This window comes from Dendropsophus ebraccatus, chromosome 3, assembly GCF_027789765.1.
Source record: "Dendropsophus ebraccatus isolate aDenEbr1 chromosome 3, aDenEbr1.pat, whole genome shotgun sequence".
Classification (NCBI taxonomy): domain Eukaryota; kingdom Metazoa; phylum Chordata; class Amphibia; order Anura; family Hylidae; genus Dendropsophus; species Dendropsophus ebraccatus.
The window spans coordinates 93,987,557-94,131,735 of NC_091456.1; the positions used below are offsets into that span (position 1 = coordinate 93,987,557).

General features: G+C 44.4%; 1 protein-coding gene and 1 long non-coding RNA gene across 9 annotated transcripts; one reads left to right on the forward strand and one right to left on the reverse strand.

Moving 5' to 3' along the window:
- Positions 1-1,806: 1,806 nt before the first annotated feature.
- GATAD2A (GATA zinc finger domain containing 2A) lies at positions 1,807-83,090 on the reverse strand. 8 transcript variants are annotated; one of them, XM_069962239.1, is made up of 12 exons: positions 70,111-70,340; positions 68,434-68,590; positions 25,886-26,139; positions 23,565-23,691; positions 21,087-21,227; positions 20,817-20,933; positions 17,361-17,549; positions 13,951-14,215; positions 13,528-13,814; positions 11,441-11,621; positions 10,863-10,931; positions 1,807-3,940 (listed from the first exon to the last, which is right to left on the reverse strand). In XM_069962239.1, the coding sequence occupies exons 3-12, from the start codon at positions 26,128-26,130 to the stop codon at positions 3,813-3,815; spliced, it is 1,749 nt and encodes a 582-aa protein (XP_069818340.1). In that variant the 5' UTR covers positions 26,131-26,139; positions 68,434-68,590; positions 70,111-70,340; the 3' UTR covers positions 1,807-3,812. The 8 variants fall into 8 exon arrangements, with proteins under 8 accessions (XP_069818340.1, XP_069818339.1, XP_069818335.1 ...); XM_069962238.1 differs by having other exon boundaries at positions 68,434-68,637; XM_069962234.1 differs by lacking the exons at positions 68,434-68,590; positions 70,111-70,340 and adding an exon at positions 83,000-83,090 and having other exon boundaries at positions 17,361-17,525.
- A 12,690-nt stretch (positions 83,091-95,780) lies between these two features.
- Positions 95,781-99,640, forward strand: LOC138785849 (uncharacterized). Its single transcript, XR_011362162.1, has 2 exons — positions 95,781-95,950; positions 99,331-99,640. It is a non-coding gene; the product is annotated as an uncharacterized lncRNA (long non-coding RNA).
- The last annotated feature ends 44,539 nt before the right edge of the window (positions 99,641-144,179 follow it).

The window sequence follows — 144,179 nt, forward strand, 5'->3', positions numbered from 1 at the left end:
CAGCAGGATGAGGCATCATTAGAACAGCAGTGGCAGAAGAGCACACATTTGTTAACTTGTAGATAAATAGCCCCAGACTAGCAGAATTTACTAATACAATAGAGTATCCAGATAATAGTCTATAACAAAATAAAATTCTCTTGTAGCTACAAAACTTACTATATCAAATAAATGGCTTTAAATATGTGGGAGACTGTATTCACCATATAGTTTATTGGTTTAGCTTTTCCTATAATAAAGGACAATAAAAAAAAAAAAAAAAAAAGGTTGTCTCATCATGCCTGTTTTACTAAATACTTTGCTCCAAAATATTTTCAGGGTACAAACACACACACACCGTATACGCAGCAGATTTGATGCCGTGTTCAGTTATTTAGATCTAATCTGCTGCGTATCGCAGCAGTAAATACGCTGCGTATACGGTGTGTGTGTGTGTGTTTGTACCCTCAAACTGTAGTGCAATTTCACTTAAAACACTGAATTGCACACCTCTTGGAAATTAATGAATGATTCAACAACGAGGTGTTAACACTCCCCTTGTTAATGCAACATGTCCATACACAATTTAACAATACTGACAAAACGGACAGCATGTCCCAACAGTCAGCACTAACTGCATAGTTAGAGTGTGTTAGGGGCATGCTGCATTTACAAAGGGAATGAAAACACTATGGGGGAGATTTATCAAACATGGTGTAAAGTGAAACTGGATCAGTTGCCCCTAGCAACCAATCAGATTCCACCTTTCATTCCTCACAAACGCTTTGGAAAATGAAAGGTGGAATCTGATTGGTTGCTAGGGGCAACTGAGCCAGTTTCACTTTACACCATGTTTGATAAATCTCCCCCTATGTATACAACCTTAGAACAGGAAAATGTAGAGTTCTAATTAAAAATGTTTCTCTGTTATTTCATGGGGAATGTTAACCATAGATAACTAGCAAGTAGATGCTAACAAACATGTCAAGAGATCTATATATCCTCTTGCGGTAATAACATTTTTGATGGTGCAAGGACATTTTTATTGATAAAGAGAATTATGAATAAAATACTCCCCTATCTTGGCCCCCACAGCACCCCTCTTCTGGTTTCCTACTTGACCCCATGCTTAGCCAGTCAGACTGTAGGGGTGTCCTATGTCAGTCTCAGAAACAGCAAGCAGAGAAACAATTTGGAAACCGGAACACATTACAGGTGAGCTGCAGGGGACCTAGGTAGGAGAAAGTGGCCCAGAACAATCTGACACAAACATCTGTCTTTAACAGACAGCAACCAATCACAGCTCATTCTGAGAAACAAAAAGCAGAGCTGCGATTGGTTGCTATTTGTCAGACAAATAGTGTCAGATTTGTGTCTCAGTTTGATAAATCTGGGCCCATTTCTTTGCTTTTATACATATCCCAGTATTAGGCCATGTTCTTTTTAACTCAGCGTTTCAGTGTTGTGAATCCACTCCTGGTTTTGGTTGCAAAATACTATGTTCACACACTGTTTAAATTTAGCAGATAACAGCAATTATGTGGCATTAAATTGTGGCTATTTCAAAACAACGGTCGTTATTTGCAATTAAATGACGGCCACCCACTCAATTTCATCAGTTAGTGAACATAGCCTTTCTGTGTTTCAAGCCACTCCTGGTGTTTGTTGCAAAATACTGAGCAAAAATACTGTGTGTTAACTTCGCTTTATATTGAAAATTTTATATATCCAGGATAACCCTTTAACACCTGCCATATACATACATTACAAATTTCAGAAATAAAAAGCCAAGTCCCAGTTCCCCAACAAAAGGACAAAGAAAATGTAGTTGGCTTAGTTATTTATTAATATTATTCAGAAATGCGGTTCTGGCCAGTGTGATTAAATAGAAACGGCTAGTTCTATCAGGTGATGGGAATCCCACGCATTCTGGCAGGCTCACACACAATATGCTTTTACCCCAGTCAAAAAAAAACTTGTACCACCAAAAATTAGGTGTACAGAGTTTAAACAAAAGACAAAAAAAAAACCTAGGAAAGTGTCCTCTTAGGGAACAAAATAGGGAAGTCATAAGAGCAGCTAAGAACATTTAAATAAATTGTTTCCTAAACCATTTTTGTCCTCATTTAGGAGAGACATGAGCAACAAAATAAGTTTATTTCTAAGGGAAGCTCTCCTATGGGGAAGATTAAAAAAAAAAAAAAAAAAAAGGAAAAAAATGTACAGGTAATCGAATAAATATATACTTGTAGAGAATACAATCATGGGACTCTTCTCATTAAAAAAAAAAAAAAAAACACGCTACTGAGGTGCATTTTCAGGGGTCAGATTACCTAGTAAAAGCACCCCTACACTTTAGTACATTGCAAAGGATGCTGAACAGTATTTAAATAAATTGGTGCTTATTGCTAAAGACTGAAGGGGGGGGGGCAACAAATTATGTTAAAAATCATTAACATAATACCTGCTTTGCAGCAGAGGGGGAAAAAAAAAAAAAAAAAAAAAAAAAAAAAAAAGATACAAGTAAACCTTCCCCTGAAAATAGCCGCACGTTTTGGAATGGAAAAAAAAATATATATATAATATTCTCTCATTCGGCTAGTTTTATCATACACACAGTCTCAAGTTTAAATTCTATTTTTTTCCTTTTATACAAACAAAGTCTCCCTTCCCGCCCACAAAACAAAACAAAAATATATATATAGCCTAACCCCTAAGCAACTGCATATATCAAAAAGTATCTAAACGTTGATATCCACACAACAGAAAGAGGATTAAAAGAACAATATTTGATAGGGGAGGAGTGAGGTGGTGTACTTTTGTTTTCTCAGCCAATCGATTGCTTCCACTTTCCTGAAATAGAAGCTTCATATATATTAAAGGGGCACTTCATTGTGAGGATACAGTGGATAGACGAAAAAAAAGACTGTCCCCACTTGGCTTTAGTTTTTATTGTTACAAAGTTTTTGTTTGTTTTCTTCTTTTTTTCCAAAGCCAGTAGAGAGGGAAGCCACTGATACAGCCTGAAGAGAGAATAAAAGTCCTGAACAATGCAGCATTTACCTAAGCATGAGGTACAAATCTACCTCATTTATATCCTCCAAACCTTCACAAACTTGCGTCCAGTGAAAAACCATACAAACTGGGTTCAAGAGGAAATTCTTTTATCGTGGAAACATCCTTCTGATAATTTCCATGTGGCTGGACAACCCACAGCGAAAAACCTCTGTAGGGCATAAATGCAATATTTTTCATAGATTTATTTAAATATAAACTATATTTGTTGCATTAACAAAATGCTTTTGTTCTGACTGGATCTGTTCTGCCCCAGAATCAGAAAAGGACCTGATAAATGCAGCCATGAGAAATACCAATACCTAGAAGAAGATAAAAAAAAAAAAAAATAGTAATAATCCAGTTACATCTTCAAAAACACACCTTGGAAAAAATCTGATGCCTTAGTAGAGGGTATTGTAGTTTATTTAGGGAAATTAGATCTGAATGCAGAAAAGTACATATCTGGAGCATGGCAAACTGTGGTCAAGCCCGTCTAGATGAAAATTTGAAGGGGAGGGAGGGGGTAATGAAGTGGCTTTTTTCCCTGTGCACTTCTTTCTGTAAGAGCACAACAGACACCTCATCTGCAGGTCACTACCAAGCATTCCATGTGTAGTAGAAAATGGCAAAGGAGGAAAAGTGATGAGAGAGGATCACCCTTCCTCTCCTATTTGAGAAAGAACTAATCTGGAAAAAGTCCTTTCTTGCTTTCTTATGTTCACCAAGTTTGAGTTCTTTTTTGTCTTTATGTCTGTCATTGCTGAAGGATGCATTCATTATTTCCACGTAGAGGACTGGGTGATTGAGCGGGAAGGTATCATATCTAGGAGGTATTCCCGTTGGCGGTCCACGGCTGTTGACTTATGCACAGTGAGGCCAGGGTTCACAAAGGCTAAAGTCCCTCCTGTAATGCATCAAAGGTATAGAGAAAGATAAGAAAACGATTATATCATTATGTTGCACACAACCGCACCACCTATTTAGTTATATCCAAATGTGACAGAATTGTTGTAGATATTTCTGCCTCTAACAGTCAGTGCCATAAATGTTAATAGGGTCATTTTAACCTTATGAACCAATTTCAGTAAATCTCATTCAGATACATAAAACTCAAATGTCTTGCGGCCGGGGTCAACACGAATCAGGTATGTATAGTGCACTACACTTCCGGGGGTGGGGGGTGGGGCATTCACTAACATAACATACATTACAAAGTTGTATAACTTTGTAATGTGTGTTATTCAGTGAATAATTTTCTAAAGCCGCACTACCCCTTTAAGCTTCATGATGTATATATTCTAAGCCTGGGTTCACACTAGGTATATTTCAGTAAGTATTGTGGTCCTCATATTGCAACCAAAACCAGGAGTGGATTAAAAACACAGAAAGGATCTGTTCACACAATGTTGAAATTAAGTGGATGGCCGCCATTAACCCCTTAACGACATAGGGCGTATACGCCCTGATGCCGTTAAGGACGTTCAGAGCGGGGCCGCGCGGCGACCCCGCTCTGAACCGCGGCCGTCCCGGGTGCCGCTTGTAGCCCGGGACCGCCGGTATTAGCGGGCACGGTCCGATCGACGTGCCCGCTAATACAGTAATCAGATGCAGCTGTCAAACATGACAGCTGCATCCGATTACCGACTGCAGCACTTCCCTGGTGTCTAGTGGAGGAGATCGCTCCTCCGGGATGTTATCCCGGGAGGAGCGATCTCAGTTTCTGAAGCCGGCCGGGGACCGCTCCAAGATGCAGCAGCCGGAAGTAAACGAGTGCCTATCTCATGGATCTCTGCAGCATATCTATGCTGCAGAGATCTCTATGAGAGATCAGTGCACTTATACTAGAAGTCCCCTAGTGTAAAAGTTAAAAAAAAATTTTTGTTAATAGTAAAAAGCCCCCTCCCCTAATAAAAGTCTGAATCACCCCCCTTTTCCCAGGTTATAAATAAAAGTAAATAAACATGTTTGGTATCGCCGCGTGCGTAATCGCCCGAACTATTAATTAATCACATTCCTGATCTCGTACGGTAAATGGCGTCAGCGCAAAAAAATCCCAAAGTGCAAAATAGCGCATTTCTGGTCGCATCAAATCCAGAAAAATTGTAATAAAAAGCGATCAAAAAGTCGTATATGCGCAATCAAGGTACCGATAGAAAGATCACATCATGGCGCAAAAACTGACACCTCACACAGCCCCACAGACCAAAGGATAAAAGCGCTATAAGCCTGGGAACGGAGCGGTTTTAAGGGACGTATATTTGTTGACAATGGTTTGAATTTTTTACAGGCCATCCGATACAATATAAGTTATACATGTTAAATATCGTTTTAATCGTAACGACTTGAGGAACATATATAACAAGTCAGTTTTACCCCAGGGCGAATGGCGTAAAAACACATTTCCCCCAAATAAACAAAATGCGTTTGTTTTTTTTCAATTTCACCATACATTTATTTTTTTTCTGGATTCGCAGTGTACTTTATGCAAAAATTCAGCCTGTCATTGCAAAGTACAATTAGTGACGCAAAAAATAAGGGCTCATGTGGGTTTCTAGGTGGAAAAATGCAAGTGCTATGGCCTTTTAAGCACAAGGAGGAAAAAACGAAACCGCAAAAATCCAAATTGGCTCTGTCCTTAAGGGGTTAAATGGCAAATATTTGCTGTTATTTTAAAACAACGGCTGTTGTATTGAAATAATGGCAGTTATTTACTGTTATATGGCGGCCATCCACTCAATTACATCATTGTGTGAACAGATCCTTTCTGTGTTATTAATCCACTCCTGGTTCACACTATGTATATTTGAGGCTGTATTTGGTCCTCATGTCAGGTCCTCATAGCAACCAAAACCAGGAGTGGATTGAAAACACAGAAAGGCTCTGTTCACATAATGTAATTGAGTGGATGGCCGCCATATAACGGTAAATAACTGCCATTATTTCAATACAGCAGCCGTTGTTTTAAAATAACAGCAAATATTTGCCATTACATGACGGCCATCAACTCAATTTCAACATTGTGTAAACAGAGCCTTTCTGTGTTTTCAATCCATTCCTTGTTTTGGTTGCTATACAGCCTCAAATATACGTAGTGTGAATATAGCCTAAGGGTATAAACCCACACACCGTATAAGCAGCGTATTTACTGCTGCGATACGCAGCAAATACGCAGCAAACACGCAGCAAATACGCAGCAGATTAGATCTAAATAACTGAACACAGCATCAAATCTGTACCAACAAATCTGCTGCGTATTTGCTGCGTATTTGTTGCGTATCTGCTGTGTATACGGTGTGTGGGTTTATACCCTACAAGTGAATCTGTTACCTGCAATTTACATTCTAAACTGCTTACCCAGTTAGACATATGAAAGGTACTACAAGTGTCATTGGCCTAACTGTACTTCTAGAACAAAGAAAAATGCTTTTTCTCTGGTGCAATACATCAAAAAGGTGGTTCCAAGCCCCTGAAGTAATGAGGTGTATAGAAATTGCTTGCAGGTGTGAGATGTGAAGTGCTAAGCTTAGCAGTGCCAAGTGGTGGAAGTCAACTAACAGGCATGGGTAAGTATGGATGGGAAGGGGAGCAAAGGAGCATTACAGCTACCAGCTCTTCAGGGGCTTGGGAACGCTTCTGACAAATTGTACCAAAGGATAAAGGCATTTTTCTATATTTTGGAAGCATAAGGGTGCGTTCACACCTACAGGATCCACAGCAGATTTGTTGGTGCAGATTTGATGCTGTGTTCAGTTATCTAAATGAAATCTGCTGCGGATCCGTTAAGTGTGAACGTACCCTAATGGTGCGTTCACACCTACAGGATCTGCAGCTGATTTTCTGCAGCAGATTTCATTTAAATAACTGAACACAGCATCAAATCTGCTGCAGATCCTGTAGGTGTGAACGCACCCTAAAGAGGTATTATTTGCTTCTCTCTGACAGTTATCAGACATTTTCAGTAGTTAGAAAAGTGAATTGCAGCTTACTTTAGCCAGAGGATACTAGGGTCCATTTACATTAACAGGTATCTCGGACACAAACGAGCAACTATCAGTGAGACCGTTGATTGTTTGCAGTGCCTTCACATGGCACAAGAAATTGAGTGGATGGGCTGCATGATGACTATCATTCGTGCAGCCATGGAAACGGCCAACACAGATATATCCATATATGTGCTGTAGTGATGCACGATACACCGAAATATCACTACTATCGATATTCCGGGAAAAAAAACCAAACAGATTCAGTACCAGGATTTCCTGGTATCGATACTTTATGTTAAAGCTGCACTATTGGGAAGCTCAACATAAAGTATAGTACAGAGAACACGGCCGGCGGCTAGCTGAGCGCCGGCCATGTTCTCTGTGTGCCGCCCCCTCCTCAGCTCGCACACCATCTGCTCACAGCAGCGTGAATTTCAAATAGCCGACACACAGCGGTGGCCAGTGCCGGCTGTTTTACTCAGTACATGCCGCTGTCACAACGAACAGAGGCATTTGACCTCTCCAGATGAGCTCCAGGGGTGCAGCAGAGGTGAAGAAAGAGTGATAAGCGCACGGAGAGGGTTAACTGGGACCGAGGAGGCACGGACAGAAAGTGGGAGAGACAGCAGCGGCACAGGGGAGGACAGACAAACAGGAAGCACTGCAGGAGACACGGTCCTCCCGGGAACAACAGCAAGTGATAGATGTGGTGCCACTGGTACAGGACACTTGATCACCAGCACTGAGGCAAGGAGAACGTCTGTCACCCTTGGAATGCTGGTCTTAGCCGGGGAGAAAGGTTAGCGCTGTGCTCGCTGTACATTAAGAATGACTGCAGCTGTACAAACTACACACAGACATGTCTGCGGTACTGCTCTCCACACGCTGCAGGGGTGGCCTGGGATGACCTGCTCTCTGTTATTGACAGACTGAGACACCCCTGGTGGGCATACACCTTCCTCTAAGCTCCGCCTCCTGTGCCTGTTGCAGGGCAGCATCATAACAATGACAAGGCCCTATTGGAGCCACCTACACACAGGAGGCTGCAATGGTGATTTATCAGGAGCCCCGAACACACTGAGGGGCTGCCATAGTGTATGATCAGTATCCCCTATACACTTGGGGCTGCCATGGTGTGCCTGGGACCTGCCAGTGTGCAGCGGTCCTTCATCTATCCCCCTCCCCTCCATGAGCCATTGCAGTGGCAGTTCATGCCCCCCTGGGGGCCCACCGATAAAGTGGCAATAGATCCGGTCCAGGACTTGGGGTCGGGGTCTGCTGCACAACTGCAACTCCCAGCATACCTCCTTGTGCACAACTCCCAGCAGGTATGTTGGGATTTGTTGTGCACAAGGTAGTATGTATCCCAGCATCATATCCGCAGTCTGGGCGGGGGTCATTACATTTGTATTTTTCAGAATTTTTTTCCCAAACTTTATTAAAGTATCGAACTGATATCGAGTATCGCAATAAAAATAGCTGGTATCGGTATCGAACTCAAAATTGTCGTATCGTGACATCCCTAATGTGCTGTTAGTTTCCAGATCACAAGCAGTGCATACTTACCAGCCACGCTGCTTGTGAGCTGGAAAAGAGCTGACAGGTCGTATACCCTGATACATCGGACCATGTAATACAGCCTTTACACACAGAGATGTGCGGCCAATAAAAGATACATTTTGAAGCAGGTTCTAAACTGATATATCAAAGCTGGGTTTTTAATGCAACCAGGGTATCCACTTAAGATGCTGACTGATATTTACGCTGTTTAAAAGGAGGGGGGGTGCTCACAGCCAAGACAAGAGAAACTAAATTCTATGCCTCTTTATATGATAAACACTATTTAAAAAGTTGTTCTAATACGCAAATATATTAACGTATAAAGCAAACTATATTTTGGTATAAGAGTACTTAAAACCAGTAGGTTCATCACTTATACAGCACTGTGAATGCTCTAAAAAAAAAAAAAATTTTTTATAAATGCATGTCCTCAAGGCCCAGAATAGCCGCATCCTGAAGAAATTAAAGATGCCAGTACAGCAGGACATATAACTACTGACATGTAATCTAAACATTTTGCAAATGAAGCTTGTGGGCAGGGATTTCCTGCAGTTATTTCCTCTGGACAGCGGAACAATCTCTGCTCATTACCATAATAAAAGGACAAAAAGGAGTAGCAGCAATTTATCAGGGATAAGATCAGCATCCAGAGCGTCACCAGCAGGAGAGGGTAATTATTCAATGCTTTATCCAGGGGTAGGGTTGATTTTTCAGTGGTCTCCTGGCTAACAGGTTCTCTTTAAAAAGGAAGTGAAGCCTTAATGCAGTAGTAAGTGCAGGGAAAAAAGCACTTTATAAGCATTTCCCATAACAAGTGTATATTGGTGATTTGTATAACTTTTGGGGGTCAATAAAATACTTCAATAAATTTTTTTGCCTGACTTCTCCTTTAAGCTAGGGAAATGTGCTGATAAATCACTCAGCAAACTTCCCATACATGTCCCTATATCCTCTGTCCCTGCGAATTAAAACGTATAAAAACTTTTACAAATTGGCGCACCGTATGTTAATCACCCCTAAGTAGTCATCTAGGTGGTGGGCTGCTTGAAGGTAGTCACCTTCTAGGGGCATTTTTCAAACTCCAGTGAAGCTGTGACATGCTGTAGCACACAGAGGCGTGCCGATATTCTCTGCACATGCCCAGTACAGCGAGTCCCCTTCTGTGCTGTAGGCAGCGTGATGAGAGCGCCGATGTGCGCTACAGCACGCCTCTTAATGACGTCACAGCTGTTTGAATAATGCCCCCCACGCCAAGGGGGGCGTGATTACATTGCCGAATCACCCAGGGGACGTGACTACCTTCAAACAGCCCACCTCCTAGATGACTACTTAGGGTGGGGGGATTAACATACGGCGGGCCAATTTGTAAAAGTTTATACATTTTAATTTCCAGGGACAGAGTATATAGGGACATGTATGTGAAGTGTGCCGAGTGATTTATCAGCACATTTCCTAGCTTAATAGGCATTTTTAATGTGATTGATTCCCTTTAAGCCCTACTCAAAAAATAAGCCCTACCATAGCTCCCAACCATACCATAGCTCCCAACAGTCTTGGACAAAGGCCCCCTATCTCCTGCCACAGCAGGGCAAAATCTGCTCAGTCGCTTCAGAGTCCCATCAGGAGATTTGTCCTCAATTTGAAAATTTGTACAGACAAGTGAAATATAATAAGACCTACCCCCCAAAATAAAACTTAGTCCATTTTTTTTCCTTAAGGAAAAAAAATATATAAGACCCTCTCTTATGGTAGAATGCAGGACGTCTTTTGGATAGTTTTTGGCATGATTATCCACAGCCAATTTTAGCAAGAGAGAAGCACATATATAATCCAGATAATCACAGGGGCAACAGCTAGAAAAATAACTGCAAATCTGTGGCTGTAAGGATACAAACAAACAAACCTGGGAATTTTTTTAATTTGTTAAAAGCTGAGGTACACACTATAGCGTCTCTTCAACTCTGATCTTCAGCCTGATCTGGCACCAGTGATAAAGATAATCACACAATGCGGAGGCAGCCATATAAATGCCTGATGTGTGCTAAGCGTGGGGCCTATTATTAGCGTAGGACTTGTGCACAGGCAGGAGATCAGATTTAGAGGGACACTTCAAATAAGGAAAGGATGGATCACAGATTTACCTGCTCCATCTGTGCAATAAAGAAATGAAAGAAAAAAAAGAAAAGAAAAAAAGATAATACATTGCTCTAATAAGGTACTTAAATGCTGCATGATATATTCAGGTAAAATTGTTGCAGCAACAAAATTACCCATATTGCTTACCCCTGTGCATATCCACTGATTGTTTCTTTGATTGTTGTGTCGCTATGACTCTCTGACTAGATGTCTGCCCTATAGGAAACAATTATACCCATTTGATGCAATGACATACTGTAACAGCCAAAGGGGAAATACATTAAGAATAAAACTACTTTTCATAGGACCAGCATGTGATATCTGCTGCTCACATAACATGGACTGTTTTTTTTTTTTATTTACATGAAAAGATACATTTCCCATGAGGGAGATACACAGAAATATAAAAATATATTATAGACTACTAAAAAGGAACAACTTTTATTAGGGGTTCTGCAGTGCTCACCTAGGTGAGGTGAGTTATTTACATGATAATTTGTGGGCATGCTATATTAATCAAAGATTGTATGCACCACCACCATATATATGTCCAGAACAAGAAATACTATGGACTATGACCCTTCAGCCCACCAAAAGCAACAAGAATCCTACTCATATTTCCCATACTAACCCAACAATACCACTATATATATATATATGTGAAAAACAATTATGAAATGTTTCACAGCTGGGTCACTTCACTGTCGAAGGGCTTCTGTACCTACCCGCATTCATTGATTTCTTCCAGTTTCCAGATGCCAGATTAGTTTTGTTCACAGGATGCTCTCCGGGTTTTACAGATCTGTTGGCAAGGGTGGCTGCATTAGGCAGTTTGGTCGTAGGTGGGAACGTATGCAGCACGCCTCGGGTGGTCCCTGATAAACCACGGGATATTGGTGTGGGGCTCTTAAGAGAGAAACATTATAGAATGACGTTTAAAGCATGTGTCCAGCTTTTCAAGCATTTAATTAAATAGCTCAGATGCATTTAAAAAAAAGACAACTTTGTAAATGGTCTTCTAAATATATCCTACTGTTTTGTACTTAATGTACAACTACTATGTAGATGTATGCGTCCCTATGGAAAAAGTACGGATTCTTAAAAGTTACGGACGCTCCCATGCTTCTATGATACAATCTGTACCACAATTATGCTCTATACTTAAAGGGGTTGGCCACTTTATAGTAAAATTGTTGTGTGTAGAATGTTTAAGGGTCCATTTACACAGAAAGATTATCTGACAGATTATCTGCCAAAGATTTGAAGCCAAAGCCAGGAATGGATTCTAAAAAGAGGAAAAATCTCAGGCTTTCCTTTATGACCTGATCTCTGTTTATAGTCTATCTTCCAAAGATTTGAAGCCAAAGCCGGAAACAATCCGTCAGATAATCTTTCTGTGTAGATGGATGTATACACATTAATTACTGACAGCAGATCCCCGCATACCTCATAGTGCTAAAATCAGACCTGAATTTGTCATGCGATTGCCACGTTAGTCTGGTCATAGGTTTGCATCCTTTAAAGGGGTACTCCGGCCGAGTTTACTGTTGTATACAGCTCTGCCGCCTGAAGTGTGCCGTTGTGGCATGGCTGCGCCCCAGCGCAGCCATTCTGTGCCATGACATCTGCTGCAGTGGACGTCTCGTTTCCAGGCTGTGCCACCCTCCTCTTCAGACAGCACTTTGCCGTACACTCACAATAAGCGAGATTATGGCTTTGTCCTGTCGGCTGTACTCTCGCTTATTGCGTGAGTACAGCACAGCTCTGTGCTGTGGTACTTCTGGAGTAAGAACTTTTTACAAAAGTAAGCTTAGCCGGAGTACCCCTTTAAAGGGAATCTGTCAGCACCTTTTCTTGGTCTGAGGTGCTGACAGTGTGAGGAAGGTCTGTGTGTTGTAGTGGCGTCTCATACCTCTGTCAAAGAGGGGGAGTGGTGATGGTTTTGTGCCGCACTTCGGCCCGCCTTACCACTCCCCCTCCCAGCTTGTATTGAATATTCATGGAGCCGGTCCCCCAGCCTCCTGGCGACATCATCAGTATCTTCCTTGTTCTGTGAAGTGCGCGCACGCTCCCACGGCAATTCGTGCATGCGCCGTAGCGCGTTGGAGCGGCGCAGGCGCACTGAGGGCTAATGCCTATGCCCTCAATAGCTTCGTTCAGTGCCGGTCCGATGCACTACGGCGCATGCGCGAATCGCCGTGGGAGCGTGCGTGCACTTTACAGAACAAGGAAGATACTGATGACGACGCCAGGAGGCCGGCTCCATGAATATTCAATACAAGCTGGGAGGGGGAGTGGTGAGGCGGGCCGAAGTGCGGCACGAAGCCATCACCACTCCCCCTCTTTGACACTTATGAAGATGAATTACAGAAACTACAGGACCGATCGGAAAAACAGAGGTATGAGACGCCACTACAACACACAGACCTTCCTCACACTGTGGGCACCTCAGACCAAGAAAAGGTGCTGACAGATTCCCTTTAAGTGGTAGTTTAATAGCATATATACCTCTCCAGGCTTCTGCTTCTCTACCTGACCAACACTGTGGAGACAGATCAGTGCCAATGCAGGAGTTAGAAAGAAATGTGCAGCTATGAACAGCCACACAGTTCTCCCAATCTGGCAGTGAGGTTTATGGGCACTCTGCACAATCATTAATCAAATGGTCAGGGAGGGTCTGATAATGCCAGGACACCGAATGACCTTTTAGCAATTTTTCCAGCTTTGCTACAAAGTACTTGTTATGGAAAGTTCAAATTAATTTTCTCCTATTTCTTTTGTCATTTTCTTTTCATTGTAACCATTTGCTCACCTGTTTCAGAGAGTGGTGTTGAACAGAATGTTCTGATTTAATCTGTGCAGGGGAAGAGCTCTGCAGTATTCGCTGCTCAATCTCTTGCTCTTGTTGCAAAGCTTTGACAAAGGCAGCCTTCAGTCGGTTAGTGTGCTCAGCCTTCAGGGCCTTCTTTTGGTTAGAAGTCATGCAAACATCACACATGATGGTCCCATTCTTTTCCTGCCTCCAGCGGCTAGTGAAGTCAGTCTTGCATTGGGCACAACTATAAGGCTCATGAGATGCAGGTGGTGGCACAGTTTTACCTGTAAGGACGACAGTTTTATTCATTATAGGGTAATATATCAATGGAGAGTTAATTTAACAGATTAAACATACCACACCACTACAGAGAAGCACTCCATAGATACCAAACTATTTTTTACTTTCATTTAATCTTACCCTGGGTTTCCAGCAGGTTCTGCACTACCTCCTCCAGTCCTACTAGATAGATGAACTCATTGTTGGCTGCACTTGGAAGGAAGTTAAGTTCTGGAGCAGGTGGTTTGGGTGGAGGAATCTCGAGCAAGGTTTTCTCCAACTGCTTACGTAGAGCAAGCTTGGCAGCTGCCTGCCGACTAGCAGGAGAGTCATTAGCATTACCACTTGAGATGCTGGTGGCATTTCCGGTTGTTCCAGCTGAGCCCTTCAACGAAGTTGGGGATGCCTTGAAAAAGAAAAAAAAAAAAAAAAAAAAAAAAGATTTGAAATATGTTAGGAGGCTATAAACTAACTTCTCAGAGGAGTTAATAGGTATGAATTTTACCCAAATGTATAGGTGGTCAATATATTACCTTAATGTTAATTGAAACACTAAAGTAAACTTTTGAGTCATAGGAAACTAGAGCCATCTAGTCACTGTTTAATCTCTTATCTTAAGGGCGGAGCCCTTTACTATGTTCGCCCTGGGGTAAAACTGACTTGTTATATATGTTCCTTAAGTTGTTACGATTACAACGATATGTAACATGTATAACTTTTATTTGATTTGATGGCTTGTAAAAAATTAAAACCTTTAAAGAAAATATATGTTCCTTAAAATCGCTCCATTCCCAGGCTTATAGCGCTTTTATCCTTTGGTCTATGGGTCTGTGTGAGGTGTCACTTTTTGCGCCATGATGTGATCTTTCTATCGGTACCTTGATTGCGCATATATGACTTTTTGATCGCTTTTTATTACAATTATTCTGGATTTGATGCGACCAAAAATGTGCAATTTTTCACTTTGGGATTTTTTTTTGCGCTGACGCCGTTTACCGTGTGAGATCAGGAATGTGATTAATTAATAGTTCGGGCGATTACGCACGCGGCGATAGCAAACATGTTTGTTTATTAATTTATTTATTTATATTTATAAAATGGAGAAAGGGGGGTGATTCAGACTTTTATTAGGGGAGGGGATTTTGTGTTATTAAAAATACATTTTTCTTTTACTTTACACATATACTAGAAGCCCCCCTGGGGGACTTCTAGTATATGCACTCTGATCTCTCATAGAGATCCATGCAGTATAGTTATACTGCATGAATCCATGAGATCGGTGTTCTATTACTTTTGGCTGCTGCAGCCAAAAGCAATAGAATGTCGAGCCGGGATCAGCGCCATTACGGAGCAGACCCCGGCCCGGGATGGATGCGGGGATCGCCCCCCCGCAATCGCGCCGCAGGGGGGCGATCCCCCCACTAGACCACCAGGGATGCATATCAGCAAGTATTTAGAAGCAGCTGTCAACTTTGACAGCTGCTTCTAAGTACTTAATTAGCGGGCACGGCGATCGGACCGTGCCCGCTAATAGCCGCGATCCCGGGCTACATGCGGCACCCGGGATCGCGGCAGTTCAGAGGGGGGGTCGCCGCGCGACCCCCCTCTGAACTCCCATAGCGGCACGAGGACGTTCAATAACGTCCTGGTGCAGCTATGGGTTAAAAGGCCATAGCAGTTGCATTTTTTCACCTAGAAACCCACATGAGCCCTTATTTTTTGCGTCACTAATTGTACTTTGCAATGGCAGACTTAATTTTTGCATAAAATATGCTGCGAAACAAGAAAAAAAATTATGTGCGCGGTGAAATTGAAAAACAAACGCAATTCTTTCTTTTTTTCGTTTTTACGCTGTTTGTACTATGGAAAAACTGACATGTTATACATGTTCCTCAAGTCGGTACGAGTAAAATGATATGCAACTTGCATAACTTTTATATTATTTGATGGCTTTTAAAAAAAATAAAACCTTCTACAGCAAAAAAAGTTCCCTAAAATCTCTCTATTCCCAGGCTCATAACGCTTTTATCCTTTGGTCTATGGGGCTGTATGAGGTGTCATTTTTTGCATCATGATGTGTTCTTTCTATTGGTACCTTCATTGCGTATATGCGATTTTTTGATCGCTTTTCATTACAATGTTTCAGTTTAGGGGAGATCCGCCACTAGACACCAGGGATGGGCTGCATTTAACACTGTTAAATGCAGCTGTCATGTTTGACAGCTGCATCCAACGGTGTTAATTAGCGGGAGCGGCGATTGGACCGCTCCCACTAATAGGCGCGGTCCCATGCTGCAGAAAGCAGTCGGGATCGCGGCAGTTCAGAGCGGGGTCACAGTGCGGCCCCCCTCTGAACACCTCTTAGGGAGACATGACTTATGGGTACGGCATATGTCCCTAAGAGGATAATGACCAAAGGTCATTGATGCATGGATGTCAAGGTCACAATGAAGCAGTGCTCTCCTCACCTTTAAAAAGCCATAATGCCTCTACTTTTCCACCAACAGGGCTGGTTGGGGTGTCATTTTTTGCACCATGATCCCTAGTTTTTATTGGTATCATATTGTGTAAAAGACAAATATGGATCGGTTTTTGTAAAACATTTTCTGAATTTGAAAAAAAAAAAAAAAAAAAATCTGCAATCCTGGTGTTTTTCCCCTCTCTTTTAGTTTATGCCATTCAATGTGTGGGAATAATATTCCCAACATGTTTTTTTCCCGCTTGTCAGGGACAGTGATCCGGACAGGTGCCTATCCTGTCACTGACTTCCTTAAGCCCTTCACGTCAGATCTATAAAAACATAACACTGTTTCCGCACAGTCAACCACGTAACGGGGAGGAAGGGGGGGGGAGAGAAACACACCAAGACTGCTGATTTTTTCAAATTAGATATCGGAAAAAAAATTATAAAAAGGCGATAAAGACCACGGGATTCAAATGCCAAAGGTTCAGGTTCATAAGAATCTGAACATCGCCCGGTTCGCTCAGCTCTTATAAGGTTTATAAAGACAAACAAAAGTCCATCAAGTTCAACCTAAATAAATAATAAACAGCTTGCAAAAAAATGTATTGATGGTCCACAACAGGAGTCCAGTTTTGGTTCAAAGAGGGACATCGCTTAACATTAATATACCCTAAGGCCTTATTCACATGGTCTGTGTTTTTTTTTTTTATTTCTGGTGAGTATATTCTGTTCGCTACAAACATTCACAATCTGCTAAAAAATGCGGATTGTGCGTTTGTGGTGCATCCGCAATCCGTTATCACTTATGTAAATGTTGAATCTGTACCGTACTATACACACATATACATTGCAGATGTGCATTTTTTTTCATGGACTATACTGATGCCAAAAGTTTAAAATCTATTGGAGAATCTGCAAAATCAAAAAACGGGTCCGAGGACAAAATTACGAACCGTGTGAATAAGGCTTAAGAGGGCATAGGGACAAAAGGTAGTTGCCACTGAACAATCACTCTATACAATGACACTGTCTTTTAAGTGTTGAGTAAAGAAACAATTAGTTTCTCTATGTATATGCATTTACCAACCTGTGGTATATTGACCAGCAAGCTTGTGTTGGCCACGTTGGCTACGCGAATAAGTCCTTGTTGGATGATCCTTTGACCTTGAATCTGCACATTGGGCACTGATGCTCGAGGAGCAAGTAGTAATGGAGGTGGGCCTGTACTTGGATGTTGTCTGATATTGTGCATCTGCTGAGGAGAGACAGAAATGGGCTGATGGTGGAAGGGGGGGGGGGGGAAGACAGTGGGAAAAATGTGAGAAGGAAAGATAATGTGATAAGGAGCAACAGACACCAAATTGGGGTGAAGAGGGAGAAATCTTGAACTATTGATGGGGGCCTGACGAATACTGTAAGCGAGCACGATCTGCTAAATCGGCGCTTACTGGGCCTATTACACGGACAGATAATCGTTTAGCAAGAACTGCACATAGTTAGCCTTTGCTCAAACAGTTTACATAACCTCTCCGTGCTCCTGGTCTTTTCCTCCACTCAATTTCCTCCCTGGCACCGCACTTGCAGCTTTAGAGCAGCCTGTCTGAACTGACAGGCCGCTGTGAAGCTTCAGCACACGGGACCAGGGAGGAAAAAGAGCACAGAAAACGACCAGGAGCACGGAGAGGTTATGTAAACTGTTTGTTAAATCGTCAGCTGTCGGCCTTGCATCACTATCTATATAATAAAAATGAAAGTCTATTTGGGACAGACAGACAGACTTCCAAACGCCTGAACAGTTTTAACCCTAAATTTGGCACACAGATACATTGGGTGCCCGGGAAGGTTTTAGCGAAGGTCCCGTCCCCGCCAGATGTACAGGAGGGGAGGGGGAGGGGAAACAGCGCTCCATAGAGATGAATGGGAAAATCTCCTCACTGCAAACACAGGTGATATAATTAGCTGCAGATTTGCCCAGAGAAAATAGCAGTTGGAGCCTTAGCAACCAATAGGATTACTGCTCTCATTTTCACAGGGAGCAATGGTTGCTAGGGAAGCTGCCTCACAACATCCACAGTAATAACTGGTAGACCCCCTACTCCATCTATACAGTACATGTATATACAGGACCCCCTACTCCATCTATACAGTACATGTATATACAGGACCCCCTACTCCATCTATACAGTACATGTATATACAGGACCCCCTACTCCATCTATACAGTACATGTATATACAGGACCCCCTACTCCATCTATACAGTACATGTATATACAGGACCCCCTACTCCATCTATACAGTACATGTATATACAGGACCCCCTACTCCATCTATACAGTACATGTATATACAGGGCCCACTACTCCATCTATACAGTACATGTACATACAGGACCCCCTACTCCATCTATACAGTACATGTATATACAGGACCCCCTACTCCATCTATACAGTACATGTATACAGGACCCCCTACTCCATCTATACAGTACATGTATATACAGGACCCCTACTCCATCTATACAGTACATATATATACAGGGCCCCCCTACTCCATCTATACAGACCTGACCAATACCGCCATACTGTGCTGGATAACACTGTCATACCACACCTGACCAATACCACCATACCATGACTGGATAACACCGCCACACCAGACCTGACCAATACCGCCATACTGTAACTGGAAAACACTGTCATACCACACCTGACCAATACCGCCATACTGTGACTGGATAACACTGCCATACCAGACCTGACCAATACCGCCATACTGTGACTGGATAACACCACTATACCAGACCTGACCAATACCGCCACATTGTGACTGGAGAACACCGCCACACCAGACCTGACCAATACCGCCATACTATGACTGGATAACACTGTCATACCAGACCTGACCAATACCACCATACTGTGACTGGATACACAGCCATACCAGACCTGTCCAATACCGCTATACTGGGACTGGATAACATTGCCATACCAGACCTGACCAATACCACCAAACTGTGACTGGGTAACACCGCCACACCAGACCTGACCAATACCGCCATACTGTGACTGGATAACACCGCTATACCAGACCTGACCAATACCACCATACTGTGACGGGATAACACTGTCATAACACACCTGACCAATACCACCATACTATGACTGGAAAAAACTGCTATACCAGACCTGACCAATACCGCCATACTGTAACTGGATAACACTGTCATACCACACCTGACCAATACCGCCATGCTGTGACTGGATAACACCACTATACCAGACCTGACCAATACCACCACACTGACTGGAGAACACCGCCACACCAGACCTGACCAATACCGCCATACTGTGACTGGATAACACCGCTATACAAGACCTGACCAAAGATTTTCTGGCAAGTCTGAACGGGAGGGTACTGCCCCCCTGCAAGGTGCTACCCTACGCACCAGACCATGGGTGCCTAATGGTAAATATGACCCTGCAGGTATACGGGACACTACAGGTATACAGTACCCCAAAACTATACACTACAAGTGCACGGGACCTCCAGCAACTATATACTACAGGTATACAGGACCCCAAACTTTACACTACAGGTATACAGGACCCCAAAACTATACACTACAGGTATACAGGACCTCCACCAACTATATACCTCAGGTATACAGGACCCCAAACTATACACTACAGGTATACAGGACCTCCACCAACTATATACTTCAGGTATACAGGACCCCAAACTATACACTACAGGTATACAGGACCTCCACCAACTCTATACTACAGTTATACAGGACCCTCAAACTATGCACTACAGGTATCCAGGACCCCTAAACTATAAACTACAGGTATAGAAGACCTCCACCAACTATACATTACAGGTATACAGCACCAACTATATACTACAGGTACACAGGACCCCCGAACTATACAGTAAAGGGATACAGGACCTTCACCAACTGTACACTGCAGGTATACAGGACCTCCCTCAACTACACACTACAGGTATACAGGACCCCCCCCAACTATACACTATAGGTATACAGCCCCCCAACTATGCACTGCAGATATGCGAGACCCCTAAAAACTATACATTGTGGGTATACAGAACCCCTCCAACTATGCACTACAGGTATACACTAATTCCACTAATTAACTCAGATGAAACAATACCTTTAGCTTGGCCTCCTGGGCACCTTAGAACAAATCTAATTAACACACTGAAACTTTATACCCGGGCAGCGCCGGGTACATTTTCTGTGTGTGTAATAACGGCCAATGATTTTAATATCAAGGCCTAAAGAAACGATCAGCCGATGGTTGTCGCTCTGTTTAATAGGGCCCTAACAGTGCAGATGGTAACTAATCTTACTTAAACAAGAGATGGAGGCTCAACAATGGATAAGACAGTTGTAAAACATTGACTGCAATAACACTTGTTAAGCATATTAAAATACAGGAATATCTAGGCAAAACTTTATACAGCTGAAGAAAAGGACAGCTAAACAAATACATATAAATGTCAGAAGGAATTATGCGTACCTGTGCTCCTCTCACAAGAGGTGGCATAACTATCTGTGTAGATTGCTTGGCTGGTGCCTGTTGCCCACCTCGTACTAAAGGAGGTGGGATAACAGTGCCACCAATACGGGATGGTACCTGCAAACAGAACAAGTGAATTAAACTACAAATCTGCTATAGGGAAGTTATGACATACTAGGGGACAGATTTCAAACTTAAAAGCAATCAAATGCAACTAATATAAACCAATGCAGGCGTAGCTGCTTATTTGGGGTTGATCAATATATTAACCTTTTGAGGCGCAGTCTCTTTCTGAATCTGACTCTGGCGGAGCTTTTTAAGTAGCACTAGCTTAGCTTCTTCTAACCGTAATTCCTCTTTAAGTTGCTTGATCAGTCGCTCTCTTTCTTCAGGGCTACTCCTCTGTATTAGCTGTGGAGAAACATGTTAATTTGAATAAGATTACAAAGAAGGATTTAAAAGTTTGAATATAACTAGGGGGAGATAAAAAAAAAAGTCTAGGAAACCGCACCGCTTTACCTCAAAACAGCATACATCCAAGAAGTTCTTACACACACACTAAGTGGAGGCACCTAACATGGGTAGAGCAACTACTAGCCTCCAGAGTCATATAAAAACATAAGCTCTTGTGTTTTCTTAGGGCCCTATTACAAGGGATAATTATTGTGCAAAAAATTGTTATATTGTTCAAATTCAAATGATAATTGTACTGTGTAATTGCAGGCAACAATTGAAAAATTGTGTGTCGTTGATTAAAGGCCCTTTTCCACGGAACGATTATCGGCTGTTACGGACGATAATCGTCCCGTGGAATAGAAGGCACCGATCAGCCGACATCGTTCACGTCGGCTGATCGTTGCTGTCGTTTGTTTTTCAACATGTTGAAGAACAAACGACTGATACAGCCACGATCTGCTGCCGTCGCTCCGAGGAATAGGAGCGGCGGCAGCAGGCGCTGCTGTATGCTACGGGCTGCCCGGACGATCTAGCTATCACCCGGGCAGGCCCCCCGCGGACTCACCCGCTTGCTGCTGCCGTGTGGAATAGCGGCAGCAGTGAGCAAAGAATGAGGAGCAAACGAGCGCTGAGAGCGCTCATTTGCTTTAAGTTGGCCCGTGGCATAAGGCCTTTAGATCTGACCCTAAAATCATTGTTAATCGTTCACTAATCGTTCAGTGTACTTGATCATTCATTTTTTTGCTGGGATCAGAAGGAGTAAACACCCGTAGTAACAGTCGTAACTAACGACTATCATTCTGTGTAAGTTGGTGACCGATTTCAGGTTAACTATAAACAATCTTTTTTTGCGATTGTTTATCGTTAAAAATCGCTTTGTGTAATAGGACCCCTACACCTCTCCTTAAGGCTTGTGCACGCAAGATACCTTTGTTTCTTCTATCTTGGGACATGGACTTAAAAAGTAGCTAATTGACTTTTGCAAATCTTCAAGAATGCACACAGTTTCTCCAAATGTATAAAGATTAGAGAGAATCACTACAAGCAATTAACCCGCTGGTACAAAACTCCAGAACATATTCATCATTTGGGATTGTCGCACTCCAAAAGGAGACAGGCACACACACATATTTGGTGGACATGTCCACATATCAAATACTATTGGGCACAGATGGAGCGCACCATCAACCAAGTTTCTCCATGTGTGTCAAACTCTTCCTGGAAATAGTATCCATAGCCCTTAGCTCAAAGGCAGCTCCCCTTCAAATAGGCATTGTATGCTTTAGCATTTTAGCTGCTGCTACCAGATGCTTGTCCCTCTCCACTGGTCAGACAGTACCCACTCTGGTACAGTGGACAAACAAAGTTAACGAATATTTTGAACCACTACCACCACCCATTTAAAAAAAACAAAGAAAAAAAACACATGGTTACTGTGGGTCTCATATAGAGCTACACTGCCACTCATTATGATATATATCCCAACCAAATCACCACTCCCCACCTAAATACAGAGAACACACACCGTAGTGTTTTGCCCCTATTCCTACCCAACCCACTTATCCCCCTTCCCCTCCTATCAGGTCTGTCTAACATGCTGGCTCTTATCCTTTGTCTTACAAATGTTATTGAGTTATATGGTCCTGGTAATTCACAACAGCCATTGTTTGGTAAGGCACATTTTAAGACGGAATGACCAATTTTTCATATTTTGGATCTATTCCACAGTTTAGACCAGAAGTTTCAAACTCATGGCCCTCTAGTTGTTGCGAAACTAAAATTCTCATCATGCCTGGACAGCCAAGATTAAAGCATGCAGGCTTAATAAAAAGGCTCTGGTTACCTATCCACGCTCAACCCATTGTCCTCCTGTGGCGTCTTCCAGGTCCCCTGATGAATGCAGCCGCCACTTCCGAGGCAAACTGTTCTGGCAATGGCAGCAACTGGCTGAGATAGGACAGTGCCACGGCCTGCAATTGGCTGAGTGGGCTGTCACTGCAGAGGCTCGTTTGTGGCTGCATTCAGCAGGAGACCCGGTTACACTGCAAGAGTACGGAGAGGTAATAATAGCTTCTTTATTATTTTTCATATATCACCTTAAACCTTTAAAAAAAAAAATGCATAACACTGTGTACTACTTTGTTAACTTTAACTATTTCTATTTTAAAAGATACAAACCCAATGGATTAAAATTACAGTGAAGTGAATTCAAACCACGGAATGTACACTGGGAAAAAAAATATTACATAAAAAAATTAAAGCAATGGAACAAAGTAGAGGTTATGACCTTACCAAAAAAGTTTCAGAAGTGGGCTCCTTTGCCTGCTTTGTTAGGCCATTCATCCTCGGACTTGAAGGTTCATTATCAGATAAAACTATAACATCTGGAGAGGGCGCCCTCTTTTCTCTCTTAATTTCACTGAGCAAAACAAATAGATACATAAAGGCATTAGCTTTTCCACCCATTCAAAGCTATGATTTATTATTGTTGTCATCATAACCAGAACTTCACTTTGCAAGTGTAGAACTTATAGGCTTTGAATCTAATATTCCGGAATACTCTAAGGGCTCGGCCACACTAGCATTTTTTTTTGTTTCTAACGGATCCGTCCATATTAAACGGATGAGCATAAACTAATGAGCAGACTGATTCAAACGGATTGCAAAATGTTAATCTTTTTTTAATGGTCCGTTTGTATTTTGGCTTTAAAAAAAACTGACTTTTGTACATCAGTTTGCATCCATTTGCATCAGTCAGCATCCGTTTTTCTATCAGTCTATTTTTCTTCTTTGGTTTATTGCTGCTTCTGCGCATGCTCAGTGCAAAAATGGATGGAAAAAACCCCAGATGTGAACGGAAATACCTTCCGTTTTAGATCCGTCCTCATTGACTACAATGTAAAAAAACAAAAAACAAAACAAAAAAAAAAAAAACGGAAGTGCACTTTCCGTTCGTGATCCGTTTTGTTAAGAGGAAAGAAAAATACTGCAAAAACTATTTTTTCTTCCGTTCAAAAAAAAAAAAAACTGATCTTGAACGAATTGCATGCAAACGGAGCACAATTAGGGCAAACGGAGCACACTAAAATATCATGGGAATCTTATAGGGATTTTAACGGATCCAACAGTTTCCATTTTGCTTACTCCAAAACGGAAAAGGTAGACGGAATGGTGCCGGATGGTCAAATGCTGATGTGAATGTAGCCTAAGACATACAGAGATGGGGAGTGAGCACCAGGGTAAAGGTTCTCGAGCTGCTAAACTAAAAGCAAAAACTGATTTAGCCTCTTTCACGTCACTTAATGAACTATTCTGCACATTCTAAAGGCTTGCTAACGTTTATACACAGACCTTCCACTGTTTGAGGATTTTAGTACTAAAAGATGTGTGACATTTTAGTAATCCTACCGCAGGACAGTGCAGTCAGTCTCTTTCCAACCTGACATGGCTGACCAGAGGGAACAATACATTATACTTAACAGAATAGAGCACACACACTACAGGAGAGACTAGAACCTATGAATTATTCAAATACAATGTGCCATTAATTCCAGCAACAGAACAGGCCACAGAACTCTGGCGTTAAGATTTTTACTGGAGTACTCATAGGTTACAACAGTCTGTGGCATTATGTATAATTGGAACATTCTCCAGTCTACTTGTGTATAGGGTACATAGCAAAGGCCCAGATTTGAAAGAACAAACTGCAGATTGTCATTTTGCTGAGGCAGTGTGGACAGTGAAAGGCACCCAGTAAAACAGGCAACACTGAGCAGCACATCATTAAATGCACGTAAGCATTAATGGATGTTAGCTGCACGCAGAACTTAAAGATTATCTCCTAAAACAAAAATGCAAAAGGAAAACTAGCATATGGGTGATATTTGTTACAGTTGCCACTAGATGGCACAAAAGCCTTTAAACATGAAATCTATAGCACCATCATCATACTTATTTCCCATGATAGTTTTGTCACTTAAAAGACAACTTCACCTAAAACGCATAATAATCACTTTATGCATGGCTTCTCTGTGTCACATTTTTAGGTTCTGATCAAGTGTTCAGTAAATCCTCACATACCTTAGGCTACGGCAAAATAGAAGTAGTATGTTGTAGTCACAGCAATGTGTTTTTTATCAGCAATCCTCAATAGCAGGGAACACACTACAACTGGGGATGCACAAATATCGCCTTACTTTTTATGATGTACGGCTCCTCCAGGATTTCTCTATAGCATCCACAACCCACTTCCAGAAGCAAACTATACAGAGTTGACTATAGGTCAAATAACTGTAGACATTAGGAGCCCGTTGGACCACTCTGTGAGCCAAGCTGACTTTTTAGTGACCATGCAATATAACCTTGTATAGACATGAAGAGCAAACACCACAAGGGATAAAAGTATGCATATAACATACAGCTTGTGTTCAGTCTGTATTGAATGGCAGATTACTACCTGGACACTATTATACAGTGCAGACAGGGAAGATAGTACCATATACCCTAACTTTATGATTGACAGCTTTTGACCACAAAACACATACAAAACAAATACAAATAATGCTACTTAGCAACACTCAGATTAATTCATTGATGCAAGGACTAAAACGCACCTCTTTGATGTACTCATATCCATTGGCTCTTCTCCTGTTGGTACCTCCACTTTAATAGTAGCCTTCACCTCACCACTTTTCAGAAGTCCAGGCATCTTTCCTGACCCAGATTCTGTCTTCATTGTGAGATCACCATCCAACAGTCCCTTCTCAAGTTTTACCTTCTTGCTGACAATATCATTCTGTGTCACCTCTCTCTCCAGCGCCCTCTTTTGACTCCTTGTCCGGCATGCCTCATCTGCCATATCGTTGGCCTAAAAAGAAACATGTAGATCATGATGATGCCAATAGTGTCAACAGAAAAGCCTGCTGGACAGAGATTACATGGCTACTAGATTATCTGTGTTTAAGTACAATTACACATCCGAATACTCATGACATGATGAAACCAAATATCTGCAAACTGCCCAATGATTTTAGCAGTAAAGCATCCAAACTCCAATCTAACTGTCTGTACAGGCGAAAGCTGACCTGAACCACAGAACTTCAACCGGACAGAGGTTGTGTAATGGTCGACACTATATGAAAGATGCAATCCAGAAGACAAGACGCACGAGTCTGGGGCACTAAAAAACTAGCTACACCAGTTAAATCATAGTCCTTATCCCAGCCAAAGAGAAAGATATGGACTTCTATTTTTACCTGTTGTCAGAACCCCAGGTTGGCATCTTACAGTAGCAACTAACTAGTGTACATTTTCTTTACAACGGAGTCTACTCTTCATTCCAGGACAGATTTGGATACAGTTCTGAGAAGGGGACGGCAAACCCCAGGTGGCATTACGTTGTGACATCAAGTCCCCACGTGACCTCTTTATTTTCCCAGGATGCTGCTGTAGACACAAAAGCACTTTCTGGAAAACCGGCCTGAACTGGTTCCAGACAACGAGAGCTGCAAGTGGCGTTAACCCCTTGCAGTGACACTGACACCCGCCTCTCCCTACACCCCCCCCCCCCCCCCCCCGCAGCCACCCCTTCAAGGCCTGCTGCTTCTGACATTCCTGTACAGAGTCCAAAAGAGCATCATCCTTGAAGTGAAAGAATACCACATTGATGCCAGTCAATCCAGTTCTGTTACATTATACTACAGTTATATACTTGCTCATACTGTCTGCTTAATATAACCTTAATTTTACTTGCCAATCATAGGTGAGGAGACCCTTCCGGCCTACCCTACTGCTAGCTGTGGTTCAGAATGCACAAGGAACAAATTATAATATTTGAAATAAAGAAAGACTCAAACTATCAGTTTACATGGCGATGGCCTGCATGGTATTATTCAAAGAAAAATTTACTACCTTTAAGAAACCATTAGAAAATTTGTAGAAATCAGGTGGCTTTCCTCATCAAGACAGCACATGTCATCAGCTGGTGACATAAGAAATATCAGAAGAATCAGAAGGTTCACACTACATTTTTGCAATCTGCTTTTTGTCATCCATCCAACATCAAAATGCATCTTTTTTAACATATAAAAAAATAAGGTCAGCTACATTTGGAAGTTAAAGGGGTAGTGCGGCATTTAATATTTATTCACTAGATAACACACATTACAAAGTTATACAACTTTGTAATTTGTGTTATTTAAGTGAATGGCCCTCTTCCCAGTGTTCCCCCCACCCCAGAAGTGTATTCGCTGTTGACCCCGGCCGCCATCTTGAGTCGACAACGTCATCTTCTGAAGGCTGGCCGAACCGCTCATGTCCGGGATACCTCCGTCCCGGGACCAGCTCCGGCAGCGGGACCAGGTACGTATAAGGGGATCTAGCTGGGGGTCGGGAGCCTGTCACCCCGGCACGGGAGGTGACAGGTCCTCTTTAATGGAATATCCACCTTTGGGACTCTTACCAGGATTGGGATTGAGGGCCTCCCAGCCTGCTTTGGCCTGCACGTGACTGCCACAAGTGGTAAGAACACACACAGCAAAATGGGCTGTTTTACGCAATTTACATAACTCACAGAGGTTAGTGGGAGCTGTGTAACCAGAGCTGCGCAAAATACAGTTTCTGCAGCTCAGGAACCACAGATACTAATTTTGCTGTGCTATACTGTTTGTGCAAATTCAGAGCCCTTTACTTTTTTCACATTTTGTTATATTGCAGCCTTGCGAGCAACCATCAAGTACGCTTGAACTCTTAAAGGAGAAGTCCAGCGAAAATTTTTATTATTGTATTGCCCCCAAAAGTTATACAGATCACCAATATACACTTATTAGGGGTAATGCTTATAAAGTGCTTTTTTCCCTGCACTTACTACTACATCAAGGCTTCACTTCCTGGATAACATGGTGATGTCACGCCCCGACTCCCAGAGCTGTGCGGGCTGTGGCTGCTGGAGAGGATGATGGCAGAGGGACACTGAAGGACACTGAGCATCCCTCTGCCATCATCCTCTCCAGCAGTCACAGCCCGCACAGCTCTGGGAGTCGGGGCGTCACATTACCATGTTATCCAGGAAGTGAAGCCTTGATGCAGTAGTAAGTGCAGGGAAAAAAGCACTTTATAAGCATTTCCCGTAATAAGTGTATAGTGCCCTATGCGTGACACCAAGAAAAATTATCATGTCCCTTTGGTGGTATTATGGGAATATGCTGAGGGTATTGTGTTGCTGGGTGGTGTAGTGCAACCTTAGGGACCACCTTCTGAAACCTTCCTGTCATGGTGGGGTCAGATGGTGCTGGGGCCCTTGTCTTCTTCAGCATACACACAGGGACATATAATTTTTAATTAATTATAATTCACACAATAGCGGTGAAAGTATATTATGACTTTACTTGAAGGATAACTATATACAATCCAATACAGGGGCATCTGATGATGGCAAACTGTTGGCTTGATCAGAGTCCTTTGCTTCCGGGGGAGGGTTACCTTGGTTACTATAGCTTAGACTTGGTGGATAAATAGGATTTCAAAGAGACAGACCTGTTCCAGAGACTTTATAGCTTTCTGCCTTTATAGCTTTCTGCCTTTATAAGGTACGTGTGAATAGGTACTTGAAGTTACTGAAGAGACTTGATGCTGTCGACACTCGCTATCATGTAGGAGGAAGACGCATGGACACACTGACTTGGAAGCCAGGAAGATGTGGACGGTGAATGGGAACTGTCACTGAGGAGACCACACAGCCCTTCTGGGTAAAAGGTGGGCGAAGCTAGCTTTCCCCTGGCCAATCACTGGAGTGTGATAGGTTGCAGGGGAGGAGCACTGATCAAGCTCAACACTGGTCTCATTAGAGATTAATATATATCAACATATTAAATAAATACATAGCAGAAAACAATACCACTACAAGAGAGCTAAGGAAGAGCAGCAAATACAAATACATACAGACTGTCTAAGGTTGCCAATAGCAACAATACATTTCCAGACGCCTGACAATAAATACCGTTCTGGGCCATTACAAGTGTATATTGGGGATTGGTATCAACTTTTAGGGGCAATACAATACATTAATAAAATTTTTTGCTGGACTTTAAGCATTTGATTACCAGTGGCTAAAGCTGGATGCAGCCCTAGGGAATCCTGGAAACATAGATACAGACTGGGGCTAGGTTCAGACGCTGTAACTGTGCGGCTGTATTTGCGGCTGTAATTGTGCGGCGGTATTTTTGGTGCTTCGTGTGTATGCTTGGAAGTATAGGATATGCGGCTGCACAGTGCACACTATGTCTGAATCTACGGCCCGATCGTAAACGGACCCGTAAAAAATGAACAAGACCATTGTTTGCGGCTGGACATGCGGCCGAGGATTGACAGGCGGTCCGTACGGAGTACTTCAAAAATAGCCGGCAATGATGCCGAATGCCGATGCCTCTAATAGTTAATATATTAAATTACTAAAACACATTTTCTTTGTAATAAAGACACTTTCGTTGTTCAATAATTTATTTCTAACGAATCCATCATTTTGCAATTAAATATACTGTTAAAATAAATAGATATATAAATAAATGTATATTTATCTATATATTTTTTGACAGTATATTTAATTGCACAATAATGGATTAGTTAGAATTAAATTATTGAACACCGAAACTGAATTTATTTCCACGAAAATGTGTTTTATTAATTAGTTAGTACAGGAAGCTCCATAAGCCGTTAATTCATATTCCCGGCAATAGAGCATTCTGTACTAATCATCACTTAACTTTAATTAAAACATCAAATGTTTCTTCTAATTATGTTATGACAATAGCATTATTAGAAGAAACATTTAGAATTATATGTGCGCTCAGCTAATTGGCTGTTCGGCTGAGCGCACATATAATGAGCCGGTCTGCAATACAGTCACTTCATTGTGCTGCGGACCAGCGAAGAGGACACATCGGGGTGAGTATAGAGCTCTCCCCACCCCCTCCCCTGCACTGCACCCCTCCCAGCAAGGAAGGGGGGGTCACTTAACCCCTTCCTTGCTGGGATGGGTGCAATCTGGCATCAGTCTGGCCCCCAAGGGGTTAAGGGGGATGCAATACATCCTCCCTTAACCCCTTGGGGGCCAGACTGTAAGCAGCGATCTGTAAAGATGCTGCATACTGTAAGGAGCACAACACCGCTCACAATGATGGGTGTTGTGCTCCTGTTTGTGTTTTTTTTTTGTGTGTTTCTCCCTTTTTGTTTTTCAGATATCGGTATCCTGTGGATTACGTCGGATTCCGTGGACTACGTCGATGACCAGCGGTTGTTGTTTTAATTTTTTTAATAAAATGGTCAATGAGGGGTGTGGGGTGTTTTTATTTGAATTAAAAAAAATTTAAACTTGTGTCTTGTCTTTATTTCTTTACTTTATAGACTTAGTAGTGGAAGCCGTCTAATAGACGGAATCCATTACTAAGTTGGGGCCTAGTGTTAGCCATTTTATACCGGCTAACACTAACCCCCCATTATTACCCCAGTACCCAATGCCACCAGGGGTACTGGGAAGAGCCGGGTGCCAGTGGTCCCGGAGAGTCAAAATTATTTTTAAAAAACGCATAGGGTCCCCCCTATTTTTATAACCAGCCGGGTTAAAAACCAAACGACAGCAGCCTGGTAACACCAGGGTGGGAAGAGCCATTGGTTTAGGCCCTCCCCAGCCTAAATCTTACCAGCCTGCTGCCGCCCGGTCCAGGAGCGCCAATTTTGACGCTCCGGGACCACTGGCACCCGGCTCTTCCCAGTACCCCTGGTGGCATTGGGTACTGGGGTAATAATGGGGGGTTAGTGTTAGTCATTTTATACCGGCTAACACTAGGCCCCAACTTCGTAATGGATTCCGTCTATTAGACGGCTTCCACTACTAAGTCTATAAAGTAAAGAAAAAGACAAGACACAAGTTTAAAATTTTTTTTATTTAAATAAAAACACCCCCACACCCCTCATTGACCATTTTATTAAAAAAATTAAAACAACAACCGCTGGTCATCGACGTAGTCCACGGAATCCGACGTAATCCACAGGATACCGATATCTGAAAAACAAAAAGGGAGAAACACACAAAAAAAAACACAAACAGGAGCACAACACCCATCATTGTGAGCGGTGTTGTGCTCCTTACAGTATGCAGCATCTTTACAGATCGCTGCTTACAGTCTGGCCCCCAAGGGGTTAAGGGAGGATGTATTGCATCCCCCTTAACCCCTTGGGGGCCAGACTGATGCCAGACTGCACCCATCCCAGCAAGGAAGGGGTTAAGTGACCCCCCCTTCCTTGCTGGGAGGGGTGCAGTGCAGGGGAGGGGAGAGCTCTATACTCACCCCGATGTGTCCTCTTCGCTGGTCCGCAGCACAATGAAGTCACTGTACTGCGGACCGGCTCATTATATGTGCACTCAGCCGAACAGCCAATCAGCTGAGCGCACATATAATTCTAAATGTTTCTTCTAATAATGCTATTGTCATAACATAATTAGAAGAAACATTTGATGTTTTAATTAAAGTAAAGTGACGATTAGTACAGAAAGCTCTATTGCCGGGAATATGAATTAACGGCTTATGGAGCTTCCTGTACTAATTAATATTTAATTAATAAAACACATTTTCGTTGAAATAAATACAGTTTCTTTGTTCAATAATTTAATTCTAACGAATCCATCATTGTGCAATTAAATATACTGTCAAAAAAAAAAAAAAATATATATATATATATATATATATATATATATATATATATAAATATACATTTATATATATATATATATTTATTTTAACAGTATATTTAATTACAAAATGATGAAATCGTTTACATTTAATTATTGAACAATGAAAGGGACTTTATTACAAAGAAAATGTGTTTTATTAATTCAATATATTAACCATGAGAGGCATCGGCTATAGTGCAGAGGATCGCAAACCCCGGTAATAGCGATTCATGTAAACTGTGTTCCCTGCTTTCCCAGATGCATCCAGAGGTGTTTGCATCACTTTCTTAAGATTTTGTTATTTTTAGTTGAACCAGATTTCCAAGTAAATGACCGTATGTTTTGAGCCGCATGTCTATTTTTTCCCACGGCCGCAGTTTCACCCGCACATTTACAGCCGCATAAAAAATACAGCCGCACAGTTACAGCATTTGAACCTAGCCATAGGCTGTATTTTTGTTTTCCAGGACTTCCTACGGCTGCATCCAACTGCCTGTCAAGCAGGTGGTGGTGGTGCAAATTATAGAACCTACGGCAGATAAACTCTGTAGATTCCTGGAGGCACATGCCTCTAAATCCGGGGCAGGGGGGCTTCATGTATACTCTACCATTTTGATACGTTAAAAAAAACCCACACACGATAAAAAAAATACAAAATATAATCTTTTGAAAAAATTATTTTTTCACAAAGAAGAGTATGAAAAGCCTCCTAAGCTGTCACTCTCAGCATCCCGGACCCCGCACACAGGACGCAGCCTCCATGGCTGTCACTACTGGCATCCTGGACCCTGCACAAAGGCCACAGCCTCCATGGCTGACACTCCCTCCCTCCCCCCCTCCCCACACACACACACAGGCCTCACTCTCCTTGTTATTTGTGAGAAGGCTGTGGCCCGTGGCATCTACTGTAGCATCTACAAGGTTAAAGAGACGGCTTAAGCTGTTGCTCTATGTTGGCTATTTGAAGTTAGCGCTGCTGTGGGCGGACCGAGGAGGTGCCGGAGCTAGCAACCTGTACTCTACGTTAAGCTGTGCTATTGTGCAGCTCAACATAAAGTATTGAATACCAGGGAATTTTTTTTTTGCACCGAGTATCAATAGTATAAATCGATATTTCAATGCATCACTACTCCTGACTAAATGCATGAATGGTTGAATTTGCCAGGCTGTTTTATACACTAAGAAAGCTACACTGTTTTTGTAACTCATTCTACTTTCTCGTCATAGATAGATCTTCCAAAAACACTTTTACTCAGATTGTGTGTGGTATTAAATCTACTTTCACTATATTCACTTCAAAGGAACAGAGCTGTAAAACTGCATACAAACTGAAGAGTGGCACCGATTCTGGAAGAAAACAGCTATGTATAATCCTGCACAACTCCCATAAAGTGTGCTAAAACATTGAACCTAAGGATCCAGAAGGAAAATGCTTATGGCTCTAGCTAGCAATTGACAGTTTGTCATCTACTGCCCCAGTTGTGGACAGCCACTGAGACCTTGTTGTATGTTGAACAGTGACAGCATTAACACCCATCATGCACCAAGGGGTTCTTTACTGTACTGCAAAGGCAATTAGCAAATCCTTCATGGAGTCACTTCAATTTACAAACTATTTAAATATTGTCCTTTTACAGTTAAAAAAAAAAAAAAAAGGTGTATGTACATATCTGCAACATATGTTGGGTTCTAAATTATATTTTTGGGGAACAATAACACTGTAAAGTCTGGAAAGAACTAGAAATAAATTTATATTTTTGGGTTCAGTGATGTGTGGGCATTCTGAATAAGGTAATGCCCACCAATTAGCCTCAAATGGGCTACCAACAGGTCAGTGCCCAGAATATCCTGCCCTTAATTCCTTGTAATAAAACACGTCCTACTACATCTATCACTTCTATTCACTTTGATAACATACACCTTTAGGCCATTTTCACACAACTTATCTTTTGCATAAATCACGGCCGTTGTGTCAATTTGCTCCGGCCGTAATCTCCATTGTGTGCAATGATAAATTGCGATGCGGGTGCACACGCATCCCATTTCAACAGAAATAAAGATTTTCACTGATACCGGCCGTTCTTTGACTCACAGAACGCCCGGTGTCACAGAATGCCTGATGTCTTACATAGTGTGAACCCGGCCTTACAATGCTTCGACAACATAAATAAACCTTCCTTTCTATGACTCCTGAATGACAAATATGACACCACTCAGCAAAGAAAAACATTTGGCAGAAGATATACAATAATTACTGTTGTAACAGACATCTTTGTAATTCCTTGGTATGTTTACCTAAGAAATTGTTGAATAATATACAAATGTTAATTTGTTGTTCTTTGCATTTATAAAAAAAACAACAAAAATGCAACAAATATGCACAATATAATAATGCCAGCAGAGACAGCAGAAGGATTGAAGGAGGGGGGGGGGGGGGGGGGGGGGGGGAAAAACATGCACACTTAATGGGAAGTAAGAGGAATTTGCAACGTGACGCCAGCAGTGGGAGCAGTGAGACGAGAAGGGACGCAGCAACACAGCAGCTCTTGAGGATCAGCCAGTGTACAGCTGTCTGCCTGAGCACAATGGGTTAAGCTCTGCCATTTTGGTGTCATTCACTGATATGTCCATTAACGGTGTTCCAGAGTAAAATGGAAGTCGTTAACCCTTTGCCTCCAGCACTCAGCAGGAGAAGGAAGTAAAGTGCTTCACTGCAAAACTTCCTGCATTCTCTCACCGTGGAGGAAAGCTTCTTAAATTCACAAAAAGGTCTCACGAGGAGGGAGGGGAAGAAAACAAACAAACACATACTTAATAGAGATTGTAAGTTCATATTACCCTGCTCGTGCCTTACTTCAATAACCATTAGATCACTACTGGAGAAGGTCTCTTCGCACCAAAAGGGAAACACAGACGCCTCTTTACCAATAAAACATGCTTTTCACCCAATTTACAAGGCATACTCATATTAACCATTACACATCTGCACTAGTCTGCAGATTCCACACCATATCTTCCACATGTAAATCAGCTCTGAGAGAGAGGATATTACCTAGATTGGAGAATGGTAGACCTGCCCAGCCACACAGCAATATATCTCACGGTTTCGTGTTTGTTTGGTTTTTTTTTTTTATCATGATTTTATAATCACGGAACACAGACATTTTTTCTGTGGGTATGAACACAAAATGCAAGCATATTTATATATTAATGCATATATATTATATACACTATATATATTATATAGCAACATCCAAACTTTTATTGCAACTACACAGCAGGGTGCATGATTTGTCTGCACCATGTGAACATAAAGCTGTGTAAGCTTACCCAAAGTGTATCTGACAGATTTTTTTTCAGCCAAAGCCAGGAACAGAATATAAACAGAGAACAGGCCACAAAGGAAAGACTGAGATTTCTCCTCTTTTCAAATGCATCCCTGGCTTTGGCTTTAAAACCTGTCATATAAATCTGTGTAACCATTAGTTGCAATCGTAGCCCAATAATAAAAACGCACACTGGGTTGTAATGCTGTAGCTGTCACTTGTAGCAGTCGAAAAATCACCAGCCCATGAAGTTGCACATTGCAAAAGAGCTGGTTTCCCTGCCCGACCACCTCCACCAGTAGCCACAGGCCATAATGGGTATGTGTGTTTTTTCCATATATAATTGGAGAAGGAGGAAATAAGCTGCATATCTTGCCCTACCACGCTCTCCCCTGTGGGTCCCCTGCTGAATCCACAGCAAAATATCCAGGTTCCAGGTAGGTAGGTTCTGCTGAACCTGTGCCATGAAAACCGCAAGCTGATTAGTCAACCCAACACCTAGTCTTTGGTCTTTAAGCAAATCTGTCTGGTTATTAATTATGTCATCCTATCTGAGATCTAGATAAAGGAATATAAAAAGGTAGCCAAAGGTAGCCAAAACAACAGACAGTAGAACGATTATCATTTCGGCTGAACATCTGATACAGCTGAGTATTTGTGTTTTCTAAGGGGAGGGGAGAGATAAACGGCAACAAAAGAGCTCTGGCTGCGACTTATCTCTCCAAGAACAAAGGGGTCGGGTGGTGATTGACCCCTATCTCCACCATCATCTGTCAGTGGTTGGTTTGGAGAGCCCTATACGTCTCAGCAGTGACAGCCTGCTTGGGCAATCACTGGCCAGGGTGCTGTCCAGTCTCAGTGATTGGATGAGCGGGATTGTTTAACCAGGACGCAAAGATGAAGCAGGGCGACACTGGGGTAGCATGGATGTAAGAATAGCCTGTTTGGTATATTCTCCTCCAGGGCAACAACATATTAAAAATTTCATTTCAGTGGAATACCCCTTGAAGTGTGCAAATCTAAACATCTATAAACAATTCAGTGAAACTAGTAATTAATATTAAAGTTCATTAAAAGTGCATACTTCTAATACCTTCTATAGATGTTAATAGTAATATGGTACTAATCAGTCACCTCTTAAAAACATGACTAGCTATCACTATTTATGGTACAGATGACAAAGTGATCTTTGACAAAATGTTAATCCACAAGAATACAACATAATGAAAAATATGTTTATTTCTACCACTGTACATGGGTCTCCATTTACTGGCACTGGACTGTTGATTGTGAACAAGGACATTCAAACAAGGCAGAATTGCAGAATCGAGCAGTGTAAGTGCCCAACCCTTAGTGAAGGGAAAGGGAAACTAACCTGCTGATGTGGGTCGCTGAGGATGAGTTTCTAACCATCTTCTGCACTGTTTTCATGTACTTTGTAGTTTAACCCTTTGAGGACCAGGCCCAAAATGACCCAGTGGACCGCGCAAATTTTGATCTTAGTGTTTCCGTTTTTCCCTCCTTCCCTTCTAAGAGCTCTAGCACTTTCAGTTTTTTATCTACAAGGCCATGTAATGGCTTATTTGTTACAGGAATAGTTGTACTGTGTAATGGCGTCATTCATTTTACCATAACATGTATGATGGAATTCCAAATATATTATTTATGAAGATATAAATTGGTGAAATCGCAAAAAAGAATGCAATATGGTAACGTTTGGGGGGGTTCCTGTGTCTACGTAATGCACTATATGGTAACAGCGACATGATACTATTATTCTATAGGTCAGCCCGAACACAACCATATGCAGGTTACACAGATTCTCTAATGTTATATATTTTTTTTAAATGAAATCTTTTTTTTGGCAATTAATTATAAATAAAATGGGCCTATTGTGACGCTTATAACGGTTTTTTATAAAAAGTGATCAAAACGTCCGATCTTCACACATATGGTATTAATAAAAACTAGAGATCATGGCGGAAAAAATGACACCCCATACAGCCCCGTAGGTGGCTGTATGGGGTGTCATTTTTTCCGCCATGATCTCTAGTTTTTATTAATACCATATGTGTGAAGATCGGACGTTTTGATCACTTTTTATAAAAAATTTTTTTTTATATATATATATATATATATATATATATATATATATATATATATATATATATAAATATATATATATATATATATATATATATATATATATATATATATATATATTATAACAAAATCGGTAATCCGCGCACTTTTTTCCCTCTTTTCGTGTACGCCGTTTACCGTTCGCAATGACGCTTGTTATATTTTCATAGATCGGACAATTACGCACGCTACGGTATATTATATGTTTATTTGTTTATTTATTTTTATATGTTTTATTTATATAATGGGAAAGGGGGGTCATTTCAACTTTTATTGGGGGAGGGGTTTTGGGGTAGTGTGTTAGTGTTTATAACTTTTTTTTTTTTTTACACATTTGAAGTCCCTTTGGGGGACTTGTACATAGATTAGTTTGATTTCTACACTGATGAATGCTATGCCATAGGCATAGCATTGATCAGTGTTATCGGCGATCTGCTCATTGAGCCTGCCTGTGCAGGCTTAGTGTAGCAGATCGCCGATCGGACCGCACGGAGGCAGGTGACAGACCTCCGGCGGCCCGTTTTACCGACCGGGTCCCGGTCGGTAAGTGACAGGGGACTCCCCCTATCACTTACACTTAAACGCCACGGTCGCGGCGTTTAAGGAGTTAATGACACGCGGCAGCGCGATCGCTGCAGCGTGTCATTGCCGGTGAGGTCCCGGCTGCTGATTGCAGCCGGCCCCCACCTGCTGTGAAGCGTGCTCCGCTCCGGAGCACGCTTCATAGCCGGAGAAACACCCAGGGCGTACAGTTACGCCCTAGGTCGTCTGGGGACAGACTTCCATGGCGTAACTATACGCCCTGGGTCGTCTAGGGGTTAAAGCGTAACTGTCATGTTTTTTTTTTATTGCAGAAATCAGTAGTATAAGCGATTTTAAGAAACTCTGTAATAGGTTTCATCAGCCAAAAAAGCCTCCTTCTGTACTCAAGAAGCAATCTCCCAGCCTCCCCCCCTGACTTCTTATCTGTGCATTATCAGGCAAACACGTCTTCATTACAGAGAAGCCAGTGAAGACGGGTTCTTCTCTCTCCATTGTAAGCCTATGAAGGGGGGAGGGGCTGAGGGAGATGAGGGAGCAGGAAGAGGTGACATGAAGGTCAGTTGTTTGCAGGGGCGGTCTTGGCATTTCTGGGGCCCCAAGCGAAGTTATGTCTGCCCCCCCCCCTCGACACGCGTTCCAAAACAATAGACCGCTATGTGTTGCCCCCAGTAGTATATACCCCTTGTGTCCTGCCCCCAGTAGTATATACCCCTTGTTTGCTTCCCCCAGTAGTAAATATACCCCTGTGTGTTCCCCCAGTTATATATAGCCCCCCCCCGTGTGCTTCCCCAAAAGTATATAGACCTCCTGTGTGCTGCCCCAGTTGTATATAGACCCCCTGTGTGCTGCCCCAGTTGTATATAGACCCCCTGTGTGCTCCCCCACAAGTATATAGGCCCCCTGTGTGCTCCCTTTAGGGGTATTTAGCTCCCCTATGTGCTCCCCCACTTGGATATAGACCTCCTGTGTGCTCCCCCACTTGGATATAGAACCCTGTGTGCTCCTCCAGTAGTATATAAACCCCCTGTGTGGTTCCCCCAGTAGTATATAGACCCCCTGTGTGCCCCACCAGTATTAAATAGACCCCTTGTGTGCTGCCCCAGTAGTATACAGACCCCTGTGTGCTCCCCCAGTTATATATAGACCACCTGTGTGCCTCACTAGTATATAGACCCCCTGTATGTTCCCCCAGTAGTATATAGACCCCCTGTGTGCCCCACCAGTAGTATATAGACCCCTGTGTGCTCCCCCAGTAGTATATAGCCCCCCTGTGTGCTCCCCACTTGGATATAAACCTCCTGTGTGCTCTCCAAGTTGTATATAGACCCCATTCTGCTGCCCCAAGTAGTATATAGACCCCATTCTGCTGCCCCAAGTAGTATATAGACCCCCTGTGTGCTGACCCCAGTAGTATATAGACCCCTCTGTGAAGCCCCAGTAGTCTATTGCCCTCCTGTGTGCTCCCCCTGTTATATATAGCCCCCCCTGTGTCTTCCCCATTATATAGCCCCCCTGTGTGCTCCCCCCATTTATATAGACCCCTGATGTGCGCTCCCCAAGTTAAACAGACCCCTGTGTGCTCCCCCTCCCATAGTATATAACACAATAAAACAAACACTTATACTCACCTGGGTCCGGGCGTCTCCTTTTCTCTTTACTCTTGTGGCCCCTTGTCCTGGCGCCGATGCTCCAGTGATGTCACTGGAGTCCCGGCACCACAAGGACAGAGCGGCCACTTGTGACTGCTGGGAAAACCCTTCCTGCGGCCACAAGAGTGACTGACAGGAAGGGGGCCAATGTCTCTTGCCCTGTCAGCGCTGCTGCATGTAACTATGAGCGCTCATAGTTACAGTTCAGATGGCAGCAGCCCTGTCAGGCAGTCTTGAGCACAAGAGCAGGGCGTGGGGGCCCCCTCCTGGCGAAGTCACCGGAGGGTGAAGATACGCGTGGAGCTTTCCTCTCAGGGGTGTTCACCCCATGACCCCTTTTTCTTACCCAGGCACCGCTCACTACTTTTTTGGATTGGGTGATATGACTGATATGGTTTTCTTTTCTGTGCAGTCTCTTTTTCATCATTTTCTACAGATATTGTGACTTATATACATATATACATGTGCTCTGTGCATTTGTGGACTTTATAACATTATTATTTATCTTTGAATTATTTGGACAGAGTATTTATTAGGCACAGATCCTGTTTATTTATCTTTCCACTGTATGACACTGGTGTCCTTAGTCATTTGTTTTGACTGCACGTCATGTCTGGGTAATTCATTATCGTTTTATATATCTCCATTTTGGGTCATGGTAGCAACATTATTTGCTTATAACCCCCTGTAGGTCATATACCCACTGATAATTATTTGTGTTTGGGTAGACCATGAACTTTTGTGTTCCTGATTGGAACTTTTAATTGTTTTTAACTGTGTTTTATAATGTCTTGTGTGATTTCCAATATAATTTAATAAAATATATTTGTATTTTTTCATAAATCAGTAAGTGGAGTGCACTCTTGATTAATGTCTAGCCTTTCCCCTTTTTTTGGTTTGCATGTAACTATGAGCGCTCATTACGAGTGCTCATAGTTACAGTTCAGATGGCAGCAGCGAGCGGGGCAGTGGCCCTGTCCAGCGGTCTTGAGCACAAGAGCGGGGCGTGGGGGCCGCCAAGCGATCGCTTGGGGTGCTTGGTGCCAAAGACCGCTACTGGTTGTTTGTAGACTCTCTGGGCACCTAAACCGCAGGATTCTGGGGTCAGAAAGGTCAGTGCTTATCTATGAACTTACTGAGAGAAGATTGCAGGGTGTTGTGCTTTGCAGGACTGCTCCATGCTCAGTCACTCCTAACAGCCCCTCCCCTCTCCATAGCCACATAATGGAGAGAGAAATCCTGCTTCATTTGATGTGAGGGGGAGGCTGGGAGATTGCTTTTTTAGTACAGAAGGAAACTCTTTTAGTACATAAAACCTATTATAGAGTTTCTTAAAATCGCTTGTACTGTTGATATTTAATGTTTCAGAAAAATGACCCTGAAATGACAGTTATGCTTTAATCCATTGCTAATGAGGCAGTTTGGTGCACTGGGAATGAGAATACCGCTGTCTGTGCACTGATCTGCCCCTACTAAGGAATACTCATCAATTCATCACTCCAGCAGTCATTACTGCAGAGCACCGGCATAATATTCATTAGGAGAGGTAGTCCAGCCAGGGCAGATCAGTGCACTGAGGGAGGTAGTCTCATTCCCAGTGCATCACACCACCCACAAGCTTAGATGCTGCACATTTCATAAAATACCTGTATAACACTTGTCTGTGTCCTCTTTCGGCTCTAAAGCCCCAAGCACACAGAGCAAGAGCGGCAGAATTCCGCCAGCCTCCGTGTCATAATGACAGTCTATGGGAGGCTGCATCTCTCAGCGCTGAAGAATGAACATGTTCATTCAGCGAGGGGAAAGGAGCCGCGCACCTCCCATAGACTGTCATTATGACATGGAGGCTGGCGGAATTCCGCAGCGGACTATTCCGCCGCTCTTGCTATATGTACACAGGGCCTAAAATTGCTTAATTTCATTGATGGACAGTGTCACCTAGACAGGGAATCACAGCAGTTGGGTCCACATGCAGGGGATGGGGCCCCTGCTCTGAAGCCCTGCCCTGCTGACAATGAACCAATAAAATGAGGCAAAAGTAAAGAAGCTGACAGTATCACTTTATGCACATGTATAAGGGATCTGTAGCAAATGGATTATGAATATAGTGGCCATAAAATTATATTTTTAATAGTGTTCCCTCATGTCTCCAGTTTTCAGTAAAGTAGGTATGCCTTTAAAGATGCACCATTTATAAAGAGAGGGAAAAAAAGCCTCAGAGGAACCATACAGTGATACGCACCAATATTGGTATGTATAATGGTGTGTTTACACAGGTAGATTTATCTGACCAATTTTGGAACCCAAAGTCAGGAATGGACTTGAAAAGACAAGGGATCTCAGTCTTTCCTTTATGACCTGCACCCTGTTTATAGTCTGTTCCTGGCTTTGGCTTCAAAAATCTGTCAGATAAATCTCTGTGTAAACGCACCATTAAACCCAGGCTGCTGTCCATCTAGCACCATATGTCTCCATGAACTACGTAGGAGTCACATTTCATGCAACTTTAAAGCTGCATGCACATGTGGCAAACAGCATGAGAGTACAGTCTTTCCTGCCATGTGCCCTTACTAAAGCTATAATCACACCTCTGCTGTAGACACGTTTCAGTCTGTCAGCAATTCCATTAGCGAGAGTAGTGCAGCACTGTAGAAATCAAAATGATAAAACACCATGACAAAACCCTGATGCACCCCAATATGAGTGAACAGGGTCCACTCTAACAGATGTCAAACAATGCTGTGTAAACATTATCAATATCTTCCAAATGGTTTTAGCATTACAAGTCATTGACAATATATTTTGGAAGGTAGATAAATTTATACAAAAGCTTCATGCACTCAAGCTAACACACACCATGCAATATTCTGCAACTGCAAAGCTGGGGACTTGAGAGAGTGGGCAAAGTGTAAGGTATGAGAGATTTCACACGGTTGGAGAAGGTGTGGGTTACATGACGGACCAAGCTGTGGAGGGGGAGGGGAAAGGAGATTAGGTGCATCATTAAGATTCAGCAAGAATAAAATCTTGTATTTGCCTTGTTCTCCTTGTGACACAGATGGACATGCAAACCAATCCCAACAGACAAGCTCAGGTTACATGTTTGCTTCACTGCCCTACCAGAAAGGTGATGGTGGGGGAGGAAAGGAGGAAGCACACATCCAGGGTCCATCCAGCTTACCACCAGCCAGGTACCAGCCAATAGGATATTAGATATTTGTAGAAGGATAAAAAGGAATGTACACACACATCTGTCAATCATATACTACAAGGGGAAATGTTGGAAGAAAAGCTAACATTTATTGGATCTGCCTCCTTAACCTTTCAGAAATCAAAAGGGGTTTTGCTGTATTGACAACTTATCACCTATTCACAGGAAACATATTTAATCAATGTGCACCCTTGGTGCACACCACAGGAGAGGCAGATATCTTAGCCTTTTCCATGGCGTTTGCCAGATGTATGCCTGATGGTAGGTCAGGGGATTTGGGGTTTTCGCAGCAAGACAGGAGTCAGTGGGGTGAATGGGGCAGAGCTTGATTTAAAGTAACTCTGTACCCACGATCTGACCCCCCCAAAACCACTTGTACCTTCGGATAGCTGCTTTTAATCCAAGATCTGTCCTGGGGTCAGTTCGGCAGGTCATGCAGTTATTGACCTAAAAAACTACTTTTAAACTTGCAGCCCCGTGTTAAATTGGTGTGGCCTAGAGTGTCTATGCCCTAGGCCTTCACCACCTCTCCATGCCTCCTCACCACTAGGAACATCCCAGGGAAGCATTTCTCCTATTCACCTATCACCTGTGTGAACACTGCACATGTGTTGGATATTTAGGCACCTGTGCAGTGTTGAAACAAGTGATGAATAGGAGAAATGCTTCCCTGGGATGTTCCTAATGGTGAAGTGGGGGAGGCATGGAGAGATGGTGCAGCCCTAGGGCATAGACACTCTAGGCCACGCCAATTTGACACAGGGCTGCAAGGTTAAACATTTTTTAGAATAACTGCATCACCTGCCGAACAGACCCCAGGACAGATCTTGGATTAAAAGCAGCTATCCGAAGGTACAAGTGGTTGGGGGGGTTGTTCAAGACTATGTGGACTGCTAAAGAGTGATAACAGCCCTGTTATGCCTCATCCACACATCAGTTTTTCTTTCTAGGACCTCAGAAATCAGGATCAGTCATGTCCTGGAGAAACCATCAGTGGGGCATCAGTATCTGCAAAAGCAGATAGGAGGGTAATAAATGGCCACAGTGTAGAGCCTGCCTAGAGCTTGCTGGGCAATGCTTAAGTAAAAAAAAAAAAAAACTGGATCTGGATGGCACATCCGTGGGTAGAGAAGAACTTACTGAACATTACAAACAGAGATCATTACAAACTTCAATTCGGGACTGAACCAGACAGAGCCTTGTTGCAAGGGGTTAACCACAATCCTCCTTCACATGTAGGTAAGCACCTTGCTCACTAGCACCTGCACCACACTGCCAACCGGCTGCCAAACTGGGAGGGGGGGGGGGGATATGGTAAAAAAGCGCTAGCAGAAATGCTAAAAACAGCTGCCTCGCCCATAGAAAGCAACATGACATTAAAATCTGTGCATCTTGTATGCATTTTTTGCTGCAAAAGAGCCCAAATAGTCCCACTAGTGTAGTCACCATAGCTTAGCTGTTTTAGTGCGTTTTGTTTAATGTTCAGAAAAACCTGACTTTTACACCAAAATTCTTTGAACCTGCCAAACTTAACTTTTTGCTCATCTCTATGGCATCAGTGGGTCGTCCCTTAAAAAATTGACCCACTGACTTCTATTGGAGATTACAATTCACAAAAATGGACTGTATGGCTAGGTTCACACAACGTCCAGAAAATGGCGGTTTTTGATCTTTTTAAAACATCCGTTTTTGCCTTTATTAACTGACAGCAATGGCAATGCATTGAAGTCAATGGGAGGACAGACGTCCAATGCACACAATGCATTGAAAAACGGCCATTTTTGCCGCGGTAAAAACGGCCGTTTTTCAATGCGTTGTGTGCATCGGACGTCGGTCCTCCCATTGACTGCAATGCATTGCCATTGCGGTCATGTTAATCGCGGCAAAAACGGTTAATTAAAAGCCGTTGTTTGACGTCGTGTGAACCTAGCCTATAAGTGCAGGTCCTACTTTTTTTGTGAAATAGATCATTGGTCAAAAACGGATCCAACGAATGTGTGGATGACCACATTAAAAGCATAAGGTTTTTTTTCCTGTCTGTGAATCAGGATCCTGATTTATGGGCAGGTGAAAAAAAAAAAAAAAAAAAAAAACACCTGATGTGTGGATAAGGCCTTAGGGTCACAGTACTGTCCAAGTAACTACAATAATACAGTGCTGTATAACGTTACCATACATCATATGCACATCAAATTGCATTAAAAGTGCTACCTGTATTGTGTCACCGTCGTTTTAAAAATGTAGATTGCAAACATGCTTCATATCACATCTACTGCTGATTTAAAATTTTTAAAGTTATAACAGGCACACTTTAAGAACATGTACTCCCCGAGAAGCAACTACTAGTAGCTCATGGCTACAGAATCAGACAACAAGTTTTGTTTGTAGTCTGCAACTATGGAGACATAAATTGTAAGGCTATAGAAACAGTGATACATTTAGATGCCAAGGGGTATTAGTAGTACAAGCACCGATGCCATATATGATGGTCTTCCCCCTGGGACCCCAACCAATCACTGGAATGGGGTTCACAACTAGTAATCTAAAAAGACCTTGCCTTTATGGCAGCCTGCCCAACATAGGGCATGCCCAGTTCTTATTTTGTGCTAAAATCAGGGCAAATCACACTCCCACTACTATTTTATTTAAAATAAATTAAATAAATAAATAAAAACACAACTGCATCAAAAATTGCAAGCAGTGTCAAAATCTGCCCCAGAGTATGTCTTGGATATCTGATGCACATGCAGAGGCCTCTTTAGCACAAGCAATCACTACAGGTTTTTCTACAACTTACCTAGTCAGTGCCTGCTTTAGAAACAAAATTGCAACAAATGACAATATGATTTGATATCTGATGCGACATGGAGAGAAAGGGTCTGTTGCACCTCACACCCATGGCCGACACTAATGCCTATCGGCTATATTTAAGAAACCAACGCCAGGATGTTGGTATATAATTTGATCAAACCATATTGCCCCATGTACCACGTCTCCTGGTTCACATGGGGCCCTACACTAACCCAACACTGTCGGTCAGCAACCGCCAACCCCGCAAAGCGTGCACAAGCAGGGAAGGGAATGGAATGGCCCTGCAACCTCAATGTCACAGGACCAAACCCAAAATGTGACTTTTACCCAAAATCTTGCACAAAAGTTTTATACGCCAGACTGACATAAGACTTACATCTCACATACCTTTTGTGTGTTTTAAATTTTTTAATTTGTGATTCTTTGATCATATGATGCAAAGATTTTGCAAACTCCCAGGCTACTAAACCAACATACCTTTTCTAAGTTAAGGAACTAACAAATTATAAGGGGACGCATAAATAATGTAGCAACTGAATCAATGGGAATTACATAAACTACTTTCAAAAGGTGTAAGGCTGGGTTCACATTGTGTTTTTGCAATTTTTTCTTCACAAAAAAAAAAAAAAGATGAAAAAACATGTGTACACTGCGGATGTCAATGGAAAAAATGGATGCATACAAATGCATCTGTTTTTGCATTAAAAGGATTGCAAAAACACCGTGTGAACTCAGCCTTATCAGATGATAAAAATAATAATAGCATGTGGCTTCGGGTGAGACAAAAGCACCAACACCCCAAGTCTCTGGTTCTCAGGCGATTCCTGGTAGGTGGTGACGCACCATCCATGCAGGAATTGCCCCTACTCACTGACTAAGGGCCCTTTTACACAGAAAGATTATCTGACAGATTATCTGCCAGAGATTTGAAGCCAAAGCCAGGACTGGATTTGAAAAGAGGAGAAATCTCAGGCTTTCCTTTATGACCTGGTCTCTGTTTATAGTCCGTTCCTGGTTTTGGCTTCAAATCTTTGGCTATAGATAATCTGTCAGATAATCTGTGTAAAAGGGCCCTAAGGAGGGAAAATCTTGTGGCCGGTGCATCACTGTTATCCAGAAAGCAGCAGTGATGACCAAAAGAGTCGTCACAACAGCTGCAGGGAATCAGGAAAGGTAAATATAGGTTCTTTATTTTTACCTTACCCCTAGCCACATAAGAGGCCCTATTACAAGGAGTGATTATTTTGTAGAGGTTTGCTATAATGATCGATCACTAGCGAAAACTAGTGATTTAGTAGCGAAGGATTCTGAGGTTACCGCATTCACAGATTTCTATCCCTGGATAACCCTTTCAAAACAGCCTGCTAGCCCACTTTCATCTTTAAGACCATATCCAACCATGGAGAGCTTTCCCTCATTCCAGTTAGGGTTCTTTTACAGGAGCCAAATAAAAATGAGCATTCCTAGAAGTGCTCACTTGGCTCACTTTGTCATCCTGCTCAGGCTCACTTTGTCATCCTGCTCAGAGCATGTAATCTCATTGAAGTGACAGGGAAGATATCCGCAGCAGATTTTGATACGAACTCACAGTGTGAAATCCACTGTGGATACGGTATTTGTGAACCCACCCTGAAGTGCCAGTGCTGGACAGGGCAAGGTTAGTGTACTTTATTTTGTTATTTTAAAATAAAAATTTGATTAAACAATAGGCCACTTTCTGATAACACACTACCTTTAAGCCATAATTTAAAGGGAATCTGTCAGCACCCGGGCACTACCTAAGGTGCTGACAGTGTGCTCTAGCTGTCAGTCCCCAGGTGAGCATGGTACTTTTTGGAAATTTGTCTTTGCAGTGGATTATGAACAATCCTACTGTAATGAAGTGTCAAAGAGAAGTTGTTTGTGCCGCACTCTGGCACGCCTCCCCACTCCTCCCTCCTCTTCATGAATAATCAACGTTGCTCGGCCTCCTGCTCGCTCAGCTGTCAGTCCTCTGTAGGCAGGTTATTTCCAAAAGAAACGCTCAGATATAGTTTAATCTCTGGGCCCAAATGTGTAAGAGCTGTGGTCTTTGGGTAACTCACCTGTCTACAGACCTGCTAGCAGGTCATTCTTTGGTTCAAATCCCCTAATGAAAATGAAATATAGGTCTTTACCTTCATTTTTTTCTCATTATTGTATCCTTTTTAAGGCTATGTTCCCACACAGTATTTTTGCTAAGTATTTTGCAACCAAAACCAGGAGTAAATTGAAAACACACCACACAGTTACTACCTGTAACACCAGACAGCACGCTGTATTTTCTACCTGTAACATCACACAGCACACTGTATTCTCTACCTGTAACACCACACAGCACGCTGTATTCTCTACCTGTAACACCACACAGCACACTGTATTATCTACCTGTAACACCACACAGCACTGTATTCTCTACCTGTAACACCACACAGCACTGTATTCTCTACCTGTAACACCACACAGCACCCTATATTCTCTACCTGTAACACCACACAGCACTGTATTCTCTACCTGTAACACCACACAGCACACTGTATTATCTACCTGTAACACCACACAGCACCCTATATTCTCTACCTGTAACACCACACAGCACTGTATTCTCTACCTGTAACACCACACAGCACACTGTATTATCTACCTGTAACACCACACAGCACGCTGTATTCTCTACCTGTAAAACCACACAGCATTCTGTATTCTCTACCTGTAACACCACACAGCACGCTGTATTCTCTACCTGTAACACCACACAGCACGCTGTATTCTCTACCTGTAACACCACACAGTATGCTGTATTCTCTACCTGTAAAGTTGATATTGAAATAAGGTAAAAAAACTTTTTTTCTTTTCATTTCCACGCACATATTATGATCAAGCATCTTATCTTTGAAGTTGAGCCCCACAATAAGGACTTTATCCCATATTATCTTACATGGGATATACGGTTTATGCCTCGTTTTTTCTCCAGGTGGGATTGGCAGTGCCGGCTCTGATCCTCTCGGCCGTTTAGCATAATTTACTTGTGTTACTGCATCATTTTTGTGAATACACTGCAGTACTGCAATGAAACTCCAACATTTCACCGCAGACTTCTGCACAATCAGTGAAATAAGATCAGCAGCTGCTTCTGACTGGTCAGAGATGGTGAATCCCTCAGAGGATTGGGGGATCCAGCCAAGCCTCCTGTGACATCATGCCCTGCCCCCTGTCTCCATCATCAGCCTGTGCTCAGCAAACACACCCAAAGTAAGATAGAGGCATGGAATATTTGTCTCCTAAGGGTGCGTTCACACATACAGGATCTGCAGCAGATTTGCTAGAGTTGCTTTGCATTGAATCTGCAACTTCAAATCCGCTGCAGATTCTGTACGTGTAAACACACTCTTAGGAGACAAATATGTGAATTGGCACAGAGGCAATTTTTCTTCACTTCCTGAATTTTAAACAGCTACCAGTAAGGCAGAACTGCACAGATATGGTAATACATTATAGAGACACATCTATATAACTTTTAATAAAAAAATGTCCTTATGTGGATTTCCCCTTTAAACCGTACTAGTCATTAGAACATGGGCTCCATTATAACTATCAGTTGCAACATTAGCATTGCACAGAGATGACAGGGCAGAGCATGCACTGGTAAGCGCTTCTGCCCCTTCATTCTAGTGACTGGCAGGGCGACTACACCAATAAACACTTCCAACATGTGGCTATAACATGTCAGAAGTTTGTTCTAATGACAAGTATGCTTTAAATAAAAAGTGGCTTGTGCCACTTACTGAACCAACTGTTCCAAAACATGACGTATTCTTAGTGAGAATATTTGATGCCAATAATGCACTGCCCTAGCCTTCAAAAACACAAGTATGGCACACAGATCCCGAAATCCTATCAAAACAAGTCAATGTCTTTGACATGGATAAAGTTGGCTGAAAGCTGCTTAACCTGTTCCACCCAAACAGGAAAAACAAAGACGTAGAGTAAAAAACACATGGTGTTCCACAATACATAGTTTGTGTTTCCCAGCATCCTTTGCAGTTATGCAGGCAAGGCCCTATATGTCCTGGAAGTGACAGAGCAGGAAGACAGGGCAAAAAGGGTGGGGGATGGGTACAAAATGCACCTAGCAGTAGCTGGACTAGGGGGGAAAAAAAAAGAAAAAAGGTGGGGGGATCAAGAATGATAAGTGACAAAAGGAACTCTACAGCTACACATGAAAACCAAAGCCAAATAAATGTTGACTAGGCAGTGGAAGAGTTAAAATCACCCTCCTTCTCTTGCCTATATTGAGACACAGCAAGTAACCCAGCTTTAAACAACCCCTGGTAAAAAGTATGGAATCACCAGTCTTGGATGAGCACTCATTCAGACATTTCATGCTGTAAAACAAACTCAGATCAAAAACATTAAGGTCATTCCAAAGTGCAACTTGTTGGCTTTCAGGAACACTCAAAGAAATGAAGAGAAAACATTGTGGAAGTTAGTGAATGACACTTTTATTGACCAAGCACAGGGAAATAAATATGGAATCACTCAATTCTGAGGAAAAAAGTGTGGAATCACTCAAATTGGAGGTAGAAAAAAAAAAAGGACACACCCAGTCTATTTCCTTTCCCTAAATGGACACCTGCCCCAGATTAGATGTGCCCGTTAGTCTGCAGTTAAAAACACCTGCAGTCATGACACCTTGGAGGGCTGCTGGACGAAGTGGAGTGGCGAGAACCATGGCTCCAACAAAAGAAATGTCCCTTGAAACAAAAGAGAGGATTGTGAAACTTCTTGAAGAAGGTAACCCATTACACATGGTTGCTAAAGATGTGGGCTGTTCACAGTCAGCTGTATCCAAGATATGGACCAAATACAAACAGCATGGAATGGTTGTTAAAGCCAAGCGTACTGGTAGACCAAGAAAGACATCAAAGCGTCAAGACAAACAACTTAAGGCCATTTGTCTTGAAAACCGAAAAAGTACAACTAAACAGATGAAGCCCAAATGGGAGGAACTGTGGATGACTGTGGATGACTGGATGAAAGTTGTCTTCAGTGAGGAGTCAAGAATCTGCATTGGACAAGGTGATGATGCTGGAACTTTTGTTTGGTGCCGTTCCAGTGAGATTTATGAAGAGGCCTGCCTGAAGAAAACAACCAAATTTCCACAGTCCTTGATGATATGGGGCTGCATGTCAGGCAAAGGCACTGGGGAGATGACTGTGGTTAATTCTTCCATCAATGCACAAGTTTACATTGACATTTTGGACAGTTTTCTCATCCCTTCAATTGAACAGATGTTTGGAGATGATGAAATAATTTTCCAAGATGACAATGCATCGTGCCATAGGGCAAAAACAGTGAAGGCATTCCTTGAAGAAAGACACATTCAGTCGATGTCATGGCCTGCAAATAGTCCAGATCTCAACCCAATTGAAAACTTGTGGTGGAGATTGAAAAAAAAATGGTCCACAAGAAGGCTCCAACCTGCAAAGCTGATCTGGCAACTGCTATCAAAGAAAGTTGGCACCAAATTGATGCAGAATACTGTTTGTCACTCATCAAGTCCATGTCTCAAAGACTGAAAGCTGTTATAAAAGCCAAAGATGGTGCAACTAAATACTAGTGATTTATTTTGAATTGTCTTTTGTTTATGTTTTTTTCATGATTCCACACTTTTTTCCTCAGAATTGAGTGATTCCATATTTATTTCCCTGTGCTTGGTCAATAAAAGTGTCATTCACTAACTTCCACAATGTTTTCTCTTCATTTCTTTGAGTGTTCCTGAAAGCCAACAAGTTGCACTTTGGAATGACCTTAATATTGTATCATGTTTTTGATCTAAGTTTGTTTTACAGCATGAAATGTCTGAATGAGTGCTCATCCAAGACTGGTGATTCCATACTTTTTACCAGCGGTTGTATTACCTGATGACAGTTTACCGACCCGCGGACTTTAGGCTATGTTTAAAAGATAGTGTGAAAATACAGTGTGTGAACTGTTAATTTGTAGTTACAAATAAACTTTATGTAATTTTTGGGGGTCTATTGGGCTATTTGAGGTGTCTTTTGTGCTATCATCTGTACTTTCTATCAGTAGCTTGCATATATATGCAGGTTTTTGATCACTTATTACAATTTTTCTGGATTTGAGGTGACCAAAAGGGAAAAAAAAAATAAAAATACATCACCATTTTTTGCGCATTTATCATTTATGAACAGGAATGTGATCATTTAGTAGGTGATACCAAATATGTTTTGTTTTTTTTAATTCTCATTTATAAAACCATGTTATTTCTTTGTTCCAGCACATTTAACTTGAAAATACTCAATACTAAAAGAAAAAAAAGAAAAAAAAAGCTGAGTTAAAAACTTTGTTTTAACTCAACACTAGTAAATTTTAAGTGGAGGCCGTGTGTCGGACTCCATTTAAAGTTCTGCCTGTCCCACTGACATGACATGAATTTTGCAAGCTCAGTCCGCCGTCCACTTAAAGAATGGACATGTTTTTAATGTGTTCCGTAGTGTGAACATAGCCCTTTTGGAGATGAGAATACAGGATAACAAGAGAATCTATGTGGTCCAACTGTTGGGACCATCACTATTCACAGGAATAGAGGTAAAATGTCCCCCTCGATGACTAGACACCCCATAGTCCCTTAGAAGATGAATGAAGCAGTCTTGCAATTCTCCTTCTCTCTCATGAATGGTGGGGGTCCAATCAGCTTATCCTGTATCCCTAAGGGTGCCTTTGCAGAGAAAGATTTATCTGACAGATGTCTAAAGCCAAAGCCAGGAACAGACTATAAACAGAACACATCATAAAGGAGAGACTAAAATTTGTCCTCTTTTCAAATCCATTCCTCGTCTTGGCTTCCAAATCTGTCAGATAAATCTCTGTGTAAAGGCACCCTTAGGACAGGGGATATTTTTTTAGAAGGGCATACCCCTTTTAAAGTTATAAACAACTATTTTGAAGAATCTATTTTAAGGAAACACCTACTAGGAAAAAAGTATCTATTGATAAAGTAAGCGCCAACCAAAACACCAAGGGGTTTTACCATAAAAAAAATTTAAAAGGGTCAGTGTGTTTTAAAAATAATGCATACTTGCCTGTCTTATTCTGCACATCTCACAGGTTCCCTGGCGACAAGTCCACATGATAGACCATGAAATGGTCGGCACTGGGGACTAGGCAGAGTCAGAGGAGCAGCTATGATGGATCAGGCAGGCAAGTCACCCTTTTATTTTTCTTCTCTGCCTAGCTATTGTAGGTTAAAAGCAATCAAAACTCTGGACAACCCTTCAAGATATTTATTTTGTAATTCCAACATGGCGACTACCACAAAGTATGATTAAGTGCATTATTTGGCATACCCCCAAAAAAAAAGTTAGGGTTATTTGGCTTGCGGGTGAAACTTAAAGCGTAACTGTCATTTCAGGGTCATTTTTCTGAAAACATTAAATATCAACAGTACGGGTACAAACCCACACACCGTATACACAGCAGATACGCAACAAATACGCAGCAAATACGCAGCAGATTTGTTGGAACAGATTTGATGCTGTGTTCAGTTATTTAGATCTAATCTGCTGCGTATTTGCTGCGTGTTTGCTGCGTATCGCAGCAGTAAATACGCTGCTTATACGGTGTGTGGGTTTATACCCTACAAGCGATTTTAAGAAACTCTGTAATAGGTTTTATGTACTAAAAGAGTTTCCTTCTGTAGTGAAAAAGCAATCTCCCAGCCTCCCCCTCACATCAAATGAAGCAGGATTTCTGTCTCCATTATGTGGCTATGGAGAGGGGAGGGGCTGTTAGGAGTGACTGAGCACGGAGCAGTCCTGCACAGCACAACATCCTGCAATCTTCTCTCAGTAAGTTCATAGATAAGCACTGACCTTTCTGACACCTGAATTTAGCGTTTTAGGTGCCCAGAGAGTCTACAAACAGCTGACCTTCATGTCCCCTCTTCCTGCTCCCTCATCTCCCTCGGCCCCTCACCCCTTCATAGGCGTACAATGGAGAGAGCAGAACCAGTCTTCACTGGCTTCTCTGTAATGAAGACGTGTTTGCCTGATAATGCACAGATAAGAAGTCAGGGGGGGAGGCTGGGAAATTGCTTCTTGAGTACAGAAGGAGGCTTTTTTGGCTGATGAAACCTATCACAGAGTTTCTTAAAATCGCTTATACTACTGATTTCTGCAATAAAAAAAAAAAACATGACAGTTACACTTTAAAAGGGGTTGGCCACTTTATAGTAAAATAGGTCAGTACAAAGTATTAGTAAGTGTACTCACTGTATATACTGACAGCAGCTCCCTGTGTACCTCAGAGCCAAAATCAGACTCCCCTAATCCAGGCTGTGCTGTCTTGCTCTGTTTTGTTTCTGTCCATAAAATGGCTGACATGGAGGAGCATGTGACCATGCCCTGTCCCCTGTGTTCTCCATAGACATATACAGGCTCAGTGGTGGACACTGGGGGGCGGGGCCTGGTCACATGCTCCTCCATGTAAGCAATCTTATGGACCAAAACACTACAGAGCAGGGCAGTACAGACTAGACGAGGGGAGTTTGATATTAGCTCTATGAGGTACACAGGGAGCTGTTGTCAGTATATACAGTAAGTACACTTACTAATACTGTACTCTGAGCAATTTTACTATAAAGTGGCCAACCCCTTTAAGGAAAATGTTAACTTCAAACTAGTGATATTAAAGCTTGAAAGTTGGGCATTTAAGTAGAAGCATACAATAATGGTTTTCATATCTATCTCAAAAAAATTATTGAAACAGAAGGCAACAGTGCTGGGTTTACCCCAACAAATAATGTCAGTGTCAAAATAACTTGTCTTGTGCTCTTGAGGATCAATTTAAGCTCGACATCGACCTCTCATGCTGTTCACAAATTGACATATTGTCTGCTGAGGCATGGCATCGCCTTCTTCTTGAAGGGTGACCCTCTGGGGTACAGAGTTATAAGCCTCTACACTGCGACTTAGCTGATTGCATGGGTTTTCTATAGGATTCAGGTCGGGAGAAAGTGCAGGTCACTCCATTTGATGTACCCCAGTCTCCAGCAGCTGTACCCTAATGATGCAGTCTCAATGAGCTGCAGAATTGTGGTCCATGAAGATAAAATTAGGTCTGTGATAATGCAGAGGCACAATACCTGATGGTATTCAAGCAGTATGGGCTTGTAGAGCAGTTCTGTATTGACTAGACACACCAGCCCACACGATCACAACACCAAAGGCTTGTATGGTGACAACAGTGGCTGATGCATAGCGCTCTACTTCTACGCTGGATGAGGGACCAGTGGGTTCACCACTGATAAAAGTCGATTTACGATGAGCAGAAATGATGGCTACCGATGAGGTTGGAGATGTCAAGGAGAGTGCTATGCATCAGCCACTGTTGTCTTGGTGGTAGTGGTGTTACAGGGTGAGTAGATGTGTTTAGACAATACAGAACTGCCCAACACTTCTGAGCTAGAGCATTGTCTATCAGGAAGAAGTAGTATCATTAGGCAATAACTGATTAAGACTAGGTTACCTCAAATGGAGTGACCTGCACTTTCTCCAGACCTGAATTTTCCTGAAAACTTATGGGATAAGTTGAGTTGTTACATAGAGGCTCGTTACTCTGTACCCCAGGAACTCAATGACCCAAGGTTCACCGTTCAAAAAGGGTGGGATGTCATGCCATGCCACAATATAAAGACTTTTTAACAGCATGACACATCATTGTCAAGCTGTAACTGATAATCAAAAGGAAGAGATGAGTGAAGCAAATCGCTTTGTTCCTATCTGCATTCTGCTCCTCAGGCTCTGTGCCGCTCCTCCCTGGGTGCTGGGAAAAAGATGGGTCCAGTCCTGGGAAACCGGGAGAAGCTTCCCAGGACTAGATCCAGCTTTTTCCAGCACCTGGGGAGGAGCGACACTGAGCACAGCAGACTTCAAAACCCTGCAGTCTGATGAGCAGAATGCAGATAGGAACAAAGCAATTCACTTCATCCCTACTGTAAATTCGCTCATCTCTAGTCAGGGGCATAAGACAAGTTATTGAGACACTGACATTTCCTGTTGGGGTATACCCACAATTGATTCTGGCTTTTCTTTCAATCGATTGATGAGGAAATCACCATTGCATGCTTCTACTTAAATGCCCTACTTTCATGACATATAATCACTGTTGCATGACCCTTGCACAGTTTCCATATATTTCACCCACAAGCCAAGTATTCCAATCACCTTAATTTTCCTTACAATAGAAAACTTTTAAAACTAAACCTGTTGATCATTCTGATGTCAGATACTGTGGGATGTTCTGGATATGTAGTGGTTAGTACCAAGTTATGTAATGGAGGACAACCATGGAACAAGTGTCATGGGCACCCAAAGCTCACAGACACACAAAGTGAAAGCTAGCTCATTTAGCCTAATCTCACATATGAGTAACCACTAAGCACATTTTTCAACACGTGACTGCTATGAAAGGAAGGCATCAGATCAAACAGCGCATCACAGCTTGCTTCAGGTGGGTCTGGCTGGCTGAAGGCTGCTTCCAGTGCCCATGCTGACCAGTTTACTACTGACTGAAAACCTACAATATGACCACAATGGTTCATGGTTAAAGGGACCCAAATTAGCCTGATTGTACAAATATGGTCCATAGCTGCATAGTAAAGATCTACTATGCAGCTCCCTGAGGTCACCAGCCGCGTCTGCAGCAGTAACTTTACACCAGGGTTTTATTTTGGTGTAAGGCTGGGAGAGGGGCAACTAGTCATCTGGGCGGGGAGCTGTCCGTGACTAGTCACAACTCTTTGTGGCAATGACTGAGGCAGAAAAGCCAGTAAATTGGTCTTGCTGCTTGTCAATCAGCCAGAGAGCCATGCCAGAAAACCCCAGGAAGGGAATCAGTCAGCTGTAATTCACTTTCCAGTGAACAGCAGCTGATGGATTCCCTACTGGGGGGTTTTGGCCAAATTAGAGTGATAAGCTGTCCGCAGGATAACATATCAGACACGGATAAGTAGGGTGCTGACATTCGGCACCCACACTACACAGTCTAAGGGTGCCTTTACACAGAGATTTAACATGACAGATTTTTGAAGCCAAGACCAGGAATGGATTTGAAAGGAGGAAAACTCTCAGTCTATCCTTTATGATCTGTTCTCTGTTTATAGTCTGTTGGCCCCCGACCCACGTCTGTACATGTAATAAGACAGACAGCGAGCGGGGAATGAGGAGCAAGTGAGCATTGACCTGACAGGTTGGTGCTCGCTTGCTCCTAGATATCGGGCCATCTAATACAACCCATAGTGTATATGTGCATTCTTAATAGGAAGGAAGATGGACCCCTGGGGCATTGGCTTATTTTCCCAAGATAAATTCTAGTGTGTAATTGTTCATTCAATGACATTTGCAATCAGTGGGAGAATCAAGTCAACTTACCAGCACTACAAAAACATGGCTACTTTCTTCCGGAGATGGCACCACTCGTCTCCAGTTTGGGTTGGGTTTTACAACTCCATGCCATTGAAGTGAATAGAGCTTAGGGCCCTATTCCACAGTAACGATAATCGTCCGACTCTGCCCCAATTGGCCCGATTATCGTTCGGTGGAATAGAGAGAACGATCAGCCGATGATTGTGTCATCGGCTGATCGTTCATTTAGGCCCAGACCTAAAATAATCGTTCCCCCACCGCGCATCGTTACGGTTGAATAGCGGTGCGCGGCGGGCCACCGACGATTTGAGAAGCAGCAGCAATTCATTACCTGTCAGGTCTTCTTCTCCGCTCTGTCTTCGTCCCCGGGTCCCGCGCCATCTAGCTTCGGAATGGCCGGTCAGCTGAAGGAGCGCTCAGCCAATCACAGGCCGGGAACGCCACGGCCTGTGATTGGCTGAGTGGCCTGTCAGCTGACAGGCCATTCTGAAGCTAGAGCGCGCAGGACTTGGGGACGAAGACAGAGCGGAGGAGAAAACATGACAGGTAATGTATTGCTGCAAGGACATCGATAACGATGTCCCTGCAGCCCTCGCTTAACGACCATCGGGCCGTGGAATAGGCCCAGTAAACGAGCGGCGATATAGCAGATCGGCGCTCGTTTACATCGTTGATCGGGCCTTCCTCGGCCCGTGGAATAGTACCCTTACTTGCAAACCACACCAGAACAGGATACTAGAGTGGTGCCGCCTCTGGAAAAAAGTGGCTATGTTTTTGTAGCGCTGGATAACCCCTTTAAGTCCATGGGACTTCTGAACAGAGTTCAATGATCAGTGATGTTCATAAGTCCAATTAAGGTACCAAACAGTGAGCAAACTTGCGCTCTTCTGCTCCACTTGAGGGACAATTGACTTACATTCTCATGGCTGGTGGGTTGCAATGGTCAGAATTCTTTAGGGACTTAGGGCCCTATTACACCAACAGATTATCTGACAGATTTTTTAAGCCAAAGCCAGGAATGGATTTGAAAAGAGGAGAAATCTCAGTCTTTCCTATATTACCTGTTTCCTGTCTATAGTCCATTCCTGGCTTTGGCTCAAAAAAATCTGTCAGATAATCTGTTGGTGTAATAGGGCCCTTAGTTAAACATTACGAATCCAAAAAGGGGGGGAAATGCAGCACTCCAAAAGAAAAATCAGTTAAAACGATCCTTTATTTTCCATACCATTAAAAACGTCACCAACCGGTTTCGCGCTCACAGCGCTTAATCATGGTATACACGGACAAGTTACCATACCTCATATAAAACCAAATAATTACCATGTTGATTATCACCTGGATCCGGTGACGTCACGTCCTATGTGGGCGTTGATCATACGGTCATGTGATGTAACCAACTAAAACACGTATCACCAAACACAAGTCCCGATATAAACAACTGCAATACAACACAAATTCATTGTAGATAGTGATATAGGAGGTCGTTTTTAAAATTGAGTCCTAAGGGGCACCGGGTGTTAAGTTTAAAGGGAACCAATCACACTAAAATTGGGCATAAAGGTAGGGAAACGTGCTGGTACATCAGCCAGCACGCTTCCTAACCATCCCCCTGCCCCCCCCCCCCCCCCCCCCCCCCGTCTCATGAACATTCAGCCCGCAAAGTTAGTTTAATCGTGTCCCGCGCTCTATGCAAATTACCATAGAAGTAGTCACGGTGGGCGGGGTCTTCGTCAAGTAGTCACTGGGTCCTGGGCCGGCTCAGTGCAGCCTGAGAAGACGCTGCTGTACTGCGATTGCGCGGCGTAGTACAGCAGCGGCTTCACCCACTGTACTGCGCATGCGCAGCTTAGTAAAGACGTCGGCGTGGCCGACGTGCAATGCCGCCCCCCCCCCCCCGAGTGACGTCACCAGGCGCCGCTTTACAACACGCCCGGAGGGGCGTGATTACAGCGCAGGAGCCGGCCCAGGACCCAGTGACTACTTGACGAAGACCCCGCCCACCGTGACTACTGTGATTGGTTCCCTTTAAAGATAATCTCCGCTTCGGCATGTAGTAGTTTGCTGCGCCAATCTCCACCCCTAACGGGTCTCGGAATCTTTCTTATGCCGTAATAACGGAATGAAGATGTATTTCCTCCATGGACTTCAAGGAAATGTTTTGCTGCTCCTGAGCTACCTGATTTCTTGGCATCCGCTATGTGTTATTTTATTCGGGTTCTCAGTTTTCTCTTTGTACAGCCCACATACAACAGCTGGCATTCCATACATTCAATAATGTACACTACATATTGACTGTTACAATTTATGTAGTCCGTGATTTTATATGTTTTCATTTTTTTGGCTGTCCATGTAGTGTTGTATTTTCATTGTATGTTTACATGTGCTGCATCTTGGATGGCCACATCTGTAGTTTAACACTACAGTTAGTTAAACACCCCCCCCCCCCCTTTCATAATGATAGGCATAATCCCTTTAACCCCTTCGTGTCCAGATTTACTTTCACTTTTGCATTTTCACGTTTTCCTCATCCCTTCTAAAAAAACATAATTCCTTGTTCTTTCTATATACCGAGCCATATGATGGCTTATTTTTGCAGGACCAATTTACTTCCTCCTAAATTTCATTTTACTATAAAATGCACAGCGGGGGGGGGGGAACCTGTGAGGTGAAATATACACAACCAAAATTAAGCAAGCTTTGGGTGATATGGTTCTTTCACCAAGTTACAGGAAAAGTGACTAGTTCTCTGTATTCTGTGGGCGAGTGTAAATACAGTGATTTTTATTCAGTTTATTTTAGTACTTTTAGGCCAGTTTCAAACCTGACGGATCCAAAGCAGATTTCATGCTGCAAATTCGCTGAGCAAAAGACGTCTGGACTTCCCACTCAGCCAATCAGTGCGCTGCGGCGGGGCAGCACACTGGTTACCTGAGCAGGACGTCCAGCGGGGAACCCCCAAACCAAGCTGGAGCAGGTACAGTATGCTCCGCCTGCCGGGGGTTAAGGAGCTGTCACATACTCGCAGCAAAATGTTAGTCCCGCTGCAAGTATGTCTTCTCACTCAAAGTGATCTGCAGCGGATTTCGTCTCAAATTCACAGTGTAAAATCCGTTGCGGAACAGTTACGCGTGAAACTGGCTTTACACTGAAAACTTTCTTCAAAATTAACTTGCTTAAAATTCCTTTGCTCTAACCCGTATAATTGTTTTTTTTTTCACCTGTAGAGCTGTATTAGGGCTTATTCTTTGTCCCGCCAGAATCCATAGTTTTTCAAGGGTACCATATTCATTTTGATACGACTTTTTCATGTTATGATTTTTTTTCCCTAATGTATTAGCAATTCTGGAAGTTCAAATCCCCCCCCCCTTTTACGCTATTTACCATGCGGGAATAGGAATAGTATATTTTAACCAGGGCTGTGGAGTTGGTAAGCAGCAGCTCCGAATCAGACTCCTGAATTTTATCAGGACTGACTCCAACTCCTGCTCCTTCATAAATGGCCAGTCAGATAGCAGGGGAGTTATTTATCACACTGGCTCAGCAGCTTCTCCCTAATGTCCTACATAATCCTGGGGCGACTTCTGAGGGAATAAGCAGGGCCGTATTTACCACTAGGCACCCGTGGTCCGGTGCCTAGGGCCATAGCACACACACAGCCATAGAACACTGAAGAAAAACACCACATTGAGGACAGAGGTTAATGCTACACTACTTATGACTTCTCCATCTCTATATTATACATGATATCTTCATATTACACTGCTGCTCATATACAGTCATCCAGCATCCAGGGAGAGGACAGCACAGATCTCCCCCCCACACAATGGACTCTTCCAGCTCAGAAACAAACTACCAAATAGTGACTGACAACTTTTCCTCGACCAGCCTTATGTAATAGGGCCAGAGTCCTATTAGAATGCTGCTCATAATATATATTATTTATGAGCAAAATGTAAATAAATTCATATCAAAACTCAATTTTAAATTGTTCTAAAGCTGTTTTAAAGCTGGAGTCGGAACATTTTTTTCGACTCAGACTCCAGCCAAAACTTACTCTGACTCCACAGCCCTGCTGTCAGCATACTCTGAGGCGGTGAAAGACAGGAGAAGAGGCTTCTAACAGGCCCCTTTTCCTGTCAATTACTTTGCAGAGCACACTGACAGGCAGAGAGCTGGCAAAAACTCAGTGATAATGACCGAAACCTAGCGATTACCTGTCTGTGTAAATACAGCTACCATTCATACAACAAGCTTAAAATCGTTCAAGGGTACCTATCATTTGGAGCAAGCGGCAGTATATGCCACAAAAATCCTGCCAGCGGCGCACAGGAGACGTACTTCTTTTGGCTCGCCATTTGCCTGTATTGTAAGTTTATGCAGCCAAAGGCAGAGCCAGAAGGACTCAGTCTCCTGCATGCTCCTGGACAGACAGCCGGCAGGATTTTTGCTGCGTATCCTGCCACCTGCTTCAAATAATTGGTACCCTATAAACGTGGTCTATAGCATAGCAAAGGTTGGTGAGATGCTCTGCTAATAAAGTCTGGCTGATCCAGACTATCAGCAGAGACTTTTTGGCAGCAAGTATGAACCCTCTGCTTGCTATCTTACCCGTCAGCACCCCACAATCATGCTGCAGGGGTGCCGATCGGACACCTGACAGATGCAACATCTGTCATTCAACACTGTGATGACATTACATGGCAGCAATGAAAGGGTTCAAAAACAGCCACCAGTGGGATCGCCGGTGTCAGTCATTAGCTCCAATAGTCTGCTACACATAGTTCCGACCCCCAATGTCTATAAAGTGGGATCAGCTCCTAAGCACACTCAATTCACCACTTCATGTTAGCCAACTTATATATACATACTGTTGACGCAAAGAGGTCAATAAGCAACTTTATTGTTAAAGTGAATCTGTCATGACAGGCCACTTCTGTATCAGCAGCAAGTTCCTCTGCTAATCCGGAAGTCTTCATGGATGTAATGTAAAGATGCAATGGGACTGTTGGATCCAATTGGGAGGGGTTAGCACGCATTATAATCCGAATGAGTCTCCACATCCACAGAGACGCAAACTTCTGGATTAGCAGTAAAACTCTCTGCTGATCCAGGAGCAGCAGGCTGTTGTGACAGGAACACTTTTAGGAGGTATATGAGTTCTCTTTGATCCTAGCCATTGGGTCTGACTGGCCATCACTGCCAGGTTCCTGCAGTAATCACAAGAGCAATGTTTATGAGCCTGCGAGCTTACCCTGAAGCAATCTTAAATCCTTTACTGCCAAGGTAGTTTTTGCACTTTGATATAAAAGTGTTGTCTGGTTTTGAAATGCCACGATCACACCCACTATTTGTAAATAAACACAATCTATCCCCTCTTCAGTGTAATAAAAATGGAAGTCTGAAATTAAAAAAAAGGGGTTGTCCGAGGTAAAAAAATAATAGTGACCGCAAAAACCGCACCACCCATCCTCAGTGTTTGTGCAGTATTAGGGTACTATTACACAGAATGATAATCGGCCCTATCCGGCCGATTGTCGTTCCGTGTAATAAGGACAACGGCTGATCGTTGATATAGGTTTGGTATACGTGTAACAGCGGTGCGCAGCCGGTGGCTGACGATATGCAAACAGAATACTTTACCTATCCACGCTCCAGGGCTCCTGCGCTCTGCTTCTTCCGTCTCCCACGCGCTCCAGCTTCGGAGCAGCCTGTCTCAGCTGACAGGCCGCTCAGCCGATCACAGGCAAGCCGAGACAGGCCGCTCTGAAGCAGCAGCGCACGAGACCCGGGAGAAGCAGACAGCAGGAGGAGCCCTGGAGCGTGGATAGGTAAAGTATACAGTTTAGGCAAGGACATCGGTAACGATGTCCATGCTGCCCTTGTTAAAACTATTATCGGGCCGTGTAAAAGGCCCAGTAAACGAGCGCCGATCTAGCAGATCGGGGCTCGTTTACCGTTATTATCGGGCCCACATCGGCCCGTCTAATAGTACCCTTACAATTCAGCTCCAATGAATGTCAATGAAACAGAGCTGCAAAGCCACACCTAAGGACAAGATTGGTGCTACTTCTGGAAGAAAGCAGCCATGTTTTTCAAATGCCGGATAACCCTTTTAATTTCAAATTTTTCCCAGATAACAGCTGACCCTTAAAGGGGTTGTCCGGCGATAAAAAATTATTCACATAATAACACACATTACAAAGTTATACAACTTTGTAATGTATGTTATGTCTGTGAATGGCCCCCTTCCCCGTGTCCCCCCACCCCCACCCGTGTACCCGGAAGTGTGGTGCGCTATACATTACCTGTCGCGTGCCGACCACGGTCTCCGATCGTCAGCAGTGACGTCTTCTTCGGGAGGCCAGCGGATCTTCCCGAGTGCCGGCCGCCCTCTGCAGCGTCATCCGAAGCTCAGCCGCGATTGGCTGAGCATAACTGTGCTCAGCCAATCGCGGCTGAGCAGCTGATGACGTGGCCGCGTCATCAGCCGCTCAGCCGCGATTGGCTGAGCACAGTTATGCTCAGCCAATCGCGGCTGAGCTTCGGATGACGCTGCAGAGGATGGCCGGCACTCGGGAAGATCCGCCAAGCTCCCGAAGAAGACGTCACTGCTGACGATCGGAGACCGTGGACGACACGATATGCGGTGAGTATAATGCACCACACTTCCGGGTCTAGCGTGGGTGGGGGGAAACACGGGGAAGGGGGCCATTCACAGACATAACATACATTACAAAGTTGTATAACTTTGTAATGTGTGTTATTCTGTGAATAATTTTTTATCGCCGGACAACCCCTTTAAAGAGGGAGTTATAGGACTGTCCATAGTGAAGAATTCAGTTAACAAAACATTTGCAGTCTTCAAGAAGGGGGCTAAGGTGTAAATTGGCATACTTGGGCCTCCAATACCGTCCAGTTCTCATGTAATTTTTTTGCCCCTAACAGTAAGACGGAGTTCACACGGAGTAAAACTGGCAGAATTCTGAGAGTTTCGGCGCGGAATCCCACCAGACTCTGTGTCATACTGGCAGTCTATGGTAGGCTCGGCACCTCTCCATTCGGAAGAATTGACATTTCCATTCTTCTGCGCGGAGGCGCGCGAGAGACTCCAACGGACTACCAGTATGACACAGAGGCTCGCGGCATTCCGCCAGTTTTACTTCATGTGAATTGGCCCTAAAGCTGAGGCACACAAGGGCCAGTTAACACTGAGTAAAACTGGCGCAATTCTGCGGCAGATCTCTCTGCGGCAGAATCCCTGCCAGCCTCCATGTCATACTGGCAGTCTATGGGAGGACTTGTGCCTCGGCCTGAAAAAATTGACATGTCAATTCTTCTGAGTGGAGTGGCACGCAAGCCCTCCCACACTGCCGGTTTGACATGGAGGCTGGAAGGATTTCCGCCAGTTTTACTCCGTGTGAACTGGCCCTAACTGTATAGCATGTTATGATATACAGATAAAACTTACAAAGCGCAGAAGACCGGGAGCGTGGACAGGTAAAGTATTAAAGAAGTCCAGCACTGGAGGGACACTGAGCATCCCCCTGCCATCATCCTCTCCAGCAGCCACAGCCCGCACAGCTCTGGGAGTCGGGTCGTGACATCACCATTTTATCCAGGAAGTGAAGCCTTGATGCAGTGGTAAGTGCAGGGGAAAAAACGCTTTATAAGCATTTCCCGTAATAAGTGTATATTGGTGATTTAAATAACTTAGGGGGCAATACAATAATTTAATGAAAAATTTTGACTGACTTCTCCTTTAACTGTTTGAACAAATGTCCGTGCAGCCATTGCTAAACAACTATTAGGCCATGTAATAAGATTTATCTGACAGATTTTTAAAGCCAAAACCAGGAATGGATTTGAAAGGAAGAGAAATCTTAATCTTTCCTTTGTTACCTGTTCTCTGTTAAAGGACAACTCCGGGGAAAAAATTTTTTGGCTTATTTAACACACATTACAAAGTTATATAACTTTGTAATGTGGTTAAATACCCGTTCTGGCCCCCTTCCCCCACTTTCCGACTCCCGACCCCCCACCCCGGAAGTTAAAGAATGTATACATTACCTATTACAGTCGTCACGGTCCTCTTCTCTGGTGTCGGGTGACGTCAGAGCTGGGGGGCGGTCCGGGTCTTCTACCTCTTCGGCGTCTTCATTGAGAGTGAATGGGAGAGAAAAGGCTGCTGGTGCATATGCGCACCAGCAGCCTTTTCATTGGCTGGAGCGCATCACATGGCTTCCAGCTTGCTCAGCCCTGATTGGCTGAGCTTGCTGGAAGCCACGTGATGCGCTCCAGCCAATGAAAAGGCTGCCAGTGCGCAAGCGCACTGGCAGCCTTTTCTCTCTCATGGACCCGGAAGCAAGAGACATCGCTGGACGGCGGAGGCAGGTGACGGTGAGGCGGACGGCGGGCGAATGGAGTGGCGATCGTCACCGAAGGGATGGTGAGTATGGTGTCTGTGGGGTTTTTTTTTTGGGGGGGGGGGTCCCGCCGGAGTTGTCCTTTAATACTCTGTTCCCGGTTTTGGCTTAAAAAAATCTGTCAGATAAATTTGTCTGTGTAAATGCACCCTTAATCGGCCTGTGTAATAGGACCCTAAATGAGCAGGGGGAGATTTGCACTACCACACGCCTCTCTTCCCACATCTACAGGCTACATTCCAGTAGCGAAATTTGATGGGGGCAGGGGGGGCGGCCGCCCCCGGGCCCACTCTGGCAGGGGCCCACTGTGATCTTCAGAGATTTCTGACGCCGCTGCCTGCCGCCCGCAATTGGATGGGTGAGTGCAGCCACAGCCCCCTCCCTCCGTCATCTTAACCTGATCAGGTGCACTGAGGTCGTGTACGGCCTCAGCGCACCGCTGCGGGTACGTACGCCGCCCTGGCCCGCCCACCTATCAATCACCTCTGGTGCCACGCCGTTCCGTCTCCCGCGCTCGCACCAGGTTAGTGCCGGACGGCCGCCTATGACTGCTGCCGCCCCCATTATAATGTGATGCCGATGCCCGCCGCCACCCGCCATCGGATGGGTGAGTGCAGTGAGTGAACTGAGGTTGCGTACGGCCTCAGCGCACCGCTGCTGGTACGTGCGCCGCCCTGGCCCGCCCACCTGTCAATAACCTCTGGCGCCGCGCTGTTCCGTCTCCCGCACTCGCACCAGGTCAGTGCCGGACGGCCGCCTATGATTGCTGCTGCTGCACACAGGGACAGACAACCCAGCTGGTAAACAGGGGAAGGCTGACCTGGACATGTGGAAAACTGGGGGAGCTGGACATGTGGAAAACAGGGGGAGCTGGACATGTGGAAAACAGTGTGGGACATGTGGAAAGCAACTGAGCTTCAATGCCACACACACACACAAGATAAAGACAGGGGTGGTGTTTTTTTCTAGAAGAGAGCAATCATGTTTTTCTTATCCTGAAGAACCTCTCATGTTATGTGTCTATATATGTAAATGTAGAAGCCTCTAACACTGCTCTTAATCTTAATTCACTATGAGTAATGGAGCAGAATATACCCTTTATTATTTAGAAAGCATTGTTGTCAAGTGAGGTTCCCTTTGGGTAACATAATCGGTTGGGGGCCCACTCAGACTTGCTCGCCCCCCCCAGGCTGAACCCCTAGCTACGCCCCTGCTACATTCACAAATCTGTGAAGCGGTCCACAGCTACGGATGTGTATCTGTAACCGTCTGAAATTACATGTACCCTTTCATAGAAAATAGGTGATCAGTGCCACAACTGTGGTCTGTACTAGCGCCTGCTAGTAATTTTTTTAAGGCACGGATCACAGCCCCGCAACACCTACAGGCGTGTGCAAAGGGCCACAGAAGAAAGAATGCGCGGATGTGTGAATGTAGCCTTACATTATACGACCATCTGTCACGTGACGGAGCCGAGAGAGCATGCTCAGAGTGGATTTCTCCCAGCTAGTTCTTCTGATCAGTCTGGGTCTTAACAGTCAGTCCCAACCAATAAAAAAAAAAAAACGTTTGATACGTCTGTCTCTATGACTAACCAACAGTTGATGCAGATAATCTCTCCAAGTCAATAGACTGCTAACCCAGCCCCCAAACACGAGAGCATGGTCCTAGAGTAGAGAATTTTTGACATCCAGAGCGGATAAGAAGAAAAAAAAAAAAAAACACAGGTAAAGGGTGTAAGACAGGTTATACATGTATATTAGGCACAGTAGTATTGGGAAGAGGAATTGTTTAGAAAATTGTTTTTGTTACCCATATCCCTTTAACGCTCCAATGCGTATGTGATTCAATGAGCTCACATACTAGTAATTTTTGTTGATTGAACTTAATAATGCATTTCTCCTTAAAACTGACTACACAATGACTTTCTGGTGATTAGATCAGGATGGATGTGAGGTATCAGGGACAGAAAGACTACCACAAAACCTCCTGAGAAAAAGCAGAACTGCATTCACTGATCATAGCCACTAACAAATAAAAAGGAAGAGGCAATACCAGCGTATGTGGTAAAAAAGACAATCATAGCCACCGCTTGGGTGGTTCCTATTTATTTGCTGGATGGAACAGGGCAGGTGTCTGCAATATTCCATACAGAAAGATTCAGTTATAAAACAAATCATAGGCAAACAGCAGAGGTATATGCCAGGGAACCTTCAGACTCCACTGGACATTTCCAAATGGTATTAAAAAGCCGAATATATGGTCACATGGAGCAATTTTTGAGGAAATTTCTGCAGGTGTCCAATTCAAGCACATGTTGCAGAAACAACCTTATTTAGATGTATGGATTCTCAGTCACAGAAATATTTGCCACAAATCATCTGTGTGAATACATCCTATAAAGCATATTTAAAGGGGTATTCCCGTCTCATAATTATTTATCCTTGAACTCATCAAGTTAAATAACTTAGCTAATACATTCATTTAGCAAACTTGACCTCCTCCTGAAATGCTGCTCTTTCCCTCCTATTGTTTAAAGCTTGTTGTCTAGGTTACAGACCACCACTCTGCTCTAAAAACTATGATCTGGCTGGTTGCAGAGCAGCATATCAGGAGGAGGCAAGTTTGCTAAATGAATGTATTGTCAAGGGTATACATTTTTGCAAAGTGTAACTATGATAGTAGAGTAGTAGAGATTAGGATACCCCTTTAAGGAGGACTTAAATGTTCTGTCAAGTTTCATGTAGCATTATTTTGTGGAAGTAAAAATCTCACTTTTTTCCCCCTCTTTATCATGCAATCATGGAGTTACCAAACTTTCTTTCAATGATAGGTGTATAAAATAACAGAAGGAGTAGTACTCACTTTACCAATCACCTGCCACTCCTATGCCAAAACTTCTTGTTGCAGATTCCAAACATAACACTGGCTGCATCGGTCAGACGATCACCGGCAATCGCAATGACATCACTGCGGTAAGCAACTGCAGGGACTACATCTGGTCAACATAACATTGCTGGTGCTGGGTCATCAGAGATTGGTGGCAGAGGAGTGGCAAAAAAATAAACACTGTAATTATGTAGAAGCAGCTAGTTTAGTACAGCACCAAATACAGTGGTCTGGCATACCATGAAATTAATTAGGTACTCTCTCTGAAATTACCTCCTAACTACAGTAAACAGCTTGAGACAATGACTGAGTATTTTTTATCTTTTTGCACACTTGCATTCTCCTTCTGTAAGCCTGCAAACACAGAAGTCTTAATGGTCTGTGTTATTTTGTTGGGTTTAGCAGTTCTCTGTGTGCATCAGCATGCTTACAGCCAGAGAACGCAGGAGCATAAAGATAAACATTCGATTCAGAATTAGAGTCTTTGGCTATTCACAGGTTCGGGGGGTTGGAGGTGACAGTCTCTTTAGTTGCCCAGAAATAAACAGGTAGGAATGTCAGTGCTGAGTGTCACACATGAAACAATGTATCAGTGATATATATGTGTGTTAACCATTTCTACAGACCAAAGAAAGTGAGCAGACAGTAAGACAAAAGGTGCAGTCTGCTCCAGCCCTTGGGCCTGATGCACCTTTCACAGCAGGAAGGACAGAAATAAGGAAAGAGGGGAGGGGGAGGAGGAGGAGGGACTCTTATTATGACAGTGAACAGGGTTAACAGACACAGATGTGCATCTTGTAAGATATTAAGATGGCCTGTCCTCTTCTGGGCTGAGCTCCACATACAACACCCATACACCTATTATAAGCGCTAACACCCCCTCCCCCCAGAACCATGGCAGAGAGCTGAAACAGCAACAATTCCCCCATAGCATTCAGCAGGCAGAGGATGGCAGGAGGAATGAGCCCCCAGATAACCCCTGCCCCTAGCTCCCCCGCCATGCAGACTCACCTGGGCTGCCCCCCACTGCCTGATCCCCCAGCCCCCCACTGCCTGATCCCCCCGCCTGCTCCTATACAAGGGGAAAACTTCTGAGCACTCCGTGCAGTGCGGCGGCCGGGGGCAGCAGACATTGTGCACAGGTCCCCGGACATTTGCCACCTCCCCGGAGGCATCTGCTCCCACAGCAGCCCCCCCCCCCCCCCCCCCCCCCCCCATATTAACCCTTCCCGAGCAGCCCGGGGGTCCGTCTTCCCGGAGGAGGGTGGTAACTAGGTTGCGGGGACAGAGCTGACCAGCGCTCCCCTCCCCCACCCCAGAGACATGTAATAATAGGATAACCGGAAGAGAAGCAACATCCACAAGTAGATCAAGCGATCACGTAACCTCCAGCAACTTCTATCGCCGCCGCCGCCGCCTGACATCCCGCCCCGGAGCCGGCGACATACCTACCGGACGGACAGCGATCACTCGTACTACGGGGTTCGGTGAATAAGTGGGGGATAATGAGCCTCCTCACCCCTCCCCCACCTGTGAGGAGGAGCATCTGACTCATTAAATAAAATAATAATACTACAACTTTTCCATCGCTTCCCACAGCGAGCACAGAGCTCAAACTTTCCGCCCCTCCCGGACCCCGTGTACCCGACTCACAGTGTCAGCAGGGCGGAAGGATGGGCCCGGCCGGCTGAGGCCTCTCTCGCCGGGTCCCTGTACACACGGATCCCCGGTAGTCCTGGCCTCTGCTCACGTTGCCAAATAATGCGCCTCTTACACATGGAGGCTCCAGCCGCCTCCTGTCGCGCATGCGCAGCCGGCCCTTTAATCCACACTACCCCAAACAGGTCGAGGAGAGCGGGGTCCTAAAGGAAACAACCGCGTGAACGTGAGAGCCGAGAGGGAGTAAGAGTGCCCGGGAAACATGGGGGCAGAGCAGAGATTGCAGGGACAGGCTGACTGCTCCCACCCACCGGAACAAGCCTATACAGGAACACGGGGACCCACAGACACTTGTACTCTGTGTACTGGACGTCCCCCACACCTCAGAGTGTCCTCCCCAGCAGTGTCCTCCCCACACCTCAGTGAGTGTGTCCTCCCCAGCAGTGTCCCCCCACACCTCAGTGAGAGTGTCCTCCCCAGCAGTGTCCTCCCCACACCTCAGTGAGTGTGTCCTCCCCAGCAGTGTCCTCCCCACACCTCAGTGAGAGTGTCCTCCCCAGCAGTGTCCCCCCACACCTCAGTGAGAGTGTCCACCCCAGCAGTGTCCTCCCCACACCTCAGTGAGAGTGTCCTCCCCAGCAGTGTCCTCCCCACACCTCAGTGAGAGTGTCCTCCCCAGCAGTGTCCTCCCCACACCTCAGTGAGAGTGTCCTCCCCAGCAGTGTCCTCCCCACACCTCAGTGAGAGTGTCCTCCCCAGCAGTGTCCCCCACACCTCAGTGAGAGTGTCCTCCCCAGCAGTGTCCTCCCCACACCTCAGTGAGTGTGTCCTCCCCAGCAGTGTCCTCCCCACACCTCAGTGAGAGTGTCCTCCCCAGCAGTGTCCCCCCACACCTCAGTGAGAGTGTCCTCCCCAGCAGTGTCCTCCCCACACCTCAGTGAGAGTGTCCTCCCCAGCAGTGTCCTCCCCACACCTCAGTGAGAGTGTCCTCCCAGCAGTGTCCTCCCCACACCTCAGTGAGAGTGTCCTCCCCAGCAGTGTCCTCCCCACACCTCAGTGAGAGTGTCCTCCCCAGCATGTCCTCCCCACACCTCAGTGAGAGTGTCCTCCCCAGCAGTGTCCCCCACACCTCAGTGAGTGTGTCCTCCTCAGCAGTGTCCCCCACACCTCAGTGAGTGTGTCCTCCCCAGCAGTGTCCCCCACACCTCAGTGAGTGTCCTCCCCAGCAGTGTCCCCCACACCTCAGTGAGAGTGTCCTCCCCAGCAGTGTCCTCCCCACACCTCAGTGAGAGTGTCCTCCCCAGCAGTGTCCCCCCACACCTCAGTGAGAGTGTCCTCCCCAGCAGTGTCCTCCCCACACCTCAGTGAGAGTGTCCTCCCCAGCAGTGTCCTCCCCACACCTCAGTGAGAGTGTCCTCCCCAGCAGTGTCCTCCCCACACCTCAGTGAGAGTGTCCTCCCCAGCAGTGTCCTCCCCACACCTCAGTGAGAGTGTCCTCCCCAGCAGTGTCCTCCCCACACCTCAGTGAGAGTGTCCTCCCCAGCAGTGTCCCCCACACCTCAGTGAGTGTGTCCTCCTCAGCAGTGTCCCCCACACCTCAGTGAGTGTGTCCTCCCCAGCAGTGTCCCCCACACCTCAGTGAGTGTCCTCCCCAGCAGTGTCCCCCACACCTCAGTGAGAGTGTCCTCCCCAGCAGTGTCCTCCCCACACCTCAGTGAGAGTGTCCTCCCCAGCAGTGTCCTCCCCACACCTCAGTGAGAGTGTCCTCCCCAGCAGTGTCCCCCACACCTCAGTGAGTGTGTCCTCCTCAGCAGTGTCCCCCACACCTCAGTGAGTGTGTCCTCCCCAGCAGTGTCCCCCACACCTCAGTGAGTGTCCTCCCCAGCAGTGTCCCCCACACCTCAGTGAGAGTGTCCTCTCCTGCAGTATTACCCACAGGTCTGTGCCCTACACTGGACCACACACCGCCACAGGTCACCCAGGAGCTCAGCCCAACAACTTCATCTGTCCGGCCAGAGAATAGTTAATAATCCAGCAAGGCGTTTCCACAGGGAAGTGACATCTGCTGTAATGTATACGACTGGCCTGTTCCACATAATCTGGACCCAGGCTGTGTGACCACACCACTGACCTTCTGCTATGTGCCCCTGCTCAGAGATGGAAGACATGCATGCAATGTTCAAAGCTACAGCTCACCAATACCATCAATAAAAGTACATGGATACTGGAGGACACCTAAAGAACTGGCTGCAGCCTTCAAAAATGTGCTGCCTGTTTATGACAAGGAGCTCCTGGTCTGTCATTTAGGAGTTTATGTGTGTATGTTATTCATAGAGGAGCTGGGCACATCAGTGGCTGCAGCAGTGTCCTGAGCAGCTGAGGGGACAATTCTGTACTGGGACCAACCAATATGGTGTCACAGGCAGCGGCCCTATCAAACCCATTGAAGCAAATACGATCTCTCTCTTATCCTTCTACATCTGTTAGTGTCTTTTTACACGCACAGATCTCTCAGCCATGGGGGGACCCAAACAAGCGCCCATCAGCAGCTCCTTTGCTGTGACACTGCACGAGAAGTCGCGCAGATGGGCTACATGAACAATCTTTGTATCACTCATGGAGCCCTGGAAATTGCCAGCACAGATATGTATGTAGATACATATCCATCCATCCATGCTGTCAGTTTCCAGATCACAAGCAGCAGTCTATACTTACCAGTAAAGATGAGCAAATTTACAGTAGGATCAAAGCAAAGGGCTTTGTTAAGATCCGATGGCAGCTTTTCAGGCTTCTGGCTTTGAAGTCTGTGCCGCTCCTCCCCGGGTGTCGGGAAAAGCTGGATTCAGTCCTGGGAGAAGAGGCACAGACTTCAAAGCCAGCAGCCTGACAAGCTTTCGGCTGTTCCTAATGAAGTGCTTCTTTCCTACGGTAAATTTGCTCATCCCTACTTCCTAGCCACACTGCTAGGGGTCCTGTTCTCTGGCTCTCCTCGCTCCATCTGCATCTTCAGGCCCAACTTCTTCAGCTGTCAATCATTCTGGAGGAGGTGGCAGAAGTTACTGAAGCGGCCAGAGAACCAGACGCCAGATCACAAGCAGCGTGACTGGTAAGTATACCCAACTGCTTGTGATCTGGAAACTGACAGTATAGATATTTACATATACGTGCTGTCAGTTTCCCTCTATCTTTCTCAGATGCACAAACCCATTTACACAGGGAGATGTGTGGCAAATAAAGATAGTTTGTGAGCATGGTCAAAGATGCAATCAGTGTTCGCTTTTGAACAGACCATCGGGCTTCGTTGCGAGTCCCTGACAGAGCCCCAGTGGAAGTGCAAACCTAGCATCAGTCATTGTCAGCACTATTATACAGGTGTAACAAACCTTGTCAGTCATACCGGTGGAAACCAAAAGAAGAAAAAAAAAGCTTTGGGATACCAATAACTGCACTGCAAAACAAGCATAGTTTTTCAGGTTTTTAGACAGCCTCACATTTTTCATTTGTTCAGATTAAGGTATACTGAATAAATAGTCAGGTGCTGTAATTTGTGGCCTTATGGTGCTTGCTTTTGTTATTGCATTTTTAAGGTCAGTGCTTTTTTATGCCCTTATTGGCAGCATGGGTTTAAAGAGGTGTTTCAGTTTCATGAAATAGCTTTAAAGGGAATCTGTCAGCTGTTCCAAAATATTGACACTGTTACTGGCTGCGCTTGTAAAATGTAAAAAAAAAAAATGCTTTTATTCTCTGGTAGAAAGTTAGAGAGAGACCTTTCCAAGCTTCTAAAAAAAAGCTCCAAGCTGGTACATCTCCTCTCTGCTTGACTACCTGAATACTGAGTGCCAAGCAGCTTCAGATATGGGAGGGGGGAGTAAAAAGTGTTACAGCTTGCCACACCTCACCTCAGAAGCTTGGAAACACCCCTGACTCTTTTTACAATAAAATAAATGATTTTTCTAAGTTATGGAAGCATAGCAGGATATAACAAGGATACTAATGTGTCTCCTTGAGTTAGAAGCCTGGTAGGTGGATTACAGCTGACAGAATGCTTTAATAAAAAAAAACAAAAAAAAACACACCACCCCAAGACACATAATTTACTACTATAGCATTATCACTAATAGTTTTGGCTTCATATTTTTGCTCGATTTACCCCTGATCGGAAGTTGAAAATAAGAGAAGTACACAATGTGGTAGTGTCTCCAGCTTCACAGTTCCTCCCTCTCTCCTGAGATAATGAATCATCCTCTGCTGTCACCGGAGGCTTGACTGGATCCTGCTCAAGCCCCGTCCCATGAGTGATGTCATCACCACTAACCAGACTCTACAGCAGAGATGGGGAACCTTTGGCCCTCCAGCTGTTGCAAAACTACAACTCCTATTATATCTGGACGGCCAAAGTTTTAGCTTTGGCTGTCCATGCATGATGGGAATTGCAGTTTTGCAACAGCAGGAGGGCAAAAGGTTGCCCATCCCTTCTCTACAGCCTACATCACCATCTCACTGTATATACACAGATACATATATACCTTTATTGGGACATTCAGGGATGAATGAGGTGTGTTTACAACATTCTAATTGTCATGAACAATTTTTACAAACAGAGGAGCTAATTGTTGGACAAAGCAGTTCCTGGTGGAAAGAAAATTGCAGTAGAGCCCAAGCCTTAACGGGCATCATGGTAAAATGCATGCCAATATATCGGTGCAATGGAGGCAAACAGATGTGTATATACCCCTAAATATACAGCACTACAAGGCCTAAAGATTATATCTCAGAGTCAGAACCAGTACCTGTGGTGCAAGCTATCGCTTCCACATCACAAGCAGGCAATCTGCAATATCCCGGGGATGAAGACAGCGCAGAGAAGAAGACCTGCAGGTAATGTATGATGCTGCTTGTGAAATCGTCGGTCGCCCACCGCGCACCACTATTCAACCGTAGCGATGCGCGGTGGGGGAACGATGATTTTAGGTCTGGCCCTAAATGAACGATCAGCCAATGACACGATCATCGGCTGATCGTTCTCTCTATTCCACCGAACGATAATCGGCCGAATCGGGCCGATTCGGCCGATTATCGTTACTGTGGAATAGTGCCCTTATGTTAATTATTTTAACCCCTTTTCACATGTACAGCTCTCTGAGGTTAAAGTGTATGTACCATCAGACCTGGGCTGAAGCACTGAAGGCAGGCCGACCCACCTCCAGTGCTTCAGCTCGGGCCTGATGGTACATACACTTTAAAGCCATGTTCAGACGCTGTATAAGACCGGCTGGGTAACGGAACGGCCGGTCTCAGAAAAGATCATCCTGGCCGGTACCGCAGTACTGGCCGGATGATCTTTAGCACCACCGAGTTCTGATGAGGGCGCATCCATGCGTGCCGGCATCAGAACTCCCCACTGCACACAATGGAGCGTGCAGCCGGAGCCGCACACTCCATAGCGTGCACTGACCGGGTTTTCTGTGGCCGCTATTCACTGAATAGCAGCCACAGAAAACTGCTGCAAGGGATCCCAGCTGGAGTGTATATTATGTGTATACACTCTGGCCAGGATTCCCTCAGCCTGCCGCACTATTCAAGTGCCGTGATTACTGCGGAACTTACGTTGTGTGAACATGGCCTAAGGCTAGGTTCACACACAGTGTTTTTGCTCAGTATTTTGGTCCTCATATTGCAACCAAAACCAGGAGTGGACTACAAAGACAGAAAGACTATGTTCACACACTGTAAAAATTTAGTTGATGGCTGTCATTTTATGACAAAAAATGGCCGCTATTTCATAACGGCGATGTTTTAAAATACTGCCAATTATTTTTCATCATATGACTGCCATCCACTAAATTTTAACAATGTGTGAACATAGCCTCTCTGTGTTTTCAATCTACTCCTGGTTTTCGTTGCAATATGAGGACCAAAATTCTGAACAAAAATATTGTATGTGCACATAGCCTTTCTTGCGGTGCTGTTTTTTTCTTTTCTGCTCACAGAGCACCTTTAAGACCCAGTGTGTCAATAAGACCCAGTGTGTCAATAACCTCCAACTCCCCACATGCCACTCATAATACTCCATAAATAGAAATAATCTGCCTGATTAGTGCAGTGCACTTCAGTTACCAGCACTCTAATTGGCCAAAGAAGGAAAAGGAAGTCCAGATGTCAGTACTACTGGCAAACAGTTCAGGTCCTGACAGTAGTACCACCACCAAAATAAAATATTTACTATTCTGAAGGATTAACACAATAAAACTATGCAGGATTTCAAAACAGGTATGCTTTAAAAAAAATGCCACAAGGTGGGGAAATGCAAGTAGGAACATCTAATAAGAGAAGGCCTCCCTTAGCTAAAGACGATGATCACTGGGCATACCAGGTGCCATACCCACGGTGATTAGCTTATCACAGTGGCTGCAATATGATTAGGGTGCTTTACAATGGGACCCCTTAAAATAGAAATATTTTTCTAAGATGTATAAAACAAGATGGAACCGTATGAACAAATACCTACCCACATATTAAAAAATATATTACCCGCATCACGCTGCTTTGGTCCCCTGGTCTCAGAGGGAACCTGCTCAGGCCTGCTCAGAAACTCAGTGGCTGTAGGGGGGTCCTGCCTCTCCTGCTGAATGGCTAAATGGGCCTGAGACATATCTCAAGTTCGTGCTGTGACCAAGGAACCAGAAAAGACCCCAGCTCTGGAGCCGGTGAGGTAAGCGGACATCATTGTCTTCATCTACCCCCTCCCCAGAGAAATTGAAAATAACACCCCTTGTCTAGAGTACCCCTTTAAACTAAAAACATCTCACACATTATTTTCCATGAATTTCTTTGTAACTTTTTTTCTGGAGCTAAAACCAGGGCTGTGGAGTCTGAGCTCATTTTGGCTGCAATCAGAAAAAAATGTACCAACTCCTAGTTGGTAATAGAGTTTTCGTATGAATTTTAAAAATGTTCCTCAAAAAATATTTATGTAAACCAGGAAAATGCTCTCTTATATATAGTTAGAAAGTGTGAAGCATTTCCTCCATATATCAGTAATAAAGCACTGGCCCTATTAGATAGGAAAGGGCTGCTATGGCTGCAGCAGGCTGTGTGTGTGCACGTGGTATGGGCTATGTCTGCTGTGTGGTAGAGAGAGAGAGACAGAGGAACAGTGGAAAATCCAGGAGATAGGGGGTGGTGGGAACATACTAATGAAGTCCTATTTACGTGTCCCCATGCTCCTGCAGGGCAGAGTCATGGTTCATAGTCCCCCACCTGGCTCCCGATCCTGTAATGTTATGGCCTCACTCAGAAATGCCCACTTAGCCAATCAGTGAGTCAGGCGGGACACAGCTTTAGTGACTGACTGGCTAAGCAGGTAGTTCCTGTAGGGCTGTGAAGGCTCAGGAGTGCAGACACTGACAGACAGCGGATAAATCTGGGCCTATGTCTGACCTCTATACCACAGATATCTGGCATTGTTAGCAGTTTTTCTTTGCGTATGGTGAATATTTAGGTAGAAACAAAGAAGACTGTAAGCAGGAAAAGACCACCTGCTCCATCTAGTCTAGTTTTGCATTCTTCAGGACATGGAGGCTGGAGACTGGCTGCATCCACTGCGCACAGACAGGAGAATCTGCTTTATATCTTTGCCTTATTTCCTCAGAAGTCACCCCATGATCATGTAGGACATTAAACAGAAGCTGCTGAGCCAGTTCTACCGTACACTAGCTTAATAAATAACTTCCCCGGTGTCTGACTGGCCATTTATGGAGGAGATGAAGTCAAGAGTCCCTGATAAAATTCATAAGTTGAAGCTGCGGCTTACCAACTCCACAGACCTGGCTAAAAGACCCAGTTGACTATTTAGTCATGCTCTTAGTAAAACAATAATCATCTCTCCAGGCCAACTCATGCACATGAATGACTGGCAAAACAGAATGCTCATGTGTTGTCTATGGGGACAAGCCGTGGCCACCCAGTTCGGACGACGGCACCACACAATGGTGAAAGAAATGATATTCAAGAATTGTCATTTCATATCTACTAAAGCAAATAGGACATAAATGTTCCTGATGGGAAAAATGCTTAATGTGTAACTATTATTCTTCACCAGAGGCAGGATCAGCTAAGAGGATCTCCTGAGACTTCACAGACAGATGTCAGTAGAAACAGGGATCTAAGGATCGTCCAGGCAGCCCCACCCACCTCTGCTCTTTATCTAGGCGTGTAAGCATAGGCAGCAAGGTGGGGAATAAGGAGGAAGCAAAGGCTGAGCTTACAGGTTGGCGCTCACTTCCTCCTCAATATCGGGCCGTGTAATACAGCCCTTATGTTCACAATGAGTAATATAGGCGGCATTCTGCCTGCCTCAGGGTCTCTATGGAATGGCTTGCGAGCTGACGCTCTCCGCTCAAAGAGTTGACATGCTGCTGGGAACCATATCAGCACAATCATGCCAATTGGTTCTCTTTAATTACTGTGGACAGTTATTGAAGGTGTGTGCTAAAGTAAAGAAATTTAAGCTGGCAACAGGTCCTCCACTCGCCACACCAAAGTGCAACTTTCCACTCTTGCTGGTCTCTATCTGCCAATATGGTGCTTTGGGGCATCTGATTTAAAAAATAAATAAATAAAAAGAAGTTCTATAGAGGCCTATAGACGCCGTGAGGCGTCACATGCTCATCTAGAACCTGGTATTGCATAGTAACAACTGTTTTTCTCATGTATTTGTGCCAACCCTCTGAGAGTTTCTATAATATTGGAAGTACAAGTGGTCAACCACACAGGATCACGCCCATTTGCCCTTAGGAAATTTTTATATACTGTTTTGTGAGACTAAAGCCACATTTACACGTCCGTAGGGCTATGGATGTGCGCCCGTAGCTGTCCGCAATGCTCAGACTCATTTATTAGTGAATGGTGATCAGTGCCACAATTTAGATTCATACTAAGATTTGTCTTTTATTTCCTATGAAGTAATGTAACATGTACGGGCTTGTAAACAGCGCTTGTAACTGTGTTCAGCTAATCGCGGCTGAGCAGCTGATGACGCGGCAGAGGGGGGCCGGCATGAAGGACGGATGGAGTGGTTCGGTCGGCCTCCCGAAGATGACATCATTGTCCCAAGATGGCGGACGGGGGTGGACACGAATCAGGTGAGTATAGTGCATCACACTTCCGGGTCTAGGATGGGGGGAACACGGGGAAGGGGGCCATTCACTAACATAACATACATTACAAAGTTGTATAACTTTGTAATGTGTGTTATTTAGTGAATAATTTTGAAACGCCGCACTACCCCTTTAATGAATAAATTCAGTAAGTTTGCCAGTGTATGTTACTGCAAACATTTGAGCTAATAAAATATTTCAGGAAATGTAGTTTCTATGGCAAGCTACTTGATGCTACTATGTGTACAACATGCTACTTCTTGTTTTAGCTGCTCTCAGTTGAAACCAATAAGGCTAAGTTCACACTGTGTTTTTGCTGTCATTTATAGAAAGAAAAAAAAAAAAAAAAGTGGTAAACACGGATGCAGTTGTATGCCATTCGACCCAATCCAATTTCCAATGACTAATGCTGCGTTTACAATGAACGATCGTGCAAATTTGCACGATAACGATCGAATTCGAGCGATAATCGTACGTGTAAACGCAGCAAACGATCAAACGACGAGCTAGAAATCGTTCATTTTGATCTTACAACATGTTCTAAAATAGTCATTTGTAAAAAATTCACAGATCGCTCTGTGTAAACAGTCGTTCACCGATTTAACCTACGTGCGAGATAGGCTTAAGCGATTGCAAAACAATTTTTCTGTACGATACATCGTTCCGTCTAAACGATTGTTACTTCGAAATCATTAATTGTACGATCGGGCGAATTATCGTAGCATAACATTATCTCCTGTCGGTCCCGCCCAGCTAATCCATTACCGCGTTGGGGTCGTGCACAGATTGGTTGAGCAAGAGACAGGAATAGGGAGTCTCAGTTGCCGCCACGGCACCGAGCAGGTAATGTATGCTCTGGGTGGCGGCTAAAGGGACCGGGCTCTACGGAATTTTCCATTCCGCTGCGGGTGTGTAACCCCATTAAAAATCACAGTAAAAGGATTTGCAGCATAATTTGCTGCAAATCTGTTACATGTGAAGCTTCCCTAACCCAGATCTGTTTTATTTATTAGGGAACACAATTCCAGACTACACTACGAATGTGCATAAGTAGTTCTCCGCACTTCATGGACCATTGAGGATGGCGATCTGTGCCGCAAATCTGTACTAGGACTTGTTACCCCCCCCCCCCCTCTTTTTGCAGCATGGATCATTGCCCCTATGGACGTATGAACAGGGCCATTGAAATCTATTGGTCACACTACAGACGTGTGAATGAATAGGGCCTAACACAACAGGACATCGCAGGATGCTCTAAAAACTTCACAAAAACAATACAATAGTGTTAGCATTGAAGGAGTAAAACAAAATGTCACAAAAGCAGGAAGGGCAGTCACTTGTCTGACTAAACTGTACTTACCACAATGACACAAGTCTTAGCAAACAAATTGGAATTAAGATGTAATCATGTACATAGAATCTATTTGTAGCATTTCCATCTCCACCTTTGATGTGTATTACTTGATGAAAGATCCTTAGTTATAAGATCCCAAGAACATACATTCTGATTTAAACATGGTATGTACTAGATGATGAATTCAAGAAATACACAAACTGTGATTTGTTTTTGTGAATAGTCGCATTGCCCACGTTACATACAAAACTAAACTTTAGTCAAAAGCAGCATTTACAGTAACTGCGAGCATTATATCCTCGAGACTTCCTTACTATTAAGGAACAGTCACACATCAACTAGGACATCAATCCATATAGAAATGGTCAGTGGAAAGCATATCAGACACAGGTTCCCAAGACAGAAAAACAAGGCTTCACACCCTCAGCTTAAAAAAGGGGTCAAGCACAAGCAGCAGGGCTATACCGGAAGTATGGTACATCTCTCTCCCCCTGTGTGCAGTTCAGCTGCCAAGGAACATCCTCTGTAACTATTTGTACAGAAGCCACCTAGCTGTACAGTAAGCACATTAACCCTTCTGACAGACGTCACTGACTGCAGCCATTTTCTAAGTATCCGGCAGTGCCAGCCCCCATTTAACAGCTCGGCTGCCAATTAGTGGTGAGCAGCATTACGCTACCAGCACCAAATGCAGGGACGTCTATGGGCAGCCAGAAGGAAGCCATTCTGACAGCTAGTTTCTGCTCTGAACCAGCAGTTCTGTGGAGTCCAGGATCACCAGCCGGGTGGACATGTTCATGGGGGTCTGCTGGGGTCACAAAGGTAGCAGGGTGGGATCAGGAGTGTACACAAAAAACAAGTTAAATAACAATAGAACTCAATGGATGTTTAAGTTGAATAAAGGCCACAGCCACAAGCTATTCTACTGATCTCCCCTATTTTACATACTGGTGAAATAAAGCCCTGAAGCAAGGATGGGCTCTGTACAACCCCCCAGGGATGGCTACACATCTGCCTGCAGAAATCCCCATTCACACACACAAAAGTCACTCAGGTCCCCCTCCCCCTAGGGTCCCTCTGTGCATGGGCTCACATATCAGGCTCCCCATACAGTAGACTGCACGCTCTTCAACCAATGATATGACGGATACGCGTGTATATGATAGCACGGATGTGATACAATGATATGACGGATACGCCTGTATATGATACAATGATATGACGGATATGATACAATAATATGACGGATACGCCTGCATATAATACAATGATATGACGGACATACAGGGACCGTAGTACCGGGCAGCGTGCTATCCCCGTGTGCGGGCACCGATAAATGGCGGCTGTGCCCCGGGACACGGCCTGAGCACAGGGGGAGCCGCGGACTAGGGAGCCCTAGGGCGTAGAACGTGGCCCCTCAGAGGCAGCAGAGCCCCTGCTCTGTGCGGACTAGTATGTGTCCACGGGTCTAGGCTGCCCATAGCCGCCGTGTAGAGAAGCTACGTGCCCCAGCGCCGCTCACCCGTCCCCAGACCTCACCTCAGCAGGGGGACCTGGCTCCTCCCCCGAGTCCGGCCGCGAGAAGGACTCCGTGGTTGCGGCTGGGGTCGACCGGGCCACAATAACTTGGACCTCTCCGATACTTTACAACGCCGTCTTCTTCACACGTAACTTCCAAGCCCAAGAAAGGAGCACTACAACCAGCCGAAATTACCGCTTTAAAGCCGGCTTCAGGGTTGCTAGGCAGAAAACTGCACCGGCGCCACGCTTCCGTGTAGCTGCTGTGTGACTGACAGGAAAGAGAACCAACCACACTAAGATGGGGGGTATGTAAATCCGTGGAGCTACAGCTCTGAGGCCTGGAGCTGGGCAGGGGGCGGGGCCTGAGCGGCCAGCATGGTGGAGCGTCAGGGATCTATTAGTGACTCATTAGAATATTGGCCGCTCTACGAGCTCGGCGATGACGAGGGATGCGTGCCGGAAGCCCCGCCCCTCGAGACGCTCCATTCTAGAGTTGTAGCACCATTCATGGGGAGGAGCTTCAACGGCATTCATGTGCTTCCCAATTAGAAAAATTCCAGGACTCCCTTCTAAGCCAATGAAAAAGCAGAATGGGCGGTGACGTCAGACTCGCTCCGTCTGGTGGGCGGGAAGGAGGCGGCGGTTGAGCTTAAAAAACGCCTTTTCCCGCCCTTTACGTGACGTTGGGTTAAAGTTGGCGGTGATGGTAGAGGGATTCTTAAAGTGGCAAACAAGGGGTGTCCCATAATGCACCCTGAGGGACTGTGACGTAACAGGGTGACGCCGAATTGGTCACAGGCCAGACTGTAAACATTTCCAGAATGGCAGCCGTAAGCTTACGTTACGTTACCTCCCTACAAGTGTCTCTCATAGTTCCTTGGTGGTGTGAGGGAAATCGTGTCACGGCCCCGAGAAGTAACTCCTCAGTGGTTACATCTCCCGACTGGCCGTTCTCCGATCACGTGACCCTCTCCCCGTCATACCCAGTTACCGCCAGCACGACTCATCCAACCATCTGAAACAACCAGAGGGTCACTGTGTCCATTTCATTGTACAGTCGGTGCCGTGGGGAACCGGAGACCTTGCTGATGGGAATTGGAGTAGAGAGCGCTGGCATAGACAGCTGAGGGGGTTACAGACCTAGGGATCTGTACGGGTAGTACTGGGAAGCTGTATACAGTGGCATGCTGGGAGCTCCCACCGGTGCAGGCAGGGCCCTATTCCACCGGACGATTATCGTTTGCATAATCGTTAACTATTAACAATCTCAAACGACCGCTATTGTGAAAGACCTGAAAACGTTCACTCATTTCCATGGAACGATAATCGTTACTTATGATCGTAATTGCGATCGTTTTTCTTCGCTATTTATTCGCTATATCGTTCGTATCTATTGCAAACGACCGAACGACGTCTTATTCAATGCGAACGAGCAACAATAAAAATAGGTCCAGATCTTATAAAGCGATCAACGATTTCTCATTCGGTTGTTAATCCTTAACTGCATTTCAACCGAACGATTATCGTTTAGATTTGAACGATTTAACGATAATCTGAACGATAATCGTCCGGTGGAATAGGGCCCTAAGGCTTACCGGAATGTGCCCGCCACCCATCAGCTGCAGGACCACTGGGATCCTCATGTATCATAAAATCAGGGATCCCACGTCCCCTCAGTTGAATGGAGCTGTGAACAGATGTGTGTGCTGCAGCTCCATTTACTTGTACAGAGCTGACAGCCATAGTCGGAGTTGGATGGAGTAGAAGAGCACTACTGATCAGTGCTCCATGTAACCATGTGAATATGGGATCCCCATGTTCATCATAGGTGGATGATCCCGCAGTTGGCCAACCCCAATCAGACACTCTTATATTTCATAGAGAACCCCTATGTACAGCTGCCCAGGGCACTAGGACTTAATACACCGCACTAGGGCAAGTCAACAAGCAGCAGAATTTTTTCATGTCGATCAGTCATAAATACACAACAAAAATCACAGGATAAGGCCATGTTCACATGCTGTAAAACAGTGGCTGTTCTGTGACATGGCCGTGTCACAGAACAGCCGCTGTCAGTGATGTTCAATCCGTCCGGTACTGTATTACTGTATTAGGGTGCCTTCACACCTACCGTATTGCAGCAGAAAATCCGCTGCGGATCCGCAGCAGATTTAACTAAATGATTGAACACAGCATTAAATACGCACTGTCAAATCCGCTGCGGATTTGATGCTATGTTCATTCATTTAGTTAAATCTTCTGCGGATCCGCAGTGGATTTGTAAGTGCGGATTTGATGCTATGTTCATTCATTTAGTTAAATCTGCTGCGGATCCGCAGCGGATTTGTAAGTGCGGATTTGATGCTATGTTCATTCATTTAGTTAAATCTGCTGCGGATCCGCAGCGGATTTGATGCTATGTTCATTCATTTAGTTAAATCTTCTGCGGATCCGCAGCGGATTTGTAAGTGCGGATTTGATGCTATGTTCATTCATTTAGTTAAATCTGCTGCGGATCCGCAGCGGATTTGTAAGTGCGGATTTGATGCTATGTTCATTCATTTAGTTAAATCTTCTGCGGATCCGCAGCGGATTTGTAAGTGCGGATTTGATGCTGTGTTCATTCATTTAGTTAAATCTGCTGCGGATCCGCAGCGGATTTTCTGCTGCTATACGGTAGGTGTGAAGGCACCCTTAAAGTGAATGTACCATCGGGCCGGCCTGAAGTAATGGAGGCGGGATGACCCACCCCCAGTGGGAGAAAACCCCCACCCCTCTATCATACGGCTCCATTGATTCTAACTATACACAGAAAGTAGTGAAATCAATCACAATTTATAAACATAATGAGAGGCTGTGCCTGCAAACCTGCTGGGAAATTTAACTCCAGTTCTAATCCATGTGGAGTAGGCCTGGGCGATTAATCAAATGAATTCACCTACATTTTAAGAATAAATTTTTTCGAAAATCATAAATTCAATTATCAAAAAGAAAAATAGTGCACTCTGACCTACAGGGGGAGCAGTGGCCCTCGAGGCAAGCTGCTCATCCTGAAAGTCAGAGCGCCCCCTGCTGAGCCGCTCACCCAGGAGATCGTAACTGATGCCCACCCACGAGATCACCGCCCGCAACAGAACCGGGAAGAGCAGCCGGGCATCGAGCAGCCTCCAGGGCAGGAGAGACCAAGAGTGCGATTACTGGAGAGCGGGTGAGGACACAGCACGATGCCCTGCCCCTCCCCCACCACACCTACCGGGTAACTAATACTACTACTACTCCCAATACTGTTCCCACTACTATTGCTACTCCTACTCTCACTCCTGATACTACTGTTCCTACTACTATTTTTAGTACTACCCCCTCTCCTGATACTACTACTCCCACTACTATTGCTGCTACTACTACCATTACTATTGCTGCTGCTGCTACTCTCACTCCTGATACTACTATTGCTACTACTACTCTTACTCCTATTACTATTGCTACAACTCCTCTCACTCCTGATACTACTACTCCCATTACTATTGCTACTACTGCTCTCACTAATGATACTACTACTCCCATTACTATTGCTACTACTCTCACTCCTGATACTACTACTCCCATTACTATTGCTGCTACTAGTCTCATTCCTGATACTACTACTCCCACTACTATTGCTGCTACTATTATTGCTACTACTACTCTCACTCCTGATACTACTACTCCCATTACTATTGCCACTACTACTTTCACTCCTTATACTACTACTCCCATTACTATTGCTGCTGCTACTCTCTGTGTAGGCTGTGTTCACACATTGCAGTTTCATTGTGTTACTGAATTAATTGCAGTACTTTAACATTTCATTGTGTTCCCACCCACACAGCACACTGTGTTCTCTACCTGTAACACCACACAGCACACTGTATTCTCTACCTGTAACACCACACAGCACGCTGTATTCTCTACCTGTAACACCACACAGCACGCTGTATTTTCTACCTGTAACACCACACAGCACGCTGTATTTTCTACCTGTAACACCACACAGCAAGCTGTATTCTCTACCTGTAACACCACACAGCATGCTGTATTCTCCACCTGTAACACCACACAGCACGCTGTATTTTCTACCTGTAACACCACACAGCAAGCTGTATTTTCTACCTGTAACACCACACAGCAAGCTGTATTTTCTACCTGTAACACCACACAGCACGCTGTATTTTCTACCTGTAACACCACACAGCACGCTGTATTTTCTACCTGTAACACCACACAGCAAGCTGTATTCTCTACCTGTAACACCACACAGCATGCTGTATTCTCCACCTGTAACACCACACAGCACGCTGTATTTTCTACCTGTAACACCACACAGCAAGCTGTATTTTCTACCTGTAACACCACACAGCACTCTGTATTCTCTACCTGTAACACCACACAGCACACTGTATTTTCTACCTGTAACACCACACAGCACGCCGTATTCTCTACCTGTTACCAGGGCCGCAGCTCAGACTCCTGAATTTTATTAGGGCCGACTCCTGCTTCTTTATAAATAGCCAGTCAGATATCAGGGATGTTATTTATCACCCTGGCTCAGCAGCTTCTCCCTAATGTCCTACACGATCCTGGGCGACTTCTGAGGGAATGAGGAAAGATTTAAAGAAGCTTCTTCTGTGTGTGCAGTGGATGCAGCCAGTCTCTAGCCTCCATGTCCTGAACTACTCACAACTAAACTAGATGGAGCAGGTGGTCTTTCCTGCTGACAATCTTCTATGTTTACAACTAAATATTCACCATACACACAGAAATACTGCTAACAATGCAAGATACCTGTAATATAGATGTCAGCCATAGTGATATAGAGGGGGTCACACATAGTGATATAGAGAGAGGTCACACATAGTGATTTAGAGAGGGGTCACACATAGAGATAGAAAGGGGTCATACACAGCCTGCTGCAGCCATAGCCCAAACACACACAACCTGCTGCAGCCATAGCACACACACACACACACACAGCCTGCTGCAACCATAGCACACACACACACAGCCTGCTGCAGCCATAGTACACACACTCATACACACAGCCTGCTGCAGCCATAGCAAACACACACACACACAGCCTGCAGCAGCCATAGCACATGTACACACATAGCCTGCTGCAGGCATAGCACACACACAGCATGCTGTAGCCAAAGCACACACACACACACACACACACACTGCCTGCTGCAGCCATAGCAAAACTCAGTTCTAAATAGTTTTAAGATTTTTTTTAAAGCTGGAGTCTGAGTCGATTTTTTCAGACTACAGCCAAAACTAGCTCCGACTCCGACTCCATAGCCCTACCTGTAACACCACACAGCACACTGTTACTACCTGTAAGGCTGGGTTCACAGGAGACAATGTGGATTGGCACAAAGGCCAGTTTTCTTCACTTCCTGGATTTTTAATCAGCTACCAGTTTGGCAGAATCGTACAGATATGGTAATACATTATATAGACACATCTATATAACTTTTAATGTACTGTTAATAGAAAAACTGTTTTCCTTATGTGGAGTTCCCCTTTAACGAAAAACCATAAAAAGTGTTTAAAAGGCATTACTTTGGACAAAGGTAAATAATCAGGGAGTGTGGGAATATAATAATGTCACTTGCTGATCTCCCTATCCTGTGATGTCACAGCCCCATTCAGAAGTGTCCGCTCAGCCAATCAGTGAGTGATGCAGGACACCTCTGCAGTCACTGACTGGCTGAGCGGGTAGTTCGTGTAATGTCACGACAACACAGGAATCGGGAGATTCAGGACTCCAGAGGGTGAAAGTGAGTTGTGGCACTGTGTAGGCACCTGGATGGGTAAGTATTACTTCATTATTACGTTGCCATCACCCCCTGTCCTCCCTTGTTTTTTACCTTTCTCAGAGTACCCCATTACGGAGGACCTGTAGCAAACCCCCAATAGATAGTTTAAAGGGGTACTGCGCTGTTTAAAAATTATTCACTAAATAACACACATTAAAAAGGCAAATGTTGCGCCGGATCGGGCACATAGCGGGTGGGATTTACTAAGAGGCGTGTGTCTCTTAGTGAAACAGGCCAGGAAAAAAGGGACGGGGCCTAAAAAAAGGGAAATACGCTTAGTAAGCCAGTATTGATAAATCCTCTCCTTAGTGTCCACTGTTAGACTCTGTTATGCAGACCTCTTATGTTGTTTGCCTTTTAGTGCAGTGCTATACACTAAATACATACCCACTGTAATGTCTCTATACAAACAGAGCAACTGGAAGCTGTTAGCTGTTACTAGTAGCTGTTACTGAGATATGCCTGTAGTGCTTACTACTGCTTTGCTTTCTCGCATTGGCATTGTATTACCCCACAGTGGCTTCTGACCGTCAATGTTAGGCTGTAGGCTTCAGCAGTCCCTTAGAGCCGCGGCCCAGATCTCCACGGTGAGAGTTATGTATTTCGTAACTGCATTTAGCCTCAACCCTGCCTGGAAGCAGGTGAAGAAAATCTTCCCTTTCTCTCCCTACAGTGGAGTCCAAGTACAAGACCTGGCAGGCAGAGACAGATAAACAGCTGCAGGCTTAAGACGCCAGCTGAGCCTCACTCCTGGCCACCCACGTAAGCTAGCAAGCAAGCTATTCTCTATGCGAGTGACCACAGCTAGCATGCAGTGCTAGACAAACAAAGAGGAAATCCGTCCTCTGAGGATCACCTTGTCCACGCCGGGAATTCTTCTGAAAGGTGCAGGGCAGTAGCCTCCACAGTATAGGTACTGACCCCAGTAGGACAAATAGCTGAAACAAAGCTGACATATCCTACTGCACAACACACAGCTCTTCTGGAAAACCTTGGAAAGTCTTCTCCTAGAGACAAAGGCCTAGTGCTCATACTACCCAATCTTGGCACTCCATGAACTAGTTAGGGCATAGGGCAGTCAGATACACTTATATAAACGTCAGTATGAGTATTCTTCATCTACTACATACTACTTATGCTACACTATCTCTGGTAGAGCACACTTCTACACTGGACAAGGCCCCCAAGACACACCCCTATCTTCCTTTGACTTACAATTACAACTACTACCTTTCCTATTACTTATCTGCACCTGAACTCTAAAGTATACAAGCTACTAGTTGGTATTGTACTGAAGTTTACAAGTTATTGCTCACTACTTTGTATTGCACTGAAATCTTTTTTTTTTTTTTTTTTAATTCTCAATTTTATTAAATTTTTAATTTATATAACAAAACATGCGGCGACATGCCACACTCGTAAGGTACACTGGCATATAAACATATCCCTATTGCACAGACATGTAATACAATCGAAGTCTGAGAGAAGTCTGTATCTAAAGCCAAGGCAATCAGCTGCTCCCGGTGGTTGGGTCGGCATAACGCACATCAACTAGGGAGTGAGCTAACGCTCAAGCAGCAACCAGAAAGAGGGAGAGGGATGGAAGGAACAGAGAAGAGGAGACAGAGAGAGAGTACAGGAGGGAAGTGAAGGGCAGGTGAGGAGGGGAGAGGGGTAGGGGGGACCATTCCTCACTGTGTCAGAAGGGACCGAAATTCGTCCTATTCGGTGAATTGTTCCCAGTGGAACCACGTCCGGAAAAATCGAGAGTTGCTGTCATGCAGTTGAGCAGTAAGATCCTCCATACGCTTGATATCTTCTATTTTACGGAGCCACATGTAGATACTCGGGGGGTCGGGGTGACGCCACAGCGCAGGAATACAGGCACGGGCGGCGTTGACCAGGTGACGGAGTACCGAACGGCGGTAGGACTTAAAAAGGGATCTCCGACAGGTGCAGGAGGAAAAGTGATGGGGAGAAAGGAAGCTGATAATCAGTGAACTTAGATGAGATACGCCACACTTCCCTCCAAAAAGGTACCAACTTAGGGCAGCTCCAAAAAGTATGGAGAAGGGATCCCTCCCCACCGCAGTTCCTCCAGCAAAGTGGTGAGACCTCCGGAAAAATCCGATGAAGTCGGGTAGGCACTCGGTACCATCGGGAGAGCAACTTATAACCGGCCTCCTGGAGACACGATGCAATGGAAGTCGTGCACTGAAATCTACAAGAAACTGTTCATCTGGTTAAGTGCTGTACTCTGCCTATTTTTGGTCGCAACCACACCCACACCTACACCTGGTTTATCCCTTTTAAGCCCAGTGCTCGTTTGTCTGGGGTTGGGTTCTAACACCATTCCTGGACACCAAGACAAGTGCCTGAGTGACACTACACCCACAGAGCTGCCACAATACTGCACAAGCTACCCTGGCTCACGGCAGAAATACCACATATAACTTGAGGACAGGTGTGGAGATGGCTTGAAGAAGCTGGATTTGTTTTTACTAATGAGATTCAGATACTGAAACATGTTCTTTTTCTCTAATATTTCTATTTGCAGGTTGTTGGGATTTGTTAGTACATTATTATTGGGGTAGCCATCTTTCCTGCCTCCAAATCCAGCCTTTAAGATCCTATTAGCGCTCCTTGCTTTTCGAAGTTGCCTTGCACTCACATGGCATTTTACTTGAGAGAAATTGCTCCACATATTTTAGTTTTTTAGTTTGTTTATTTGTTTCTCTCTCTTAACCTCTTGTGAAAATCAAGGATAGATCAATGAGTTAATGTAAAAATTACATCATTTACACTAAAATGTTGGTCTAGCCTTAAATTTTCCATTTTTTAATTTCTCCTGAGTAAGGAAATACCCCACATGTGGACATAAAGTGACATGCGGGCACAAGGCAAACCTCCAAAGGGATGGAGTGCCATTTGGAGTCTGGATTTGACTGGAATAGATGACAAAGTCCATGTCGCATTTACAAAGCCCCTTTTCTGCCAAGACATTGGAACCCCCCTCACAAGTGTCCCCATTCTGGAAGTTACACCTCTCAAGCAATGTAACAAGGGGGTAGTGAGCATATAGACCTCACGGGTGACTGGAAAAGATATGGAACAATGTGCTGTGAAAATGAAAAATTATATTTTTTTACACTAAAACGTTGATCCAGCCTTGGATTTTTCATGTTCAGAAGGGGTTAAAATAAGAAAACTTAAAACATGTAGAAAGGTATTTCTAGAGTGTTGAAATACCTTACATGTGGACATAAAGTGTAAACGCAAGACTCCAAAGGGCAGGAGGGCCATGTGCATTTAGACATTTGTGCAGCATTGGCTGACCGTTGCAAATATTCTAAGGAGAATAAAAAGAGAAACACCCCAAAAGTGACCCCATTACAAAATCTACACATCCTAAGGAATGTATCTAGGGGATGTAGGGAGTATGAGCATTTTATAAATTTACTGTCAAGCCAGTATTACTTTCCATGTCGGCATGCAATGCTGACATGGAAGGTCTGCCCTCTTCTAGTTATGCTGTGCTTATCCACTCTAGAAAAAAGGCCTACATTGCCCAAGGAATGTATCTAGGGGTGTAGGGTACATAAGCATTTAAAAAAATGTATTTTCCTGGATTGTATGTGCTGCAGTTAGTGAAAAGTGATAATTTTAATTATCAATGGATGTTATGCCAATTATAACATAGTTACTAAGGTTGAAAAAAGACAGGATTCTATCAAGTTCAACCTATAACCCTACTCTGTCTATCCAGAGGAGGGCAAACAACCCTTGTAAGGCAGACGCCAATAGCTCCATCACAGGGAGAAAAATTTCTTCCTGATTCCAAAATGGCAGTCAAAATAAATCCCTTGGTCAATGTCCTATCATACGACATCTAGCACCCATACCTTGTAATATTACGCAACCATAAAAGGGAAATAATAATAATAACTAGAGATGAGTGAACCGGATTCGGGTTCGAGTCCATCCAAACCCGAGCGGTATTTGATTAGCTGGGGCTGCTGAACTTGGATAAAGCTCTAAGGTTGTCTGGAAAACATGGATACAGCCAATGACTATATCCATGTTTTCCACATAGCCTTAGGGGTTTATCCAACTTCAGCAGCCACCGCTAATCAAATGCCGAAAGTTCGGGTTCGGATGGACTCGAGCATGCTCCAGGTTCGCTCATCTCTAATAATAATGTAAAGAATTAAAAAAAATTAGAAATCTACCGGCATACGGTACACCTTGAAGCAATCTTATGCAGCATCCGGGATTATCAGGGAAGGTGTCACACTGGTAAGTGGTGTCCTTTCTTTCTTTCTTTCTTTTTTTTTAATTCTGAATTTACTCAGTTTTCAAATAGGAAAAAACAAACAATACAACAGCGCTGGCAGGCCACATGAAGCTGAGGGGGAGAAGAGGAAGCAAGGAAGATTTGGAAGAGATTTTTATTCGTCCGTGACGGTGAATTGATCCCAGTAGAACCAGGTGCGGGAGAAGCGAGTGGACTGGTCGTGCAGCTGCACCGTGAGGTCTTCCATATGCTTGATATCCTCGACCTTGTGTATCCACATGAAGATACTGGGGGGTTCTGGACTTCTACACAGTGCCAGTATACATGATCTAGCAGCATTAGTCAGGTGACAGAGAACAGAGTGGCGGTAGGTTTGAGAGGAATATGGAGATGTGCAGGAGGAAAATAGCAGGGGTGAAGGTGAGACGGCGATCGGTGAAGGTTGAGGTGATTTCTTCCAGAAAGATGCCAATTTAGAACAGCTCCAAAAAGTATGTAAGAGGGAGCCTTCTTCCCCACAGTCCTTCCAGCACAATGGCGAAGCCTCTGGAAACAGGTGCAGGTAGGATCACAGTACCAATGGGAAAGAACTTTATACCCCACCTCCTGGAGATGGGAAGAGATGGAGGAAGAGTGTGTGCAGGTATACACCCGCTTAATCTGTGTTGGGGAAAAAGTTGTATTAAGATTCTCCCAGGAAGTGGTTTTCGTTCTAATCCCCTTTTTTGGTACAATCCTCACTTCTTCTGGGATCTCCCCTTCTTGCCAGTGTGGGGGATTTCACCATGAAAATGTTGCCCTCCTCCCATGTACCGATTGTAGTCTACAATACATATGGGTTTCTGCGCCATGGTTGTGGTACCTTGGGACAGGGGTGGTGCCATTACCGTCAATTGTGGTTAAAACAAGGGCACCACATTTGTCCTTATACTTGACCAACATCATATTTTCACTGGCAAAGGCCCTACTATCCTTAGCATCAGTTGTGTTACTGGATTTCTTGCAAGGCTTTGTTGATTTTTTTTCAATCATGCCACAAGCAGTAGTTCAGACTGCAAGGGACTGGAAGAGAGATACAAAAGTTATTCACATAGAGATGGTACCCCTTATCCATCAGTGGGTACTTTAATTTAATAGCCCAAACAATTTTCCCTCTAACTCCCAAGATGGTGGGGCAGTCTGAGGGTTAAATGCAGGTGTCCCTTCCTTCATATACTCCAAACCTGTAAGTGTACCCTGAGGTACTCTCACAGAGTTTGTACAATTTCACACTATACTGTGATCTCTTATTGGGAAGGTGCTGGCGGAAATGAAGCCTCCTATTGATGTTTAGTAGGGACTCATAAACTGAGATTAATTTCTCTGGGATATACACCTCAGCAAATTTAGTTGTGAAATGATCAATGACCCTAGTGCCTATGTGTAGCCCGGAGGCTTAAAACTTAACCTTTATTAATTATGTTATAAAATTAGGGAAGTGTACAAATAATGTGTGCAGTGGTGAGATCTCTTAAGAGAATGCAGGGATTAGTGCAAATCCTAGAGGTAGTGGTTAGGCTAGAAGCACCTCGGCTGTAGGTGCCAGACTAGTGAACTGTTCTATCGACTTTTACGAGGCATGGCAACCAAGCAATAAGCACAAAACACCCTTGGTTGCCCCTGACCGCGCTGCTTCTAGCCTGACCACTACCCCTACTCAGGATTTGCACTAATCCCTGCACTCTCTCAAGGGAGGTATGAGCCACCTAATTCTATTTTAATCTCACCACTGCACACATTGTTTGTACACTTCCCTAATTTTATAACATAATGAATAAAGGTTAACTTTTAAGCCTCCGGGCTACACATAGGCACTAGGGGCTAAGCCCCAAAACAGAAACTAGTTAAACTTGCCTCCTTGACTCGGCTGGGATCTCCCCCCTGTGTAAATGATCAATGACCGGCCTTATTTTAAACAGGCAGTCATATGTGGGATAATCTTGGGGCGAGCACACTGCATTATTATAATGTGAAAATTTTTAGAATAGCTTCAAATTTATGCCTGTGGAATAGCTGTAGAGTGGGGTTTTATATATAATAGGAATCTGTGTCTCATAATTCTGGGGTGCTGAGGTCCAGATGGGGTCAGTTGACTCGAGGGCTGCTTGAGGCATCCTTTTGGGACACTTACTTGGGTACTCAACATTACTGGTTGATGAGGAGGAGGAAGAATGGAGAAAAGCAGGATCTCCCCCTTCATCCTCACCCTTCATATGCCTCCTCTGCTGAAAACCTTGGAGCCGTTTTTATATGAGGATTTGTAAATGGGGGTATGTATATGTGTAGTGTATAAAACATTATTTCAAATTGTGTTTTCCAGTTTTTCAGGCGATCCTCAGGCTGTATCCACCGTGTTCACGGAGGCTGCAGACAGCGGGAATCCGAAGCCGATAGTTCAGGTTCTTACGAACCTGAACTTCGTCAAATTCGCTCATCTCTACCGATTACATCGACACAGTGTAACGCCTGGAGCAGTGGATCCACTGGACCGTCACCAGCGATGGCACTAACCTCACCAGGGAGCGGAGTCTAAGGGGCCGCTGGTTTTCACCAGAGCCCACCGCAAGGCGGGATGGACTTGCTGCGGCAGGCGACCCCCAGGTCGCTACCCCTGGCTTGGTTGCTAGTGACGGCAGGCGAGGCGTGGCAGGAGCAGTAGGCAGGAGATGGTGCTGGCAGAGGTCTGTAGGCGTAACCGCAGGTGACAGGCTGAACACAGGAGCAATGGTGAAACAGGGGAGCAGGAACAAGGACTAGGGACCAGGTAGCGGATAGGAATCAGGGACTAGGGACCAGGTAGCGGATAGGAATCAAGAACAACAGGGAGCTGGGCCAAACGCTATGGGAAGCATGTTTATAGGGAGTGATTGGGTGCAACTACCAATTAGGGACGGACTGGCCCTTTAAATCTGAGACAGCCGGCGCGCGCGCGCCCTAGGAGGTGGGGACGCGCGCGCCGGCTGGCACAGACGGAGACCGGAGCGGGACGAGGTAAGGCGCCCCCAGGGGCCGAACTAGCAGCAGCGCCGGGTCCCTGCACAAGGACCCCGGCGGCTGCATGGGGCAGGAGGAGGTCACGGCGGCGGCCCGGAACACGGGCCGCCGCCGCGGCCGTGACACACAGGCCAGACCGGTGTTCCTCACTGGTTTCCTCTTTGAGGCTGGGTTCACACTACGTATATTTCAGTCAGTATTGTGGTCCTCATATTGCAACCAAAACCAGGAGTGGATTAAATACACAGAAAGGATCTGTTCACACAATGTTGAAATTGAGTGGATGGCCGCCATTTAATGGCAAATATTTGCTGTTATTTTAAAACAACGGCTGTTATATTGAAATAATGGCAGTTATTTACTGTTATATGGCGGCCATCCACTCAATTTCAACATTGTGTGAACAGATCCTTTCTGTGTATTTAATCCACTCCTGGTTTTAGTTGCAATATGAGGACCACAATACTGACTGAAATATACGTAGTGTGAACCCAGCCTAAATGTTAGCCAGCAGGCTCCAGGATCCTCTGCTCTGGCCTCACCACTCAGCACATCAGTGGTCAGCATGAAGGCAGTTACAGATGTATATTTCAGTGGCCCTAACATGCTTCTCTCTGAGGTAAGAGATCTGATTCAAACCCTCCCCACACACACAGATCTATCCACACAACGTACCCTCATGGAAGAGAGATATAGCAAGGACATGGCTGACATTACATTATCATGTGATGGAATTACAGCAACAGTTTCTTCCCTTGAGCTTTGACAATCCTCCATTGAGTCATATTGCCACAAGTGACACAACATGATATATACAAGGGGGTTAACACTCCAAGTGAATGACTTGGAAAAAAGAGGCTGCTGAAATAATATTAAGATAGGTGGTGATAAATTTGAAGCAGTGGTGATATAGGGAAACTATTATGCAATGGGCCTGGGGAAAAGGTCCTTTAAGATATGTTGGATCATTTTTCGTCTCTCTTCTTTTGTCCCCTTTTCCCCTCAACAACTAGGATGATCTTAAATGCATTTGTCTAGGTTTTTTTTTTCATTGTCTTTTGTTTACTCTTAATCTATAATACCTATTTTTCTCTTTTTCCTGTCCCGCAGAATGTATCTAGGGTAGGTTGTAGATTATTATATGCGAGCGGCAGAGAGTCATACCTTGTCCGTTGTGTGTACACCACACCCCTGGTATTTTTTGGCACAGATGGCTAAGGTGGGAGGGTGAAGCCCCACTGACCATCTTCTGACAGCTGCATTTAAATAGCTACTGTCCCCCATCCGTGGTAGTCTAGTGGGCGGATTGCCCCCCGCAATGCGATTGTGGAGGGGTGATCCATTCAAATTACCCAGCTGGGCCACAGCATTGGAATGACGCTGATCCCGGCTTGTTAATCAACAGATCTAGTGTGCAGCAGACCAGAGTAATACGGTAGTGATCTAATAGTTCAGTGCTGTATTATATACACAGCATTGATCTCAATGAGAGATCAGTGTTGTGTATAAATTTGTCCCCCAGGGGGACTCCTACTGTGTAAAAAAAATCCCCCCCCCCCCAAATAAAAATTTTAATCACCCCCCATTTCCCATTTTATAAATAAAAATATTTGGTATTGCTGCAGGCGTAATTGTCCAAACTATTACATTAAGAACTTGAACAGAACTAGAACAGTATTAATATTACCGTATTTTCCGGCGTATAAGTTGACCAGACTTATAGGACGACCCCTGACTTTTAATCAGATTGTCAGGGATTCACCTTATACGCCGGAAAATGTTAACCTCTGCCTGACCGCAGCCCTGCTGCGGTCAGGCAGGGGTTGACTGCAGCTGAACTAATGAAAAAAAGAAACAGTTAACTCACCCGGGCCCGTTCCCGGTCTCCGCGCGTCTTCTCCTCCGCACCCGTTGCTGGCGCAGCCAGTGTGACGTACACTGACTGCGCTGGGGATGCCAAGCAGCCATGTGTCTTAATTGGAGACGCGCGGCTGCTTGGGAGAGCTTCGGAAGAATGACAGTGGCTTCGGGTACTTCCGGAGCCTCCCGAAGCCTCTGCCATTCTTCCGAAGCTCTCCCGAGCAGCCGAGCTTCTCCGATTAGATGCTCCGCTGCTTGGGAAAGCTTCGGGCACTGACTGCGCCGGCAACGGGAGCGAAGGAGAATACGCGTGGAGGGCGGGATAGGGCCCGGGTGAGTTAACTGTTTTTTTTTTTTTTTTAAATGATCTCCCCATACGGTGGGGATGCGGGCCATTTTTGAGCCCCCCCACCATATGGGGCGACCATACCCAGCATATAAGACGACCCCCGACTTCTGACAAGATTTTTAAGGGGTTAAAAAGTCATCTTATACGCCGGAAAATACGGTACTAAAGTAATACTGTAACTATAACTGACATAGGGTGTTACAGACATGCAAAAAAACATGTCAAAAGGGAAAAAAGAAAGCAGCACGCATGCCAACAACACTGAGCACACCAAGAATGTACAAACAAAAATAACTATATTGAAAAACAGCTCCCAAAAACAGAAGGCTAAAAACAATTAAAACACATACCCAGCAACACCCTAAAGTAAAGGGTTTACACCCCCACTGAATAAGGATACAGAGTACATCCAACACATAACCCGGGTAATAGAGCCTATAATTCTGAACAATAATTACTCAAAAAATAGATACATTACAACCTGTAGCAAGGCTCCCCCAGGTGATCAGTGAGGAGATGATACCCCACACGTTACGGTGCCACCCTGCAGCTTTGTCAGGAGTCAATAAAGTTATTTTTGTTTGTACATCCTTGGTGTGCTCAGTGCTGTTGGCATGCGTGCTGCTTTCCTTTTTTTTCCTTTTGACAAACTATTGAATTATCCCATTCCTGATCTCGCACGGTAAACAGCGTAAGCCCAAAAATCCGCCAAAGTGGTAAATTGCTGATTTTTTGTCACATCAAAACCAGAAAAATTGTAATAATTGATCAAAAAGTCGTATAAATGCAAGCAAGGTAATGATAGAAAGTACAGATCATTGCACAAAAAATGAAACTTCACACAGCCCCTTAGACCAACAAATAAAAGCGTTATGAGGTAATAGATCAATTTTAAGGAACATTAGTTTTTTTAAAAGGCTTTCATTTTTTAAAAGCCATCAAATAAAGTAAAACTTAACAAGTTGCATATCATTGTTATGGTACTGATGTGAGGAGGATGTCAGTTTTACCATAGGGCGAACGGTCTAAACACAAACCACCCCCCAAAAAAATGTGTTTTATTTTCAATTTCACTGTGAAAATAATTTTTTCGTGTTTTAAACTTATGGTATAGAAAAATTAAGTCTGTCATCGCAAAGTACAATTAGTGGCGCAAAAAATAAGGGCTCACGTGGATCTGTAGGTGAAAAAAAGAAAGTGCTATGGCCTTTTAAACACGAGGAGGAAAAAACAAAAGTGCACGGTCCTGAAGGGGTTATTATACCCGAGAAACATTTTTCCATGCTTAGCCTCCAAAGGAGTAAACCGGCCTCAGTAGCATTTATACAGGAGACACATTTTAGGTTGGATAAAATTTCAAAAATGACCAACTACCACTTCCCAGATGTTTTCCACAGCTGCTCCCCAAACTCCCCAAAGGAGTTTTTATTCTTTTTACCCGGTCAGCCCCCTGGGAATATCTTTCTCATATGGCGGACCCAATAGGCCATTATCTGTAAAAGGCAAAATGGCAGGTACCTTATGTACAGTACCTTTGGTACAGCATACCTTCCCAACACCGCTCAACCATCAGCATTAGAATCATACCTATGAGCTGTTTGGTGTCTAATGCACCTATCGGATAAAGATTACATTTTTTTATTTTCTAACCCTCAGAACGTTTACTTGAGATTAGACTATATATATTTGTATTTCACACTCACCTCGATTAAGTAGTTTCTGCTCACATTGATCCTATATCTTTTTCTGATCACGCCTTAATTAAACTCACTCTTTCTCTTTCTCCTCAGTCACCGCGAATGCAGCATTGGCGCCTCAATGGAAATCTCTTTGATGACCAATAAGTGGTAGAAGAACTTAAAAGGGACTTAATTTTTTACTCCAAAGTCCAATATGAAGGTTAAAACAGCAGCTAGGCACTGCTTCTAGTCCTTGCTGGACACGCGTTCGTGATCAGATGCACTCTCAGTGGTGCTCAGCCATACAAAAATCCATGAACATAATAAAGAAGGCAACACCAGTGCGTCCCACAGAGGCTACGGCTACTGCCTGTCAACCTATTTTGGTGTTGCCTGAATAAACGTTGCACTTGAAAGATGAGTTGCCGTTGCTTTGCTGCTATGTTCTTTATTATATTCATTTTTTACTGTTAACCAGACCCTGGAAGTCTCGTCTACCATTTTATGGGAATCCCATAAATGTTATATAAGAGGCTTCTTTATTAAAATAGGATCCCACCTTATTAAAAAAACATTCTGCCAAAATAGCAATACTCATTGCAAAATTGTGAAATTTGACAGGTGCCACAAGTGTACACAATCTATAGCAGTGGGGGAAGAGTTACTTTGTCTCCGTAGTAAAATGTGGAACTTAACTTTTTCCTCATCACAGGCCTTGTTTGCCAAGTGCCATCGCTATTTCTATGACTTTGGAAATCAGCCAAGTAAAGCTTTAGCGCATGCGTTTCACACACATGGATCACATACTTTTATCTCTCATATAACATTTCAAACAGGGACAAAAATCTCTGTTTCAGGTCAGATAGCAGAAGTATTCAAAACGTACTATGCTTGACTATACGGTCTGTCCCCCACCTTCTCTTTTGGCTTCTATTGATGAACCCATTTCAGAATTGGGTCTTCCCAGCCTGCCTCCTGATGCTGTAGCATAATTGAAGGCTCCTATTAAATCTCATTCAGGCAGGGCACCTGGTCCAGATGGATAATAATTAAAAAATATTGTAGGAAATGTATTCCTATTCTTAAAAATCATTTTACACAGGCCTTTAATTCCCTTTCTTGGGGATATCAGCTACCATCAGACTCATTTAGAGCACATATTACTGTTAGAGATGAGCAAAGCGAAACCGGAGAATCAAGCTTCGATGCTAATCGCGCTGTCAATTCACTTTGTTTTGCGATTCGTTAATATTCGCCAAAGATGGCAGCCAAGATGATGGACACACATGTTAGCTTACAGTACAGTCCCTTGGCGGCAGCAAGGGATTATACATATCCGGTAGCTGATTGCTGGCTGATGTTGGCTATCCATGTTCTACCTATGTTTGCATTATGCACAATGCAAATGACCCAGGAAGTTCACATTTAGTTAATTATATTGGTATATTATATATTAATATACTAATATATTGTAGTGTGTATATAATAGTGTATATAGTTTATTAACTTTTTCAGTATAACTTATCCTAGCGTATTTGAGATTGGTGTCTCGTGACAATTTGTATTATCCTGACTTGCAGAGATGGGGCTGCGTGATAGTAACTGCACCTGTTGTTGTTTATGGGGAATGGCATGGGGGTCCAAGTTCTTCCAGGCAATGAGGTGGTTGCATTCCATGTGCTTACACTTAGATGTAGTACCTGGGTTTGAACCCAAACCCGACCCACTAAATGCTCACAGATGCTACAGATGGTTGCATTGGCTTAGCCGCCTCCAACACTGAAGAACTGCCAGACTGCTGATCGCAGTAGCCAGTTCTTCGGGGCAGACGCACTGCTAGGCTGCTGTGGATTGCCACTGCTGCCATGGGGTACCTGTTAAGTGCCTGGGCCTTGCCTTGCCTTGCCGTTGTCTACTACTATACGCCTACCCTTTGGAGTTTTTTATTTTAATTTTAAATATTAGAAATATATGGCAATCAACCTAGCCACTTGTCCATTTATCAGCTTTGCTGTAGAGTGGGTGCTAGCGTAGTGCTGTCTTATTGTGATGGCTTTAGACAGCGACTGATGTTCAGCAGTGGCGGTGTTTTCCCACTGGTCCCCGCAGAGGAGGCAGAGGTAGATGTTCTTGACCTCCTGCTCCCAAGTGAGGCTGCTGACTCCTGACTTGTAGAGATGGGGTTGTGCGATTGTAGCTGCAGCTGTTGGTGGTTATAGGCAAGAAGTGGCTTGAGGGTCCTGGTTCTTTCTTACAGGCAGTCGGTTGGTGGCGTTCCAGGTGCTTCCGCCTAGACGTTGTAGCCGGGTTTAAACACAAGTCTCAATGTTGCCTTCCTGACACCGTCCTGACATTCCTCCAAAAAATCTTCAGGGTAGAGCACTAGGCTTGACAGAAGCTCTCTTGCTGATGGTCCTTGAAAGCCTTTTTTTTTAATTGTCATTTACCAATTTTTGACACTGTAACAAGAACATCTGTTGAAAAAGTTGCTACTGTAATAGTCCTACTATTGTAGCTACTATAGTTTGGCTGTTTTAATGAGATTTGTTTGCATTCGATTCGTGAATATTATGGAATCCGACCAAAAATTTGTAAACCTCACAAAAAAAATTTCAGCTGCTTCACTCTTCTCTAGCTATATATTGTAGACATGTCACTGGAGAAGTGTTCGAGGGGGTGAACATCTCACCTAGGTTACTTCATAGCGTGAGATGGTAAGTCCAGGAGAGATCTGTTGCTCAGCAAGGTTATGCTGCTGAGCTATTATTTACTGTTGCCGGGCCTGGATTTACATGGAATGGCAGGTAGGTTTTGGTAGTGGGACTTGCCATTCCCTCCCCTCGATCCAGTTCAAGTGTTGGGATCAGGTGAGCTCTGACCCTAATCAGCTTGAGAAGGTAAATAGCTCTCACAGTGTGAAGATGGTTGCTCTCAGCCAGGAGTGAACAGCCTGGGTGTCTTTTTGGGAGCAACCTGGGAATATAGACTCTGCTGGAGCTAATACACACCTTGCGGTATTCAGGCGAAAGACGTCCTGTTTTCAAGTGTTAGATAGGTGAAGAAACCTGTTAGTAAGTGCCTAGATGGGCAAGACCTTTTTGTTTGTTTTGTTCTTAAAAGCATGGTGTTGCTGTATTTCTGTTTGCTGGACTGTTTATGTTGCAAATAAACGCCAAGCTGTTATTTTATAAGTCCAAGTCTGCTGTGAACTGTGTCCAAACACACCATCCCCCGGGAAGATCCCTACAATATTTTTAAATACACCTCACACACACTTTTTATATTTTGTCATACCCTATTTAAAAAGTTTTATTTTTTTCCTTTTTAGCTTTATTTACACTTATATATTTACCTTAGGTCTGTTCTTGAACACTTACCAATTTTATTTAGCAGTTATGTGGTCTGATCTGTGGAGTGACATGAGACCTCCTTTGGGTTACACTCAGGTTGAATATTGATATAAGATAGAACTTTGGTATCAGTAAACAGGAAGTGATAAAATCAGCCAAGGGAAGAAAACTGACAGTAGCTATGGTTTGATTCAGCATTGTACATATGTTACGCTATTGTGGCTATGTTCAGACTAGTTTTCACTTATGGTGCGTTTACACAGGCAGATTTATCTGACAGATTTTGGAAGCCAAAACCAGGAATGGATTTGAAATAAGGAGAAATCTCAGTCTTTCCTTATGACCCGTTCCCTGTTAATGGTCTGTTCCTGGCTTTGGCTTCAAAAATCTGTCAGATAAATCTGCCTGTGTAAACGCACCATTACACTTTGATTATATAATTTATTGACAGTTTGGTAGCTACCACGTGCTACCAACCAACCATATATCTTGGTTGTTATCTTGATTGTACTGCACTTGTGTTTACCTCATGGGGGTGGGGCAGGTTCATGTTTTTTTATGTTTACCAGTGTATCAAAACTATCGTTAATTTTTAAGGGTTTTTAGCCTAATTTAAGGAGTCTATGTGCTAACAATAAAGAATTAGCGTTTTTTTACTTTCATTAGGATGTGCAATTAGTTTTTACCTGTTTAGCTTTTTTTTTTTTTCAAACATTTCACCTGTGTGACACGCATGGCTGTCAGTTCTGTAGCACAAAGATTTAAACTGATTCGGAGCTTCCAGCATCATGATTACAGTCCAACAACCATTACTGCAGCACTCGATTTAATGGCGGAGTGGGCCGAAAGAAGCCTTTCTTGAGGAAAAGACAAATAAAAGCAATTTGCAAAAAAAAAACCTAAAGGACTCTCAGACTATAAGAAACAAGATTCTCTGGTTTGATGAAACCAAGATTAAACTTTTCTGCCTCAACTCTAAATAGGAAACCAAGTGCTCATTACCTGCTCTGTTCATCCGTACAGTAATGCATGGTGATTGCATTTTTCTGTCCCTGCAGCAGGGAGACAGGTCAGGGTGAAAAGAAATCTGAATATTTTCCTAACAAAAACCTTATCCCTGGGCATCACATTGGGCCAAAAGTTCACCGTTCAATAAGACAATGACCCACATACAACCAAGACAACACAGGAGTCAATTAGGGACAACACTTTAAATGTGATTGAGAGCCAAGAATGGCAGAAAATTCTACAAACCAGGTGTGCAAAAATTAAATTAACAAATATTTCTAACATTCTGTTTTCGCTTTGTCTATTCATAGGCACATACAAAGTTAATATGGCAGTTAGTTGTTCAGTAATTACATACATCAAAGAGTCAAAGAGCATTTATCAAGACCATCATAACAAATCCCAGCATATAGGTGTATCCATGATTTCCAGGCAGCCCTAGAACTGTACTTATCTTCTCCAGCTACTGTGAGTTTAGTGAACCCGAACTTACTGTTTTGTTCATCTCTAGTTGCAAAGTATTCGATGTCAAGATGCTTGTTTTTTTCACTGAAAATCTGTAGTTTTAGCAGCAAAACCATGCTGCTATTAGCCATGTGAACAAGCCCTTTTGCCCTTCAAATACTAAGCTATATCTTCAGTGGTTATTTAAACTTCATTCAAAGGGGAAATCTGCAGCATAAAAACTGTGTAAAGAAACGGTTAAAGCAACATAATGAGAAATTTATATGCAGGTTCTGAGGAGTAGCATGGCTGTAGTAAAAAAAAAAATCTAAATATAAAATGTTAATTTTAGACAATGTTATGTAACATCTGGACAATGCAGATTTTCCACTGCAGTAGTAAAAAGAAACAGTAATGCAAAGTGTGACTTTACCTTATTCACAGGCACCTTTTCTGTGAGTGGTGTAAAGTTATAGCTTGTTCTCATGTTAAGCATTCCTTAATATGTTGGCAACATTCTGTTGATGTAGATTGAAACTGAATTAGTATAAAAACAGGATAAAGTAAGCCAGCAGTCCAGGGATTGCACTGCTGAATAACGTTATCCTGTTCTTGGATGTGGTTAATGTTGCACTACCATGCACTAGGTGGAGTTGCAACTGCAGTCAGCTAAGCTTTCTTTGAATGCTTATGTTTGATTAGTAGAAAAGGTAGAGTGACTGTTTTTAAAGTTAGAGTCCTATAAGATAAAGTGATTTTTAGTGATCGCAACCGAGAGCTTCCTGAAATCATTCACCATATTACACAGAATGATAGTCGATAGTTATGATCATTACTACGATTGTTTACTCCATCTGATCTCAGCAAATGAACAATGTGGAATTACACAATCAACAATTATTTTAGGTTCTGTTAAAAAGATGTGATCACCAACACTCAAACGATTTTTCGATCGTTGCCTGCATTCACATGAAGCGATTGTTTAAATTCGAATGATATACCGATTTTTTGTACTTGGGCTCTGTTCACACTAGCATTCCTTTATCAAGCTTGTGACCAGAGGAGTTGCTAGAGGTTCAGCACAAGAAAGCATAATGGCTAGGGATACACAGATATTTTGGATGCAAGAGGGATGTGGGACCAAAGATCATCATGTCTCACTCACTTATCTATTTTTTTCTCCCTCTTCTATCTTCCTTCTGTTCATTCTTTCCTCGTCTTCTTCTCCATTTTCTGCCTACCCTTCTTCCTCTCCCACCCTTATTTTCCCTTACATCTCTCCTTCTACTAGTGCTTATAAACCTTTGGGTTTATGCTACAGGTGGTAGCGTAAAGATACAGCTTGCGGCTGGGTTCACACTATGTATATTTCAGGCTGTATTTGGTCCTCATGTCAGGTCCTCATAGCAACCAAAACCAGGAGTGGATTGAAAACCCAGAAAGGATCTGTTCACACAATGTTGAAATTGAGTGGATGGCCGCCATATAACGGTAAATAACTTCCATTATTTCAATATAACAGCCGTTGTTTTAAAATAACAGCAAATATTTGCCATTAAATGACGGCCATCCACTCAATTACAACATTATGTGAACATAGCCTTTCTGTGTTTTCAATCCACTCCTTGTTTTGGTTGCTATACAGCCTCAAACATACAGCCTCAAATATACGTAGTGTGAACCCAGCCTAAAGACGCGAGTGTGTAGTCTGTGTATGTTACACCCAATCACAGACTATTCCTCCGTGTTTGTAACTCAGGAAGTGTTACTGATCTTCTTTTGTGTTCCTCTCCTTATAGGAGATTTTCATTAGTTTATTTACCCTACACGTTGTAGGCTTTTTGTTTGGGAAGTATCTCACACATACAGTATGACACTCAAGCTAGTTTCTCTTAATGTTAGAGGGTTGGGCACACCACAACAGCGCTCACTTACATCCAAAACCAACATCCCCACATTGTATGTCTTCAGGGTTGACAATGTACAGGTAGTCATAATTGTACTCTATCTGCCGCCACCGGCATCATTGTCTGTCATACATGAGGTATTCCAAAACATGCAGACACAATATACGGGTCTCTGCTAACCACCAGATAGGATAGCCCTATAGTCACTAGAAAAATTATTTTAGCCTGACAGGAGTAGTAGACTAAATGAGGCTTAAAACATAACTTTTAATAGCTCGCTAAAATCTTATCACTACTTATAACCAAAAATACTAAGAAAAAGTCGTGGCAAAACACTGTGACAACTTACTCCCACGTACAAACAGAGTATGGTGGATAGAGGAACCTGAAAACAAAATAGAACCAAAGTGTGGGTGGGGAAAGTGCACTCTGCACTACAAGGAGATAGTCTATCCCTACCTTTTGGGGTGGTCACCTCCTTAGCAGGGTGGCCCCAACCACGATGGCGGTCCCTACTCTCAAATAAGTGCGCGGGAGAAAACAATAAACACCATGTGTCCCTACAAAATAATTACCCCAAAACTAATGAAATGAAATGAACCGTGTACACTCCATAAAATATGTACAAAAATGATCAACAGATCCAGTTGAATATAAATATTCCTACGCGTTTCCCCCGTCTATTTACTACGGGTTCATCAGGGAATCAACAAACAATGATCATTTAATGCTTAAAAGATATAAACAGATATTACAATCTGCACCACTACAAGATAAAAAACACAATGGCATCTGCTACACAATAACATGTAGTGTGATTGTCTCTCCCATGTGGTTGTAATGGTAGAACCACACCTACAATGTCAGAATCACATATGTAGAGACCACAGCAGTATATTGCTCAACCAATAAAGTTCAACCCACAAATGTTTAACAGATAAGGAAAACACTGCAGTATATATTTGGACCTAGATAAAAATACATGCTAGACCAGATATGGATATAGAGGAGCAATATACTCATCTAGACAGATGGCCAATTCACGGTCCAAGGATAGACATGCCCCGCATGCATACAGCGATGGATGGCCTCAGTGGGGTGACAGATAGACACCCCCAATCAACGTTTCCGATGTGGGATGTGTTGAGAAGCTGCTGCGTCTAGCTGTTTGTCCTACCTTAAATAGTTGGTAAATGCCCATCTACGATGTAAGCCGACACCGGTGCGCAAACACCTGCTTCCGCCTTGTGGAACGCAGGCGTGCGTTCCATCCTGTCCCTCCTTTACAGGATCTGATGTAGCGTAGCCATGCGCTTCCGCCCGCTGGAACGCACATGAGCTAGATCAATGGACTGTTGCCTAAAGCTGGAGCGCAAGCTGCACTTGATGTGGTTACGCCCCCCGGGGCGTGACATCAGTCGTCACATGACCGTAACAAGACCGTAAGATAGATCAATGGACTGTTGCCTAGAGCTGGAACGCAAGCCGCACTTGATGTGTGACATCAATCGTCACATGACCGTAACTTAGTGTAATGAATTATGATAACTACGGTCCCTCGCTTCGTACAGCTTATTGCACGAATTATGATGTCCAGTGCTTATGGAACTATGCGGCTACATAAAAACAATTTAAACATTAAGCAACTAAACAAGAACTTTTTAGTGATACCGTAAGGAGGGATCACCAGAACTCACAGGATATTATGAGTACAGACGGCATTGGAAAGAGGCAATGACCCCGTAAGAATTAAACATATTAAAGGTAAAACATTGTAGAGGGGAAAAAATGGTTCAGGACATAAGTAGCCGTTATAAACTTCTTAAGCGAAGGGCATTTACGTGCCATTGTGTACCAACCTTGATGCGGTGCATTTTTGGATGTATATGACATTTGCCACTCAAACATCTCGTGGTAATTTCCAACAAGCTAAGCTTATACCTAATAGTGTAAGGTGTCCTATGAACACCTATAGATGATGGCACGCGGAAGGAGGAATTTCTATGAGCAAGGCAAATGTTGGTGCCTTGCATATGTAAAGGGGCGATGACGATGCTGTTTATATGAAAGAGGCAAGTGATAATGCCTCATTAAGGCCAGAGGGAGACACCGTTTTGAGGCGGTATATCCATCTGGCCTCCTTTTGTAATAATACCCTATCTACATTCCCACCTCGTGGGGAAACTTGTACCACCTCAATGGCCTGGAAAACGATACAAAAGGGGGTTAAAGGATGTTGGAGACGCATGTGAAGAGCTATAGGTTTATCCCTGGAGTGAGTGATGTCTCCAATGTGTTCTAAAATTCGACGGCGGAACTCTCTTTTGGTCTTACCTACATAGGATAGGCCACAAGAACAAGTGGCTAGATAGACCACATGGGTACTACTGCAATTAGCAAATTCCCTATTGAGAAAAACTTTGGCACCATTTTTAGTGGAAAAGGACTTCGAAACTTTGATATAGTTACAGGCCTTACACCTGCCACATTTGAAGGTGCCCGTCGGTACATTCCTATTCAGCCACCCAGTTGGTTGTGAGGGTGGTGTGAAGTGTGAGTGCACCAAACGATCCCCAGATTTTTACTTCTCCTATACGTGATACTTGGATTGCTTTCAACCATTTTTGATATGATTGGATCAGAGGTGAGTATAGGCCAAAATCTGCCGATTATGTCCCTTATCTCTTTGTGACAGGAGTCAAAGGTGCCGATGATGCGGGATTTCCCCTCCTCTAGGGTTCTCTTTTGTGGGACCAGGAGGTCCCGTCTATCTCTTTGGGACGCTTCTTGATATGCTCTTTTCAAAACTGATTTAGGGTATCCTCTCGTGGAAAATCGTTCCCTTAGGACCGAAGCTTCCTTTTTGAAGGATTCATTTGTCGAGCAATTTCTCCTCGCCCGTAAGTATTGCCCTTTCGGTATCCCTCTTTTGAGGGCTAGTGGATGATGGCTATCCCAACGGAGAAGGCTATTGCCTGCCGTGGGCTTTCTGTATACACTGGTCTGGATCAAGTTTCCTGGGCCCCTTTCTAGTACCACATCAAGAAAACAGAGGCTGTCCTTCTTGATCTCAGATGTAAAATGAAGACCAATAGGATTAACATTCAGTTCCTGAATAAAGTTGTTAAATTCCAGATTCGTCCCCGCCCAAAGGATGATAACATCATCTATGAAACGACCCCAATAGATGATGGAGTCGTGATAATGATGGTACTGGTCGGAGAAAACAATAGTTTCCTCCCACCAGCCCAGGAGCAAGTTGGCATAAGTGGGCGCCACCGGGGCGCCCATTGCCGTGCCCCTGAGCTGGTGGTATATCCTATTAGAGAAAACAAAGTAATTGTGAGTTAGGACAAACTCCAATAGCTGTATAACAACCTCGTTGTGTGGCCTATGGTACACACTCCGACTTTTAAGGAAGTGTGCAACAGCATGGAGACCCATATGGTGTGGTATAGAACTATACAGGGCCTCCACATCAATAGAGCAAAACCAATGGTTAGGATCCAAGACAATATCCTGCAATTTTAACAATAGATCAGTGGTATCACGCAAATAGGAGGGCAAAGAAGTAACAAAATTTCTCAAAACCTGATCCAAATATATTCCAACATTTTGTGTTAGATTATTTATACCCGATACTATTGGGCGGCATTTTAGCGGAGATAAACCCTTATGTATCTTTGGCAGTCCGTAGAAGGTGGCCACAAGTGGGGTAGGATTGTACATGAATGCCCATTCATTTTGATCAATAAGACCATTCAGTTTTGCTGTATCCAAAATACCTTTCAGAATTCTCTGGAAAATTGTTGTTGGATCTGATTGTAAAATTTTATAAGCTGTGTCATCAGAGAGAATCTGTAGGCACATACTCTTGTACTCTGCCTGGTCAATCAGTACCAGGTTGCCCCCCTTGTCCGATGCTTTAATTACCACTGATTTATTATGTTCCAGATCAGATAGGGCTCGACGTTCAGTTACTGTGAGATTGGACCTAAATCCCTGTGCAATGTCCATGGTCTCTAATGCTTGTACCACCACCTTGACGAAGGTGTCAATAGAATCATTGTCCCCCAATGGTGGCGCTTTTGTACTTTTGGGTTTACAGGAGGAGAAAGGTCCATGGCCTATGGGTCTATTGCTTTCTTCATATAGGGAGTCAAGAACGTCAATCCCCACTAGGTCTTGTTCTGTAAAGGAAGTGTCCCCATATAGTCTCATATTTCTTAAATGGAAGAATTTTTTCCACTTAAGTGATCTTGCAAATAGGTGGATATCTTTCACCCAACCAAAAATGTCTGGGCGATTAGTTGGTATAAACGATAGTCCTTTTTCTAATAGGGAGATTTCTGCGTCGTTTAGGACATAATGTGACAGATTTACAATTTGCCTACTGGGCTGCTCTGATGTAGTCCGGAGTGTTACCCCATTTGTGGGCCCTTGGCTAAAAAAGAGGAGGATGTGGATGAGGAAGATGGCACCACTGATAGAGAGGGCGTGGAGGTTGGGGGTTGTATGATAGCATGATCCGTGTGTTGTCGGGAGGAATTTTCGTAGTTCTGATAGTTCCCTCTGGACCTGGATTTTCCTCTTGGGGCATTCCATGGTCCCCTCCAATTTCCCCTATATCTAGTACTGTAGGGGGATCTGCCTCTGGGGGCCCTACTGTTGGTCCTTCCCCTTCTTTGATAAGTATCTGAGTGTTCAGTATCTGAAGATGATATGTCTGTGTCAGTATCCCCCTGAGGTACGTTACCAATAAAGGAATAAGCACGATTTTCTTTAAACTCCCCCAAATCCTTCACAAATTGCCGGTGTTTTCTATCCTTTAGTGTAAGTTTAAATTTCTCAATTCTATTTTGTAGCTCTGTTTCCTTTTTAGAGAAATCTGGCTCCTCTTTGAATTTTATTGCAGTGTCTATTGTCTCCTGTAGTTTTTTCGTTGTGTTTAATAATGTAATTCTTTCCTCATCCAACAACAAATTCATAAATCTCAAGGAGCTGCATGTAGCTTCCTGTTCCCACTTTTTCATGAGTTGTGCATTTCTAGATCGTTCGGCCGGTACTATATTAATACGTAGTCCACGTGGTACTATATTGTTCGTTATGTAGCTTTCTAGTGAGCGTACTTCTCACCAGGATTTTACATTGTCCTTATAATGTTGCTCTAATTCCTTAAAGGTGGAGTGTATTGTAGGGGTCACTTTATTCGTGTATGTAATTTGTTTATCGGAAAACACCTCCTTTGCTTCTTCCACCCAACCATCGATGTTGATGGATGTGGAAAGAAAACCTGCCATTACATAAATGCCAATAATGTATTCCAAATTGGTTTAGAAACCAATCTTATAACAAACCGTATTCCAAAACATGCAGACACAATATACGGGTCTCTGCTAACCACCAGATAGGATAGCCCTATAGTCACTAGAAAAATTATTTTAGCCTGACAGGAGTAGTAGACTAAATGAGGCTTAAAACATAACTTTTAATAGCTCGCTAAAATCTTATCACTACTTATAACCAAAAATACTAAGAAAAAGTCGTGGCAAAACACTGTGACAACTTACTCCCACGTACAAACAGAGTATGGTGGATAGAGGAACCTGAAAACAAAATAGAACCAAAGTGTGGGTGGGGAAAGTGCACTCTGCACTACAAGGAGATAGTCTATCCCTACCTTTTGGGGTGGTCACCTCCTTAGCAGGGTGGCCCCATCCACGATGGCGGTCCCTACTCTCAAATAAGTGCGCGGGAGAAAACAATAAACACCATGTGTCCCTACAAAATAATTCCCCCAAAACTAATGAAATGAAATGAACCGTGTACACTCCATAAAATATGTACAAAAATGATCAACAGATCCAGTTGAATATAAATATTCCTACGCGTTTCCCCCGTCTATTTACTACGGGTTCATCAGGGAATCAACAAACAATGATCATTTAATGCTTAAAAGATATAAACAGATATTACAATCTGCACCACTACAAGATAAAAAACACAATGGCATCTGCTACACAATAACATGTAGTGTGATTGTCTCTCCCATGTGGTTGTAATGGTAGAACCACACCTACAATGTCAGAATCACATATGTAGAGACCACAGCAGTATATTGCTCAACCAATAAAGTTCAACCCACAAATGTTTAACAGATAAGGAAAACACTGCAGTATATATTTGGACCTAGATAAAAATACATGCTAGACCAGATATGGATATAGAGGAGCAATATACTCATCTAGACAGATGGCCAATTCACGGTCCAAGGATAGACATGCCCCGCATGCATACAGCGATGGATGGCCTCAGTGGGGTGACAGATAGACACCCCCAATCAACGTTTCCGATGTGGGATGTGTTGAGAAGCTGCTGCGTCTAGCTGTTTGTCCTACCTTAAATAGTTGGTAAATGCCCATCTACGATGTAAGCCGACACCGGTGCGCAAACACCTGCTTCCGCCTTGTGGAACGCAGGCGTGCGTTCCATCCTGTCCCTCCTTTACAGGATCTGATGTAGCGTAGCCATGCGCTTCCGCCCGCTGGAACGCACATGAGCTAGATCAATGGACTGTTGCCTAAAGCTGGAGCGCAAGCTGCACTTGATGTGGTTACGCCCCCCGGGGCGTGACATCAGTCGTCACATGACCGTAACAAGACCGTAAGATAGATCAATGGACTGTTGCCTAGAGCTGGAACGCAAGCCGCACTTGATGTGTGACATCAATCGTCACATGACCGTAACTTAGTGTAATGAATTATGATAACTACGGTCCCTCGCTTCGTACAGCTTATTGCACGAATTATGATGTCCAGTGCTTATGGAACTATGCGGCTACATAAAAACAATTTAAACATTAAGCAACTAAACAAGAACTTTTTAGTGATACCGTAAGGAGGGATCACCAGAACTCACAGGATATTATGAGTACAGACGGCATTGGAAAGAGGCAATGACCCCGTAAGAATTAAACATATTAAAGGTAAAACATTGTAGAGGGGAAAAAATGGTTCAGGACATAAGTAGCCGTTATAAACTTCTTAAGCGAAGGGCATTTACGTGCCATTGTGTACCAACCTTGATGCGGTGCATTTTTGGATGTATATGACATTTGCCACTCAAACATCTCGTGGTAATTTCCAACAAGCTAAGCTTATACCTAATAGTGTAAGGTGTCCTATGAACACCTATAGATGATGGCACGCGGAAGGAGGAATTTCTATGAGCAAGGCAAATGTTGGTGCCTTGCATATGTAAAGGGGCGATGACGATGCTGTTTATATGAAAGAGGCAAATGATAATGCCTCATTAAGGCCAGAGGGAGACACCGTTTTGAGGCGGTATATCCATCTGGCCTCCTTTTGTAATAATACCCTATCTACATTCCCACCTCGTGGGGAAACTTGTACCACCTCAATGGCCTGGAAAACGATACAAAAGGGGGTTAAAGGATGTTGGAGACGCATGTGAAGAGCTATAGGTTTATCCCTGGAGTGAGTGATGTCTCCAATGTGTTCTAAAATTCGACGGCGGAACTCTCTTTTGGTCTTACCTACATAGGATAGGCCACAAGAACAAGTGGCTAGATAGACCACATGGGTACTACTGCAATTAGCAAATTCCCTATTGAGAAAAACTTTGGCACCATTTTTAGTGGAAAAGGACTTCGAAACTTTGATATAGTTACAGGCCTTACACCTGCCACATTTGAAGGTGCCCGTCGGTACATTCCTATTCAGCCACCCAGTTGGTTGTGAGGGTGGTGTGAAGTGTGAGTGCACCAAACGATCCCCCAGATTTTTTCTTAGTATTTTTGGTTATAAGTAGTGATAAGATTTTAGCGAGCTATTAAAAGTTATGTTTTAAGCCTCATTTAGTCTACTACTCCTGTCAGGCTGTCATACATGAGGCAGCGAGATTTCCTGCTGCGTTTCCACAGGCTGTCCTTATATGTGCCGGGGACTTTAATCTGACCTTGAACCCTTTGTTAGACCGATTTCGGGTTGCAGGCTCGGCTGCCCCTCCTACTAAACAATCACCATTTAGCCAGTTAATGGCGGAACTGGGATGGCTATATTTAAGGCATCTCCACCCACAATTGTTAAAAAGATCATCATGTCCCCTACCACATCTTTCCCTTCTATTCTCCAGGAGTTGCAGAGGTTTGGTGATCTTAGTAATTTTAAGGTCAACCTGACAAAAACTGAGGGACTTAATATCTCAATTCCACAGGCCGCATTCGATGTAGTCAGAGCTTCTTTCCCTTTCCAGTGGCACACGGATTATATTGTCTACTTGGGCATCAAACTCCCCCCTGCTCGTAGCTCTCTTTTGATTTGAACTACACCCCCATGCTGAACAGGGTTCTCTCAGATTTGACTTCCTATTTTTTTAAACCGACCTCGTGGTTTGGTAGGATGGCTATTGTGAAAATGGATATCCTCCCTAAGCAATTGTATATATTCCAAACTGTCCCAATTGTTGCCCCCATTGCTTTCTTCAGGACTCTGCGCAGGGCAATCTCAAAATTCATTTGGGGGAACAGCAAACCCTGGATTAAATACTCCACTCTTACTCAGTCCAGATTTGTGGGCGGTATGGGATTGCCTGATTTACATCTTTATCATGAGTGTGTGGAGTCCTGGATTGGGTTCACCATCGGGGCACAAAGAGGTGAGTGGATTTAGATTTTGCGCTATGTCCAATTGAACCCTCCCTTTTGCCATGGATTCCTCCTGGGGATCGTCAGCTGTTGTTGTGTCTTCCCTTCTTTATTCCACATACGCTGTGTGTTTGGGATAAATGGGTTGCTAAACACGGACTGTCCAAGGTCCCAGGCTCCTATACTCCAGAACCCGTCATTCCAGCACGGTTTGCAGACGCAAAGATTTCTGTTGTGGGATAGGTCCGCTTGCTCTAGATTCCGGGACTGTATGACAGGTGACACCATCTCTCCTCTGGTGACCCTTCAGGCTCAATCCCCGGAGCGTCTGTTATCTTGGCTGGAATACGGGCAACTGGCTTTATTCTTACGGGCCCTTTTCCCGAGGGGCACTTATGTTTCTACACTTACAGATTTTGACAACTTGGTTGCCGCCACATCTCCTATCTCGCATTGTATATCTGTACTGTACCAGATGTAACATAACAAATGCTCGGGTGCTGGTTACTCAAGACGAATATCTCCCGATACTCGAGTGCTCGTTCCGAGTAACGAACCCCATTGAAGTCAACGGGAAACTCGAGCATTTTTGCAGGGGACCCAAGTTCGGTAGAGGGAAGGTAGTGTGAAAACCTCTCAACCTCAGAAAATGATCGAAACAACGGAAATGGACAGGAAACAGCAGGGGCAGCATGTATGGGTGTCTCTGAGGCTGCCTAATCGCACCATTATGCCAAATCCTGGGCAACAGCCTGGTTAAAACAGAGGTAGGCATATGAACCACCCAAAAGCGCTCTAAACCGCTGCGGTCCTGGGTGCCACTCGTAGCCCGGGACCGTGGCTATTAGCGGGCATGGTCTGATCGCCATGCCCGCTAATTCAGTAATCGGATGCAGCTGTCAAAATTGACAGCTGCATCCGATTACTTGATGCAGCCCGTTCCCTGGTGTCTGGTGTCAACGTCCCGGAGGAGCAATCCACACATCTTACCCCGTTCGGTGTTAGCGCCATAATGGTGCTGATCCTGGCTCGGCACTCGATTGCTTCCGGCTGCAGCAGCCGGAAGCAATCGATGTGCCTTTCTCATCGATCTATGCTTCATATCTATGCAGCATAGATCTGTATGAGAGATCAGGGCACTTATACTAAAAGTCCCCCAGGGAGGCTTCTAGTATGAGTGTAAAAGTACAAATTAAAGTGTTATTAATAAAAAAGCCCCCTCCCCTAATAAAAGTTTGAATCACCCCCCTTTTCCCTTGTTATAAATATAAAGTAAATAAACAGGTTTGGTATCGCCGCGTGCGTAATCGCCCAAACTATTAATTAGTCACATTCCCGATCTCGCACGGTAAATGGCATAAGCGCAAAAAAATCCCAAAGTGCAAAATTGCGCATTTTTGGTCGCATCAAATCCAGAAAAATTTTAATAAAAAGCGATCAAAAAAATCGCATATGCACAATCAAGGTACCAATAGGAAGAACACTTTATGGCGCAAAAAATAACACCTGACACAGCCCCATAGACCAAAGGATAAAAGCACTATAAGCCTGGGAATGGAGCGGTTTTTAGGAACATATATTTGTTAACAATGGTTTGAATTCTTTACAGGCCATCAGATACAATGAAAGTTATACATGTTACATATCATTATAATCATAACGACTTGAGGAACATATATAACAAGTCAGTTTTACCCCAGGACGAACGGCGTAAAAACGGGGAAAAAAAACAAACAAATAAAAGAAATGCGTGTTTTTTTTTTTTCAGTTTCACCACACTTTAAATTTTTTTCTGGTTTCGCAGTGTACTTTATGAAAAATTTCAGCCTGTCATTGCAAAGTACAATTAGTGGCACAAAAAATAAGCGCTCATGTGGGTTTCTAGGTGAAAAAATGCAAGTGCTATGGCCTTTTATGCACAAGGAGGAAAAAATGAAAACGCTAAAATTTAAATTGGCCGGGTCCTCTAAGGGTTAAAACAGAGGTAGCATATGAACCACCCCAAAATTTAGCCTGACACAGCATAGCGGTAAGAAAACAGGGAACCATTCAAACACAGGTAGCATATGAACCACCACAAAATTTAGGCAGACACAGCAAGGCGGTGAGGACACAGAGAACCATTAACCTCTAGACGACCATGAAACGGTTATGCCATGGAAGTCTATCACCAGACGACCCAGCGCGTAACTGTACGTCCTGGGTGTTTCTCCTGCTATGAAGCGCGCTCCGGAGCGGAGTGCACTCACCTCACCGTTAATGACAGGCTGCAGCGTCTCACTAACTACTTAAACAGTTTAAGTGTAAGTGACAGGGAGAGTCCCCTGTCACTTACCGATTGGGACCCCCCCAGTGTGACTGCGTGTGACCTCCCAGTGGGTCTCTCACCTGCCTCCATGCGGTCCGATCGGCGATCTGCTCAATAAGCCTGCACAGGCAGGCTAAATGAGCAGATCGCCTATCCAACTGATCAATGCTATGCCTATGGCATAGCAATGATCAGTGAACAAATCAAAGTAATGAATGTAAAAGTCCCCCAAAGGGACTTCAAATGTGTAAATAAGAAAAGTTAAAAACACCAATACACTACCCCAAAGCCCCTCCCCCAATAAAAGTTTAAATCACCCAATCTTTTAATAAATTTTATACATATATTTTCTAGTTTTATTTTTTTGTTGGACCTGCGCCCTTTCATCCGTGTGTTTGTGGTTGGAGGAATCATTGCTCTTTTAAAAATTAGGCCTGACACAGCATGAAGAGTTCCATTAAAGCAGAGGCAGCATTTTAACCAACCTAAAATTTAGCCTGACACAGCTTGTTGGTGAGAACACATGGAACCATTCAAACACGGGTAGCATATGGACCACCCAAAAACTTAGCCTGACACCACAGACCCAGACCAAGATGGACAATACAATCATCCAATAAAAATAGCCAGATTATGGCTAGATTTAGCCTCACACCTTCATGCAGTTGTACGTGAGAGGCATATCTTTGGAGGTAGAGACGAAGAATAACAATACAGTCTTCTTAAGAGGCCCCGGAATTTGAACGAATACACTTTTAATCCTTTAAAGAGTCTCTAAGAGAGGGTAAGTGCGGTAGCCTGTCTATTAAAAAGACATGGTCAATCCCACCTTCAAAAAGGCTACAACATACAAGGAAGGTAGACGGTACTGGTGAAAGGCCTGGTCAATCCTGCCTTCGAAAAGGCTACAACATCCAAGGAAGGTAGAAGGTACTGGTGAAAGGACGGCAGAGGACACTAGAGATGAGCGAATTTGCCGAAGTTCGGGTTCGTATGAACCTGAACTATTGGCTTCTGATTCCCGCTGCAGCCTTCGTGAACAGGGTGGATACAGCCTGAGGAACACCTGGAAAACTGGGATACAGACATTGGCATAGGCTGTATCCCAGTTTTCTAGGCGGTCCTCAGGCTGTATCCACCCTGTTCACGGAGGCTGCAGACAGCGGGAATCAGGAGCCGATAGTTCAGGTTCATACGAACCCGAACTTCGGCAAATTCGCTCATCTCTAGAGGACACCTGTAACATGGCATGGTACATGTGTGAGGCTGCCGAGTTGCCAAGCTTACTGCTAATTACACAGAGTAATTAGCAGTGAGCTTGAATATGGCTGCAATAAGAAATAAAGAAATAATTAATAAATGTCAGGTGCGCTTATTAGTGACTGATGATGCCACCAGCTGCATTGAAGACCTGTTCTGACAACACGCTAGGGGCAGGGCAGCCCAGCACCTCCAAGTCAAACTCAAAATCGAATCAGCGGTGGGGAGAAGTGGTGAGTGACATCCAAGCTCACTGCTAATTGCCCTTTGAAAGATGGTGGCATATACTATATAGCTGCAGTTACCCACAGATTGTATACGACAACCTCCCGAAAGTAGTTTGACAAGTATATTTTCTTATTTCTTCATTTATGACTGCAGTCACATCAAAGCTCACTGCTAATTGCCCTGTGAAAGATGGTGGTATATCTATATCATAAAAATCAAAGTCTGTCTGTCTGTCTGTCCCGTATAGACTTCCAAACGCCTGAACCGTTTGACCCCAAATTTGGCACACAGATACATTGGGTGCCCGGGAAATTTATTGCGAAGGTCCCGTCCCCGCCAGATGTACAGGAGGGGAGGGGGAGGGGAAAGAGCGCCCCATAGAGATGAATGGGAAAATCTCCTCACTGCAAACACAGGTGATATAATTAGCTGCAGCAGACACGGCAGTTGGAGCCTTAGCAACCAATAGAATTACTGCTTTCATTTTCACAGGGAGCAATGGTTGCTAGGGAAGCTGCCTCACAACATCCACAGTAATAACTGGTAGATAACACCGCCACACCAGACCTGACCAATACCGCCATACTGTGACTGGATAACACCGCTATACCAGACCTGACCAATACCACCATACTGTGACTGGATAACACCGCCAGACCAGACCAATACCGCCATACTGTGACTGGATAACACCACCACACCAGACCTGACCAATACCGCCACACTGAGACTGGATAACACCGCCACACCAGACCTGACCAATACCACCATACTGTGACTGGATAACACTGCCCCACCAGACCTGACCAATACCACCATACTGTGACTGGATAACACCGCCATACCAGACCTGACCGATACCGCCATACTGTGACTGGATAACACTGCCATACCAGACCTGACCAATACCGCCATACTGTGACTGGATAACACCACTATACCAGACCTGACCAATACCGCCACACTGTGACTGGATAACACCACTATATCAGACCTGACCAATACCGCCATACTGTGACTGGATAACACTGCCACACCAGACCTGACCAATACCGCCATACTGTGACTGGATAACACTGCCACACCAGACCTAACCAATACCGCCATACTGTAACTGGATAACACTGCTATACCAGATTTGACCAATACCGCCATACTGTGACTGGATAACACCGCTATACCAGACCTGACCAATACCACCATACTTTGACTGGATAACACCGCCTTACCAGACCTGACCAATACTGCCATACTGTGACTGGATAACACCGCCTTACCAGACCTGACCAATACCGACACACTGTGAATGGATAACACCGCCATACCAGACCTGACCAATACCACCATACTGTGACTGGATAACACCGCCACACCAGACCTGACCAATACCGTCATACTGTGACTGGATAACACCGCCTTACCAGACCTGACCAATACCGACACACTGTGAATGGATAACACCGCCATACCAGACCTGACCAATACCACCATACTGTGACTGGATAACACCGCTATACCAGACCTGACCAATACCACCATACTGTGACTGGATAACACTGCCATACCAGGCCTGACCAATACCGCCATACTGTAACTGGATAACGCTGCCATACCAGACCTGACCAATACCGACACACTGTGACTGGATAACACTGTCATAACACACCTGACCAATACCACCATACTATGACTGGAAAAAACTGCTATACCAGACCTGACCAATACCGCCATACTGTGAATGGATAACACCGCCATACCAGACCTGACCAATACCACCATACTGTGACTGGATAACATCGCTATACCAGACCTGACCAATACCGCCATACCCCCCTTTGAAAAGACACCAGATTTTCTGGCAAGTCTGAACGGGAGGGTACTGCCCCCCTGGAAGGTGCTACCCTACGCACCAGACCATGGGTGCCTAATGGTAAATACGACCCTGCAGGTATACAGAACCCCAAAACTATACACTACAGGTGCATGGGACCTCCACCAACTATATACTACAGGTATACAGGACCCCAAACTATACACTACAGGTATACAGGACCCCAAAACTATACACTACAGGTATACAGGACCTCCACCATTTATACACTTCAGGTATACAGGACCCCAAACTATACACTACAGGTATACAGGACCTCCACCAACTCGATACTACAGGTATACAGCACCTTCACCAACTCTATACTACAGGTATACAGGACCCCCAAACTTTAAACTACAGGTATACAGGACCTCCACCAACTATATACTACAGGTATACAGGACCCCAAACTATACACTACAGGTTTACAGGAACCCAAAACTATACACTACAGGTATACAGGACCTCCACCAACTATATAATACAGGTATACAGCACCCCCACCAACTCTATACTACAGGTATACAGGACCCCAAAGCTATACACTACAGGTATACAGGAACTCCACCAACTATATACTACAGGTATATAGGACCCCAAACTATACACTACAGGTATACAGGACCCCAAAACTATACAATACATGTATACAGGACCTCCACCAACTCTATACTACAGTTATACAGGACTCTCAAACTATGCACTACAGGTATACAGGACCCCCGAACTATATACTACAGGTATACAAGACCTCCACCAATTATACATTACAGGTATCCAGGACCCTCAAACTATAAACTACAGGTATACAAGACCTCCACCAACTATACATTACAGGTACACAGCACCAACTATATACTACAGGTATACAGGACCCCCAAACTATACAGTACAGGTATACAGGACCTTCACCAACTGTACATTGCAGGTATACAGGACCTCCCTCAACTATACACTACAGGTATACAGCCCCCCCAACTAAACACTACAGGTATACAGGACCCCCCAACTATACACTATAGGTATACAGCCCCCCAACTATGCACTACAGATATGCGAGACCCCTAAAAACTATACATTGTGGGTATACAGAACCCCTCCAACTATACACTACAGGTATACACTAATTCCACTGATTAACTCAGATAAAACAATACCTTTAGCTTGGCCTCCTGGGCACCTTAGAACAAATCTAATTAATACACTGACACTTTATACCCGGGCAGCGCCGGGTACATTTTCTAGTACTATATAATAGTAATAATAATATAATAGTACTGAGGACTTCTTAGGGGTTTGTATGCAACACCTGCTCTCCCCTTTCTGCCAGCAGCCGATCACCACAGTGTGCTGCTAAAATCTTGGTAGCTGCACTGCATGTCCCAGCCAGCAGTCTGGAGTCTGACTTTGAGCATAGTGGGGGTGAAGGGGTGGGTGTAGGCGGGAGGCACTCGGGCCTGGGCGGGGGGAATGACAGAGCCAGCATGTGACACAGGGGAAGGAGCACTAACTGTGAACAGCCTTGGTTCCACTGAGTGGGGTGTTTAGCATTCATATGCCTACGCATGCTGGTAGTGGTTAGCCTGGTAGTGGTGGCTCCCCTGCTGATCCTGGCGTGGCACAGGTCGCACACTACATTCTGTCGGTCATCCGCAGTTTCTTTAAAGAACCTCCAGATTTGCGAACATCTAGGCCTGCCCACTGGAGTTTGACTCCATGAAACAGTTGCTGATCTACTTGCTCTGGCCTGCTACTCCCTCTGCCCACCCCTCTTCCTCTTCCAACCTGTCCTGTGGCTGAACTTGACTCCCCCTCAGAAGCACTATCACTAGGCTTATCCACCCAGCTGGGGTCAGTCACCTCGTCCTCATCCACCAGCCCTTTCTCCAATTCTGAATCCCCCTTTCCCTGGAGGGGCCAGGCTGTGGGGAAGAAGGCTAAGCTTCTGGAGCAAGGGTTTCACTCCCTTGACTAATGTGGATGGACTGTGTGGAAGACTGGTTGGTGGATAAGTTACTGGACACATTATCCGCTATCCACGTCAGCACTTGTTCACAGTGCTACGGTTTCAATAGTGGTGTACCCTGAAACCCCGTAAGTTGCAAGAAAAAGCTAGGGATTGAATGTCTGCGGTGTGCCACTGCTCCCTCCTCAACGGGTGCTGCTGTGTCACCCTGCCCAGTATCAGGCCTGTGTCCACTGCATCGCTTGGAACCCCACGCCCTCGTCCTCCACCCTTACTTCTGGGCTTCACCATTTTATTGACACTGCACAGTCAAGACTGAGATAGCTGCACTACAGATCACAGCAAGCCAAGAAAATATATTACTCAGACTACTTTTGGAGGTAGTCGTATAGAGTCTGTGTGTAAGTTCTGCTATATGGTGTATAGCAGCACTTACCCAGGGCAATTAGCATTAAGCTTGGATATGCCCTCAGTAAGAAATGCAGAAATCATAAAATTTACTGGTGGTCAGGTCCCACTAGTTTTTGGGGGGCTGTGGGATACAATCTGTTGGTGGCTGCACCTATACACTCTGTGACACCCCCTTTACACTGTGCAAGCAGTAGTGAACTTAGAAATGGCTTGAGTAAGAAAGACAGAAATCTGGAAATATACTAGTGGTCCCACTATTTTTTGGGGGGCTGTGGGATACAATCTGTTGGTGGCTGCACCTATATACACTCTGTGACACCCCCTTTACACTGTGCAAGCAGTAGTGAACTTAGATATGGCTTGAGTAAGAAAGACAGAAATCTGGAAATATACTTGTGATCCCACTAGTTTTTGGGGGGCTGTGGGATACAATCTGTTGGTGGCTGCACCGATAAACTCTGTGACACCCCCTTTACACTGTGCAAGTAGTACTGAACTTAGATATGGCTTGAGTAAGAAAGAGAAATCTGGAAATTATTACTATTCCTGAGGTCTCTGACCGCTGCTGGCGGTGCTTAACGAAGGCTGGTGATATGTTGCATGTTTGGTGGGCTTGTCCGGGCATTCGGGAGTTTTGGGACAAGGTCCTGAATATCTATAACGTGTATTCTGGAAAGGCTGTGGTCAACTCTCCACAATTAGCTTTGCTTTCAGTGATCCTCGGTTCTCTTGCTGCAACCAAAAAGGGGATCTTGCGTCATCTTTTTTTTACTGCAGCTCGTATCGTCATCCTCCGGCACTGGAAAACACCCATTATACCTTCAATTGCAAAGTGGCTTAGTGAACTTAGGGACCTGGGCAGAATGGAGGAGTTAATTGCTGAGGCCCATGACCAGTCTGCCAAGTTCGATAAAGTGTGGTTTCTCTGGCGTATGTTCATGGATTCAGAGGACTTTCTTGCTCTCACGCGTTAGTTGTGGGTAGTGGCGGATTAAATGTACCCTGGGCCCCCCCCCCCATAAACCTCATCTGGTCCTTTGCTCTGCCCCCCCCCCCCCACCAATAAACATCTTGCCCCCTGGTTTTCTGTTGTTGCCCTTAACATATGGCCATCTGGCCCCCCTATGCAGCCTGCCCCAATAATCATTGTCCGGTCCCACTGCCAGGCAGCCTCCCCCCAGCCCCCAATGGTCCATGTTCCGGTCCTAGCACCCCCAGTGCCAACACACACTGCTTACATGTTAGCAGGGCCGGACTGGGACTGAAAACCAGCCCTGGCATTCCAGAGCACACAGGCCCACTCGCCGCGCGGTGATAAGTTATGAGAGGATGTAGTGAGCGCAGCATGGCTCCATGTTGTATCATCACAGCCATGACTGGAATTACAGATAATAACACAGTAAATGGGGTCAGAAGCTTCTGTCTCTGTACACCACTACACAGTGTACAGAGGCAGACTGCTTCTGGCCCCGGTCACCGTGCTAAGTTTAACACCACCATATACTGACTAATACCACCGCATACTGACTAATTCCACCCCCTACTGACTAATACCACTGCATACTGACTAATGTCACTGCATACTTACTAATACCACTGCATACTGACTAATACCACCACATACTGACTAATACCACCACATACTGACTAATGTCACTACATACTGACTAATTCCACCACCTACTGACTAATACCACCGCATACTGACTAATGTCACTGCATACTGACTAATACCACCGCATACTGACTAATACCCCCGCATACTAACTAACACCACCGCATACTGACTAACACCACCGCATACTGACTAATACCACCACATACTGACAAATGTCACAGCATACTGACTAATACCACCACATACTGACTAATGTCACTGCATACTGACTAATGTAATTGCATACTGACTAATACCACTGCATACTGACTAATGTCACCGCATACTGACTAATACCACCACATACTGACTAATACCACCGCATACTGACTAATGTCACCACTAATATTGACTAATACCGCTGCTGCTACTGAATAACATCCATTGTACACAGATCACTATCACCTCATACAGTCATATAGAGGTACCCAGCTCTACACAGGTTTTGTACACCATATACATTACAGTACTGTTATATCAGGTGACTCACAGGGGACATCTTCTCTGATCGGAGTTCTTCCCTTTTCATCTTCGTCTTCATCTGCTCTAGACCATCATGAGAACTTCTCCGAGCCACGAATCCACAGAATCTGCCAGACAGACATATTAGGCTCCTCACTCTGACACCATCCTCATCTCTCTACAAACTACACATCTGTATTGCCCCCTTTACACCCTCGTTTAGTAGGTAGGCTGACTATGTGATCCCCCTTATAGTATATGCTTTCCTCTATGTAGCCCCCTTATAGATGGCCCCCTCCCCCTTATAGATGACCCCTTCTCTCCCCCCTCTCTTATAGATGGCGCCTTTTCCCCCCTTATAGATGGCCCCCTCTCCCCCCCTTATAGATGGTCCTCTCTCTCCCACCCTCCCTTATAGATGGCCCCCTCTCTCTTATCCCCCCCTTATAGATGGCCCCTTCTCTCCTCTCCCCCCCCTATAGATGGCCCCTTCTCTTCTCCCCCCCTATAGATGGCCCCCTCTCTTCTCCCCCCCCTTATAGATGGCCCCCTCTCTCTTAACCCCTCCTCCCTTATAGATGGCCCCTTTCCCTTATCCCCCTCCCTTATAGATGGCCCCCTCTCTCTTATCCCCCTCTCTCTTATCCCCCTCCCTTATAGATGCACCCCTCTCTTATCCCCCTCCCTTATAGATGCCCCACTCTCTCTTATCCCCCTCCCTTATAGATGCCCCCTTTCTCTTATCCCCCTCCCTTATAGATGGCCCCCTCTCCCCCCCCCCCTTTATAGTTGGTCCCCTCTCTCTTATCCCCCCCCTTTATAGATGGTCCCCTCTCTCTTATCCCCCTCCCTTATAAATGGCCCCCTCTCTCCCCCCCTTTATAAATGGTCCCCTCTCTCTTATCCCCCCTCCCTTATAGATAGTCCCCTCTCCCCCTTTATAGATCGTTCCCCACTCCCCCCTCCCTTCTAGTCCCCTCTCTCCCCCCCTTTATAGATGGTCCCCCCCTTTATAGATGGTCCCCTCTCTCTTATCCCCCCTCCCTTATAGATAGTTCCCTCTCTCCCCCCCCTTTATAGATGGTTCCCTCTCCCCGCGCCCCCTTTATAGATGGTCCCCTCTCTCTTATCCCCCCTCCCTTATAGATAGTCCCCTCTCCCCCCCTCCTTTATAGATGGTTCCCTCTCCCCCCTCCCTTATAGATGGTCCCGTCTCTTCCCCCCTTTATAGATGGTCCCCTCCCCCCCTCTCTCTTATCCCCCCTCCCTTATAGATAGTCCCCTCTCTCCCCCCCTTTATAGATGGTTCCCCCCCCCTCCCTTATAGATAGTCCCCCCTCTCCCCGACTTTATAGATGGTCCCCCCCTTTATAGATGGTCACCTCTCTTATCCCCCCTCCCTTATAGATAGTCCCCTCTCTCCCCCCTTTATAGATGGTTCCCTCTCCCCGCCCCCACCCCCTTATAGATGCCCCCTCTCTTTTATCCCCCTCCCTTATAGATGGCCCCCTCTCCCCCCCTTTATAGTTGGTCCCCTCTCTCTTATCCCCCCCCCCTTTATAGATGGTCCCCTCTCTCTTATCCCCCCTCTCTTATAGGTGGTTCCCTCTCTCTTATCCCCCCTCTCTTATAGATAGTCCCCTCTCCCTCTTTATAGATCGTTCCCCACTCCCCCCTCCCTTATAGTCCCCTCTCTCCCCCCCTTTATAGATGGTCCCCCCCCCTTTATAGATGGTCCCCTCTCTCTTATCCCCCCCTTTATAGATGGTTCCCTCTCCCCCTCCCTTATAGATAGTCCCCTCTCTTCCCCCCTTTATAGATGGTCCCCTCTCCCCCCTCTCACTTATCCCCCCTCCCTTATAGATAGTCCCCTCTCTCCCCCCCTTTATAGATGGTTTCCTCTCCCCCTCTCCCTTATAGATAGTCCCCTCTCTCCTCCTCCCTTATAGATGGTCCCCCCCTTTATAGATGGTCCCCTCTCTCTTATCCCTCCTCCCTTATAGATAGTCCCCTCTCTCCTCCCCCCCTTTATAGATGGTTCCCTCTCCCCGCCCCCCCCCTTTATAGATGGTCCCCTCCCCCCCCTCTCTCTTATCCCCCCTCCCTTATAGATAGTCCCCTCTCTCCCCCCTTTATAGATGGTTCCCTCTCCCCCCCCTCCCTTATAGATAGTCCCTCCTCTCCCCCCCTTTATAGGTGGTCCCCTCTCTCTTATCCCCCCTTACCTAACAACCCATTCCCCTGATCGTCTCTTCTTCTCCAGCCTCCGTCTGTCCCCATCTGATGTGCGGCTGCCGGGGGAGTCACGTCCTATCCCCGGCAGCGCACGCATCATAGAGCTCCCTGTACGCCGGGGATGGGACGTCCGGCACAGGGACACTCTCTGTACCGGAAGTCACGGCCACAGGGAGCTCTATGATGCGTGCGCTGCCGGGGATAGGACGTGACACCCCCGGCAGCCGCACATCAGACGGGGGTTACGAGCATTGTCGGCCTGGACTCCAGGGACAGAGCGCCACTGCAGAACATCACTCAGGGGCCCACTGGGCCCCGAAAGTGGTGTGCTGCTGCTCCGTAATGTGGGCGGCGCGGCATGGGCCTCGGGCCTCGGGCGGCTGCCCAAACAGCCCACATTATAATCCGCCATTGGTTGTGGTAGTCTTGCAATTTTACAGTGCTGTATCTATTGCTGCGCTCATGCTTGGTGTCTGCCCCCTCCCCCTCCTCCCTCTCCTCTTCCTCCCTCGACTACTCTTTTACATCGTTCTTTTTCTTTTCCTTCCTTCCCTTTAACCTGCATAAATGATGTACTATCGTTCAAATTGTATGGCTACGATGTGATGGTGGTATATATGTTCATTACTGCTAGCTTAACCCCTTTATTTTCACAGCACATGTTCTACATATGTGCCCGTCACCAGTGGGATCCATATGCACACTGCACCCCTTGTTAGATTCCTTATGGGGTGTAGTTTCCAGAATGGGGTCACTTGTGGGGGGTTTCTACTGTCCTGGCAGCACAGGAGCTTTGTAATTGCAACATGGCCTCCATCCTCCATTCCAGCCTCTAAATGGCGCTCTGTCCTTTTGATGGCTTGCCCTGTGCCCATATGGCACATTATGTCTACATGTGGGGTATTTTCCTACTCAGGGGAAATTACCCTACACGTTTTGTTGTGTTAATTTTCTTTTTTAACCCCTTGTGGAAATAGAAAAATCAAGGCTAGACCAACATTTAGTGTAAAAAAAAAGTAATTTTTACACTAAATTATTGATCTTGTCCTGATTTTTTCATTTTCACAAGGGGTTAAAAGATAAAAAAAAAAAAACACAAAATGTGTAGAGCAATTTCCCCTGAGTACGGAAATACCCCACATGTGGACATAAAGTGCCATGCGGGTGCAGGGTAAGCCTCCAAAGGGAAGGAGCGCCATTTGACTTTTGGAGGCTGGAATGGATTTCGAGGGCCTTGTTGCATTTAAAAGGCCTCTATGTTGCCAAGACAGTTGAAACTTCCCACAAGTGACCCCATTATGGAAACTACGCCCCTCAGGGAATGTAACAAGGGGTGTAGTGAGCATATGGACCCCACTGGTGACGGGCACAAATGTGGAGCAATGTGGCGTGAAAGGGAAACTTTTAATTTTTTCACTTTCACGGCACAAATATGCAACGGGAGAGTCTTTTTCCTCTGCATTTCCAGTTCTCAACCATCTCGGGTTTGGTGAAACATACATGTAGCGTAATTTGGGAAAGTTTGTGTCCAACCTGGATGCCTGTTCCTACAGTTAACACCTGGCTACAGGTGGTGGATGGCTTTATGGAGTGAAGGCATTTTTTAACTGTATAAGTGCAGTAGATGAAAACATATCCGTGTTCAGAAGCCGCCACATTCTAGCTTTTTGTACTTCAACTATAAGAGATTTTTCTATATTTTAATGGCTGTAGCAGACGCCACCTATAAGTTTGTGGCGGTTCATGTTGGCGGATATGGAAGCTCTTCCTATTCAAGGGTGCAGAAGAATTTCAAGATTGTCTGACAACATCTCCTGACTCAGATCTCTTTGCCACCTCTCCCAGACCTCTCCCGGGTACCAATGATCCTGTCCTATTTGTTTTGTGTCAGATGAAGCATTTTCTCTGTCAGTAAACCTGACCTTTTCCAAAGCAAGAATTAGATACCCGGAAGAGAATCTTCAATTTTCATCTTATCCTTGCACAGAATGTTGTAGAGTGTGCCTTTGGACTCATGGCTAATAAGTGTAGAGTTCTACACACAGTAATCAACTTAAGGGTATAAACCCACACACCGTATATGCAGCGTATTTATGCAGCAAATACGCAGCAGATTAGATCTAAATTACTGAACACAGCATCAAATCTTCACCATCACATCTGCTGCGTATTTGCTGCGTACACGGTGTGTGGGTTTATACTCTTAAAGGGCAGACAGTGGATTTAGTTGTCAAAGCTTGTTGTGTTCTTCACAACTATGTTCAAGACCAGAATGGCTTTGATGTGGATGCCAATATGGCAAACTTTGACACCTCAATCCACTGGTATACAGCCAGGCCACATTTAAGTGGATTACGTGTGTGAGATCGATTTGTTAATTATTTTATTACTCCCCAAGGGTCTGTTCCTCCTTCTCCTGTCCCTCCTCTTCCTTCTCATCCTCATGTTCCACCTGTTCCTATTCCTTCTCCTGTTCCTTTCATCATGTTCCTTTCTCCTCCTCTTATTCCTCCTGTTCCTCCTCCCTCTTCCACCTCCTCCTCTTCCTGTTCTTCCTACTGTTCTTCCTCCTCCTGTTAATCTTTCTCCTCTTCCTCCTTCTGTTCCTCTTCCTGTTGCTCCTCTTGTTCATGTTTCTCTTCCCCTCCTGTTCCTCTTCCTCCTTTTTCTCATCCTCCTGTTACATATAGTTACATAGTTACATAGTTAATACGGTTGAAAAAAGACACATGTCCATCAAGTTCAACCAAGGAGGGGATGGATACAGGGAAGGGGGAGGGGTGATAGGTTCTATACATATGCATTTATATTATTTTGCTCTAAGAACTTGTCTAGGCCGGTTTTGAAGCCCTCTACTGTTTTTGCTGTGACCAGATCCTGTGGTAGACTGTTCCACAGATTCACAGTTCTCATGGTAAAGAAGGCTTGTCACCTCCGGAGATTGAACCTTTTTTTCTCCAGGCGGAGGCAATGCCCTCTTGTCCTTTGAGGGGGTTTTACCTGGAACATCTTTTCCCCATATTTCTTGTAGGGGCCATTTATATATTTAAATAAGTTAATCATATCTCCCCTTAAACGTCTCTTCTCCAGACTAAACAAATTTAATTCTATTAATCTTTCCTCATAACTAAGATGCTCCATTCCCCTTATTAGTTTAGTTGCCCGTCTTTGTACCCTCTCCAGCTCTAGAACATCCTTTTTATGAATCGGGTTCCAAAACTGGACAGCATACTCCAGATGAGGCCGCACCAAAGCTTTATAAAGCGGTAATATTATATCCCTGTCCCGAGAGTCCATGCCTGTTTTAATGCATGACAATATCCTGCTGGCCTTAGAAGCAGCTGACTGACATTGTGTGCTGTTCTGTAGTCTATTATCTACAAGTACACCCAGATCCTTCTCCATCAGCGACTCTCCCAGTGTAACTCCCCCCAGGACATATGATGCATGTGGGTTATTAGTACCCAGGTGCATAACTTTACATTTATCTACATTGAACCTCATTTGCCAAGTGGACGCCCAAACACTCAAGGTGTCTAAGTCATCCTGTAACATCTGCACATCCTCCATAGACTGTACTGTACTACAAAGCTTGGTGTCATCTGCAAAGATAGAAACATTGCTGTTAATTCCATTCTCAATATCATTAATAAACAAGTTAAACAGAAGAGGGCCCAGTACTGACCCTTGGGGTACACCACTTATTACCGGGGACCATTCGGAGTAGGAATCATTGACCACCACTCTCTGGGTACGATTATTAAGCCAGTTTTCAATCCAGTTACACATTAAATTTTCCAAACCGATAGACTTTAACTTACCCATCAGACGTCCATGAGGAACTGTGTCAAACGCTTTTGCAAAATCCAGGTACACGATATCCACAGCCGCACCGCCATCCAGGCTTCTACTTACCTCTTCATAGAAACATATTAGGTTGGTTTGACAGCTTCTGTCCTTAGTAAAACCATGCTGGTTATCACTTATAATACTATTTGCCACTACATATTCCTGGATGTAGTCCCTTATAAGCCCCTTATAAGTTACTCCTCCTCATGTTTCTCCTTTTCCCTCTTAAAGGGACTGTACATATGTTGCTCTTAAAGGGATAGTACCAAAGTCACTCAAAGGGATGGTACTAGAGATGAGCGAACCTCGAGCATGCTCGAGTAAATCCGAACCCGAACTTTCGGCATTTGATTAGCGGTGGCTGCTGAACTTGGATAAAGCCCTAAGGCTATGTGGAAATCATGGATATAGTCATTGGCTGTATCCATGTTTTTTCAGACAACCTTACAGCTTTATCCAAGTTCAGCAGCCCCAGCTAATCAAATACCAAATGTTCGGGTTCGGATCAACTCGAACCCGAACCCGGTTCGCTCATCTCTAGATGGTACCAAAGTCGCTCTTAAGGGAAAGGTACCAAAGTTGCTCCTAAAAGAGCAGTACAAAAGTCGCTCTTAAAGGGCCGGGGCCAAATTAGCTCTTAAATGGGCGGTACCAAAGTCGCTCTTAAAGGGCCAGTTCCAAAGTCACTCTTAAAGGGACAGTACGAGTGACTCTTAAAGGGACATAACACAAGTCACTCTCAATGGGACAGTTCGTGAGTCACTCTTAAAGGGACAGTACTAAAGTCGATTTTAAAGGGACAGTATTAAAGTCGTTCTTAAAGGGCCATGGCCAAATCCCCTCTTAAAGGGAGAGTAAAAAAAGTCACTCTTAAAGGGACAGTACTAAAGTTGCTCTTCAAAAGGTGGTACCTAAGTCGCTTTTAAAGGGACAGTACATAGGTCACTCTTAAAGGGTTCAGATATTAGGAAGAGCCCGGCACTCACCAAGTAGATTATGCTTCTTTATTGTAGTGTAGCAAACATATGGTACAAGGACGCGTTTCGGCCAAGCATGGCCTTCATCAGCTTAGGGGTGTACACCCCTAAGCTGATGAAGGCCATGCTTGGCCTAAACGCGTCCTTGTACCATATGTTTGCTACACTACAATAAAGAAGCATAATCTACTTGGTGAGTGCCGGGCTCTTCCTAATATCTGAACATTTTTCTCACCTCGAGCACCACCGCCACGGAAGTGCCGTCTTCTACATATTTCTACTCTTAAAGGGTTGACACCAAAGTCGCTCCTTAAGGGACTGTACTAAAGTCACTCTTAAAGGGACAGTACCAAAGTCCTCTTAAAGGGAGGGTATCAAGGGTTAAAGTTTTTCTTAAAGGGAAGTCACTGTTAAAGGGGCTGGGGGCTGGCTGGAATTTGGGTCACGCAAGGACCCAAATAAATTGTGATGGCCTTGTCGGTACTATAGGAGGCAGTTACATTTCTGTTTGAGTTTGGGCATCTTGCAAAGGCCTACTAACCTTTGCCACACTGGAGGATGGAGCCCTGGACGCAAACATGACGCAAGCATCTCCTGTCACTTACAGATCGGGACCCCCACAGTGTGTCTGGGGGGGTCCCGATCGTATGGCCTGACTGGCGGAGGTCCCTTACCTTCCTCCGTGCAGTCAGGTCTTCAGTCTGCTGATAGAGTCTGCCACAGGCAGATAACACTGATCCATAGCAGGGATCAGTGTATGGAATCTAATGTATTAATGTAAAAGTCCCCTAAGGGAACTTAAAAAGTATATATAAAAAAATCAATAAAAGCTTTAAAAAAATGTCCCAAAGCCCCTCCCCCAATAAAAATGAAAATAATAATCATTTTTATTTAGATAGCGCCAACAGATTTCGCAGCACTTTACAATTCTGGGGGGACATACATAGACTTAAATCAGACATTACAGAGATCTACATATAATTATCTATACATGAGGAGTGAGGGCCCTGCTCCCATGCATGAGCTTACAGATTATGAGGAGGAGGTTTGAGAAGAAATGGCAGAGGGGCAATGCCTTCCTTTTAAGCATGGCGTGGCTATCTTTATAAATAAGGCAGTGCAGGTAAAGGTGGGTAAACCGGTCACCAACCAATGCCTGCCTGCTACAGGTCTAAGTGCTTAAATGCCTGGCGTATGTATTGGGGGGGGGGAATCAATCTAGGGAACCTGGTAAGCCTTGGAGGTAAGTCTAACAGTCTTGGGTAATGCATTCCATAGAACTGGTGCAGCTCGGGTGAAGTCCTCGAGATGGGAGTGAGAGGTGCAGATTAAGGTGGTTGTTAGTCTTAAGTCATTAGAGGAGCTTAAAGCACGGGTAGGACGGTAGACACCACGGAAGTGCTGCTGGAAATTTGTTTATTCTAGCTATAAAGTATCGTTGGTCAGATACTATCCCGCGGGCACTCAAACTCAATATCTGAAGGTGGTGCCGCTTGCATTACATTGGACTAGGACGGCAGACAGAGATGAGGGAGGAGATGTAGGGAGGTGCAGCACTGTGGAGAGCTTTGTGGGTGAGCAGGAGGAGTTTATATTTTATCCTGTGCTTAAAGAAGCAGTTCACTTTTTTTTTTCGTTCCCCCGGGTAGTTGCTGTCATGTATACTTACAGAAGATGATCGGTGTCCCGTTCCCGTCGGTCAGTTCCCGTCCCGCGGTGCCGTTCAAATCGGGCGCGCTCACGTCCGCCGGCGCTGTGAGTCCTCTTCTCTGACCAGTGATTATACGCCGGAAGTCACTCGCTTCCATGCATTCGTTATTGAAGCGTGTGACTTTCGGCATTCAAATTACAAGGCCAAGAAGAGGAGTCACAGCGCCAGCGGAAGTGAGCGCGCCTGATTTGAACGGCACCGCGGGACAGGACCGGAGCTACGCCGCGGGACACCGATCATGTTCTGTAAGTATACTTGACATATCTCTTTCATGTTCCACCTGTACTATGAGCGGGCGGAACATTAAAGTAAGCAGAATATAGGAGCAGGAAGTGTCAGCGTCCTGCTCCTATATTCACTCCCATAGGCCATCGGCACTTCATACCAGCAGCCTATGGGAGGCCGGGACGTGACCTCTCCGGCAGGCGTGATGATGTGACGTCATCACGCCTGCCGGAGGTCTCGTCCCTGCGGCTCGCAAGATGGAGCCCAAAGAGGAGGGGAGCTGCTTCCTGCAGCCACACAGCACGGATTAGGTGAGTATGATGTTTGTTTTTTTTAAGGGGCAGAGCAGGGGGCATTATTAGTTTATGGGGGGCATCTCTGGGGGCATTATTAGTATATGGGGGCACCTCTGGGGCATTATTAGTTCATGGGGGCACAGCAGGGGGCATTATTAGCTCATGGGGCACCTCTGGGGGCATTATTAGCTCATGGGGGCACTTCTGGGGGCATTATTAGTATATGGAGCCCACCCCGGGACATTATTAGTTCATGGGGGCACCTCTGGGGGCATTATTAGTGTATGGAGCCCACCCCTGGGACATTATTAGTTCATAGGGGGCACCTCTGGGGGCATTATTAGCTCATGGGGGCACCTCTGGGGGCATTATTAGATAATGGGGGCACCTCTGGGGGCATTATTAGCTCATGGGGCACCTCTGGGGGCATAATTAGCTCATGGGGGCACCTCTGGGGGCATTATTAGTTCATGAGGACACCTCTGGGGGCATTATTAGTTCATAGGGGGCACCTCTGGGGCATTATTAGTATATGGGGGCACCTCTGGGGGCATTATTAGTTCATGGGGCACCTCTGGGGCATTATTAGTTCATGGGGGCAACTCTGGGGGCATTATTAGTTCATGGGGGCAACTCTGGGGGCATTATTAGTTCATGGGGGCACCTCTGGGGGCATTATTAGTTCATGGGGGCAACTCTGGGGGCATTATTAGTTCATGGGGGCACCTCTGGGGGCATTATAAGCTCATGGGGGCACAGCGGGGGATCCTACATACAGGGGGCATCTCACATTCCTACTCGCTTTACTGCACATAACACCAAACAGCGCAGTTACTTTGGGAGCCGACAGGAGGGAGAAAGGAAAGGAAGTTGCTAGAAATGTGCGGAGCCTAAATTGTTTGTCTCGCAGGTTCTGAAGAGATGAAAAGTAGCTGGAAGAAATCATCATGGCGGATGGAGAGGAAAAGGGAAAGTGACTCCTCAGATCAAAGAAGACGTCACCTGTGAGTCACTGTATGACGGTTTTCTTATTTTGTAAAACATTATTTAGTAGGGGTGCCCAGAGGAAATTTTTTTCCCAAGGGGTGCCCCGAGGTGGAAAAGGTTGGGAAGCACTGGTCTAGGGGTTATAGTTGCACCACGTACACATATGGAGATGTCAGGTCGAGGGCGGTTAGTAGAGGGAGGAAATACAAGCAGCTCAGTTTTAGCAATAGTTTTAGGAATAGGGAGTACATAACGTTAGAGACGGCAGACAGACAGTTACCGGTGTTCTGTAGAAGTGTGGGAGTGATATCATGGGAGGAGTTATACAGCTGGGTATCATCAGCATAGAGATGGCACTGAAAACCAAACTTGCTGATGATTTGTCCAATGGGTGAAGTGTAAAGTGAGAAAAAGGCCCAGGACTGATCACTGGGGAACCCCGACTGTAAGGGGAAGAGAAGATGAGGTGGAACTAGAAAATAATACACTAAAGGATCGGTCAGAGAGATAGGAGGAAAGCCAGGAAAGAGAAGAGTCCTTAAGGCCAATAGAGCGGAGCATGGAGAGGAGGAGCTGGTGTCCTACAGTGTCAAAATCTGCAGATGAGAGAATGAGCAGAGGATGATCACCTTTAGATTTGGCGGTGAGGAGATCATTAGAGACTTTAGTAAGGGCAGTTTCTGTAGAATGGAGAGGACGGAAACCAGATTGAAGGAGGTCAAGAAGAGAGTTGTCAGAGAGGTAGCGGGTTAGGTGGGAATAGACCAGGCATTTTAAGAGTTTAGAGATAAAAGGCAGATTAGAGACAGGTCAATAGTTTGCTGTACAGGATGGATCTAGGGAGTGTTTTTTCAGTAATGGAGTGATAATGGAGTGTTTGAAGTCGAGGGGAAGATGCCAGAGGAAAGGGAGAGGTTGAAGATTTTAGTTAGGTAACTAGTGAGAGCAGGAGAGAGAGACTGGACAAGGTGTGAGGGAATAGGGTCACTAGGAAAGTTAGCGGGACGAGAGGAGGAGTCTGGAAACTTCCTCCTCTGTTACAGGTTTAAATGCTGAGAGGGAAGAGGAGAAAATACAAGAGAGAATAGGATAAACACTACTTGGGGACTGGGAGGTGATCTCCTGACGGATAGTATCTATCTTTTCCTTGAAGTAGGATGCTACGTCTTCAGCGCAGAGGTTAGTGATGGGTGTCTGAACTTTGGGTTTGAGGAGGGAGTTGAGGTTATCAAAAAGAAGTTTTGGATTATGGGATAGAGAAGAAATAAGAGAGTATCTCCTACAAAGACCACCCGACCTGGCCCAGGTCCTTACACAGAAATCCTATACAACAAGACCACCACTCTTATGGCAAAATATTGATAACTTTATTTATATCACATATAAAATCACAAACAAATGGAATAAAATTATGTGAACAAGAGGTACTGTAAAATTTACACAAGAATAATAAGACAAAATAATGAATCTATAAAAGGGAATAAGTATATTGTCTACCACTGGAAATGGTAGGTGAATCCCTCTCAGTCCTAACAAATTAGTCTCGGCTGGAATGTATCTGCACAGACTAAGCTAGATGCCTGCCATTGCACCAGTCCCGGATGAACAAAAGTACAATAGTAAATAGACAGTTCTGAGTCACATACCACCTCTAACGCACGTTTCGCGTTCCGCTTGATCACAGAGGAGTGCTAGTCCCTGCTGTCCTGCCCCTTATATACTAGGACTGAGGATCACCGGGGTATAGACGCCTCCCACGTTGGTCACATGATCGCACGCTATAGCGCGGCGTCCCGACGTCAAACGTGCACCCACGTGAGCGGGGCCCGCTGACGTCACTGGTCGCAATGCCACAGCAGCGAACCTGTTTACAGCGAGGGTGTGGCGTCTCCCGTATCTCTTTCTATGTGTCTCAGAAGCTTCCTATCTGTGAACCACAGAGCATTCCAACCATTGTGGCAAAATACAATTGTATGGGTCAGTGTAGACAAATAAAGCCAGTATTGTCAATTATAAATACATGGGGTAAAATTGCATACAAACAATTAGTAATTCATCATTGCATAAAAATGTATAAAAGTGTGAACATAAATACATGTAACTGTGCAAAAACCTGTATATCTATTTTGTGCAAATAATTCATTAATATAGCGAACATATATCTATACGTGTATCAAAAAACTACAAAAACCTCTTATATCTATATGTGCATAAAATTCATTCATAATACATACGTGTATCTATTCATAAACTCCCATATATGATATATTCATAAGGTGCATGATCTAATAACTACAAAGTGCATAGTGAAAAGTACCAGTATAAAATAATACCAGTGCTATATATAGAAATATTAATATATATAAAAAATATATATATAAAAAACAAAAATAAAAACAAGACAATGCTATTGTGCGATATGACTTTGTGACAAAATGTTACTACCCAAATACCCATGTGAACGCCAAATAATGCAATATCCACAATAAATATGAAAGTGTATCAATGTGTCACACCTAGTACAAATACCCCCAAAGAAATTTTTTACATAATCTAAAACACCACAAGAGATTTTTTTAAAAGGCAACTCCTATGATTCCCCACTTCATTCTTCCTCCACGTCTTCTCCTCCAACCCGAGCAGGACATCATGGCATTAAAAACAACAATGCAATCTACTCTCACTCTCTTTTTGTCGAACCCAGTGAAAAATGTGGATAAGGTCCAATTATGGACCCGCTTCATAGACAATGTCTTGTTTATTTGGCAGGGAACGGAGGATAGCTTGTTGCAGTTTGTGGAGGACTTAAATGCCAATAGGAAGAATATCAAGTTGACACTGAAGTATAGTCAAGAGATTATCGAGTTTCTAGATTTGAAAATTTACAGAGGTAAGAATGGTTTGGTTGAAACAGATTTATACCGCAAGGAGACATCAGTGAACTCCCTGTTACATGCCTCCTCCTTCCATCCCAAACCCACTATTAGGGGAATACCAGTGGGACAATTTCTTAGGGCACGGAGACTATGCTCTGATGATATGTGTTTCTTGACACAGGTTACGGACCTCACAAAACGTTTCGAATCGCGCGGCTACAGTAAGCGGTCTATTAAGAGAGGTTTTCGATCGAGCAAGATTGGAAAAGAGAGAAAATCTGTTAGCAACAAAGGAGAGAGCGCGTGATCAAACCCAAGGGCAGGTGAGATTCATAACTCCCTATAACGATAAGGCGGAAGAGATGAAAGCCATTCTGAAAAAATTTTGGCCAATCCTACAGGGGGACCCCACGATAGGGAAATGGATCACAGACACACCAGCAGTGACATACAAGAGGGCAAAAAATTTGAAAGATATGCTGGTGCGCAGTTACCATAGAGGCACAACGGTACAGAATGCTTTTGGATCAAGGGGCCCGAAGTGGGGGTGCTACCCCTGTCGGACGTGCGTAGCATGTTTCCAATATGGAGAGAGCAACAGAATTTGTCTCTAGTGACGGGAAAAAGAAATTTAAGATAACACAACATATCACCTGCAACACTGAAGGAGTGGTGTATTGCGCGACATGTCCGTGCAACCTGATTTATGTGGGTTTGACCTCACACAAATTGAAATTGAGGGTACGAGAACATATACTGGATATTCGCCGGGGGATGGAGGCGGAAGATGAGTCCACACTGAAAGCAATCCCAAGACATTTTAGAGCGTGTCACAATGGCAACGGAAAATTGTTGAGAGTAAGGGGGATTGACAGAGTATACATCGAAAATAGAGGAGGAGACTGGAAGAAGACCCTGGCACAGTTGGAAGCTAAATGGATTATGAGAGTAGATTGCGTAAGTCCTAAGGGATTGAACGAATTGCTCAGTTTTGCCCCATTTTTGTAGTTATGTGTATAAGTTTATAGCCCTAGTAGGGAATAGCTGTAGCATTTTCTCGGGGGTCCTTGTGTTGTGATTAGTGTATATGTTATATACTAATTTTTTAATTTCTATCATTTTAGATTGTTGTTTTTAATGCGATGATGTCCTGCTCGGGTTGGAGGAGAAGACGTGGAGGAAGAATGAAGTGGGGAATCATAGGAGTTGCCTTTTAAAAAAAATCTCTTGTGGTGTTTTAGATTATGTAAAAAATTTCTTTGGGGGTATTTGTACTAGGTGTGACACATTGATACACTTTCATATTTATTGTGGATATTGCATTATTTGGCGTTCACATGGGTATTTGGGTAGTAACATTTTGTCACAAAGTCATATCGCACAATAGCATTGTCTTGTTTTTATTTTTGTTTTTTATATATATATATTTTTTATATATATTAATATTTCTATATATAGCACTGGTATTATTTTATACTGGCACTTTTCACTATGCACTTTGTAGTTATTAGATCATGCACCTTATGAATATATCATATATGGGAGTTTATGAATAGATACACGTATGTATTATGAATGAATTTTATGCAAATATAGATATAAGAGGTTTTTGTAGTTCTTTAAAACACGTATAGATATATGTTCTCTATATTAATGAATTATTTGCACAAAATAGATATACAGGTTTTTGCACAGTTACATGTATTTATGTTCACACTTTTATACATTTTTATGCAATGATGAATTACTAATTGTTTGTATGCACTTTTACCCCATGTATTTATAATTGACAATACTGGCTTTATTTGTCTACACTGACCCATACAATTGTATTTTGCCACAATGGTTGGAATGCTCTGTGGTTCACAGATAGGACGCTTCTGAGACACATAGAAAGAGATACGGGAGACGCCACACCCCCGCTGTAAACAGGTTCGCTGCTGTGGCAACGCGACCAGTGACGTCAGCGGGCCCCGCTCACGTGGGTGAACGTCTGACGTCGGGACGCCGCGCTATAGCGTGCGATCATGTGACCAACGTGGGAGGCGTCTATACCCTGGTGATCCTCAGTCTTAGTATATAAGGGGCAGGACAGCAGGGACTAGCACTCCTCTGTGATCAAGCGGAACGCGAAACGTGCGTTAGAGGTGGTAGCACGCAGCTTACATCAGGTACTGTTTTCAGGTCTTTGGGATTGAACTTTCTATGTGACTCAGAACTGTCTATTTACTATTGTACTTTTGTTCATCCGGGACTGGTGCAATGGCAGGCATCTAGCTTAGTCTGTGCAGGTACATTCCAGCCGAGACTAATTTGTTAGGACTGAGAGGGATTCACCTACCATTTCCAGTGGTAGACAATATACTTATTCCCTTTTATAGATTCATTATTTTGTCTTATTATTCTTGTGTAAATTTTACAGTACCTCTTGTTCACATAATTTTACTCCATTTGTTTGTGATTTTACATGTGATATAAATAAAGTTATCTATATTTTGCCATAAGAGTGGTGGTCTTGTTGTATAGGATTTCTAAGAAATAAGAGAGGTAAAGTAAGATTGTTTAGCAGAATGAAGAGCGGAGTAATAGCTTCTTAGCACAAATTTATTTTGTAGGAGGTCTGCTACAGTTTTAGACTTCGTCCACACCTGAAAAAAAACATGCCGTCACATGGCCCTGTAGGTAAAAAAATAAAGGAGTTATGGGTCTTAGAAGATAAATCAATAGTGTTATTCAGGGTACACCAACCCGGGCTCAACAATCCTTGCGTCAAAAGAAACAAAAACTACAAAAAGAAGGATACGCTTAAAAATATATTTTATTATATCAAATACAAAAAAATGTCCATAAGGACACTAACAATGTATAGACAAAATATCTCCAAATTAGTGTGTAGTCAAGCAAAAGAGGAGACGTTACCGTACAGTCCTAACTGATATCGGGGAGTTCTGTATAGGTCCACAGTTGTTCGTACAGTATAAGTCATAGACTGTCGCCTCTAGACTACCACATAGTACTGAATACATGCAACAATAATCATCAACTTTGCTCCTCAATGTTGTTGAACTATATTTAGGTCAGTCAAGGAGAACAAACAGACCACCTTTTCCAACACGTTTCAGCATCACAGTCGGTATGCATCATCAGGGGCCAACGCAGGTAAAAGGTCACAAAAGTTTGTGTAGAGCAAATTAATATCACACAATCACAAAGTATCTGGCAATTTTAACACACCAGTGACTGTCATGTGTGTATTATAATCCACCACAACATCAAAGGGTAAGTGGCACTTGTATTACGCCCCCTAATGACATGTATTTATGTGGTGAAGTTATACATGCGCTGTAAAGTCCCGTACTCACTGTACCATTTTCCAGATGACCACAGGATCACTGTCCCACCACACCATTAATAGTGTTATGATGTAAAGACACTGCATGAAGTAAAATAACCCAGTCAGTTTGACCAATATGTGAGCAAAGCATAATATGATATGTATACTAATTATACTCACTGTATCCTGGTCTAAGATCCATATACGTACAGACTACCGCATCGGTCAGGACCATTCTGTAAATGAGCATGTACCAAAATGGTCACACAACTATCATGTGAGTCTAGGTAGTAACAAACAGTAGGTATGGCAAAGATGGGGTTACATCGGTGGAGTGTCGGCAAGAAATAGCCGCTCCACAGCCGTTGCGCGTCTGCCGTCACTGCATCAGGGAGAAAGTGCGCCAAAACCAGACACTCCCCCCTGCACGCCCAGGGGGAGTGACTGGTCGCCGTCGATAAACACAGGAGCCGGCGTTCTGGCAAATCAGCACTCTCCGTGGTGCTGCAACCTAGTACAGCGACAAAGTAAGGTGAAATAGTCATCGCTGCAAGTTTGTATAGAAGCGGGTTAATGTATGTTTGTTTAAACAACTGGATACAGGTGACAAACTATGTCATGAATGAACAGTGGGTATCAGTGGCATACAATCATACATGGCCTTGTCTACCAACATAAAGATGGCAGAACCATAAACATATATGATAATTGTATGCCCTGTTTGGATCTACACCCATCAGATCGTCCGTCATCAACCTAACACACTAATCAGACAGGACCCAATCTGTTATAGGTGGATGCAAAGGACAGTTGCAAAGTGTGTGTCAGGGAGGACAGGTGAACAGGACCAGAGTAATAGGTTAAACAGTAGGAGGATGGGCCTATCTACCCCTATTATATCCTACACTAGGTCCCTACGCCTATGTGGGGTGGTCGTCCTAAAAAGGACGGTCCCACTCGGGATCCTAGGTCTATCACACCCCAGTTGTCCCCATTTCTGAAAAGCTGGCCTACTTTCTCCTCTCAGGTCCACTAGGACCCTCCCTAGCTGCCTAGTGAAGCCAGCATTCTACCGTATAGGTTAGGGGGGGGAGAAAGGGATACATAATGATTCTATAAGAATGAAGGTCAAGGAATGTGTAGGGGGAGGATCAATGATAATTGATCAAAACCCTAAGTTTAGCATGCAAAATTGAGCGCCTCATTAAGGCCACAAGGTGCGATGGTCTGCAGGGTATAGATCCACCTAGTCTCCTTCTGGAGGATTAGCCTATTTCAATCACCTCTACGGGGAGATGGCTTCAGGCTCTCTATACCAGTAAATTTGATGGTATTAGAATTCCCTCCATGATGCTCATGTACATGTGTCGCTATAGGAGTATCTCTTCTATTTCTGATGTCTCCTAAATGCTCAAGTATGCGCTTGCGCCATTCCCTAATGGTCTTCCCTACATATTGTTTGCCGCATTCACAAGTCGCCAAATAAATGATCGCTTTAGTACTACAGTTGATAAACGATCTGATATTATAGATCCTTTTAGTCTGGGTACTTGTGAATGTCTTAGTCTTGTTTACACTGGCACAGGCCCTACAGTGACCACAACAGTGTGAACCTGTCGTCTGTGTAGTATGTAGCCATGTTCTCTGTGTTAGAATGAATGGCAGGTGACTCTGGGTTACTCTATCCCTCAGACTCCCTCAGGGTCTTAGGGTGGTATTACACGGGCCGAGCAGGGCCCAATAATACCTGTAAACGAGCAGCGACCTGCTAGATCGTTGCTCGTTTACTGGACCTATTACACGGCCCGATAATCGTTTGACAAGAGCTGCAAGGACATCGTTACCGATGTCCTTGCAGCCCTTGCTAAACTGGCATACATTACCCATCCACGTTCCAGGGCTGCTCCTGCGTCCGCTTCTCCCGGGGGTCCCGCGCGCTCTCTAGCGTCACAGCAGACTGTCAGCTGGTAGGCCGCTCAGCCAATCACAGGCCGGGACCGCCGCGGCCTGTGATTGGCTGAGCGGCCTATCAGCTGACAGGCCTCTGTGACGCTAGAGCGCGCGCGGGACGCAGGGAGAAGCGGACGGCAGGAGCAGCCCTGGAACGTGGATGGGTAATGTATATCGTTAGTCGCCGGCCACACACCGCTATTACACGCAGCGGTGCACGGTCGGCGCCCGACGAAAATAGGTTCTAACCTATATCAACGATCAGCCGATGATCGTTGTCATCGGCTGATCGTTGCATTTATTACACAGAGCGATAATCGGCCGAATCGGGCCAATTCGGCCGATTATCGTTCCGTGTAATACCACCCTTAGAAGGCAAGGAGGAAAAAAAAATAAAACGCAAGTGACAATTGGCCTGGTCCTTAAGAGGTTAATGATGCTTATTGTGATCTCCTGCTGAAAATCTAAGATCAAGGAAATATTGGGAGGGGCTAGGACATTAACTGGCTGACTAGCAAACTGACAAAAGGCTTTCCATATTCTTAGATATATAGCTGAAGTGACCCTTTTTTTGGCTGGCTAGTAACAGAGATGACCTCAGGAGATAACCCTCTATCTAGCAGTAGCTGCCTTTCACATGCCAGGCTGTCAGATGAAGATTTCCGCTGAATGGAATACTGGGCCCTGGAAGAGGAGATCATGACTCTCTGGCAGAACCCAAGGTTCTGATACTGACATTTTCCTCAATCAGGTAACATAGTAAATAAGGTTGAAAGAAGACAAGAGTCCATCAGGTTCAACCTAGGGAAACCCTACTGTGTTGATCCAGGGAAGGCAAAAACCCCTACGAGGCAGACGACAACCACCCCACCACAGGGAGAAAACTCCCCCCCCCCCCCCCCGACTCCAATGGCAACCAGAACAATCCCTGGATCAACGTATCACCGGAAATCTAATGCCCATAACTTGTAATATTATATT

Coding starts and splice junctions, on each gene's coding strand:
- GATAD2A (XM_069962232.1), bottom strand. CDS start 83,020: ATGAGAGACACTTGTAGGGAG. Junction 14,216..17,360: donor TGCTGGTCAATATACCACAG/GTTGGTAAATGC, acceptor TTCTTTTTCAAG/GCATCCCCAACTTCGTTGAA. Junction 3,941..10,862: donor ATCAGTGGATATGCACAGGG/GTAAGCAATATG, acceptor GATGCATTACAG/GAGGGACTTTAGCCTTTGTG.